This window comes from Salmo salar, chromosome 12 (assembly GCF_965601325.2).
Source record: "Salmo salar chromosome 12, fSalSal1, whole genome shotgun sequence".
In the NCBI taxonomy this organism is placed as follows: domain Eukaryota; kingdom Metazoa; phylum Chordata; class Actinopteri; order Salmoniformes; family Salmonidae; genus Salmo; species Salmo salar.
The window spans coordinates 30,434,890-30,566,922 of NC_138302.1; the positions used below are offsets into that span (position 1 = coordinate 30,434,890).

The 132,033-nt window shown below is 43.7% G+C and overlaps 5 protein-coding genes across 7 annotated transcripts; 4 read left to right on the plus strand and 1 right to left on the minus strand.

Moving 5' to 3' along the window:
* Positions 1 to 1,205: 1,205 nt before the first annotated feature.
* Positions 1,206 to 2,322, minus strand: LOC106564719 (melanin-concentrating hormone receptor 1). The gene has a single exon (XM_045692080.2). It carries the CDS (start codon positions 2,265 to 2,267, stop codon positions 1,317 to 1,319), a length of 951 nt encoding a protein of 316 aa, XP_045548036.2. The 5' UTR covers positions 2,268 to 2,322; the 3' UTR covers positions 1,206 to 1,316.
* A 24,251-nt stretch (positions 2,323 to 26,573) lies between these two features.
* LOC106564671 (growth factor receptor-bound protein 2) lies at positions 26,574 to 60,426 on the plus strand. The gene is made up of 5 exons (XM_014130887.3): positions 26,574 to 27,002; positions 47,997 to 48,094; positions 53,220 to 53,342; positions 54,422 to 54,590; positions 56,943 to 60,426. Exons 1-5 carry the CDS (start codon positions 26,925 to 26,927, stop codon positions 57,126 to 57,128), a joined length of 654 nt encoding a protein of 217 aa, XP_013986362.1. The 5' UTR covers positions 26,574 to 26,924; the 3' UTR covers positions 57,129 to 60,426.
* A 6,745-nt stretch (positions 60,427 to 67,171) lies between these two features.
* LOC106564669 (ADP-ribosylation factor-binding protein GGA3) lies at positions 67,172 to 75,144 on the plus strand. 3 transcript variants are annotated; one of them, XM_014130884.3, is made up of 17 exons: positions 67,172 to 67,266; positions 67,911 to 68,087; positions 68,246 to 68,321; positions 68,415 to 68,513; positions 68,621 to 68,744; positions 68,848 to 68,951; positions 69,328 to 69,408; positions 69,584 to 69,721; positions 69,958 to 70,039; positions 70,161 to 70,280; positions 70,519 to 70,755; positions 71,160 to 71,221; positions 71,370 to 71,605; positions 71,875 to 72,173; positions 72,315 to 72,484; positions 73,123 to 73,233; positions 73,579 to 75,144. In XM_014130884.3, exons 3-17 carry the CDS (start codon positions 68,319 to 68,321, stop codon positions 73,687 to 73,689), a joined length of 1,977 nt encoding a protein of 658 aa, XP_013986359.1. In that variant the 5' UTR covers positions 67,172 to 67,266; positions 67,911 to 68,087; positions 68,246 to 68,318; the 3' UTR covers positions 73,690 to 75,144. The 3 variants fall into 3 exon arrangements, with proteins under 3 accessions (XP_013986359.1, XP_013986360.1, XP_013986356.1); XM_014130885.3 differs by having other exon boundaries at positions 67,911 to 67,995; positions 68,605 to 68,744; XM_014130881.3 differs by having other exon boundaries at positions 67,911 to 67,995.
* A 73-nt stretch (positions 75,145 to 75,217) lies between these two features.
* LOC106564670 (small ubiquitin-related modifier 2) lies at positions 75,218 to 77,872 on the plus strand. Its single transcript, XM_014130886.3, has 4 exons — positions 75,218 to 75,504; positions 76,332 to 76,463; positions 76,819 to 76,890; positions 77,202 to 77,872. Exons 1-4 carry the CDS (start codon positions 75,484 to 75,486, stop codon positions 77,265 to 77,267), a joined length of 291 nt encoding a protein of 96 aa, XP_013986361.1. The 5' UTR covers positions 75,218 to 75,483; the 3' UTR covers positions 77,268 to 77,872.
* A 3,267-nt stretch (positions 77,873 to 81,139) lies between these two features.
* LOC106564668 (jupiter microtubule associated homolog 1) lies at positions 81,140 to 91,527 on the plus strand. The gene is made up of 5 exons (XM_014130880.3): positions 81,140 to 81,917; positions 83,405 to 83,547; positions 89,455 to 89,555; positions 89,739 to 89,766; positions 90,069 to 91,527. The coding sequence occupies exons 1-5, from the start codon at positions 81,862 to 81,864 to the stop codon at positions 90,209 to 90,211; spliced, it is 471 nt and encodes a 156-aa protein (XP_013986355.1). The 5' UTR covers positions 81,140 to 81,861; the 3' UTR covers positions 90,212 to 91,527.
* The last annotated feature ends 40,506 nt before the right edge of the window (positions 91,528 to 132,033 follow it).

The following is a 132,033-nucleotide window of genomic DNA, read 5'->3' on the forward strand; positions in this document are numbered from 1 at the left end:
CAAATAAATGAAAAAACTCTGATTCTGTATGTACAAATACAATTACACCAAAACATACAGTATATATATATATATATATATATATATATATATATATATATATATATATATATACATTTGTACATTGTCTAAGAAGTCATCATGTATGGCCATTCGGTGTGGATGTTTTGTAAATATATATGTTTATATTAATATATATATATATGTATATATATATATTAATATAAACATATATATTTACAAAACATCCACACCGAATGGCCATACATGATGACTTCTTAGACAATGTACAAATGTATGGATAAAAAGTACTACGCAACATTCAGTGAAGCTGAAACATGTATTTATGGTGCAATTGCAGTGTAGGTACTAGGTACTGAACATACTGTACAATATAAGTGGTATGTGAACATTGTACATTGAAATGAAATTTAACATACATTAGCTAGACTGCCAAACCAAAACTACAGTAAGGGATTGTGCTAAAACCTGCCTTCCCTGAAGAATTGGAATACAATGCCTGATACAATATCAAACTAGTCATACTCATGCGGGCAATTTATGACTGTGTATGTATTTATTCATAGATTTGTACATGTAGCTATGAATCATCTTGACTCTCACACTTTTACATTATCCACTGAATATCATTAGCAAATCATTTTTTAAATATCCTTTCAGTACCTATGTTTACTGTACTGAGTACCATGTGTTGGCCGGTACTCAATAATCTCATCCTGACTATGTTAGACATCTCCTCTCAGGCTCAGCCTGATCCTACTCACTGATGTCACACACATTGAATGATACTATTCTTCTATTCTTCTTCTTCTATTCTGATCGATCCATTAACTGTTCCCATGTAGACATACATCATTGATCCCATACAGTGATCCAATAAAATATCTCGGACTGTACTAGGGTTGCGAAAACTAGGGATGCAAAAATCCGCTAACTTTCCCAAAATTCCAAGGTTTTATAGATATCCTGGTTGGAAGATTTTGGATTTCCTGCTTATTACTTCCTGATTCAGGGAATCTTTCAATCGGATTTCTGGAAAACCAGGGGATTTGGGGAAAGTTACCACAGGAAGTTACCGGATGTTTGCAACCCTACACTGTTCCTGCCTGTACACTATTCAAATTCAGTGATGACATACACAGTTCTTCCTATACACTGGTCCATAGATTGTCCCCATACACTGTTCTTGTACACTGATCTCATACCCTCTTCCACTGGCCACACCATGTCTCCCTGGGTAAAGAGGTCTTGTTCAATAAAGGTTCAACAAAACTCAGATTGTCATGCAACAGGCCTCAGTGGTCGGCCATATTGGCAGGCAGCAGCTCCCTGGAGCTCTGATCCTGCTGGGGTCTGTCAGTGGTCAATCTCAGACTAACACTACCCTCCATTGTGCTGGTGGGGTTGACCCGGAACTTCCTGTGGACCGGCCGCATGGCCACGATGAGCTGCCTCTTGAAGGTGTCACTCAACACAATGTAGAGGAACGGGTTGATGCAGCTGTTAATGTAGCCCATGCTAATGGCTATGTTGTAGGCGTAGGAGAAGGCTGGGCTGGGGTTCTGGACTCCAACGTGAACCAGCTGGAGGATGTAGTAAGGGGCCCAGCAGATGAAGAAAGCCAGGCAGATGGCCACCGCCGTACGGGTTACTTTCTTGGTGCGCACCCTCAGGCTCCTGGGGGGCAAGGGGGCCACGCTGGTGGCCATGTGCTTGAGGATCTTGAAAAAGACCACGCAGATGATGAGGAGAGGCAGAGCGAAAGCCAGGACAAACTGGTAGAGTGTGAACCAGTAGATGTTGGTAGACGGATCGGGAAGTAGCAGGGCACAGCCCACCAGGTCGCCAGGCAGAGGCATGAGGCCCGCGTACATCCACACCGGGATGATGGTCAGCAACGACAGCGTCCATACTAGAACGATAACCGCGGTTGCCATGCACGGCGTCCGAACGTGGTTAAAGCGGATGGGGTGAACAGTGGCCAGGTAGCGGTCCAGAGTCATGACTGTGAGGATGTAGGTGCTCACGATCTGGCTGTTGGAGTCTAGCGCGGTGATGACTGTGCACATAGTGGCGCCGAAGCACCATGAGCCGTTGCCCATCAACTGGTGGATGAGGAAGGGCATACCGACGAGGAAGAGGAGGTCGACGATGGACAGATTGAAGATGAAGATGTCGGGGACGGTCTGCTTGGCGCGGCACTTGGTCTTCTTCAGGATGGTGTAGATGACCATGCAGTTACCCATAATGCCCAGGAAACAGATGATGCCAAATATGGTGGGCAAGATGGCGTTGTTGTAGTAGGCATCATGACCCCCACCTATAGGGACACAAGAGCAGCAGAGGAGAATGTTATTAAAGTACCGGTATGATATATCATATAAACCAGACCTGTCAAGCAGCAATTTACATAGCCTGGCTGCCGTGACCCAGGTGGTACACCCCTCCACCACCCCCTCTCTTCAGAGAAGAAATATCTTGTAGCTTTTTTACAGCTTTTTTGCTACATATACAGTTGAAGTCAGAAGTTTACATACACCTTAGCCAAATATATTTAAACTCAGTTTTTCACAATTCCTGACATTTAATCCAAGTAAAAATTCCGTTTTAGGTCAGTTAGGATCACCACTTTATTTTAAGAATGTGAAATGTCAGAATAATAGTAGAAAGAATTATTTTTTTCAGCTTTTATTTCTTTCATCACATTCCCAGTGGGTCAGAGGTTTACATACACTCAATTAGTATTTGGTAGCATTGCCTTTAAATTGTTTAATTTGGGTCAAACATTTCGGGTAACCTTCCACAAGCTTCCCACAATAAGTTGCGTGAATTTTGTTCCATTCCTTCTGACAGAGCTGGTGTAACTGAGTCAGGTTTGTTGGCCTCCTTGCTCACACACTTTTTCAATTCTACCCACAAATGTTCTATGGGATTGAGGTCAGGGCTTTGTGATGGCCACTCCAATACCTTAACTTTGTTGTCCTTAAGGCATTTTGCCACAAATTTGGAAGTATGCTTGAGGTCATTGTCCATTTGGAAGACCCATTTGCAACCAAGCTTTGACTTCCTGACTGATGTCTTGAGATGTTGCTTCAATATATCCACATAATTTTCCATCCTCATGATGCCATTTATTTTATGAAGGGCACCAGTCCCTACTGCAGCAACGGTTGGGATGGTGTTCTTCGGCTTGCAAGCCTCCCCCTTTTTCCTCCAAACATAACGATGGTCATTATGACCAAACAGTCATATTTTTGTTTCATCAGACCAGAGGTCTTTTCTCCAAAAAGTATGATCTTTGTCCCCGTAGTCTGGCTGTTTTATGGCGGTTTTGGAGCAGTGGCTTCTTATTTGCTGAGCGGCCTTTCAGGTTATGTCGATATAGGACTTGTTTTACTGTGGATATAGATACTTTTGTACCTGTTTCCTACAGCATCTTCACAAGGTCCTTTGCTGTTGTTCTGAGATTGACTTGCACTTTTCGCACCAAAGTACGTTCATCTCCAGGAGACAGAAATCATCACCCTCCTGAGCGGTATGACGGCTGCGTGGTCCCATGGTGTTTATACTTGCGTACAATTGTTTGTACAGATGAACGTGGTACCTTCATGCATTTGGAAATTGCTCCCAAGGATGAACCAGACTTGTGTAGGTCTACAATTTATTTTCTGAGGTCTTGGCTGATTTCTTTTGATTTTCCCATGATGTCAAGCAAAGAGGCACTGAGTTTGAAGGTAGGCCTTCAAATACATCCACAGGTACGCCTCCAATTGACTCAAATGATGTCAATTAGCCTATCAGAAGCTTCTAAAGCCATGACATCATTTTCTGGAATTTTCCAAGCTGTCTAAAGGCACGGTCAACTTAGTGTATGTAAACTTCTGACCCACTGGAATTGTGATACAGTGAATTATAAGTGAAATAATCTGTCTGTAAACAATTGTTGGAAAAATTACTTGTGTCATCCACAAAGTAGATGTCCTAACCGACTTGCCAAAACTATAGTTTGTTAACCTGTTAGGGCTAGGGGGCAGCATTTGCACGTCTGGATAAAAAAAATGTACCCGATTTAATCTGGTTACTAATCCTACCCAGTAACTAGAATATGCATATACTTATTATATATGGATAGAAAACACTCTAAAGTTTCTAAAACTGTTTGAATGGTGTCTGTGAGTATAACAGAACTCATTTGGCAGGCAAAACCCTGAGACATTTTCTGACAGGAAGTGGATACCTGATGTGTTGTATTGACTTTAAACCTATCCCATTGAAAAACACAGGGGCTGAGGAATATTTTGGCACTTCCTATTGCTTCCACTAGATGTCACCAGCCTTTACAAAGTGTTTTGAGTCTTCTGGAGGGAGATCTGACCGAACAAGAGCCATGGAACGATGATGTCCCATTAGACACCTGGCGCGCGAGTTCATGTTGGGTACCCTCGTTCCAATACGTTATAAAAGAGTATGCATTCGTCCACCTTGAATATTATTCATGTTCTGGTTAAAAAAGGCCCTAATGATTTATGCTATACAACGTTTGACATGTTTGAACGAACGTAAATATATTTTTTCCCCTCGTTCATGACGAGAAGTCCGGCTGGCTTAGATCATGTGCTAACAAGACGGAGATTTTTGGACATAAATGATTAGCTTTTTTGAACAAAACTACATTCGTTATGGACCTGTGATACCTGGAAGTGACATCTGATGAAGAGAATCAAAGGTAATGGATTATTTACATAGTATTTTCGATTTTAGATCTCCCCAACATGACGTCTAGTCTGTATCGCAACGCGTATTTTTCTGGGCGCAGTGCTCAGATTATTGCAAAGTGTGATTTCCCAGTAAGGTTATTTTTAAATCTGGCAAGTTGATTGCGTTCAAGAGATGTAAATCTATAATTCTTTAAATGACAATATAATATTTTACCAATGTTTTCTAATTTTAATTATTTAATTTGTGACGCTGACTTGACTGCCGGTTATTGGAGGGAAACGATTTCCTCAACATCAATGCCATAGTAAAACGCTGTTTTTGGATATAAATATGAACTTGATAGAACTAAAAATGCATGCATTGTCTAACATAATGTCCTAGGAGTGTCATCTGATGGAGATTGTAAAAGGTTAGTGCATCATTTTAGCTGGTTTTATGGTTTTGGTGACCCTGTCTTTGACTTGACAAAACATTACACACAACTCTTGTAAATGTACTGTCCTAACATACTCTAAATTTATGCTTTCGATGTAAAACCTTTTTGAAATCGTAAAACGTGGTTAGATTAAGGAGATGTTTATCTTTCAAAGGGTGTAAAATAGTTGTATGTTTGAAAAATTTGAATTTTGACATTTATTTGGATTCAAATTTGCCGCTCTTGAAATGCACCTGCTGTTGATGGAGTGCACCACGGGTGGCACGCTAGCGTCCCACCTAGCCCATAGAGGTTAACAAGAAATTTGTGGAGTGGTTGAAAAACAAGTTTTAATGACTCCAACCTAAGTGTATGTAAACTTCCGACTTCAACTGTACATGTTATTCAATCATTGCACCCACACTGCTCGTGCGCGTCAATGAGCATCTGCGTGGCCAGGCGCTAAAATAGAACTTGGTTCTATTTGTGACGCTTAAGTCACGCCTTTCCCATCTCCTTATTGGTTTTTAGGAGCATATACCCATGTGCCATTTCCTCATTGGTTTTTAAGAGCATATACCCACGTGGGTGACTGAAAGATTAACTGAGGTCCACACTCCAGTCCAGTCGGTAGTGGTAATGCACATTAAAGTTGGTTACCAACCGCCATATAAAGTCCAACGAAGAAGAAGAAGCCTGAAGGAGGAGAGATTACTAGAAATCAAACTTTTCCCCTTTTATATGTGGATTAATTGTCGGAGTAGAGGACCTTGTGCATTTCAGGTAAAATAACAACTCAATGTTTATATCCCAGGACAAATTAGCATTTCCACTGCTCCAGAATCCAATGGCAGCAAGCCTTACACCACTCCAGCCGACGCTTGGCATTGTGCATGGTGATCTTAGGCTTGGGTGAGGCTCCTCGGCCATGGAAACTCATTTCATGAAGCTCCCGATGAACAGTTATTGTGCTGACGTTGCTTCGGTAGTGAGTGTTGCAATCAATGACAGGCGATTTTTATGTGCTACAAGCTTCAGCACTCAGCGGTCCCGTTCTGTGAGCTTATGTGGCCTACCACTTTGCGGCTGAGCCGGTGTTGCTCCTAGACGTTTCCATTTCACAATAACAGCTCTTACAGTTGACCGGGGTAGCTCAAGCTGGATAGCAATTTGATGAACTGACTTGTTGGAAAGGTGGCATGCTATGACGGTGCCATGTTGAAAGTCACTGAGCTCTTCAGTACGGGCCATTCTACTGCCAATGTTTGTCTATGGAGATTGCATGGCTGTGTGCTCGATTTTATTAACCTGTCAGCAACGGGTGTGGCTGAAATAGACAAATCCACAAATTTGAAGGGGTGTCAACATACTTTTGGCCATGTAGTGTATAAAGCGATCTGTGCATTTGAACAAATGCATAAATACACCAATATTACTTGTCCATGTAAAAAATAGAATGACCACTGCTGCACCTCCTGCCACTGTTTTGAACAGATTAGATTATACTATAATTGTCACGACAGTGACGGATGGTGGCGCCCCTCCTCGGCCGGGCGGAGCTCGGCGGTCGTCGTCGCCGGCCTACTAGCTACCATCGATCCCTTTTTGTTTCACTTTCGTTTGGTTAGGTCTAGGTAGGCACACACCTGTTTTGGGTTAGTCATTAGTAAGGGGGGGTTATTTAGGTTAGCGTAGGATGTATGTGGTTGTACGTGATTGTGTTGCTTGTCCGGGTTTTGTGTGTTCGTAAGAACGTGTATTTAGTTTTTCCTTCTGCCAGTGGTTTCTTTTATTTTGTGTACACCACCGCAGAATCGTTCAGGGCTGCGCCCCTATACCTTGTCGACCACGTACAGTGCTTCAAATAAAGAAGGGTGGTCACGAACTCTCTCTGTCTCCTGCGCCTGACTCTACCTCTCCTGTTGTTCCTCGAGCCAGCCCGTGACAGAAATCACGTACCCTAACCAAATGGAGTCAGCAGGAGCTTCAGCGCCAGCCATGTCCATGGAGGAAACCGTCGACCAACACTCCACCCTGCTCCACCGGCTGGGGAACGCCATGGATCAGGTGTTGGCGCGCCTGGAGAGCTGGGACCGACGCGCTCTCGGCCCCCTGAACTCGGCAGGCCAACAGCCTGCGCCCCCACCAGCACCCACAGCACCCAGTACCAGTGGGGTGAAACTCGCTCCCCCCAGGGAGTACGATGGAACGGCCGCTGGGTGTAAGGGCTTCTTGCTCCAGTTGGAGTTATACCTGGCGACCGTTCGTCCCTCTCCCTCGGGGGAGGAGAGCGTCAGCGTCCTCGTCTCCTGCCTCACGGGTAAGGCCCTGGAATGGGCAAACGCCGTGTGGGACAGTCCGGACTCAGCCAGGGACAACTACCCAGAGTTCACCCGCCGCTTTCGGGCAGTATTCGATCATCCCCCGGAGGGGAGAGCGGCGGGTGAGCGGCTGTTTCACCTGAGGCAGGAGACGAGGAGCGCGCAGGACTTCGCTCTCGAGTTCCGGACCCTGGCCGCGGGAGCAGGGTGGAATGAGAGGGCCCTTATAGATCACTACCGTTGTAGTTTGAGGGAGGACGTCCGCCGGGAATTAGCCTGTCGGGACACGACCCACACACTGGACCAACTGGTGGATCTGTCCATCCGACTGGACAATCTGCTGGCCGCCCGCGGACGTCCGACCCGGGCCCTGCTCATTCCACCCTCCAGTCCTCCTGCTCCCACGCCTATGGAGATAGGGGGGGCAGCAGCCAGGAAGACTGGAGGGGGAGGTCGCTCCTGCACCTCATGTGGTCGCAGAGGGCACACTGTGGACCGGTGCTGGGGAGACTCCCCTAGGAGTCCAGAGGGCAGGCAGAGCGCTCCTTTGACACCTCAGGTGAGTCAGCACCAGCCTCACCCAGAGCCCCCTGTCCGTCACATGTATGTGTCAGTGTCCTTTCCTTGTTTCTCCCCTCACTCCCGGTTTAAGGCGCTAGTCGATTCAGGCGCAGCAGGGAGTTTTATGGACCGTGGGGTCACGGCTAAGTTAGGGATTCCCTAACAACCCTTCCCCGTGCACGCCCTAGACAGTCGACCACTAGGGTCAGGGCTGGTCAGGGAGGTCACTGTGCCTCTGGTCATGGTAATGCGGGGGGGTCATGAGGAATGGATTAGTCTTTTCCTCATCGATTCCCCAGCATTTCCAGTGGTTCTAGGGATTCCCTGGCTAGCCACTCACAACCCTAAGATTTCGTGGGGACAGAGGGCTCTTAAGGGGTGGTCAAATGAGTGCTCGGGCAGGTGCATAGGAGTTTCCATCGGTGCGACTACGGTGGAGAGTCCAGACCAAGTATCCACCGTGCACATTCCCTCAGAGTATGCCGATTTGGCTATCGCCTTCAGTAAAACGAAGGCGACCCAATTACCACCTCATCGACGAGGAGACTGTGCGATAAACCTCCAGGTGGGCGCTGCCCTTCCTCGTAGTCACGTTTATCCCCTGTCTCAGGAGGAAACAGCGGCTATGGAGACATACGTCACTGAGTCCTTGAGGCAGGGATACATTCGGCCATCTCACTCACCCGTCTCCTCGAGCTTCTTTTTCGTGAAGAAGAAGGAGGGAGGTCTGCGCCCGTGCATTGACTATAGAGGTCTAAATGCCATCACAGTGGGTTTCAGTTACCCACTACCTCTCATCGCCTCGGCGATGGAGTCATTTCACGGGGCGCGCTTCTTCACGAAATTGGATCTCAGGAGCGCATATAATCTGGTGCGTATCCGAGGAGGGGACGAGTGGAAAACGGCATTTAGTACCACATCTGGCCATTATGAGTACCTCGTCATGCCGTATGGGTTAAAGAATGCTCCCGCAGTCTTTCAATCCTTTGTGGATGAGATTCTACGGGACCTGCTCGGTCAGGGTGTAGTGGTGTACATCGATGACATTCTGGTCTACTCCACTACACGCGCCGAGCATGTGTCTCTGGTGCGTAAAGTGCTTGGGCGACTGGTGGAGCATGACCTATACGTCAAGGCTGAGAAATGTGAGTTTTCCAAACCAGCCGTCTCTTTCTTGGGGTATCGCATTTCCTCATCAGGGGTAGTGATGGAATGTGACCGCGTTTCAGCCGTGCGTAATTGGCCGACTCCCACCACGGTGAAGGAGGTGCAGCGGTTTTTGGGATTTGCCAATTACTACCGGAGGTTTATCCGGGGCTTTGGTCAGGTGGCGGCTCCCATTACCTCACTGTTGAAGGGGGGCCCGGTGCGGTTGCAGTGGTCCGCGGAGGCGGACAGGGCCTTTAGTCGTCTGAAGGTTTTGTTCACCGACGCTCCGGTGCTGGCGCACCCGGACCCCTCTTTGCCCTTCATAGTGGAGGTGGACGCGTCCGAGGCTGGGGTAGGAGCCGTGCTGTCCCAGCGCTCGGGCGCCCCCCCAAAGCTCCGCCCCTGCGCCTTCTTCTCTAGGAAGTTGAGTCCGGCGGAGCGTAACTATGATGTGGGGGACAGGGAGCTGTTGGCTGTGGTCAGAGCCCTGAAGGTGTGGAGACATTGGCTTGAGGGGGCACGTCACCCTTTTCTCATCTGGACTGACCACCGCAATCTGGAGTACATCCGGGCGGCGAGGAGACTGAACCCGCGTCAAGCCAGGTGGGCGATGTTCTTTACGAGATTTCGGTTTAACATCTCGTATATCCCAGGTTCCCGGAACACTAAGGCCGACGCACTGTCTCGTCTCCATGACGCCGAGGAACGGTCCACCGATCCCACTACCATACTTCCAGCCTCCTGCCTGGTGGCACCGGTGGTCTGGGAGGTGGACGCGGACATCGAGCGGGCGTTACGGACGGAGCCTACTCCTCCGCAGTGTCCAGTGGGTCGTAAGTACGTTCCGCTCGATGTTCGCGATCGGCTGATTCGGTGGGCTCACACGCTTCCCTCCTCGGGTCACCCAGGGGTTGAGCGGACAGTGCGTGGTCTTAGTGGGAGATACTGGTGGCCCACCTTGGTGAGGGACGTGAGGCACTATGTCTCCTCCTGTTCGGTGTGCGCTCAGAGTAAGGCTCCCAGGCACCTGCCTAGAGGGAAATTACAACCCCTCCCGGTTCCACAACGACCATGGTCCCACCTGGCGGTGGATTTCTTGACCGATCTCCCGCCGTCTCAGGGCAACACTACGATCCTGGTCGTTGTGGACCGGTTTTCTAAGTCCTGCCGTCTGCTTCCGTTACCCGGTCTTCCTACGGCCCTGCAGACCGCAGAAGCCTTATTCACCCACGTCTTCCGGCACTACGGGGTGCCCGAGGATATCGTCTCAGATCGAGGCCCCCAGTTCACGTCCAGAGTGTGGCGGGCGTTTATGGAGCGACTGGGGGTTTCGGTCAGTCTGACCTCGGGGTTTCACCCCGAAAGTAATGGGCAGGTGGAAAGGGTAAACCAGGAGGTGGGCAGGTTCCTGCGGTCCTACTGCCAGGACCGGCCAGGGGAGTGGGCAAGGTTCGTGCCATGGGCCGAAATGGCTCAGAACTCTTTGCGCCACTCCTCCACCAACATATCACCATTCCAATGTGTGTTGGGTTATCAGCCGGTCCTGGGGCCATGGCATCAGAGCCAGACGGAGGCCCCTGCGGTGGAGGAATGGGTTCAGCGCTCAAGGGAGACCTGGAACGCTGTGCAGGAATCCCTGGAACGAACCAGGGTACGACAAAAAGCGAGCGCTGACCGGCACCGCAGCGAGGCCCCGGTGTTCACCCCAGGGGAGAGAGTCTGGCTCTCGACCCGGAACCTGCCCCTCCGCCTGCCCTGCCGGAAGCTGGGTCCGCGGTTTGTGGGGCCATTTAAAGTCCTGAGGAGAATAAACGAGGTGTGTTACAGATTACAACTTCCTTCTTATTATCGCATTAACCCCTCGTTTCATGTGTCTCTCCTCAGGCCGGTGGTAGCTGGTCCGCTGCAGGAAAATGAGGTACGGGAGGTCCCTCCACCCCCCCTGGACATCGGGGGGCCCCCGGCGTACACAGTCCGGTCCATCTTGGACTCCAGACGCCGGGCGAGGGGCCTGCAGTACCTCGTGGACTGGGAGGGGTACGGCCCGGAGGAGAGGTGCTGGGTACCGGTGGAGGACATACTGGACCCAGCGCTCATCCGGGAGTTCCACAGCCTCCATCCGGATCGCCCTGCGCCTCGCCCTCCGGGGCGTCCTCGAGGCCGGCGTCGGCGCGCTGCGGGAGCCGCGCGTCAGGGGGGGAGTACTGTCACGACAGTGACGGATGGTGGCGCCCCTCCTCGGCCGGGCGGAGCTCGGCGGTCGTCGTCGCCGGCCTACTAGCTACCATCGATCCCTTTTTGTTTCACTTTCGTTTGGTTAGGTCTAGGTAGGCACACACCTGTTTTGGGTTAGTCATTAGTAAGGGGGGGTTATTTAGGTTAGCGTAGGATGTATGTGGTTGTACGTGATTGTGTTGCTTGTCCGGGTTTTGTGTGTTCGTAAGAACGTGTATTTAGTTTTTCCTTCTGCCAGTGGTTTCTTTTATTTTGTGTACACCACCGCAGAATCGTTCAGGGCTGCGCCCCTATACCTTGTCGACCACGTACAGTGCTTCAAATAAAGAAGGGTGGTCACGAACTCTCTCTGTCTCCTGCGCCTGACTCTACCTCTCCTGTTGTTCCTCGAGCCAGCCCGTGACAATAATGGACAAAAAATATAAACGCAACATGTAAAGTGATGGTCCCATGTTTCATGAGCTGAAATAAAGGTTTCCATATGCACAAAAAGTCTATTTCAGAAGAACAGAATAGCATACTCTGAGTTGTCCTTATGTTAGGTCCTGATCTGGCTATGCCAAATGGCCGTAGGCTACACTAGTTCATTTAGCAGACAAGATTTGCTTAGAATTCCGTGCCATTATTTTATATTATTTTGTAGTATGAAGAATACAACTGAACAAAGCTGAATAAAATAGAAAGGATATTTTCTTCAAACGATTTGAGGGAGTGCGCACATGCGGCTATTCTGTGCTGTGCAGTTAACAAAGAAATAGGTACTCTTATATGCTTCATTTAGAGTTATTCATGTAACTTTAGTTGTTCTACAAACATTGGGCTACATGTTCAGAGTTTTTATACATTGTAAGGCTGCATGAGGTGACTAATGATGATTTGAAAAAAGTTGCTTGAAAGGCTTGCGCTCTACTCTGTTTTTTGCGCAGGCTGTACACACTTCATCAGTCTCTCATTCACAATTTGACAAGCACTTGATAATGCCTCAAATTTCCCAGCGGCATCCCCTCTGTGCACTTAAATAGTGAATGGAGGATGCTTTTTCTGTGGTTCATATTCATTCCAGCCAGGAAGGCTATACTCCTATTAAGAAAGTTGAGAAAAAAATATAGTAGGCCTAGCCTATAGAAAGCTGATGGGATCCTCCTCTTTTCAATAGAGGCCATCACTTTGTTTTCTCCCCCAATTGCATAGCCTATAGAAATGTTGCGCAACACGATCTCATAAAGTGTTTGATTAGATTTTCGATTACATTTGCATTTAAGTCAGAGTGATTAGAGGGACAATGGAGTGCTGAATACCAGTTAGTAAGTGTGGTAGGCTACTAATAACCATCAGCAGTATCAGAGCTTGGAGAAGCCTAATTACGTGACTATACGGTCACATGGAATTTGACTGCCTTCATGAATTGTGATCGCCAGTGTGGCGGTAATACGGTCACCGCAACAGCCCTATTCACACCCCTTGACTTTTTCCACATTTTGTTGTGTTATAGCCGCAATTTAAAATGGATTCAATTGAGATGTGTTGTCACTGGCCTACACGCAATAGCCCATGATGTCAAAGTGGAATTTTGTTTTTAGAAATGTTCACTAATTCATTAATAATGAAAAGCTGAAATGTCTTGAGTCAATAAGTATTCAACCCCTTTTTAATGGCAAGCCTAAATAAGTGCAGGAATAAAAATGTGCTCAACAAGTCAGATAATAAGTTGGACTCACTCTGTGTGCAATAATTGTGTTCAACATGATTTTTGAATGACTATCTCATCTCCATATACCAGACATACAATTATCTGTAAGGTCCATCAGTCGAGCAGTGAATTTCAAACACAGATTCAATCACAAAGATCGGGGAGGTTTTCCAATGCCTCACAAAGAAGAGCACCTATTGGATATCCCTTTGAGCATGGTGAAGTTATTAATTACACTTTGGATGGTGCATCAATACACCCAGTCACTACAAAGATACAGGTGTCCTTCCTAACTCAATTGCCAGAGAGGAAGGAAACCGCTCAGGGATTTCACCATGAGGCCAATGGTGACTTTAAAACAGTTACAGAGTTTATTGACTGTGATAGGAGATAACTGAGGATGGATCAACATTGTAGTTACTCCACAATAATAACCTAACTGACAGACTGAAAAGAAAGAAGCCTGTACAAAATAAAAAAATATTCCAAAACATGCATCCTGTTTGCAACAAGGCACTAAAGCAATACTGCAAAAAATGAAGCTTGTCTTGAATACAAAGTGTTATGTTTGGGGCAAAACCAATACAACACATTACTGAGTACCGCTTTCCATATTTTCAAGCATAGTGGTGGCTGCATCATGTTATGGGTATGCTTGTAATCGTTAAGGACTGGGGAGTTTTTCAAGATAAAAATAAAGGGAATGGAGCTAAGAACAGGAAAAATCCTAGAGGTAAACCTGGTTCAGTCTGCTTTCCATCAGATACTGGGAGATGAACTCACCTTTCAGCAGGACAATAACCTAAAACAAAAAGTCTACACTGGAGTTGCTTATCAAGAACACCGTGAATGTTCATGAAGGGCCGAGTTACAGTTTTGACTTAAATCCGCTTGAAAATATGGCAAGACCTAAAAATGGTTGTCTAGCAATGATCAACAACCAGACAGAGCTTGAAGAATTTTGAAAAGAATAATGAGCAAATCTTGCACAATCCAGGTGTGGAAAGCTCTTAGAGACTTACCCAAAAAGACTCACAGCTGTAATTGCTGCCAACGGTGATTCTAACATGTATTGACTCAAGGAGTTGAATAGCTGTGTTTTTCTTCCACTTTGACATTACAGAGTGTTTTGTGTAGATTGTTTACAAAAAACGACAATTAAATCCAGGTTAATCCCACTTTGTAACACAACAAAATGTGGAAAAGTCAAGTGGTTTGTATACTTTCTGAAGGCACTGGGTTGCTATACCACATTCATGTCAACTCGCGGGATCAGGCGGCTTGTTGAGATCTCTCACTGTTTGGATTTAAAAACAGCCCCCCTCATTATCATCGCATTGTGCCGACAACATCAAAACAGACTTTCCAGACACTGAAGTCAGGACTTTGGTATCAGCCAGAATTTACAGCCAGGAGAGGAACATTGTAATAAAGCATGATATATAGTATACAGTATAGGCTATCCACAAACCAAACCCGTGAAGATCTTTCCGTTCCCAGTAATATGTATTTTAGTGCCCTTGGTATGTGCTATATACTGTATCTTTGACAAAAAAACTCAATAACATAGCTGCTACTGTATGTGTGTGGTGACTAAAAGTTCACAGGAATTTTCATGGCTCTTTTGAGATTAAGGTAGAGTATGCGCCATTCTGACGAAAAACAAGTCACTCAAAAAGGAAAAGGTTGGCACTAGCTGTGCCTTCAGGAAGCTACTAGACAGATTTCCATTTCCCTCTGAATAACAAGTGTTAGACAGAGCAGTGAAGGAAACCAACCATTTAACGTCTTCAAGGAAAAACGAATGAAAATAAAAAGAGGATGACTGTAGCTTTCATTATAGCCTACATTATGTGTGCCATAATAAGATCATGTGAAATCATTGCCACAATAAGATCATGTGAAATCATTGTAGGCTATGAATTATTTTTTAAACGTGCAAAGATTTCCTCCAGTGCAGTGACCATTACACGTTTCTACAATCTGGTTGTTTAATTGCTATACTGAATAGCCAGCCTAATGTACAAACATTTTCAATCATGATAAATGCTTACCTGTCGAAGCTTCAGATGTGTTCACTTCAACCGCTGAGGTGTCACCATGCAAAACCGACACATTATAGAAATCCATTGATAACTTCCGATGTAATCTTAATAAAATCTGGGTAAAGAAAAAAAAAGATCAACAAGTGTTTATGCTCAGGGAGAATTCTCAAGCAGTTAATAATGCAACTGTCTTGCTGTTTTTAAATAATATTGTAGTGGCTAGAACTCACTGATAAAACAAATCATATTTACATTTCCATCTTGCACATACAAATGCTAGTAGTATTCTAGTAGTATTAAATACCTTCAATAATGCCACTCCATTTTATTTGTGAGATCCATCAAAATATAATCAATGTTTCCGCTCTTGTAGTGGACTTTACTGATTAGTAGCATATCGTTTGCACGCGCTTGATGGAGTGGAGACAGGTGCCCAGTGTCTTCGATATTTAACTAGGAGAGTGATAACTCTCCTGCAGCTGCACGACGCTACTGTATAGTCTATGCGCTCTTCGTCTTTCATTGGCTGAGGATGAAGTTTCAAGGATAACCCTTCTGTTTAGAAGTCTAGCTGACTGGCACCATTGAGACGTGGCTGTATTGTCTTGACTCACAAGTCGATGTGTGTATTTTATACATTTTGACAGCCACATCAAAGATCAAGGACGGCCAATGTACTTTTTTAATGCTAACATGGCACATGGCACCTCAATAAAGGCATTTTAATAGCAAGAAGAGTGGTCCTACTTGTTCTTTGATGACCAATAGCCTAGCCCGAAAGAATACCTTCACCAACATACTGTACGTTTTTCAAACTCTAGCAATTCCAATCCCGGAATTTATTGCTTCCCATCCTTCTTTTTTTGTGACAAAATGAAAGCGAAAATGTTCCACGCAATGTGACGTTTTAATGATAATTTAAAACTAATTGGGAACTTACAGGTAGCCTAACTGCCAAAATAAAGGAAACATCAACATAAAGCAGCTTAATAGGACGCTGGGCCACCAAGAGCCAGAACAGCTTCGATGTACCTTGGTTGGCATCATTGTGTTTCGTAGAAGTGACGCCATCAAACATCAGACAATGCCTACAAGTGTCTGCAACTCTATTGGAAGGATGCAACCATAGAGATCCCGAGTGTTCTAATTGCTATGGATGCAACACCATTCTTCCACGAATTCCATTTGGTGTTTTGTTGATGGTGGTGAACATAGTGCTGACATACCGTGAGTTTCGGGGCCTAATAGTAAAGACGTGTTATTTAACTGTATATTGTTTTATATTACCTTTTCATTTGGCATGAACACAACCAATCATGATGTTTTCATCTTTTTGTCAAACAAATCCCTTCAAAAAGTAACTATCAGCAAACAAAAGAATTATCACTAAAAATAGAATGTGGGGTATTGAGAAATCTATTATGTGTTAATGAGTTTAGATTTAAAATGGTTGCAAATAGCCAATGGGATTTGCATGCAGGGGTTCAGTTATTTGAATTAACAAATGACAATGGGGTTTCCGTTCTGGCATTGAAGTGATTGGATTACGCGATGCAAGGGCGGGTAAAGTTCAATTATGTATTGGTGAGTTGGGCTGAAGACACTGTAGAGAGTGGTCGACTGGAATGTGTTATGGTGAACATTAAATAAATCTGTTCCATTTATTATAAGTACACTTCGGAGTCTTCATCAGAAGAATCCAGCATCTTAGGATGCAACATAGAAATCACCCGAACATAAATATTAGACACTTTTAAAACATTTGTGTGGAGAAGATATCATTTTATTTGACATTCTGGGAGAAAGTAACACATCATTCAATTCAGTGCTTCCAAGTTCCATGGATCAAACAGTTATTTCAATTATATTAAAACGAGGAAAATCTGAAAAGTCCCCTGCAGATCCATAAATGTAATAAATTCCAAAAATAAAATAATAACAAAACTCATAACAGAATGGCAAAAGTATTTTCAACATTTTGTAACATTGCAGCTTTATTCTAAAATGTATTAAATAAATACACACAATACCCCTATAATGACAAAGCGAAAACAGGTTTTAAGAATTTTAGCAAATGTATTAAAAATAAAAAACTGAAAAACCTTACTTACATAAGTATTCAGACCCTTTGCTATGAGACTCGAAATTGAGCTCAGGTGCATCCTGTTTCCATTGAACATCCTTGAGATGTTTTTACAACATGATTGGAGTCCGCCTGTGGTAAATTCAATTGATTGGCCATGATTTGGAAAGGCACACACCTGTCAATATAAGGTCCCACAGTTGACAGTGCATATCAGAGCAAAAACCAAGCCATGAGATCGAAGAAATTGTCCGCAGAGCTCTGAGACAGGATTGTGTTGAGGCACAGATCTGCGGAAGGGTACCAACAAAAATTCTGCAGCATTGAAGGTCCCCAAGAACACAGTGGCCTCCATCATTCTTAAATGAAAGAAGTTTGGAACCACCAAGACTCTTCCTAGAGCTGGCCGTCCAGCCAAACTGAGCAATCGGGGGAGAAGGGCCTTGGTCAGGGAGGTGACCAAGAACCCTATGGTCACTCTGACAGAGCTTCAGAATTCCTCTGTGGAGATGGGAGAACCTTCCAGAAGGACAATCATCTCTGCAGCACTCCACCAATCAGGCCTTTATGGAAAAGTCGCCAGACGGAAGCCAGTCCTCAGTAAAAGGCACATGATAGCCAACTTGGAGTTTGTCAAAAGGCACCTAAAGACCCTGAGACCATAAGAAACAAGATTCTCTGGTCTGATGAAGATGCGCATGTTCATCCCCAGAATGGTTTTACGTGTCTGTTTTCAAAGGATGGAGCTGAGAACATGAACAACTTCACAGTTAAGAACACCATAACAACATGAGGGACTTCTATTTAAGTCAGAAAATGATACTCATATGATAGGTAAGATATACAAAACCCTGCAGAAAGCCTATCTCTTAGAAAAAAATATAAACTATTGGAACCAAGACTTAAAAATAACTGATATTGGCACAGATGAAGAGAGTGTTGGAACATAACTAACTAGGTACAGCGGTAGCCTTTTGTGGGCCCTAAGCGAGATTTGGTTGAGGGGCATTTTCACCAAGTGGGCAAACAAAATGTGTGACCCGGTCTTGACGGAGGAGAGAAATATGTACGTTTTTTTCATTTTTTCCCCTGCAATTCTACACATTTTGCAATGGGGCGTAGAGAAAATGTTACAGTTCTATAACAAATTTCATGCAATTCTACCTATTTTGCCATGGTGCAGAGATTTTTTTGCAGTTTTAAAGCAAGTTTTCTGCAGTTCTACACATTTTTGCCATAGGGCGGAGAGCAAATTTAACAATTATATTATATTATTTCATGCAATTCTACACATTTTGCACTTGTTATTACGGGTCTTGTCCCGTGTGTTGTTGTACACTTGTTATTACGGGTCTAGTCCTGTGGATTTATTGGAGGTTTTACCTGGCTCTTTTGTTTGGGTTACATCCCTGTGTTTTTGTATACGTGTTTGTTTTGGGCTTCTTCCCTATGCCTTTCATGGCATGTTGTATTTTTGGGTGGAGTATTAAAACCCCCCATTACGTATTCCTGCGCCTGTCTCCAATCAGTTATACATCGTGACAGTGAATAACAAAATCAATGGGGGCCCCCGTATTCGGCCATGACTAAAAACTTGTTAGCTGACATGGCTAATTGTCAGTGACTGACAAAACAAGAAACTGCTGATACACAACATTTAGAACTTGCACCTTGTGTATTCTACTATTCTCGACTGAGTTCCAAAACAATATGTTTTTGGGGTCGGTTGAAGCGGCCAGGGACCCTAAGCGACCGTTAATATCGCTTATGCCTGGAGCCGGCCTGTAACTAAACTAATGTACAGAATTGAATACACAAGAGACAAAATGTACACATTCTACAGCATAAAAGCAGAGTCATGTCTTCAGTGGCTCAATGATTCCTGCCTTCTACAGTGCTATAATGTCCAAAAGAAAGTTAGCTGTCAAAGTTTTACAATATAAATGTACTTTTAGTCCGTCTATATGCCTATTTCAAGACATGGCATATGAGGGTGCGGTGAGATACCCAATGGGTTGGACTGTATTTTTCTCGTCAATCATTTTCTTTTACTTGGAGATCTGAGGTACCGGAATGCATTAGAACAAAATCACCTTTATAATAAAGCATTGCATGCATGTCATCACATTTGCGTAGTGGCATAGAGCAGTAGAGTAGAGGAACTTACCGAAGTTACACACATGGGAAAAGAAATGTTGTGGCCTAGTGTCCGGGAAATGTTGGGCCTTTTATTAACGCATTTAATGCAATTCCACGTCATTTTACATGACTGGAGACTTTGGCATAATCGTTTTTAATGCCGCGTTTAAAAAAAATGGGAATTAGGAGTTGGGAAATCTCCGACTTCAGTTTGTTCAAGACAACCGGGAAAGCAGGGGAAAACAATTTCCTACTGGGAAAATTCGTTTTGAACGGTCATCCAACTCGCTACATTATGAGGAAAAAATTAGTCCTAAAAATGCATTCCAGTTTCACTGACTCACCCAATGATGCACAGCTCGCGTGCTGGTGATGGCATATGAGCTCATGGCAAAAGCCTTTCTCTCTCTCGCTTTACCTTGTAAAACAATATTTGGAAGTTCAGCAAATATTTGGTACCCTACAGCTTTCCAACCTGTGCTTTCCTGCAATTGTAGACTATTTGAAATATTGCGAAAGGCCAGTTTTGTCTGCATGTTCTTTGTTCACTGACAGATTTGCTGCGTGTTCCCGGCTATAGGTTATGCCTTGTTATTGGGCTGCACTCCGCAGTTAGGCTATTTTTAAAATAAGCTATTTGTCTGTGGCTAAATTTCTCGTGGTGTACTAGGCTATTCTGAATTATTTCATTTATTTCTGAACAGACAGCAGTAACTCTATAACTTTGGCACATTCATTTCAATTTATCAGGTGTGCTGCAGCTCCTCCGGGGTGGAGGGGTGGCTGATGGCAATGCTGGACGTCCGATGTCTGTAGTGTTGCAGGGCAGTAAGCATGATGGGATGTTAATTGCTTAATTCACTCAGGAACCACACCTGTGCGGAAGCACCTGCATTCAATATAATTTCTATCCCTCATTTATTCAAGTGTTTCCATTATTTTGACAATTATCTGTATGTCGCCTATCAAATTATCTGCATATTTTTTCTCCTGTATCATTTCACAATTTATTCTAATTTTGTACCACTAGATGGCCCAGTAGTCCTGCTATGGAGTCCCTACACCATATGACACATCAACAACAGGTGAGGTCTAGAGCCAAACTAAATGTTGTCTTCTACTCTTCACACGTGCATATTCATACAAAAGTGTGTGTTTGTGTGTGTGTGAGAGAGAGATCTTTAGAAAACAAAAATATAATTACTTGACACATTGGAAAGCACTAACCAAAAAAACAGCTAACTGGAATGCTGTTTGGCCCTAAACAGAGAGTAGTACACAGTGGCAGAATACCTGATCACTGTGACTGATTCAAAACGAAGGAATATTCAGTTTCCACAAAATGAGGTGGAAATTGAGATGCACTTTCTAACCTCCTGCCAAATGTATGTCTTATTTTGATTTATTTTTTTACCTTTATTTAACTAGGCAAGTCAGTTAAGAACAAAGTCTTGTTCACAATGATGGCATACTAAAAGGCAAAAGGCCTCCTGCTGGGATTAAAAATAAATTAAATAAAGATATAGGACAAAACACACATCACGACAAGAGAGACAACACAACACTACATACAGTGAGGGGAAAAAAGTATTTGATCCCCTGCTGATTTTGTACGTTTGCCCACTGACAAAGAAATGATCAGTCTATAATTTTAATGGTAGGTTTATTTGACCAGTGAGAGACAGAATAACAACAAAGAAATCCAGAAAAACACATATCAAAAATGTTATAAATTGATTTGCATTTTAATGAGGGAAATAAGTATTTGACCCCCTCTCAATCAGAAAGATTTCTGGCTCCCAGGTGTCTTTTATACAGGTAACGAGCTGAGATTAGGAGCACACTCTTAAAGGGAGTGCTCCAATCTCAGTTTGTTACCTGTATAAAAGACACCTGTCCACAGAAGCAATCAATCAATCAGATTCCAAATTCTCCACCATGGCCAAGACAAAAGAGCTCTCCAAGGATGTCAGGGACAAGATTGTAGACCTACACAAGGCTGGAATGGGCTACAAGACCATCAGCAAGCAGCTTGGTGAGAAGGTAACAGTTGGTGCGATTATTCACAAATGGAACAAACACAAAAGAACTGTCAATCTCCCTCGGCCTGGGGCTCCATGCAAGATCTCACCTCGTGGAGTTGCAATGATCATGAGAACGGTGAGGAATCAGCCCAGAACTACACGAGAGGAACTTGTAAATGATCTCAAGGCAGCTAGGACCATAGTCACCAATAAAACAATTGGTAACACACTACGCCGTGAAGGACTGAAATCCTGCAGCGCCTGCAAGGTCCCCCTGCTCAAGAAAGCACATATACATGCCCGTCTGAAGTTTGCCAATGAACATCTGAATGATTCAGAGGACAACTGGGTGAAAGTGTTGTGGTCAGATGAGACCAAAATGGAGCTCTTTGGCATCAACTCAACTCGCCGTGTTTGGAGGAGGAGGAATGCTGCCTATGACCCCAAGAACACCATCCCGACCGTCAAACATGGAGGTGGAAACATGCTTTGGGGGTGTTTTTCTGCTAAGGGGACAGGACAACTTCACCGCATCAAAGGGACGATGGACGGGGCCACGTACCGTCAAATCTTGGGTGAGAACCTCCTTCCCTCAGCCAGGGCATTGAAAATGGGTCATGGATGGGTATTCCAGCATGACAATGACCCAAAACACACGGCCAAGGCAACAAAGGAGTGGCTCAATAAGAAGGACATTAAGGTCCTGGAGTGGTCTAGCCAGTCTCCAGACCTTAATCCCATAGAAAATCTGTGGAGGGAGCTGAAGGTTCGAGTTGCCAAACGTCAGCCTCGAAACCTTAATGACTTAGAGAAGATCTGCAAAGAGGTGTGGGACAAAATCCCTTCTGAGATGTGTGCAAACCTGGTGGCCAACTACAAGAAATGTCTGACCTCTGTGATTGCCAACAAGGGTTTTGCCACCAAGTACTAAGTCATGTTTTGCAGAGGGGTCAAATACTTATTTCCCTCATTAAAATGCAAATCAATTTATAACATTTTTGACATGCGTTTTTCTGGATTATTTTGTTGTTTATCTGTCTCTCACTGTTCAAATAAACCTATCATTAAAATTATAGACTGATAATTTCTTTGTCAGTGGGCAAACGTACAAAATCAGCAGGGGATAAAATACTTTTTTCCCACACTGTAAAGAGATACCTAAGACAACAACACAGCATGGCAGCAACACAACATGACAACAACATGGAAGCAACACAACATGGCAGCAGCACAACATGGTAGCATCACAAAACAGGGTGCAAACAGTATAGGGCATTGACAACAGCACAAAGGGCAAGAAGGTAGAGACAACAGTACATCACGCAAAGCAGCCACAACTGTCAGTAAGAGTGTCCATGATTGAGTCTTTGAATGAAGAGATTGAGATAAAGCTGTCCAGTTTGAGTGTTTGTTGCAGCTCGTTCCAGTCGCTAGCTGCAGCGAACTGAAAAGACGAGCGACCCAGGGATGTGTGTGCTTTGGGGACCTTTAACAGAATGTGACTGGCAGAACAGATGACCAGTTTACAGAGGAGTCTAGAGTGCAGTGATGTGTCTTATAAGGAGCATTGCCAATGCCAATTAGAGACACATTTCCCTCAGATTACACAGACCCACAAAGAATTTGAAAACAAATCCTATTTTGATAAACTCCCATATCTATAAGGTTGCATCGCCTGGTTCACCAACTACTTCTCTGATAGAGTTCAGTGTGTCAAATCGGAGGGCCTGTTGTCCGGACCTCTGGCAGTCTCTATGGGGGTGCCACAGGGTTCAATTCTTGGGCCAACTCTTTTCTCTGTATACATCAATGATGTCGCTCTTGCTGCTGGTGAGTCTCTGATCCACCTCTACGCAGACGACACCATTCTGTATACTTCTGGCCCTTCTTTGGACACTGTGTTAACAACCCTCCAGACGAGCTTCAATGCCATACAACTCTCCTTCCGTGGCCTCCAACTGCTCCTAAATACAAGTAAAACTAAATGCATGCTCTTCAACCGATCGCTGCCTGCACCTGCCCGCCTGTCCAGCATCACTACTCTGGACGGTCCTGACTTAGAATATGTGGACAACTACAAATACCTAGTTAGACTGTAAACTCTCCTTCCAGACTCACATTAAGCATCTCCATCTCCAATCCAAAATGAAATCTAGAATCGGCTTCCTATTTCGCAACAAAGCATCCTTCACTCATGCTGCCAAACATACCCTCGTAAAATTGACCATCCTACTGATCCTCGACTTGGCGATGTCATTTACAAAATAGCCTCTAATACCCTACTCAACAAACTGGATGCAGTCTATCACAGTGCCATCCGTTTTGTCACCAAAGCCCCATATACTACCCACCACTGCGACCTGTACGCTCTCGTTGGCTGGCCTTCGCTTCATAATCGTCGCCAAACCCACTGGCTCCAGGTCATCTACAAGACCCCGCTAGGTAAAGTCCCCCCTTATCTCCGCTCACTGGTCACCATAGCAGCACCCACCTGTAGCACGCGCTCCAGCAGGTATATCTCTCTGGTCACCCCCAAAGCCAATTCCTCCTTTGGCCGTCTCTCCTTCCAGTTCTCTGCTGCCAATGACTGGAATGACCTACAAAAATCTCTGAAACTGGAAACACTTATCTCCCTCACTAGCTTTAAGCACCAGCTGTCAGAGCAGCTCTCAGATCACTGCACCTGTATATAGCCCATCTATAATTTAGCCCAAACAACTACCTCTTCCCCTACTGTATTTTATTTATTTTGCTTCTTTGCACCTCATTATTTATTTCTACTTTGCACTTTCTTCTACTACAAATCTACCATTCCAGTGTTTTACTTGCTATATTGTATTTGCTTTGCCACCATGGCCTTTTTTGCCTTTACCTCCCTTATCTCACCTCATTTGCTCACATTGTGTATATAGACTTATTTTTCTAATGTATTATTGACTGTATGTTTGTTTTACTCCATGTGAAACTCTGTGTTGTTGTATGTTGTCGAACTGCTTTGCTTTATCTTGGCCAGGTCGCAATTGTAAATGAGAACTTGTTCTCAACTTGCCTACCTGGTTAAATAAAGGTGAAATAAATAAATAATTATAAAAATAAATTTAAATACCACACAGTGTGCATTCACAGCAGCAAGATTTGTGACCTGTTGCCACAAAAGGGCAACCAGTGAAGCAAAAAAGCCATGTTAAATACAAACAATACTCATCTGTCTATTTATTTCCCCTTTTGTTCTTAAACTACTTTCACATTGTTACAACACTGTGCATAGCCAGAAGTATAACATTTGAAATGTCTCTATTCTTTAAGAAACTTTTGAGAGTTTAATGTTTACTGTTCATTTCTGATTGTTTATTTCACTTTTGTGTATTATGTATTCCACTTGCATTGGCAACCTAAACATGTTGCCCATGCCAATAAAATCCTTTGAATTGCATAGAGAGAGAGAGACAAAGCCATCACCTACAGAGAGATGAACCTGGAGAAGAGTCCCCTAAGCAAGCTGGTCCTGGGGCTCTGTTCACAAACACACTCCACAGAGCCCCAGGACAGCAACACAATTAGACCCAACCAAATCATGAGAAAACAAACAGATAATTACTTGACACATTGGAAAGAATTACAAAAAAACTGAGCAAACTAGGATGCTATTTGGCCCTAAACAGAGAGCACACAGTGGCAGAATACCTGGCCATTGTGACTGACCCAAACTTAAGGAAAGCTTTGACTATGTACAGACTCAGTGAGCATAGCCTTGCTATTGAGAAAGGCAGACCTGGATCTCAAGAGAAGACAGGCTATGTGCACACTGCCCACAAAAGGAGGTGGAAACTGAGCTGCACTTCCTAACCTCCTGCTCATTGTATGACCATATTAGAGACACATATTTCCCTCAGATTACACAGATCCACAAAGAATTTGAAAACAAACCCGATTTTGATAAACTCCCATATGTACTGGGTGAAATACCACAGTGTGCCATCACAGCAGCAAGATTTGTGACCTGTTGCCACAAGAAAAGGTCAACCAGTGAAGAACAAACACCATTGTAAATAGAACCCATATTTATGCTTATTTATTTTCCCTTTTGTACTTTAACCATTTGTACATCGTTACAACACTGTATATATACATAATATGACATTTGTAATGTCCTGACTCTTTTGGAACTTCTGGGAGTGTAATGTTGACTGTTAATTTTTATTCTTTATTTCACTTTTGTATATTATCTACTTCACCTGCTTTGGCAATGTTAACATATGTTTCCCATGCCAATAAAGCCCCTTGAATTGAATTGAGAGAGTGAGAGAGAGAGAGAGGAGGGGATCATTTCTGTGCAGATTTTAGTATTCCCAAAATGTCGCGATAGGAAGCTTCCTATATACAGAGCTCACGTTCTGTATATAAAAGTGGATAGTGGATAGCCTACTAATAACGCGTGTTTGTAGAATTTCAAGGGATAGCAAGTAGAAACAAGGTAACATTAAATGTATGTAGGTGGACTAGGCCTAGGCTACTTCGGAGAACTGAATAGTTTCACTTTAGCTTCATGCAAGTCCTGGTGGACCGTCGTTCACTTTTTTTGAAATGATGTAGCCTATATTCTTGTTTAATTAGCCTACATTGTAGGACTAGCACAACAATAGTCGTATCTTCGTCATCTTTCTTCTGTTGGAGCTAAAGTAGGCCTACAAGTCTTCTTTCTATGTTTGAGCAATTGTGACAACTAGGTTACTTTTAACTTTGTAACAAACTGTTGCTTGTCAAACTTGGAAACCAAACCAGCTAAATCATTTATTGCATTGTTACAAACTATCGCAGCTCTTTGTTTTTACTCCCCAATGTTTCACTCGAATGACCTGGACATTTATACAAAATATTGATGTTGGCAAGGAAAGAGGGCAGAAAACATTGTACCAGACACAAAACGATTTTGAGTCAAAATTAGACGTTCTACATTTAGCTCGAGTTTTGAGTCATCAACCACATCTCCCTGTCAAACATCCACTACAAGGCTTGTAAATTAGCGATCCCATTGGTTTTGCACAGCTACAGTACACCTATTGGATTTGACAGTATTGTCACATCCGATTGGTCAATTGTGGGGATGATGCGCTTTAGTTGGCTTTAGGAAACGTCAATCAGATGATATCCTTCCTCCCCTGATTTGTGCGAGCCTCAGAATGCTAGTATTGTCTGTGGGCGCGGCATCACAGCACAAGCTATCATATTAGTGCATTGTTTTTCGGTGTTGGTTAATGTTACTTTGCTGCTACAATCTCAGGTTCTCTATCTGCGTTCTTATTCACAGGTTTGTAGCGGCGAGCAACGAGTGAGGGTATTTGCACTACTCGGAGTGACTGGTCAGACCAGGGGGAAAACGGGACCGGAGATATTCTGGGGTTTTTTCTGACGTTGTTAATAATTTTCATAATTCCTTGGAGGAATAAACTCCATTGAAAGACTTCAGAAGGGTACTTGTGCGTTCATCAACACCGCATACAAGTGTTCCAACAATCCTCACCATGGAGGCCATTGCCAAATACGATTTCAAAGCAACTGCGGATGATGAGTTGAGTTTTAAACGTGGAGAGACGTTGAAGGTAAGCAGCCAATTGTTTCACTATTTATATTCTTAAGAAATGTGTCAGGGACAGCATGTTCCTGACTGATTAAAGATATTTTTCCTTTGTGGTTATTATTAGGCCTAGTTATTACACTATTTGTAATAGCCTGTTACCTTTTATTTGGTCATTTTGTGTCTTCATATTAGACACTCCTGCACAGTAACTGGTTTTAAGGACGTGATTTAAAAACGTGTAAATAGTAAGTTCCCTAATTCACTTTAATTGGTCGATATTCAATACCAAAAAAAAGTATTTTCCAAGAAATATTACCTTGTCATTTCAAAGGTCTATTTATTATGATAGGCCTACAGAACGAGAGGGAATATAACAGAATATAATATAAATAAAAACATGTTGTAGGGGTGTTGTCCTTTTGGTTCCAACACATTTGAATGAGGCGCAGCTAATGTCTTTGCCAATGGCAAGTCATATGGTAATCGGTGTCATGTTTTCAAGGAAAAGTTCAGCGATTGTTTCCGTAAAGATATGGAAAAGGATAGCACTGGTAACCTTTGGCAGGACACGATTCTGTCTTTCTCACATCCTATAACAAGCATCCTATATTACACGCAGTCATCATTTTGTGTGGAGAACCAGAATGAGCAACCCCAAAATGTGTCTTCGTAGCCTATATGACAATAATTAGAGTCAAGGAAATGTTACAAGAGGAGTCAGAATGCTATGGTAAGTAACCCTCCCCATAGTTGGTTAAAAACGACTAAGCACTTCCATCAAATCCTTTCTTTATCCTCAGTAGTTCAGCAATATTGGACTTCTTCTGTGGTTAAGTAGGCTATGTGATAATGCTGAAACAGGAAGTCTCCAGTATCATGCTTGGCTTCTATACATTTTTCCTCACTCAGAGAGTCAGAAACGGAGAGGGAGAAGGAAAGAGAGCAGAGAGAGAGAAGGAAAGAAAGAGAGAGGATGAGCTGGCAGTATGTTTAGAACCACACCCCTTCCCTTGCTGGGATTATGACAGCTCCTTCATTTCAGTGTCAGAACTGTACTTTAACAGCTCTGCTTCAAGACATGCTATAATGGTTAGAAAAACTTTATTATAGCTGAACTTTTTGTGGCATAACTGCACGCTGACACATGACTGCCTGCACTGCAATCATAATACTGGTGTCAGTTCGGGTTAAAACCATATGCAAAAAAACAATATGCAGTAAAGAAAAGATTGAGAGTGAAGTGTGTGTGTGTCTGAGGTAAATGGCTGGTTGTGGTTGTGTGCAGTCTTGTCTTCTTTCCAGCTCCCTCTCTCCGCTGGTGTTTTGAGAACGGTCTGGCCCTGGTCTTGGCTCGCCCTCCCTGCCCTGTTCTCCTCTACTCCGGCAATGTACCCCGGCAACGCCACGTTCAGAGGCAGAAACAGATCCGGCGAACCAGGACAGGAATACGCATTCATACCTCCTCAAGAGAAACATCAGTTGTAGATGTTCACACTAGAGAAAGGAACATATCTGATCATGTGGCTTTAAGAGAAATATGGCCTCGAGCTGTGAAAACGGTGAACAAAGTTATCAGTCAATTTGATGCCTGAGTCAACCTCAGTTCATCATGCAGCGGCTTTCACGCTTCTGACGGCATCTACCGACTTAACAAGTCTGTAATTGTCCAAGAGGAATATCTGAAGGACGATTGGTGCGATTGCCGATCAGTGATAGGAGGCATGTGAGTGCAGGCTATACTGCGTACAGTATACACTAGTCTAAGTAACTTTTACTATCCGTATAGTACATTCTGTCAGCCAAACCAATGGATGTCCCTCCTGTATTAGCGAAGCTTTTAGCCGGCGTGACAATGACCATAGCATTTGGCAAGACAGCACAAACCAATCTGGAAGCAGGCTATATTCTAACAGCCAAGTCAATAGATTTCTTTCTTGTGTTTGTTCACAGAAATGAAGCTCAATGGAGAGCGAACATTCTTCATCACAGCGCTGTAGTTGGGGATGGGGAGTATGCCAGGCAGCTTGCTCCATCCCCTGGGCCTTAGGCTTCGCTCGCTCGGCGGGGGTCACATAAATATTAATCGTCCAAGAGTGTGATGTGGTGTATGGCAACAGCTTGCCGGTAAAAACACTACTACACCCGAGGCTATTATTTTTTTCCCCCTGCTCAGTTCTTTCTGCGTAGCGCAGCATGCATGAACTCCGCCCGGAGTTGCGAAAGGGTTCTGTTGAGTTGAGTTCCGGTCTTGAAACTTCCTCTGCTGATGCAGTCTTGGCTCTTCTGAGTTCAGAGAGGGAGGGAAGGAGAGAGGAAGAATCTGGAGGGGATTCAGGAACGTCGGCAGTGATCCTATCCCTCCTTTCCTAATTGAATTCTGACCATGGAGGGAGGATGGGGCTCTTTGGCACTGTTCTCAGGGCCCATGGGCGGCCTCTTCTTAACCACACACTTCAAAGCTTCTGGCCTGGCACTGGGTTAATGCTCCAGTACTGATCCAGCATGTACTATTACACAAGTGTTGTTACATGGTATTCAGTCAAGTGGCTCTTATGAAGTAGGTATACTCTCTTGATGAACTGAGCTCTTATGGAATAAGCTGTCTTGGTGAATTGCTGAGAATTAGAATACATCCGATGGGTGACGTGCCATGTCCATGATCGATTTAGCTCAGTTCTTCAGATCCCCTTACAATACAGGGGACATTAAGTCCTCCTGGGATATTTTTAGAAATCTGTGAAGATGAGAGATTATTTCCTCTGAATATGTAGGGTAACTCCCCCATCCCCCACTTTACAAAGGGTGGAGGAGTTTATTCTCTGGTATTGAGTTGTCAGGAAGAGAAGCATGTCAGGAAGAGAAGCATGTCAGAAATAAATAACGCTTACTGAACAGAAGTCTTGTCTTGTTTTTTGTGTTACTCGACATCAAGACATCTCGGTTTTTCTCACGCATTTAGAAGTGCAGGAGAGGAGACCTCTGCTTTTATTTAGGGAGTTTTTTTGTTGTTGGACAGACATTCAATGGCTCTGGGGCATGCAATCTCTTTCTCTCTCGCTTTCTCTATTTCTCTCTCTTTCTCTTTTCTGTCAACTGAGGCCACAGCAGAAAAGCCAGGCAGCATCAGGTCTAAATTTAGCCTGCAAGGAGTGGAAAGAAAAACCATCTGAGACAGGAACCTGGCCAAGGGCTGCGTGTCTGACAGAAGTCCAAAGAGAATGGAGCATCACTCTGGTCAAACAAAGGAGAAGAAAGAAACAACAAACAGCTTTGGTCTCAAGTCACCTGATTGTGTCTGGCTAAATAGTTTTTAGGGAAGTAGCAGCACTGGTCCCAGATTAGTTTTTGCTGTATAGCCAAATCCTGTTGCTATTGTCAATGCAGTTTGGCTAAGGCTATACAGCACAGATCTCAGGCCTGCAAGGTTGCACTTTGGCTCTTTGACTTTTTGGTGCGAACCCACGGACACCAGAAGTCTGTGCTCCGAGCTGGCAGGCAGGCACAGAAGGATGGATAGAGAGAGAGAAAGAAAGCACTCCACTCCGCTCTCCCAGAATGCCAGAGGCAGCGGGAGTCTAAAACGGGATGTACTGTGAATGTACAGTGAAGGATAGGCAGCGTCTGCCAACGCTATCTAGTGAACTGAACTCATTCCCATGGCGGATGCTAACCTGCTAGGTTTCTTAGGAGCTTATACACCAGAAGCTGCGTCCTATGGGTCACTTATGCATGATATGTTCTTCTGCCATTTGACCATAGGCTTCCTATGTGTCTATTTCTGAGTGTGTATGCTTGCGTGTGCACCTGCATGTGTGGGTGACACTGACTCCTTTGACAGGGCAAATGTACAGTATATAGTCCCATTACAAGGTGAAATCACCACCCTATTCAGATGAGTGTCAAGACAAGGGCGATGGAAGGAAAGACAATAATAGACCCACATTGACTATCCCCATTGAGAGAAGAACAGAACAGTCATTAATCCATCTGCTCTTCTCTGTCACAGATCTTGTCCTTCTCTTTGTCCTCCAGAAGGAGGTAATGAAGGTGAGAGATGCGGCTGGCTGCACTCCTCCATCTCTCCATTTCTCTCCTCTGTTCCCTTCATCCCTCGTTCACTTCATCCTGCCTATTGGGAAGGGAGCGAGAGTAATCTAAACAAACAAACTAGCAGGTCCCATGTCACAGCATGTGACCTGCTAGAGGTGCTAAAGAAGACAGAGGGAGAACAGGCCTAAAGTAAACCCACATTCCTGTGCCAGGCTCTCTCTCGTCACCTCCCGTCACTGTGTGTACAGAGTTACAGTATATTGACTTTTCAATTACAGGGCAGAAAAACAAAGCATGACGAAGGAAGAGGGAGTGGGATGGCAGAAGGAGAGGTAGACTAGTGTTTATAACTTTAACAACCCAAACACCGGACCTAAATTGATAGAACAGGGTTCTTTTTGAAGAATAAAACCATCACATTAGGTTTGTGAACTAATGTCCGGGTGTCCTAACAAATCGTGCACTCCCCTCGATACAATGGCAGGGTGTTCAAAACATTTTTGCGCACCCCCTCCGCGGCTACTGCAGCATGGATGATGCTTATTACCCTTCGAAGTGAATCTGACCTAATTACAGTATGAGATCGTCTGACTGGAGGGCTGGCAGTGCACACATGCACAGAGAGACACACACACACACAGAGTTGTCACACTGTAGCTTTGAAAACTTTACTGCTACTGTCTGACCCAGTCGTAAGGCTGCTCTTATTACCCCTGTGTTCACTTTGAAGCCATCCTGGAGCCTTGTTTTCCTGCTTGTCTTCCTGTGTGGTTTGGGATGGGTAGATGCTGAGTTCGCTCCATTTCGGTTGGGAATGTCCTGAGATTTGACAAAATCTAAGGAACGAGGGATTTTAAACTTTCAGGAGAAGAGAAAAGAGTGTCTATCTTCTCAGGTGTGTTCAGAACTTTCCAGACCTCACAACTTGCCAGATAGTTTCATTTTGCATGGGTTGAATTCACCCAGTTGTAATTCTCTGCAGGGCTACAGTAGTTGAGGCTTACCGCAACACACTCCCTACTGCTCTTTAGCTAAGAGTGTGATCATGGGCTCGACAATGTGAAAAGCAAAACATGGTTTCCTGTCACATCAATGCTGTTCTTGACTCTCAGCTTCACAACCATGTTTTTTTATTTTACCTTTATTTAACTAGGCAAGTCAGTTAAGAATAAATTCTTATTTACAATGACAGCCTAGGAACAGTGGGTTAACTGCCTTGTTCAGAGGCAGAACGACAGATTTTTACCTTGTCAGCTCAGGGACCACTAGGCTACCTGCCTAACCACTAGGCTACCTGCCTCTCCGCCCTTAGCCTAGGGGGAATGCAATTAGATACGCACACACACAAAATAGTGTAAAGCACACCCTAGAGGACACACGCACACAGACACACACACACACTAAACTAAACTAATCCGCAGTGGGACTAGCGTGGGATGATCAACATTGTTTTTCGTCAAAGCTGCGATCCCAACACCGCTCTGTCTAATGCCTCAGAAACATACCTCTCACCCTCTCCTCTCCCACACCTCTCTCTCACACCCCACACAGCCTCTCACCCTCTCTCCAGTGCTGTTTCAAAGATCCATCTCTAAGCCCAGTCAAATGCTTTAACCATTGATTAAACCTAAACCGGCCTTCTCCCATGTGGACCAACCATACAATACAATACAATACAATACCCTGGCCTGTTAGCTCAATACGGATGGCTTCCTAACTAGAAGCTTTGTTTTCCCTCCCTCCATAAGCTTTGGGGTTTTTATTGCAACAGTCTCAAATGGCTCCCTATTCCCTATATATTGCACTACTTTTGACCAGAGTCTTATGGGCCCAATCAGAAGTAGTGCGCTATAAAGGAAAATAGGGTTCCATTTCGGCTGTGAAAGTTGCCTTCTCACACCTCATTTGTCTTTACTGTGATGTCAATAAAGCCACTTCCTGATATTGATCGTTCTCACTCTGTTTATATACTTCAGGGGACTGGAGGGAACAGGCTAAATTCTCACTGTATTTATATACTTCAGGGGACTGGAGGGAACAGGCTAAATTCTCACTGTATTTATATACTTCAGGGGACTGGAGGGAACAGGCTAAATTCTCACTGTATTTATATACTTCAGGGGACTGGAGGGAACAGGCTAAATTCTCACTGTATTTATATACTTCAGGGGACTGGAGGGAACAGGCTAAATTCTCACTGTATTTATATACTTCAGGGGACTGGAGGGAACAGGCTAAATTCTCACTGTATTTATATACTTCAGGGGACTGGAGGGAACAGGCTAAATTCTCACTGCAGGATTATTTACTGGTTTGCTTCAACTCCAGGAAAAGCGTAATTGTATCAGGAACCGTGTGTGTGTGTGTGTGTGTGCGTGCGCGCGCGTGCGCATGTGTGTGTGTGATTGGGAGATAAATGAAGCAATCTTCTCTCCCATCCTGTAATTTGGCCGTCGCGATGGAACACAATTCCATCAACATAATGAGCATGAAAATACCCATAACTTTTGCTTATGTGGTTGCCAAAGTGTCATTTCCGTGTTGTATGGCTTCTGGAACTGCAAAATATGGTTATTTTTGTTTGAATGGGCACAGAAATGGTTGTAACGGGATCGTTACAATATCGTAACTATTACTTCTCAGAGGAAACTCATCAGAAACCCTCAACAGAAACTCTGGGTATAGACTAGAGTTTGGGTATAACCAGAGATACTGGATATAATGATGGGATACGTGTCTCCCCCCCTAACAATGGGATTCGTTATCCACAGAGCGGAATGGCAGGCTGTCGAGCTTCTGTCTATTCCTCTCTGGTGATTGGCGTATAGATCTCCATTATTTAATACTTTTTTTGAATATTTGATGAGGCGTCAACCGCCTGTATTCAATGTAGAGTGAGATGCTATGCTAACCTCATGAATATGCATAGACTGTCACGAGTTCTAGCAGGGACAACGCTGATATAAAGTATTTTTTCTCAAAGTTGCCGGGATGTCACTTGCGTCACACTGTCAGTACACCCATAACATGCTAAGCATTACGAAATGACTATTAGATCAAAAAGCCTCACTTATCACAATAGCAATACATTTTTATCTTTACTAAACTCTCATTGCTCCCCATACAAAAACACCTCATTTGCTTAATAGTCTGCTAAATGTGGACAGATTTTGGGCGGAGTAAACCCTCTCGCTTCGCCTCTTCAGGCTTAATCCCAGTACCCCCCACCCTTAGCACTCCCCCTCTGTTTTGCGCCATCCCGCGAGCCACATCAAGTCAGAGTGGTGTTCCAATTCAACTTTGAGCGAGGGGTAGTGCCTTTGAGCCCTGTAGTTGTCCCTCCAACCGATGCGAATTGACAAGCAGACTTTCTATCTAGTGGTTAACAGAACTCCCATGAAGCACTGCGACCGAAGTCTCTAAAGTTGCTTCAGGAAGATGGCTGGCAAAAATATTATGATGGAAGCAAACGTAAGTAATTATAACGTCATAACAAATCATGCAAAAAAAATGTACAGTTAAAAGGAATATATTAATGCAGAAAAGGATTATGCATATTTTTTGGTCATGAAGTTAATTTATGAAAATCGCTATTTAACATGCTGACTAGCCAACATTAACCAACTAGCCATAGATTTAGCTTGCTGATGGGCTTGAGATTTGTATGACTTGTAATTAAGGACACACGATATATCGGTGAACATATCGGAATCGGCCGATTATTAGCTAAAAATGCCAACATCGGTATCGGCCGATGTCTAGTTTAACACCGATGTCAAAGCTGACGTGCATACCTACAGTTGGAAGTTTACATACACTCATTTTTCAACCACTCCACAAATTTCTTGTTAACAAAGTAGCGTTTTTGCAAGTTTTTTTTAAACCTTTATTTAACTAGGCAAGTCAGTTAAGAACAAATTCTTATTTTCAATGACGGCCTTGTTCAGGGGCAGAATGACAGATATGTACCTGGTCAGCTCGGGGATTTGAACTTGCAACCTTTCGGTTAATAGTCCAACGCTCTAACCACTTGGCTACGCTGCCACCCCAAAGTTTGTTAGGACATCTAATTTGTGCATGACACAAGTAATTTTTCCAACAATTGTTTACAGACAAGTTATTTCACTTCTAATTCCCTGTATCACAATTCCAGTGGGTCAGAAGTTTACATACACTAAGTTGACTGTGCCTTTAAACAGCTTGGAAAATTCCAGAAAATGATGTCATGGCTTTAGAAGCTTCTGATAGGCTAATTGACATCATTTGAGTCAATTGGAGGTGTACCTGTGGATGTATTTGAAGGCCTACCTTCAAACTCAGTGCCTCATTGCTTGACATCATGGGCAAATCAAAAGAAATCAGCCAAGACCTCAGGAAAAAAAATTGTAGACCTCCACAAGTCTGGTTCATCCTTTGGAGCAATTTCCAAACGCCTGAAGGTACCATGTTCATCTGTACAAACAATAGTATGCAAGTATAAACACCATGGCACCACGCAGCCGTCATATCAATCAGGAAGGAGACGCGTTCTGTCTCCTAGAGATGAAAGTACTTTGGTGTGAACTGCTAATCAATCCCACAACAACAGCAAAGGACCTTGTGAATTCCTGACATCACCTGGTTTAAACGTCTCTAGAGACTATATCTCTCTCATCATTACTCAATGCCTAGGTTTACCTCCAATGTACTCACATCCTACCTTACCTTTGTCTGTACACTATGCCTTGAATCTGTGCTATCGTGCCCAGAAACCTGCTCCTTTTACTCTCTGTTCCGAACGTGCTAGACGGCCAGTTCACATAGCCTTTAGCCGTACCCTTATCCTAATGCCCCCACCATTTCTCCTTCACCCAAATCCGGATAGCTGATGTTCTGAAAGAGCTGCAAAATCTGGACCCGTACAAATCAGCCGGGCTAGACAATCTGGACCTTCTGTTTCTAAAATGATCTGCTGAAATTGTTGCAACCCTTATTACTAGCCTGTTCAACCTCTCTTTCGTATCGTCTGAGATTCCCAAAGATTGGAAAGCTGCCGCGGTCATCCCCCTCTTCAAAGGGGGTGACACTCTAGACCCAAACTGATACAGACCTATATCTATCCTACCCTGTCTTTCTAAGGTCTTCGAAAGCCAAGTTAAACAGATTACCGACCATTTCGAATCCCACCGTACCTTCTCCACTATGCAATCTGGTTTCAGAGCTGGTCATGGGTGCACCTCAGCCACGCTCAAGGTCCTAAACGACATCATAATCGTCATCGATAAGAGACATTACTGTGCAGCCGTATTCATCGACCTGGCCAAGGCTTTCGACTCTGTCAATCACCACATTCTTATTGGCAGACTCGACAGCCTTGGTTTCTCAAATGATTGCCTCGCCTGGTTTACCAACTACTTCTCTGATAGAGTTCAGTGTGTCAAATCGGAGGGCCTGTTGTCCGGATCTCTGGCAGTCTCTATGGGTGTGCCACAGGCCAACTTTCTTCTCTGTATACATCAATGATGTTTCTCTTGCTGCTGGTGATTCTCTGATCCACCTCTACGCAGACGACGCCATTCTGTATACTTCTTGCCCCTCTTTGGACACTGTTAACTAACCTCCAGACGAGCTTCAATGCCATACAACTCTCCTTCCGTGGCCGCCAACTGCTCTTAAACGCAAGTAAAAATGCATGCTATTCAATCGATCACTGCCCGCACCTGCTCGCCTGTCCAGCGTCACTACTCTGGACGACTCTGACTTAGAATACGTGGACAACTACAAATACCTGGGTGTCTGGTTAGACTGTAAACTCTCCTTCCAGACTCACATTAAGCATCTCCAATCCAAAATTAAATCTTGAATCGGCTTCCCATATTGCAACAAAGCATCCTTCACTCATGCTGCCAAACATACCATCCTACCGATCCTCGACTTCGGCGATGTCATCTATAAAATAGCCTCCAACACTCCACTCAACAAACTGGATGCAGTCTATCACAGTGCCATCTGTTTTGTCACCAAAGCCCCATATACTACCCACCATTGTGACCTGTACGCTCACGTTGGTTGGCCCTCGCTTCATACTCGTCGCCAAACCCACTGGCTAAAGGTTATCTTCAAGTCTCTGCTAGGTAAAGCCCCGCCTTATCTCAGCTCACTGGTCACCATAGCAGCACCCACTCGTAGCATGCGCTCCAGTAGGTATATCTCACTGGTCACCCCCAAAGCCAATTCCTCCTTTGGTCGTCTTGCCTTCAGGTTCTCTGCAGCCAATGACTGGAACGAACTGCAAAAATCACTGAAGCTGGAGACTCATATCTCCCTCACTAGCTTTAAGCACCAGCTGTCAGAGCAGCTCACAGATCACTGCACCTGTACATAGCCCATCTGTAAACAGCCCATCTATCTACCTACCTCATCCCCATATTGTATTTATTTATTTATCTTGCTCCTTTGCACCCCAGTATCTCTACTTGCACATTCATCTTCTGCACATCTACCATTCCAGTGTTTAATTGCTATATTGTAATTACTTCGCCACCATGGCCTATTTATTGCCTTAACTTACCTCATTTGCACTCACTGTATATAGACTTTTTGTTTTCTTTTGTTCTACTGTATTATTGACTGTTTTATTTATTCCATGTGTAACTCTGTGTTGTTGTATGTGTCGAATTGCTATGCTTTATCTTGGCCAGGTCGCAGTTGCAAATGAGAACTTGTTCTCAACTAGCCTACCTGGTTAAATAAAGGTGAAATAAATTAAATAAAAAATGTATAAATGGCAAGTATATATGAGATTGACTTTATTCAGTCAGTTCCACACATTTTATAGATGAGTTAAGCTTGCTGTTCGTCAATCAAAGCACAGTAAATAGCCTATGCGCCACCACTCTGTGGCTGTTTATGAAACACGCCAGGGTCCAACATTAGCTTTTTTTCTCACTGGTAAAAATCATCCAGTTAACGTTGGACGCTGGCAAAAATCTACTGGCATGCTCAGAATTTCTACTGGCCCAGACATGGTGTAGTTTTTAAAGGGATAATTCAATATTTTGGCAATGAATGTTTGAATGAAGTTGCTAACTAGCATCAGCGCAATTGCTAACTAACATTAACACAATGGCTGGAAGACTATGGTAACGGCTAGCATGCTAGTAGGTACCTAGCATTAGCTTGCAAAAACTAACACCAACTTCGTTCATTGCCAAAACCCAGAAGTATCCCTTTAAATGAACTGGGGTCATGCAGGGCCTATAGGTTGGCATGCTTTCTCTAAATTCAGCTATTAAGCGGCTACATTTGGTTATTATATGTTTTATAAAGCTGTGTAATATAATTCGGCAATGTAAGTCATTACGCTATTCTTTACAACTGCATTGTATTAATTGTATACGTTTTTGTTTCTGAAGTATGTCTTTTTGAGAAGATTTGAAAATAGGACGCTGCCTCTTTAAGAGTCCAAAAGACATATCGACATGGCTACAGTAGGCTAGCCAAGACTAATGCTACGTGTCTTTTTGTAGCTTTCTTTTTGCAGACTATCAACAGTAGCCAGCATATTGCTAGAATGTTTACTTTTGTAAATCACTTTCACTAAAAGAAGACAATAGGCAAAGTAGATTTCGACTCATCGTTAGCACATTTTATTGGAAGTGCAAATTCATGCTCCATCCCTTCGTGTAAAGAAATGTGACTGCAACCACAGCACACAAAACACACACACACACACACCCCCAAGAACCGAGAGACGGGACAGACCGCAGACTGTCAAACCGTCAGTGTTCCCGTTCATCGCTCACTTTGTAAAGCATAATCTAGTTCAATAGTTCTCCTCAAAATAGGATCAGTTGCAGTTACCTCTGTAGCATCTGCTCGTCTGTTACCTGGGGTGAGTCAGTTAGCATTACCCCACTAACTTGTTTACGCTAGCTCTAACGTGCCCAGGCCCGGCTGCCTGCTGTGTCTCCTGTGAGGCGAGAGACATAGTTAGCATTAGAGGTACACCAGAGTGACTCATTCCTCCCCTAAGTAACCCCTGAGCTCCTTCACAAGTGGTAGATGTCATACCACTCACTACACCTGTCAGTGGAGCAGGGCAGAGAGCAGGGTAGAGGGGTTAGCTTGAGGGGTTAGCTTGTGGTGTGCATGTGTTTTGTGTGTGTGTGTGCTTTCTTCTCCTGCATTAAAAGCTCCTGTCGATTCTGCCTTCTCTCTCAATTCAAATGAAGGGCTTTATTGGCATGGGAAACATATGTTTACATTGCCAAAGCAAGTGAAATAGATAATAAACAAAAGGTCTCTCTCTCCCTCTCGCTCTCTCTGTCTCTGTGCTGACCCTGAAACTCTACTGTTGTTGACAGTTTGCAAACATTGATAGAAAGCCCTCCCGGGGGGAAGAAGAGTGTCTGAGAGGGGCCATCTGGGCAGACTAGATTCAGAGGCCTGTCCCCTACCCTGAGCCTCTCTAGTCTGAGTGGGCTTGTTGGGACTGCCTGTCTGAACCTAATGGGTCTGCTCTTTCACACTCTGGCGCTCTTTCTCTTTCTGTCGCGCTCTCTGTCGCTCTTTCTTTCTTTGTAATCCAGACAGCCCCAATCTGGGATCTCGTTAAAAGTGTCCCAGTGCTGTAGCTGGATTAGTGGTTTAGCTGTTGCTCCTCGCCCTTTATCCCCTCCTCCGACACAGGATAAATAGATGGATTAGCCCCAAAACAGAGGCTGGGACCGGTGCCAACCGGGCAGAACCAGGACAGGGGGCAGAGAGGGACACAACAGCACACAGCTCTCCAGGAAAGCAAGGCCCCAGCTGCTACACGCTAGGCTCTTGGCACAATCCAAAATCCCAGAAAACGAGAAGGTTGCGTAATGAACCTCGATTACCACTGACTTTATCCAAGTGAAGGCTTGGATGTGTGGCAACTGGCAATGCAAGATTCATTCCAACTAGAGGATTGTGTAATGTTGTAGTGTGACTGCGATGTAGGGGCATACACCACTGCTTTGTACACCATGCTATTATACTATGCATCAATGTTTTAGTTTTGCTATTTCCATAAAGCAGTGGGTTGGATGATGTTGAAGACACGCTAGGTACCATGTTACTATGCAAAGTATGCATCAATGCTTAATGTTTCTATTTCCATAAAGCAGTGGGTTGGATAATGTTGTAGACGTTTCATAGTTGTTTGTTTTCAGAGATCTAAACGGATGCAAATCACTGTCCTGTACATGGAAATGCACCGCTGTTCACTGTACCAATTCCTACAGTATGCTTCTATAAATCGCTGCTTAAAGCACTATTTGTACGTTTTTGTGGAGACAAAGCAGATTCTTGTGAGTTTATGTAGAGCCTCTTCGTGGAAAGAATGTACTGAACAAAAATATAAACGCAACATGTAAAGTGTTATAAAATATTCCAGAAATGTTCCATATGCACAAAAAGCTTATTTCTCTAAAATGTTGTGCAGCATTGTGTTTACGTCCCTGTTAGTGAGCATTTCTCCTTTGCCAAGATAGTCAATCCACCTGACAGGTGTGGTATATCAATAACCTGATTAAACGGCATGATGGGTCGGTCACCTTGGGGACAATAAAAGGCCAGTCTAAAATGTGCAGTTTTGTCACACAACACAATGCCAAGTTGTCTCATGTTTTGAGGGGGGTGCAAGTAGCATACTGACTGCAGGAATGTCCACCAGAGCTGTTGCCACAGAATTGAATGTTAATTTCTCTATCATAAGGATCCTCCAACGTTGTTTTAGAGAATTTGGCAGTACGTCCAACTGGCCTCACAACTGCAAACCACGTGTAACCACACCAGCCCAGGACCTCCACGTCCAGCTTCTTCACCTGGGGGGTCGTCTGAGACCAGCCACCCGGACAGCTGTTGAAACTGTGGGTTTGCACAACCAAAGAATTTCTGCACAAACTGGCAGAAAATGGTTGGAAGGTCATCTGCATGCTCTCTCAGGGAAGGTCATCTGCATGCTCTCTCAGGGAAGGTCATCTGCATGCTCTCTCAGGGAAGGTCATCTGCATGCTCTCTCAGGGAAGGTCATCTGCATGCTCTCTCAGGGAAGGTCATCTGTGTGTACGTCGTCCTCACCAGGGTCTTGACCTGACTGCAGTTCGGCGTAGTAACCGTCTTCAATTGGCAAATGCTCACCTTCGACGGCCACTGGCACGCTGGAGAAGTGTGCTCTTCACGGATGAATCCCTGTTTCAGCTGTGCCGGGCAGATGGCGTCGTGTGAGCGAGCGGTTTGCGGATGTGAACTTTGTGAACAGAGTGCCTCATGGTGGCAGCGGGGTTGTGATATGGGCAGGCAAAAGCTACGGACAACAAACAGAATTGCATTTTATCGATGGCAATTTCAATGCACAGAGATACCGTGATGAGATCATGAGGCCCATTGTCGTGCCATTCATCCACCGCCATCACCTCATGTTTCAGCACCATAATGCACAGCCCCATGTCGCAAGGATCTGTACACAATTCCCTGCATACTCACCAGACATGTCACCCATTGAGCCTGTTTGGGATGCTCTGGATCGACGTGTACGACAGCGGGTTCCAGTTCCTGCCAATCTCCAGCAACTTCACAAGCCATTGAAGAGGAGTAGGACACCATTACACAGACCACAATCGACAGCCTGGACAACTCTATGCGGAGGAGATGTGTCGCGCTGCATGAGGCAAGTGGTGGTCACCAGATACTGGCTGGGTTTCGGATCCACGCCCCTACCTTTTTTTTAAGGTGTCTGTGACCAACCGATGCATATCTGTATTCCCAAGTCCTGTGAAATCCATAGATTAGGGCCTAATGTATTTATTTAAATGGACTGATTCCCTTATATGAACTGTAACTCAGTAAAATCTTAGAAATTGTTGCATGTTGCTTTTTATATTTTTGTTCAGTGTAGATATAAATGTATTTATTTTGCACGTTCCCCTCTGCAGTTGATCAATTTTCTTGTCTGCCCTGATTCCCAACATGCGCGCACACACACACTCTGATTCCCCTCACATAGTTCATTAAGTTTTCTGTCAGGTATTGCCCGTCTTTCTCCACGCGCCTCCACGGACACCTTGGCTGTTTATCTCTCAGGGAGAAAGATAAGCTTACCACCTGTGTGTGTGTGTGTGTGTGTGTGTGTGTGTCTCTGTCTCTCTCTCTCTCTCTCTCTCTTTTTCTGTATTTCTCTTTTTCTGTATTTCTTTCATTATGCTAAAAAATGTCTCTCCTTCCTTCTCTTCTACCATCTCATGTATATTAATGACGCACCAGGAACCAGTATTCGCCCTGAATGCCTTGTTCCCTGGCTGGTTGTGCACGCTCTCACACACACACTGAAACACACAAATACATGCACACACATTTCCCCCCACTCAAACACCACACACAAGTCTCTCTTGTTTTTGCCAGTGCGGGCAATTAGGAGGCAGAAGGCAGTAAGTGTGAAGGTGTAGAGGAATAGAGGAATAGAGGAGAGGAACCCCCTGTGGATATGAATTAGGTTTAAGAGCAAGTCTGCTGAGTTGTTTCCCGATTGAATTCACACCCCTGGTTATAATCCTGCAGTTTGATTCCTTCCCATCCTCTCTGGACTACACTCTGCAGTGGCAAAATACCCCCCTCTTCCATCTCCCTCTTCCATCTCCCTCTTCCATCTCCCTCTTCCCTCTTCCATCTCCCTCTTCCATCTCCCTCTTCCATCTCCCTCTTCCATCTCCCTCTTCCATCTCCCTCTTCCATCTCCCTCTTCCATTTCCATCTCCCTCTTCCATCTCCCTCTTCCATCTCCCTCTCCCCCTCTTCCATCTCCCTCTTCCATCTCCCTCTTCCATCTCCCTCTTCCATCTCCCTCTTCCATCTCCCTCTTCCATCTCCCTCTTCCATCTCCCTCTTCCATCTCCCCCTCTTCCATCTCCCTCTTCCATCTCCCTCTTCCATCTCCCTCTTCCATCTCCCTCTCCCCCTCTTCCATCTCCCTCTTCCACCTCCCTCTCCTCCATCCTTCTCTTCCTTTTACTCCTCGTCCATCATGCTCTTGTATGAGACCTTATTTTATTTATTTTATATTTTATTTAAAGTATGAGAGAACATGGTGCAGTAGCATTGGCGTCCTATATTTAGATGTGGATAGGCATGCAAAGTGTGTGTGTGTGTCACTGCGTGTTAGTTAGTATGCATGCATGTGGTTTTGCCACCCACAGCCATTGACAGGCGTGTTCCACGGTGAAGCATGTTAACCGGGACTTTCCTCCCAGGTTATTTTATCTCATGTCACGTACAGCCCTAACTGGTGTCTTTCCTCCTGAAAAACCACAGTGGTTCTTCACATACACACAAACTGTAACACTTCCTCGGCGCACGGCAGCTGCAGCAGTAATGGGGCCATCACAAGACTATCACGTCTGCTTTTGGAGAGGGTGAGGATTTGGGATGATCATGATGGTGTGTGTGTGTGGCAGCTGTGAAGGAGATTACTCCGGGGCCTGATCTTGTAAATGTAACCGCATCAACACCCTTACAGAGGTTTACAACAAGGCAACGAGATCGGTCCAGAGGACTGTGCCCTCAGCCACGACCAGTAACGACCAGAGATTACCATACTGAGACATATCATTCACTACAGCCACTGTCTGTGGTTCTGCCTGCTGAATGGGAAGCAGGCGCTTATAGCTTCACTCTCCGTTAGCACGGTGGATGACATGTACATATCATAGTGTCATTGTGCTTCTGTGTCGAAAATAGAGAGAAGTGGAGACAGAAGGGGGGGAAACGGGGATGGAGAAAAGGAGAGGTAGTACAGAGAGAAAAGGGAGAGATTGCGATGAAGCAGGACACAGAGAGGTATCAAGAAAGGTGGAGAGGGAGAGAATGCATCAATGTGTGCGACAGGAAGAAAGAGCTAGGAGAGACAGATGTGTGTGCATGTCATTGCCCCAGCCAGTCAGCCTATTGTGACAGCTAGGCTACCTCTGTTTCTGTCCCAAGGCCTGATACGATCAAACTAGCAGATGCTATTCTAGCACTGAGTGGTGTGGTCTCATTTCATCAAGTCCACAGACACTTTTTATGTATTTCCAGCTTTAAAGCACATTACCGGCCTCTGTTATGGGAAGTCCAAACTGAATTAGACAGCCACTGATGAAACAATGTGCTGTTAATGGGAGCCAGAAAAAAAAAATACATCGACTGGCACTGTCTTCATTGCAATGTCAGATGGGTTTTACTAGTCTGTTTTGTTTGTCTCTTTCTTTGAAGTGTGCTTGTCTTTGTTTGGCTTTTACAAATCCCTGGCTCAAATTCACTTTGCTGTGGTGCTAAATGCATGGCCGCATTGCCTTTATTTTTTCATAACATGCTCTCAAAGTCTTTATAGGAATTAAAATCATTGGGATAACAAAGTTATAGCCTTCCAAACCACGGATTAGATGTGTTTTTAGAGAAACTCTCTCTCTCTTACGTCTTACTCTTCTGGTTGGGTTGGAAGGGTTAATGTGAAGGGTATGCCTAGTTCTTACTAGTCAGCAAGCAAGGTGGAGAACGTCCACACTACCCTTCTGTTATGCCCCCCAAACCACACACACTCACATACAGAACACCTCCTCTACTTCTGTGTACATGTCTCTGTCTTCCCCCCCCCCCCCCCCCCCCCGTGTCTCCTTGTCCGTCTGTCTGTCTGAGCACTAGCTCCTTGTTTCCTAGCATTGGTGTAATTAGTTTTATCAGCAGCCGGAGCTCCTGCCTCGCTCAGGGGAGGGAGGGGAGAGTCATTATCTCCCTCATTTCCTTCCCTCCAGCTCACACACACACACACACACACACACACAGAGAGAGACTGACAGAAACGCACACACAAGACACAGTGTTGCACATTTCCACACAGACATGGGAGTGCGCAGGCAGGCACATACACATGGATGTACTCACACACACACACACACACACTTAAACTGGCATAGAGACGTTAGCTCATCCTCTCCTCCTCCCTCAGAGATTCATGTATGAGCAGTATTCAGTCATACTAGAGGCCCTACATGTGTCTGTTAGGACTGGATTGGCTCTGACTCTTCACAAGGTTACAGCGCCGCTCCTCTCTTCATCACTAGCAGTAGCTATCACTTTAGAATCCTGCTCAGGCCAACACAGCCCCCAGGGTACAGACGGGCTGTGACGGAGCACTGGGTGAGTCACCAGTACTGAGCAGCTGGATGTGTGTGTTTGGGGGTGGAACTGTGTGTCACACTGTCTCTCGCTCTCTCTCTGTGTATGTTTATCTCCTGCATTCTCAACCTGTGTGAGTGGTTATTACCGTGTTTTGGAGTCTGAGGTCATGCAGAGTTTAGAGGGACAGCCGGCCAGTGTTCAAAAGAGGCATGGGGCACACGCACTGCGCTGGTCGTGCTATAGGAGGTGCTGTGTGTGATTGGCAGATTTGGGAAGCAGTCAGAGGCCAACAGTAGACACACCAGCCTCCCTCAGAACTAATAAGGGTACCCACCCCCTCATCTGTCACTTTCTGTGTGTGCGTTGTATGCTTGCTTATCTGTCTTAAACCCCTCTTTGCCAATGGGAGCTTTGAATTGAACAGAAATTGGGGCAGATTTCTCTCCACAGGAAAAGGAGGTCAGCTAGTACACCACTGGTTCCATGTTACTAGTTATTTTTGGAACAAATATTTCTGGTAAACAGGGGGGCAATTCCACGGTTACAGAATGATACTGAGACGTATGTCAAACAAAAGCAGGCAACTCTTTGCACAAGGACGACATTTTCCACGGAAATAACAATTTCCACAGAACATTTTACAAAAACCAATTTACTCGAAGAACAGTGCAGATTAAAAATGTGGTAACAGAATGGCGGCACAAACCATAATTCTGTTACCAAACTTTACTTTAAACTCAGTAACACTTTTAGAATATTGAGGTCATATGAAAACATTGTCCAACCTAATGTCCAGGGACAGAAAGTCACACTATAAAAAAGAAAGGCACAGTCCAACTAAATGTGTTTTTGTAACATTTTCAGTAGAAATTGTTAGAAGTCGTCCATGTGCGTAGAGTTGTAAGGTTTGTTTAACTTTGCAATCATTGTTTTTTTGTTTGACATGCATTGTTCACTTTAAAATTCTACACTAACATCCTGTTAGTGTAGAGATGATGAAGATCGTGGTACAATAGAAAGCATTTTAGGAATCACTTGTGCGGTTGGCTCCATTTTAAAATTGGCCCATATGTGACATCACAACTGCCTATACATTTACAACCCACTATTATTTACATTAGTAAGCCTAAAATATAACCCATGTCTTTTTTTCCCTGCTTGGTGCACATTATTTCCTGTCCTCTGTGTTTACAGTGGAAGTCCATTTGACTTGTGGCCTGGTAAGAGTGGCGCCATCGCCCCATGGCAGAGAACGAGAGAGAAAGCTAAGATTAATAGGTGTTTATTGAGACCAGCGAAGGCTAAGAGACTGAGCCTGGCCATTTCTCTCCACTAAGATGACTGGTCATCCACCGTAGAGTGTGGAGACACCGTGGGAGACGATGCAGGCCCCACTCCCATCAGTGTTCTGTATGATGGTCTTGCTTGTGGGAGACGATACAGTCCCATGCTGAAGCTGAGTTGGTTTGGCATCAGACAGGGACAGGGTAATAAAGAGTGGAGGTGTAAGGCCATGCGTTTGAACTAGTCTGTCTAGGTAGAAGTTGCCTTTATAGACGCACAAAAGCAATTTTTCACTCCAAAAACAAACTCATCCAGAAAGAGCAATTCCACCAAGACTCATACTACTCCCACTCACACCTAAAATCCAATTTGTGTTCTATCAACCGGGAATCCTCTTCCATCCAACCCTAAAAACCCATCTAACTCGTTGTCTCTCAGGGAGCTCTCTTGGCCGGTTACGGAGTGTTAGTGTCAGCCGTTGATGCTGATGGATCCGGGGCCAGAGTGGTTGTGACAGATGGTGTCTCTGTGGGGACAGGAGGGGGTCTGGGTCTGGTATAGTGGTGGCAGTCTGGTCAGGTCCCACTGTGGAGCCTCCAGATGATCACGGTCAGGTTGACTGACCTGGACTAGGACTCATGGGGCCTGGGATGGGCCAGTCTGTCTGGAATGTCCTTTCACCTGGCTAGGCTTTGTGAATGGACGTATGGGAGGTTAGGGGGGAAATATGTACGGTACATGGCAGTTATGGGATGCATGGTGTATTCTAAGCAGTATTGTCCTACATTGCAATGTTCTGCTTTTCGTCTCTGAGTCTGGGAGCATATGGGGGAAATACTCTGTACAAAACATTAGGAACACCTTCCTAATATTGAGTTGCAAAACCTTTTTGCCCCCAGAACAGCCTCAATTCGTCGGGGCATGGATTCTAAAAGGTGTCGAAAGCGTTCCACAGGGATGCTGGCCCATGTTGACTCCAATGCGTCCACACTCAAGTTAGCTGGACGTCCTTTGGGTGGTGGACCATTTTTGATACACACAGGAAACCTTTGAGTGTGGAAAAACCCAGCAGCGTTGAAGTTCTTGACACACTCAACCCGGTGCGCCTGGTACCTACTACCATACCCTGTTGAAAGGCACTTTTGTCTAACACAATTCATGTCTCAAGGCTTAAAAATCCTTCTTTAACCTGTCTTTTCCCCTTCATTTATACTGATTTTGAAGTGGATTTAACAAGTGACATCAATAAGGGATCATGGAAAGAGCAGTTCCTAATGTTTTGTTCACTCAGTGTATGTACATAGCAATACATGAATATAGAGGATCTGCATGATATTTCCTTAAATAATATTTGTGGTTAGCTCATCCAATGGTTTCCACACCATTATGTTGGCTTTCATGTACCCACTCTGTCAGGTTTTTTTTATAATGTAGTCTGGCGGTCTTATGTTTGTCACAACCATGCTTATAACCATTTGTGACTCTTTGACCCAACTCTCTTCCCTCTGTTTTGTGTCTTCAGGTTTTGAATGAAGAATGCGACCAGAACTGGTACAAGGCAGAGCTGAATGGGAAGGAAGGCTTCATCCCCAAGAACTACATAGAAATGAAGGGACACCCGTAAGTATGCGCCAGCCTTAGATACCAGTTGCCCTATATGAGCCTGCCACAAGTCCACATGAAACTAGAGAGCCAAAATGACGGTGTTCACCTCCCCCAAATTACCTCATGTTTAACCTGGAGCTCAAAATTGGGGTATCAAACGTGAGGTTCTAATGTTGGAAGGTTCCACTACTAGTTTGTGAAAAGTATTTTTTCCAAAGGGCATTTATTTGTACTAAATATAAGAAGAAAAGTAACTTCATAGACAGTTTTACTTCTCTAGTTCCCATTTTTAGAACCATTCGGAAGACACTTGAAACCAAGTCTAGCAAAGTCCTGTGGCTAGGATGAAGATAAGGGGGAGAAAGGTCTCATCATGCTGCTGCTGTGGTCTGGAAGCTAGCCTGGAAGTGACCTGGCTTTCTAGAGCTAATTTGTGGGTTATAGGCCTCTGAGATCCATGTGGTCGCAGGGTTGTCGGTTTGGCATCCCAGAATCCCTCATCATGTGGCGTCGTCAGTCCTGATTCCAGAGTCTGTTTCTGCTGCGTCAGACCTATTAGGTTTTCCCCCACAATCGCCCTCTGGCCCAATATAGCTTATGTGGATCTTTCTACATATTTAACATGCAGTGCATTGGGAAAGTATTCAGACCCCTTGACTTTTTCCACATTTTGTAACGTTACAGCCTTATTCTAAAATGGATGAAATTGTTTTTTCCCCCTTATTAATGCATACATGCATGCATGCATGCATGCATACAGTCATGGCCAAAGGTTTTGAGAATGACACAAATATCAATTTTCACAAAGTCTGCTGCCTCAGTTTGTATGATGACAATTTGCATATACTCCGGAATGTTATGAAGAGTGATCAGATGAATTGCAACTAATTGCAAAGTCCCTCTATGCCATGCAAATGAACTGAATCCCCCACAAATATTTCCACTGCATTTCAGCCCTGCCACAAAAGGACAAGCTGACATCATGTCAGTGATTCTCTCGTTAACACAGGTGTGAGTGTTGATGAGGACAAGGCTGGAGATCACTCTCATGCTTATTGAGTTTGAATAACAGACTGGAAGCTTCAAAAGGAGGGTGGTGCTTGGAATCATTGTTCTTCCTCTGTCAACCATGGTTACCTGCAAGGAAACACGTGCCGTCATCATTGCTTTGCACAAAAAGGGCTTCACAGGCAAGGATATTGCTGCCAGTAAGATTGCACCTAAATCAAGACTTTTGGAGGATGGCCTGGTGTCAAGAATGGCAGCAAAGAAGCCACTTCTCTCCAGGAAAAATATCAGGGACAGACTGATATTCTGCAAAAGGTACAGGGATTGGACTGCTGAGGACTGGGGTAAAGTAATTTCTCTGAATCCCCTTTCCGATTGTTTGGGGCATCCGGAAAAAAGTTTGTCAGGAGAAGACAAGGTGAGCGCTACCATAAGTCCTGTGTCATGCCAACAGTAAAGCATCCTGAGACCATTCATGTGTGGGGTTGCTTCTCAGCCAAGGGAGTGGGTTCACTCACAATTTTGCCTAAGAACACAGCCATGAATAAAGAATGGTACCAACACGTCCTCCGAGAGCAACTTCTCCCAACCATCCAGGAACAGTTTTGTGACGAACAATGCCTTTTCCAGCATGATGGAGCACCTTGCCATAAGACAAAAGTGATAACTAAGTGGCTCGGGGAACAAAACATCAATATTTTGGGTCCATAGCCAGGAAACTCCCCAGATCTTAATCCCATTGAGAACTTGTGGTCAATCCTCAAGAGGCGGGTGGACAAGCAAAAACCCACAAATTCTGACAAACTCCAAGCATTGATTATGCAAGTATGGGCTGCAATAAGTCAGGATGTGGCCCAGAAGTTAATTGACAGCATGCCAGGGAAAATTGCAGAGGTCTTGAAAAAGAAGGGTCAACACTGCAAATATTGACTCTTTGTATCAACTTCATGTAATTGTCAATAAAAGCCTTTGACACTTATGAAATGCAAATAATTATACTTCAGTATTCCATAGTAACATCTGACAAAAATATCTGAAAACACTGAGGCAGCAGACTTTGTGGAAATTAATATTTGTGTCGATCTCAAAACTTTTGGCCACGACTGTACATACATGTATACAGTTGAAGTTTACATACACTTAGGTTGGAGTCATTAAAACTCATTTTTCAACCACTCCACAAATTTCTTGTTAACAAACTATAGTTTTGGCAAGTCGTTTAGGACATCTACTTTGTGTATGACACAAGTAATTTTTCCAACCTTACAGTGAAATGCTTATTTACAAGCCCATAACCGACAGTGCAGTTTCAAAAAATATGGATAAGAATAAGAGATAAATAAGAGCAGCAGTAAAAAATAACAATATGTACAGGGGGGTGCCGGTACAGAGTCAATGTGCGGGGGCACCGGTTAGTTGAGGTAGTATGTACATGTAGGTAGAGTTAATTAAAGTGACTATGCATCAGCATTTGTGGGTTCGATTACAGGCTCAAAATGGCCAGAAACAAAGAACTTTCTTCTGAAACTCGTCAGTCTATTCTTGTTCTGAGAAATGAAGGCTATTCCATGTGAGAAATTACCAAGAAACTGAAGATCTCGTACAACGCTGTGTACTATGCCCTTCACAGAACAGCGCAAACTGACTCTAACCAGAATAGAAAGAGGAGTGGGAGGCCCCCGGTGCACACCTGAGCAAAAGGACAAGTACATTAGTGTCTAGTTTGAGAAACAGATGCCTCACAAGTCCTCAACTGGCAGCTTCATTAAATAGTACCCGCAAAACACCAGTCTCAACGTCAACAGTGAAGAGGCGACTCCGGGATGCTGGCCTTCTAGGCAACATGCTATATTTAATAAAGAATATGACTTCAGCCGAGCAACAGGGCTTTTGTGTAACTGTCAGATAGGAGAGGGATTGTACTGTAACTGTCCTACAGAAGCCCTTTCTACATAAACTTCAGGGTTACTAAATGGATCTTATTCTGAGGTAGCCACTAAATAGAGATGGATTGTGCTTTATATTCTACAGACGCACACAGTAGCAAAGAGGGGCTTTGTCCTGTGTAGTCGTCAGCTGTGTGAGAACGCCTTCTCCACCACCGCCACCTGCTCTCACGGCTGAGAGGGCTCTCACACCGCAACCAATCAGAGACAGAGGGCCCTATTATAGCAGTCAGGAAGAGACTGTCCATTAGCTTTAAGGATCCTATGACTGATTGATTGGTCAGCTGGGCCTAAATACAGGAGGGAGGGAATCACCTGCTCTATGGAGGAGCAGCTGGTGGAGGAGGGTCCAGGATAGCAGGCAGGCAGATGGTGGGGCTGGATATGAAAAAACAGAACTCACTTCACTATGGGGCTAGCCTTGGCCTGGTTTACATCCACCATGGTTTCTGTTACCATGCTGGAAAGGATCATGTGAGGAGAAGAAAGCCAAGTCACCACAGTATGGTTTGGTTCGGCTCGATAGTGTGTAAAGGGCTCTGGTAGCCGTGGATGTCAGTGCTACCTCATCAAAGAGCAGCACTCCCCTTACCACAAAGCAGGAAGGACCGGGATAATAGGAGGATATCCACATTATCTCTCTACACACAGTGTTACTGTTACCTCAGGGTGTTACCTCGGGGATATCAGAGCACTGGATGAGGGGGTTGGAGTTCTGTCATCCCTAAGCCTGTTTGTGTGTGAACACCAGACACAAAGAATAGCATTGCTAAATGCTAAAAGCTTGTGGGTTGAAACCTATGGCCCAGAGATGCTAGTGCTACCTGACAGGTCAATGTGTGTGTACACATGTAATCGACTTGTTCTACTCATATCTGTCGTCTTTACCCAGCAGGCAAAACTAGCTGGTGGGTATGTGACTATCGGCTTGTGACAACGTTTGAGGACTCTGCCCTGATGATGATACTGTATGTGAAACCTGGCTGGCTTATCATTCCCTTATGAGGAACAGCTGGAGTTGATCAGGTCCTCTGGCTTTGTCATGTTGTCTGAGCTCACAAACGAACAAGCTAAGAGGCTTAGCGCTAGCGCTCACCTGCACTGACATGCTCTACTGCAGAGACCGTACTATTGGCTAAGACAATGGTATGCTATCGCTAAGATAAGCTACAGTATATGGTAAGGCTAAGCTATATGGCTAAATTAAGCTATATGGATCAAGCTCAGGGTTTTCTTTCACTGGAGATAGAGGAGGCAAACATTGTGTGTTGCAACACCTTTGTTGGCACATTGTGACATAACACCTTTATCTGGACAGTAAAATTCCACACCTGACAAGTCACAGAAGGAATGGGAGGTCCCACACACCACCACACACTGTACACCCATGCACAAACACACACAGTGACACACACACACACACTCTGTATGGAGTATCCGTGGGGGTTGGTGACTGACCGCTGGTATTGGGCACCAGTCAGAGCCAGAGGAGTAGGTAGCAGGTGCGGTTGGCATGGCAGCACACAGAGTTGTCATTGTCTCGGCCCAAAGCTCCACCAGCTTTTTTATCAGACCAGGAACCTCCCTGTAATTACAACCTACTAGGACAAATGCAAAAAGACAAATTAAATGGCCCACCGGTGCTCACTTACTGCATTGACTTCATTCTATTTGGCATGCAAAATAGATGCGATATTCTGATTTTGACATCATTGTTTAGTAGTGTTATGGGTCGCTATGCACTTCACTCACTCCTCCCCCAGACACAACAACCACTACAGCTGTCAATAATAGGGGTCAGGTTTGAGGTCAAGCTCTGCTTAAGGCCATGTTCCCATGACATTGAGTCATGCCTATGACCCTACGCTTTGAGGTTACTCAAAAGGTCATCGCTAACTAGCTAATGTCACAACCACACCACAATCAAATTCTGCTAAGTGCTGCTTTTTTTACAAATGAAGAAGAAGATACACCCAGTGTGGTAGAGCTGGTTGAAACAACGTCATTACAACCAAATTACAACCATGTAATAACGTCATTTCAACCAGTTTTGCCCGCAGGGTATTTTTCTTTCTTCTTAATTGACAGTAAAATAGCACTTATCACTGTTACTTGCGACTTGTTTTTATATCATTTTTCATGAGTTATTAAAGTGTTTTGTTTCCGATTTGTTGTTGTTGTCCCAGGTGGTTCTATGGTAAGATCCCCCGGGCAAAGGCAGAGGAGATGCTGAACAAACAGAGGCACGATGGGGCCTTCCTCATCCGAGAGTCGGAGAGCGCACCGGGAGACTTCTCCCTCTCTGTCAAGTATGTCACATGCTCACACTCAGTTTTATTTAACCTTTATTTAATTTCAGTTCAATCATTGTATAACTGATCGACCGATTTTTCCCTTTTTTTATTACTTTCAAAAATACACTTTTCTCCAATATCAGTCCTCTGTTTACAATTTTTTTTCCCAACTCTGTGCTAAGTGCTTGGTTTCCCATGCACAGCTCCCATCTTGGTTTGCGAGGGTGGCGTCTAGCCAGCTTGACCTGGGATGTACTGAGTGTTCTAGCAGTGACTGGCCACCCTGTCCCCACTCTAGTCTTCATGTAAAGTCGCTGTGCAGATATACAGATCCATATCAAGTTAATTGGCTGTGTCATCTCTGACTCACCTGGGGCTAACCAACAGTTATCTGCTACTAAAGCACGTTGGTCTCTGTCAGATGGCTCCGGTGTGGGCGCTGCTGGCACTTTCCCTAGTCCCAGGCTGTGTCTGCAGTAAGTAAGTGAGGTGAGTGAGTGTGTGTGTGAGAGAGAAATGGAACCTTATTCCCATTGTCCAGGCCAAAAGTAGTACACTGTATAGAGAATAGGGTGCCATTGTGGACACATACTCCAGTTCAGCACTTAACAATAGCTGACAGAATAGAATATTATTCTTGTCGCTACTGCTACAATTGCACTGTCCTAGTGTCACAGCTGTGTACCAAACAACTGTCCCTGTCTAATCCATTTGTAATGCAATCTAATGAAGTATATCTTCTGTGTCAAACTCCCAAACTCATGGTATCACGCTGTGAGAAGGAAACTGGGCCAACTGGGCTTAAATCATTCATGAAAGCGCTGACACAGATGGTTATGAAACTAGTGCCCACGTGATGTAGACTTAACAGTGTTTTGACTGCTGTCCTCAGATGGTTACCACGGTAAATGTCATCACTCACTTTCTGTTTATTCTATACTTATCTATCCCTTCTTCTTCTCCTCCTCCTCTTCCTCCTCCGCCACAGGTTTGGTAATCACAGATCTGAAACGGTTGGACTGATGGAAGTAGTAGGACGGTCACCTTGTTTAAACTTAACCAGTCACTTCTAGATCTATGCTACCTCTCCCCAGGTTTGGTAATGACGTGCAGCACTTCAAGGTCCTGCGTGACGGGGCTGGGAAGTACTTCCTGTGGGTGGTCAAGTTCAACTCTCTCAACTCCCTGGTGGACTACCACCGTTCCACCTCTGTGTCCCGCAACCAGCCCATCTTCCTCAGGGACATCGAGCAGGTCCCACAGGTGAGGAGGGAGGGACACAAACAGGGATACACAAACGCACACAGGGACACACACACAGGGGCGCACACAGGGGCGCACACACACGCGCACACAGAGAGACACACAGGGACACACACAGGGACATGCACGTGCACACAGGGACATGCACGTGCACACAGGGACACGCACGCACCCAGGGGCGCACACAGGGGCGTACACCGGGACACACACATACTTTAGAAAAGCCCACTTTTCTCCAATATCACTCTTCCTTTTACCTTATCAGTAATCACTCATTTTTTGTTTATTCTATGCTCATCTCCCTCTTCTTCTCCCTCTTCATCTTTTTCGTCTTCTACTTCTTCTGCTCTTCCTCGTCCTTCTCCCCGCCCCCCAGACACACACACACAAATACATGTAAACACACAGATACAGTGCCTTCAGAAAGTATTCTCACCCCTTGACTTATTCCACATTTTGTTGTTACAGCTGGAATTAAGTGTATTACATTAAAAAAAATCCCTCACCCATCTACACACATTTCATGACAAAGCGAAAACCTGTTTTTAGAAATGTTTGCAAATGTATTCAAAATTAAATGCAGAAATATCTCATTTACATAAGTATTCACACCCCTGAGTCAATACTTTGTAGAAGCACCTTTGGCAGCGATTACAGCTGTGAGTCTTTCTGGGTAAGTCAACATTTGGATTGTGCAACATTTGCCTATTATTCTTTTCAATATTCAAGCTCTGTTAAATTGGTGGTTGATCATTGCTAGACAACCATTTTCGGGTCTTGCCATAGATTTTCCAAGTAGATTTAAGTCAACTGTAACTCGGACATTCACTATCCTCTTGGTAAGCAACTACAGTGTAGATTTGGCCTTGTTTCAGTTTTTTTGCTGAAAGGTGAGTTCATCTCAGTGTCTGGTTGAAAGCAGACTGAACCAGGTTTTCCTCTAGGATTTTTCCTGTTCTTAGCTCCATTGCATTTATTTTTTTATCCTGATAAACTCCCCAGTCCTTAACGATTACAAGCATACCCATAACATGATGCAGCCACCACTATGCTTGAAAATATGGAGACTGGTACTCAGTTATGTATTGTATTGTATTTTCCCCAAACACTTTATATTCAGGACAAAAAGTGAATTACTTTGCCACATGTTTTGTTGTTGAGTATTTAGTACCTTGTTCCAAACAGGATACATGTTTTGGAGATGAAAAAAAAAAAAAATCTGTACAAGTTTCCTTCTTTTCACTCTGCCCCCCGTTCCCAAAGAAGTTAAACTCTGTAACCGTTTTAGTCACCATTGGCCTCATGGTGAAATTCCTAAGCAGTTTCCTTCTTTGTAGTGACTGGGTGTATTGATACACCATCCAAAGTGTAATTAATAACTTCACTGTGTTCGAAGGGATATTCAATGTCTGCTTTTATTTAATTTTTTACCCATCTACCAATAGATACCCTTTGCGAGGCATTGGAAAACCTCCCTGGTCTTTGTGGTTGAATCTGTGTTTAAAATGTACTACTCGACTGAGGGACCTTACAGATAATTGGTACAGAGGTACAGAGATGAGGTAGTCATACAAAAAAACACTTTTACTGCACCCAGAGTGAGTACATGTGACTTGTTAAGCAAATGTTTACTCCTGAACTTATTTAGGTTTGCCATAACATAGGGATTGAATACTTATTGACTCAAGACATTTCAGCTTTTAATTGTTTTTAATGAATTTGTAAAATGTCCAAAAACATAGTTCCACTTTAACATTATGGGGTATTGTGTGAAGGCCAAGGACAACATATTTTTTTATTTATTTAATCCATTTTAAATGCAGGCTGTAATATAACTAAATGTGGAAAAAGTCAAGGGATGTGAATACTTTCTGAAGGTAATATATGTATACACAGCGCTGCACATCATACGGAATACCACGGGAAATCCTCATCTCCGACAATCATTTAATGAGATTGCATCACATATTCTCATCTAAGCAATCATGCAAAAACACAGCCGTTTACCAGTGAACTGCAGTTCACTAAGCAATTTTGCAGAAAAATAGCTAAATCCACTATGGTCGCCTTCATGTTGGTTATGGGACAAATATACAAGTACAATACAATTGGAAGTTGGAAAAAAGGGTCATGTTCATTAGGCACCAAACAGAAGAAAACTGATTTTAACAGAGGGTCTACTACACAGACCAATAAGAAACACTAATTTCCTATTCCACTGCAAAGCGTTTTAAAACATTATATTATCCGTTGTGTGCCCTAATGAACACGATCCAGGACTATGTCTTGGCTAACCTGCCCGACTACGCTCGTCACATTCTAACCCATGTGTTTTTCCTCTCGTCTCTCCAGCATTCAACGTACGTGCAGGCGCTGTTTGACTTCGACCCTCAGGAGGACGGCGAGCTGGGCTTCCGACGCGGCGACTTCATCCAGGTCCTGGACAACTCCGACCCCAACTGGTGGAAAGGGGCTTGCCACGGCCAGACAGGCATGTTCCCGCGCAACTACGTCACGCCAGTCAACCAAAACATGTGATCATGTCACGCCCGTCAACCAAAACATTTGATTGGCTAAGTGAATAATGACATGGCCCTCCTTGTCCCCCATTGGCCCATTTACACCCCCTCAGGACTTTGAGGGACACTTCAGAAACAGACCTAAATGAGGAATGGAAGAATGGGAAGAGGAACAAAAATCCTGCGAAGACACCGAGCGAGAGGCAGATTTCATTACTCAGACTCTACAGTTGACTCTGTGGATTTTTTGATGCAATGAGGGAGACACACAGAACAGAGAAGCATTGCAAAGGAACCTAAGTTGAAGTAAAAAAACAAGGGATCCGGCTATAGCTCGACTCCGGCAACGGCCTCCCTTCTTATACGTTCTTTGCTTTCTTTCTTTACGCATAACATCACCATCCTATGTTTCAGTCTATTAGACAAAGACAATGAAGAAGATGTCAGAGACCAAAGACTCTAGTCTAGTGTGTTATGGATCTCAACCCAGCTTTGGGCTCTCAGAGAAGGAACATGGACTGGAGAGAAATTCTATTGTTATCGATGTGTATGTATATCTCTAAATATTTGTAGTTTGAGCCTGTTTTAGTGTTTTTTTTCATTCATTTACTTGATTTCTTCCCTATTTGTAGACCTACATATTGTCGTTTTCTAGGATCATATTCATTTAGTACCAAATGGAAGAAAATAGACAGGGAGGAACTACCTGAACTGAATAAGAAACACTCATTTTTGTTTTCCGTAGCAAAACGTTTTGTTGTGTTTTGAAACTGTGCACTAATGAATATGACTCAGATCATGCACAGAGTCTCTGAGACAAGACGCTAAATGGTTTTCATGTTATTGGTAGTTATTCAATACTCTCAAGACAGAAATAATATTTTAAGAATATTTAAGGTGGAAATCTAATTTGGAAAATGTCAGGATTTCTACTTTGTTCTGGTGTGAAAGCGGAAGCGCGGCTATCAGCTAGAACAAATTGTGTCATTTTTTTCCCATTTAGGCATTTAGGGGCTTTCTGCATTCTTAAATGTAGCCATCTTTCTCAGTAAAATCAGAGACAATGGTATAGAGTTGTATGTCCACCTGCAATCAATAGACTTAACTGATGATGGGGCTGATTCAATATGACCTAAATGTAGCTAAATTGGGTTGTAAGGGTTCTTTATGGAGATTGCTAGTGGTTGACTGGGTTGAAACGGCAGTATCCTTATAATCATTAGTTCTATGAAAGAAGGTATTGAATCGTGTACAGATGAGAGCGCTACACTCACTGATTTCACCCTGCGTTTGTGGAAGTTGGGTAGTGCCTTTTCCATGTCTGGTGTTTTTTGTCTCTCCAGGTTGACCAATGAGCGCTTTTTAAACAGCAGATCACAGAGATACAGTGACCAATACAATGTCTCCATTCTCCACACATGCCGGCCATTGGTTAGGGGCTACCTTATGGAAACTCCAGTCTGAATCTCTAAACCCATCTCAGCTTTGCAGTCTCTTCTGTCTCACTTTCAAGTATGATAATCCGATGAAAGAGAAACATAATGTTTTGTGCCAGAGGGTGTTATGTAGTGTTTCCCTTGAGAAATGACTAAATGGTTTGATGTAAATGTGCAGTGTGGATCTATGTTTTCAACAGAATGACATGCATATGACAAAGTCTTGTTTTGTCTGATTTTGGGACGTATCAAAAGGGCTTTTGGAATTCTATGCGATTAGATGCGAACACATTATCTGTCAGTTTGGTTGCGTCTAAAGGGGGACATTTTTGACAGCGGGCGAAAAGAAGTCACAGAAAAGGTAGTTTAGCGTTTCCTGAAAGAGGGGACATGAATTGTCATAAAGACCAACGTAAGTGCTTGATCTGGGCAACATGTTCAGTATATATCCTTCAGTCCGTGTCTGCTTGTGACGGAGGCAGAATGGAATCCTCCATCTTGATAAAGAGATTAAAGGAACAATGATGCTGACAAACTGACTCTAGATCAGAACGACAAACGCAACGGGTGGGTCATTGACCTCTATTGAACTCTGTGTCCACAACTCTCCACTTTGGACCTTTTGAGAATCTTGAAGAGGACCTCAAATGCAAGGAATTCCATATGATCTCTGCTTGTTATTCCCTATCTACACTCTTTGATTTGAAAAACTACTCGAATATGCTTTATGATTTCTTGAAGTAAAATGGCTGAAATACACGAAGAGGCAGGTCTGAAGGGAATATGCAGGGAGTGGACCATGCAAGTTTTTCAATGTCATTTCTAGCCTGCAATGAACTGCAATGAGCCATTCCAATGAACTGATAGTCCGATTGACTTGCAGGTGTTTGAAAATGCAAGGGCACGAGAAACCTTGCTCACGTGGTTTCGCTATGAACTGTAGCCTGGCTGTGTGTCGCCTTGCTGTTGTTGCAAAGCCCCCCCCATTCAAAGTTCAGTATGTCACACTATGTAAAAAAAGCACTAAAGTGTGACGCGTGTGTGTATTTTCTGTACTGTGTGTCTGTATTCTCAGCCAATCATATGACATGTGTGACCCTGAGGTTTTCTGACCATCTGATCTGGAGTATTTCCAAGTCATGTCACGTGTTCAGGAAAAATGCCTGGCCCTAGACCTTATGTGATTGCAGGGGTCAATGTTTCAGCAGGTATAGAGTTGAGACTGGTATCCTATTGGTTGACTCTTGGCCTGGTTGAACCAGATTGAACGCTGCGTTCAACATTCAGTCTGTTCTACCAGGCTAGTTGACGCTACCAGACGGTGTATTTCGTTGCTCTCAAGGGGCCTGATAAATAGGACCCAGTCCAAAACTTTGTCTATTTACGCTGTCTCTAGGTTCCTGGACAGCCTTGCACACTCCCGTGGTCAATATTTACTCTCTCCTCAGTCAGTCATTCATTACAGTGCGAAGGTCGCCAGCAAGTGTACCATTCATTAAGCCTAGTTAAATATGACATAACACTGCACTCAGCACTCTCACTATTTGTTTCACTTCGGTGACAATAGTCTCCAGTCTGCTACCAGTATCATTCTATGGTTTATTTCCTCGTCCACTCAATTGCAGCCGTCTGACTCGTTATTCCGGAGTGGTATCATACAGTGGTTGACACCTAAGACGATGTGATTGTTTACCTTATGCTGGAAAGTCTTTGTATGTATATCTGACATGGTTGCTTTATGTCATTTCATGATGTGCGTGTATTAAAAACTTTTCAGTTTTCAAACGGGAGGATGATGTCACCCGATGTCTGTCACAGCATTTGATTTCCTTTGAACGTAGATGGACGACGACGGAATAATAAAACGATCACTATGAAGAAGCTACTGTTGTGCCGTTGGTTACTTGTTGTCGCGGGTACTGTATGTTTCACATTAGAACAATCCACAATTTTTTTAGGAGGAAGTTCTACACAGAAATTAGGACCCCAGACACAGATTAAGCCTAGCCATTACGTTCCAAACTCTTTCAATGTAGATTCTCCATTGAGAATGCTTTTTAGTCCAGGACTAGGCTTCATCTGGGAAACTGGCCCTGTATCTCTATGGTTACTCCACTAACTATCTCACCACTTTAGCACAACAGAGCGAGTTCCTACAGAGAGCATGGAGGAGCAATGTAGCAGATTGGGTGTGGGCCCTTATCATGGTTCATGCTTGGGTTACACTCAACACCACACAGTGTAACCTAATGTTTCAAAAGAGAAAGATGCTGATTAACTGGGTGACATAAGTAGTCAGATAATATGCCCAAGTCCTGATCTAAGGTCAGTTTGACATGTACCCACTAATGGTTACTATTAGAATGAGTGTAAGCTAAGTTGTATCCTAGATCTGTGCTTACGATCCAGACAGTCTCTCAGATATAGGATCAGTTTAGCTTTTTAGATAATTTATATGATTATATGGACAGTGGGGGGGACCTGATCCTAGATCAACACTCCAACTCTGAGACGCTTTATGAATACAGGCCCATAGGCTACCTCTACCCAGTAGCGGAGCGTAGATAAAATCACCGGGGAAGCCAAGCCAGGAAATAAAATAGCCATATTACAACCTATGTGTTGTGATAATTGTGTTTGTTCTTTAAGCAAAACCAACGACAACCAGAACAACAAGATAAATGGGCACAAAATAACCCGTCGTGCGCTCACGGGGAACGTGCACAAGCACTACAATAAACAATCCCACACAAAGACATGGGGGGAACAGAGGGTTAAATACACAAGTAAATGAGGAGATTGAAACCAGGTGTGAGGAAAACAAGACGAAACAAATGAAAAGTGGATCGATGATGGCTAGAAGACCGGCGACGCTGAGCCCGAGCAAGGAGAGGACCCGACTTCGGTGGAAGTCGTGACACCTTGCTTGACCATGCTGTAGGTCATGTAACGGTTTGTTACATGCAAAATGTTTTGTGGACTCCACAGGACAGATTTTGCTCTCCGGTTTTGTAATGAAACAAAGGTGTGGTTGAATTTATTCTGCCACTGTCTTCTTGTCTCGGCCTTAGGCCTATATATCATGGTGTCAAGGCATATGAACTAACAGGTTTTAATAAATCTCCGGTTATTACCCAGTTCTGCTCTCCTGCGCCTGACTTCTCTGCCGCCAATTACGCACCCCGCTACACAAGGTTATGTTTCCACTAAACAACTATTGATTTAGAACCACAGACAGTTACCGCAAGTCACAAAGAAAACAGGAACTGCCTCCACTATTCCAGCATCACTTCAACTTCACCATTTCAACATCATCTAATCACCTATGCTTAGTCTAATCTAGTGACAACTAAACTATACCCAAAACTTTTAGTCCAATCAACGTAAGCTAAATATGTGCCTGTCCATGGTACTGATTTCTGTGTGTGTTTGGTATATGTGTGTGTGCATGCAAGTAAATAAAAACATGTTGACTCACCCTGCTTGTAGAGAAACACCAATTCCGCCACCCTCTTTCATGTTGCCTAAACAAGTCTACGACTCTGTTATACAGTACACACTTTTAGCTTTTGTTTTCCTAGGCTACCTGGCTAAAATGCTTGCTCGCTAGCCTAACTTCCTTTCATGGGCAATGATGCGCCAGGTCAGCTAGTTAACATTAGCCTACTACATCTAGCTACATGTTGAATTTCCATCCTCTCGGGCCAGGGGCACAATGTTGTAATTTATGGTTGGATCAGAATCGCGTTATAATCATTGGCCAGTACCAAGAAGTAAAACCACAAGTCCAAATCCCTACCTCCATCCATGGCTAATTTAGAAAAGGGCTGATTTTAGCTAGCTAGCTAGCTTCCGGGGGAAAACAAAGATTCTATTTTTTTCTGTCAATGATGTTTGGCTTCTGATGTGATTGGTCTGAAGCCAAATCCAAACTGGCTTTCCTTGACGCTTTCTTTTGGTGCATCAGGACAAATCACAGCTGAGCTCGCTCAGTTTAGGTCAACACTGATTGGCTGTTATTCTTTTGAAAAATTATCAAGGGAGGCCAAATGTTCGCTGGCTTCCTTTGGATTCAATGCTACTGGCAGCAAAAATGTCATACTCTTTTTGACCAGACAGCATCAGATAGATACGCTACACAAACTGAGACAGAGATGTGCTGATTCTTTCGTTTGGATGCTTTCTCCAGTGAGATACATTCAGCCTCTTGCAAATTGAATGAAATTGATGAAACACAGCAAGACGAAAGATACATTATTTTGTATATTTTTTTCCTGCCTTTACCCGGAGTGTATGTAATAGAGATGGTCTCTCTCTGGGTTGGGAGGGGTTGTCTCATACCCATCCTGCTGTCTGTCATATGTATGACCCATCTCCAGATCAAAGTCAGTGTGTGGGGTGGAGGAGCCACTTCTCCCTGACATGAAGTTCCTGTCTGAAACACATGCAAAATCCCCTCCGCTGCCTCACACTGGTTTCTTTGTACCCCGGCCTGCTCTAATCTGAGGTTTTGATCTGTGTCTGTTAGACTGTGCTGTTCTTTCACACATTGGCACTCCCATCAGAGTGTTCACAGGGAGGAGGGTCCATGGGAAGTTACTCACCTAAACAGGAGAGAAGTGAATGTTGAAGAAGAGGTTAACTGGTCCAGCCCAGTGCTCTAGTAGTCAACTATATTGTGACATGCTATCTTGCATCATTGCATCATTGTACCCATACCATACTTGCATAATGAATGACCCAATGACTCTATCTAGCGTTTTGCTCTTGTGAGTCTTTGGTACTCTGGCTCTTTCTAGTAAGGCAGGTGGTCATAGATTATATACTGTGTTATTTGCGCCATCTGTTGGCAGTATAACATAATTACAGTACAAAAACAACAGAACACCAACCACAGCGACTACAGAAAAAGTGTAACTGGTAACTAATTAAGTGAAACCTATTCTAAAAACTGTAAAAAAAAATAACATATTATGAATCTTGTGTTTTTGTGCGTCCCCCCAAAAAACACTGCACCCTATCTCGCGAGAGGACACGCCGCATGTGCAATGCTCACCAGCATCAATTGGTGGGAAGAACGGGTGCTGAGGGTGCAGCAGCACCCCATGAAAAATCTGAATAAAACAAATATATATATACAGTACGGGTCAAAAGTTTGGACACACCTACTCATTGCAGGGTTTTTCTATTCTGACTGACAGATTTTTTGGCTGTGGTCATTCACATTTTTCATCTTCGATTATATGCTATTAATGCACGTCACTTCAAATGTCTTGGAACCGTTAACCCTTTTCACAATCGCGGGAGTTGGCCTATATGGATAGGGCTAAATTGAAATGTTTCTTACAGAAAAAATATGAAAAGCACGGAAGCAATTGAAAGGGAAGTTTGGAGATTATGGGAAAATGATTAGACCAAAGTTGGAAGACACAACAGTTCGTCTGACACAGGACTGAATCCAAACATTACGCTGTTGCATTTACAATGTGCATTTTACATTTACTGTGCTTTTTGTCGCATTTGTTGATAACTAAATCTGAAAATACTCTGAATACATTCAGTAACATGATAAGAATATTCATGGAAAATGTGGGGTAGGTACAACATAAGATAAAAACAATAGTCTCCAAGTGGCCACACCCCTCTCCAAAGTGTGCACAGTTCCTAAGTAATTTCAATGCACTTTTATGACTTAAAGAAGTCTTCAGCTATAAGGTGCTTTTTTTTTTAGCTCTCCTAGCTGTGCCGTTGAGGAACTAGAACAAGCACACTTGTAGTTGTTTTGTTTGGAACACAGCCCCGCATTCCCGCCATCACACAATTGCTGCTGTTGTTTAAGCAATCCAAAAACTGACCATTATAAATCACAATCTGGGTCAGATGGGCATCATTTGAAAGTTTGTTCTATTGCCAACATGACTAACTAAGTTATAAAATACGATTTTACGGTGTTATGCTTTCACCGGGTAATTCATAGAAACAGATTATAATTCGGTGCGCATAAAAAGGGTGCATTCCGATTTGTGTTCTGCTAATTTTCCTCACAATAGACAAACACAGGCTCATTCTGTTTTAGAACAATCCAGGGTATGACGCCATGTCACCTTGTAACTGTACATCAACCATAGTGACGATAAACACTAACACTGTATATGACGTGAGTTTGATTATATGGGTCCTAGTGTAAAGGGTGTACTCATCTGCATGTCACTCCCATTCTGAACCAAAATCCTACGCATTACTCCATGTGCTTAACCCACCTCACTTTTGTTTTGAGCCAACTTTGCCATTGGTCAGAAAAGTACAACTTTTCACCGGGTGCTAACTATGCCTACTCTGGCGCCCAAACCAGATAAATAGAATCCCTTCAATGATTTATCGTCATTCTACAGCCCAGTGGGTGAAAGAGTGAGAAATTTGGTCCAAAGACATGTCATTTTGTCGCAGGCACGTGGTGTCTCCACAGATTTTTGGTTTCTCCCTCATATACAGTTATTATATTGTGCACCGGTCCATGGCCGTGACGTCAGCGGGCAAAAGGAGAAGGTTCTGACTGCGGCCCGGCAGGGAAACTCCAGGGAAGAACCGCCCAGGGAAACCAAATCCCTCTCTATCTTCTCTTTCCATTGGCTTCTGACTACTTCGTCGTTCTGTCACTGGGCGGATTCGATTATGCTGAGCCGCGGGGCACCAGGCAAAGGTCCGTTACGTCGTCGGGCGAAAGCGGGGAGGGAGGAGCACGGCCGCCCTTCTCAAATAGAATTGTAATCTGTGCCGCTCTGTCATTTTGTCAACAATGCAGAATGGTGCATCATCCATTTTTTTCAATAAAATAAATGTTAGAAAGCTCTATCTCATTTTCATCGGGAAGGTAGATAAAGCTCAAAAGCAATCACTTTTGCATGTGAAAAAACAGAATCGTACTCTTTACTCCACGTGCCCATATATCACTTGGTTTTCAGATTACTTTGCCATGTGCTTTGAACAGGGCACATGGCTCACGCCCAGGAGGCAGCCTGGTTCCAAAACTAATGCAATCAACTTTCACCTGGTGCAAAACATACCTACTCAGGCACCCGGGCGAGATTAAACAAACCCCCTGATTATAGCTAAACCTAACCCTTTTCCTAACCTGCCTAAGTGACTACTGCCCCGTAGCACTCACATCTGTAGCCATAAAATGCTTTGAAAGGCTGGTCATGGCTCACATCAACACCATCATCCCAGAAACTCTGAACCCACTTCAATTCACATAACCGCCCCAACAGATCCACAGATGACGCAATCTCTATTGCACTCCACACTGCCCTTTCCCACCTGGACAAAAGGAACACATATGTGAGAATGCTGTTCATTGACTACAGCTTAGCGTTCAACACCATAGTGCACACGAAGCTCATCACTAAACTAAGAACCCTGGGACTGAACAACTCCCTCTACAACTGGATCTTGGACTTCCTGACGGGTCGCCCCCAGGTGGTGAGGGTAGTCAACACCACATCGGCCACACTGACCCTTAACACGGGGCCCCTCTGGAGTGCGTATTTAGTCTCTTCTTGTACTCCCTGTTAACCCACGACTGCGTGGCCACACACGACTCCAACACCAGTATTAAGTTTGCCGACGACACGACGGCCTGATCACAGACGACGATGAGACAGCCTATAGGGAGGAGGTCAGAGACCTGGCAATGTGGTGCCAGGACAAAAACCTCTCCCTCAATGTGAGCAAGACAAAGAATATGATCGTGGACTACAGGAAAAGAAGGGCAGAGCAAACCCCCATTCACATCGACGAAGCTGTAGGAGAGTGGGCCGAGAGCTTCAAGTTCCTTGGTGTCCACATCACTAAGGACCTATCATGGTCCAAACACACCAAGACAGTTGTGAAGATGGCATGACAATGCCTATTCCCCATCAGGAGGCTGAAAAGATTTGGCAAGGGACCTCAGATCCTATAAAAGTTCTACAGCTGCACCATCGAGAGCATCCTGACCGGTTGCATTTTCTTACTTACTTTTTTAAAACTGCATTGTTGGTTAAGGGCTCAAAAGTAAGCATTTCACAGTAAGGTCTTGTTGTATTCAGCGCATGTGACAAATACAATTTGATTTGATTCTCCTAATCTGCTAGGTTAATTCACCTAACCTGCTTCTTTAGTTCTCCTAACCTGCTACTTTAATTATCCTAATTAATTCGCTACCTTAGTTCTATTAACCTGCTACATTAATTCACCTAACCTGATATGTACATTTTTCTAACATGCTAAATTAATTATCCTAACCTGCTATGTAGGCTAAACAAACCATCTGTACCGACAAATTATCATAACATCGGGCTGCCTCCTGGGCTTGAGACAGGTGCCCCTTTCCCCAGCTAAATGGGTTCAAAATAAAAGTGACATTTTTGTGTGTGAGTCGGATTCTGTTTTCACATGCAAAAGTGATTGCTTTCGATAAAAGCGTTTTATCTGTCTTACCAATGATAACTCGTTTGAAAATGCTAACATATTGTATGAAAAATAGATGTTGTATGCACCATGACGTAGACAACATGACCGATCGCAGCAGATTATTGTTCGATTTGAGAATGCGCTCCTCCCTCGCCACTTTTTCCCGTTCACGACCGGTGCCCCGCGGCTCAGCATAATCGAATATGCCCATTGGTGTCTCCGCAGTGAATATGGCGGATACGGAAGGGGAGTCGCTGGAGACGTGGCTCAGTGAGTTACATGCTTGGAAATTAAATTATACGTACTTCTTTATGCATCGTTTTAATGTTCAACAATTTGGCAATTCACAACTACATCACCAGTGCCAGCTAGAATGTAAATTTTATACAAATGGCAACAATGGCTATGTTCATTTATTCGTGTTTTGAGTCAATGTTTGGGTCAAGAGAGGTGGCTTGCAATGAGCTAACGTTAGCTAGTTATCAAAATGTTTTGGCAACAACAGTTCATGTTCACAATGCCCAATGAATACGACAATTTATTTACTCTTGTTAGGTAGCTAGCTAACTAAGCTTCTATTTTTTGCTAGTTGTCAAGATTGTTGGAGTTAGTTTGCTAGCTAGATAGCTTAGCAACTACTGTAGTTGTTTACAAATCCACCAGCAGCAGGCTACACAAATCTGTGACTAGCTAACTGCCTACTTAGCTTCCAAAGTGTGACTAGCTTACTACAAGGGCTGGCTGCATTCGACTAAATCTTGCTGTACTTGCGTCAAGACAAATGTGCTGTAACTTTCATGACATGTTTGGCTTTTATCACATTCAGATGTCAGCCATCAGCAGTTTTTCTAAAGGAGCCTTTGAAAACTCAGTCAGAGATAGATATTCATGTGACCCCCCCCCCCCCCTTACAGACAAAGCCACCAACCCATCCAACAGGCAGGAAGACTGGGACTACATTACAGGATTCTGTGACCAAATCAATAAGGAATTGGAAGGGTATGGCTGCTTTTTCTATGCTCTTCAAGTAACGTTACAGCAGGTCCCCTGGATCATATTTCAGAAGCTGAACTCATTTCTGCAGTGTTAAGGTATTAATCTCATTGTAATCAATAAGGTTTTCTGAAGTTGTAATGGTTGTAACTTTTTATTGTTGTCAACAGCATAACCTCAAATCAGGCTCATTTGGAACTGTTGAATCCTTGAATTGTTTGAGATTTGTTCTGGTATTATATGATTTTAATTTCAGCCCACAGATTGCTGTGAGATTGTTAGCCCATAAAATCCAGTCCCCACAAGAATGGGAGGCGATACAGGCTTTGATGGTGTGTAACATCCCACTCTTACATTGAGTATTTGTCATTTATCTCTAGGCCTATAATTCTTGGAGCGTTAACATTGACTACTCACTGTTGCAGGTTTTAGAGGCTTGCATGAAGAACTGCGGGAAAAGGTTCCACAATGAAGTTGGGAAATTTAGGTTTCTAAATGAACTCATCAAAGTGGTGTCACCTAAAGTAAGTAGATAATATCAACTGTTTTGTATTGGTCCTTAATCCCATAGTTCTGTATGTAATGTGTTGCTTTGTTAAAATGGAATCCATCCAGCTGAACCCTGTTCCAGTATCTAGGTGACAGAGTGTCGGAGGTGGTGAAGAAGAGAGTGGTAGATATGCTCTTCAGCTGGACGCGCTCTTTACCCGATGAGGCGAAGATCAGTGAAGCTTATCAAATGCTGAAGAAACAAGGTAGGATTTCAGCATTTTAAAATTACCCTATTTCAGGTTTTCATTGGTTTTTAGCCTGTACTGTAAAGTCGCCATGGCACTTCTAACTATTGCCTTTTTTCAGGTATTGTCACTGTTGACCCTGATGTTCCTCTGGATAAGACACTGATGCCGTCGCCCCCCTCCCGGCCCAAGAACCCTGTGTTTGAGAACGAGGAGAAGAGCAAGGTGAGATGCTTCCTTCTTATGATGTTTGATGGAAGATCTTTGTATACGGACGATGGAAACAGACTATGTGGAGAAAGTGTTAATTGTGTTCTTTCAAAAAATGTTTGATTTCTGTCTTTGGGATGCAAATAGCATAGGCTAGATCGTTTATGACTATGTCATTACAATAACAATTACACTGTAAAACCCTCCTGTCTATCTCACCCTCTCTCATTGGTCCTGGCATGTTTGCTTTTCTGAGCTTCAACTTGATCTATGATCAGATGTTTTCTCAAGCCCTGGGATCTGTCACAGGGATTGGCTGCTGTGACTGGACCCTACTGTGGGAAACAGACTAGAGTACTAGAGACTGACTTATTATTCTCTCTCTCTGTAGCGACTGGCCGAGCTTCTGAAGAGCAAAAAGCCTGAGGATCTACAGGAGGCCAACCGCCTCATCAAAAACATGGTCAAAGAGGTTAGCCTACATGCATCATCATACAGACACGCATCCAGTGACGTAGGCAGTCGTTGTGTAAACAGAGCTGCTACACAAACATAATGATGTTGATGACAACCATAATGACGACAACTGATTGAATCCGGCAGTCACTGTCCCAGTGGGTTTAAGGCAGGTGTGTGCTGTGTTTCAGGATGAGGTGAGGCTGCAGAGAGCGTCGAAGCGCAGCGGCACCCTGGAGGAGGTAAACAACAGTGTTAAACTGCTCAACGAGATGCTCAGCCACTTCAGCAGGGACCAATCAACGGACGGAGACAAGGAGCTTATCAAAGTTGGTCCACATCTTACTTCACTATCACTATTGTAGACTTTTCCCTTCAAAAAATTGGAGATAGACACTTTTTATAGATTAACTTTGTGGAAAATAAAAGGAAATCGCTTCCAGGACAATGAAAGTTTGCTTAACAATATTTTGTTGTTAAAAGCACATTAATACACTTTGGAAGCATATATGAAATGTGTTGTCATCACATAATATTATTGTTGGTGTTGTTTTTTTCATTTCAGGAGCTTTATGGTGACTGTGACAAGTTGAGGGGGACTGTGTTCAAGCTGGCCACAGAGACAGAGGACAATGACAGCAGCTTAGGTAACCAACACTCCCTGAGGCCTGCCATCTTATTGGCCAAAATAGTCATATCCCTCCCATTGGTCATATTGATTGGTTGGATGATCCTTCATTGTGACCTTTGACCTCTCGTGACCCCCAGGTGACATATTGCAGGCCAGCGATGACCTGTCCCGCGTCATCAACTCCTATAAGAGGATTGTGGAAGGACAGACTGTCAATGGAGAGATGGAGCCACTTGGACTGTCAACTACTACACAATGTAAGAACATGAGGGTTCACAGATGTTATTTTCTACCAGGGATTATCCAGCTTTTCCTTTCTGGGGCCCAGGTCTGGGGATTCTTTACAAAAGTATAAGCCCCCCCTTCATCTGAGATCACATCGGTGTCTTATTGTATTTACCATCTTGGACTGTTTCACCCTAATCTTGTGAACTTCCCAAATCATGATAGCAGCAACAAATAAGTGAAACTCAATCTCTTTCCATCCCTGACCAGGTACCAAAGACAGCAACCAGTCTGAGATCCTGATAGACCTGGCTGGTCTGGACCTCCAGATCCCCTCCCCACCAGAGCATCCTCCTCTAGCCCAGCACCCAGACTTCATCCCAGCCGACCTGCTGTACGGGTCTGCCCCCCTCCAGGATCTTCAGGCCTGCCCTGCCATGGAGGACCCCAGGCCCAGCAAACCCTCTGCTGCACTGTCTCTACTGGACAAGGAGCTCCTCTCTCTAGGTACAGCACATCCTGTATCAGCACCTTTATGTCTTAGATCTGATAACATTTTACATTTACATTTTAGTCATTTAGCAGACGCTCTTATCCAGAGCGACTTACAGTAGTGAATGCATACATTTCATACAATTTCATAATTTTTTTTGCTGGCCCCCCGTGGGAATCGAACCCACAACCCTGGTGTTGCAAACACCACGCTCTACCAACTGAGCTACAGGGAAGAAAGCATTAGTCTTCTGTATGTCTTTGTGATTCATGTTTTTGACATTGAATTCACATAGTAGACTCACCTAATCCCCACATATATTGCCAAAGTCTCTCCCTCTTCCGGGAAATGTGGGTTTTCTTGATAGAATAGGAGAATAAATTGACTGATATATTGACTGTTTGTTTGTTTGTTTCAGGACTAAATGACCCAGTTCCTGCAAAAGATGACTTGAATAATCTGTGGAAGACATTTTTGCAAGTAAATGGCCATTTTCAAGTGTCCTAACCAGTCAATACTTTCAGAAGCATTTATCTTGTAGAAATATTTATCCTCCTGGAAATATTGATCTTAACAATATCAGCTTGACACACCTTGTTTAATGTGATGTAAACCCTTTCTCTTCCAGGCTCCCAACCCAGTTTTGGACCTGTTTGGCAGCGCCATCCCAGCTACTGTATTCTCTGCAGCTTCTACGACAGAGAATACAGAGCCTGTTTCTAAGACAGCCGCCCCTGTCAGTTACCCACAATCCTCAGTGGCGGCCTCCTTCCCCTACCCCAGTGCTGCTGCCCAGGCAGTCTCCGCCTCCCTGAACCACAGTCTGCAGGACCTGGCCATGTTGGATTTGGGTAGCCCCAAGAGGTGTTCATCTCCACTACCAATCATACTTTATGTTCCTGTGAAGGCTAGATGCTAGCTAGCATGTACCACACCATGTAACTGTGAAGGCTAGATGCTAGCTAGCATGTACCACACCATGTAACTGTGGAGGCTTGAAAGTGGATAACTGAAGTAACATTTAAATGCCACCAATTGTCGTTATTGCTTGATCTATTCTTTTGAGTGTATGCAGTAGGGATGGGCGGTACAGAGTACAGGTTTAATGTACATCCATCTGTCATCTACTATAGCATGTCTGGTGTGATCAACACTGGCGACCTGTTTGGGATGGGTGAGGCTATGGGTGCCACTGCCTCCCCGAGAATTGGTATCCCCGCCTCCAGATCCAGCCCTCTCCCTCTGGGCATCCTACCGGCTGCTGCTGCTGCTGCAGCCCCTACCTTGTCCCCTAAGACCCAGGCTGATGACAGCCCCCTTCTCCGCTCCCTGTCCCCCATCCTGATTCTCCCGCTGGGGCAGGCCAGCCCAGCCAAGTTCCCTGAGATCTCCCTAAGTAACATCCACGTCCCCCTAGAAGCCATCAAGCCAAGTGAGTCCCAGGAAGTCCTTAGCCTGCCTTCAGGAGTTTCTGGGTATTGTAGTCTGGTCAACACAGATGGCTCAGTACAGTGGCTGGAAGTGCAGATACTGAGTGTTTTCTTCCTCTCGCTGTCATTCTGTGATGTTTAAGGCAAGCTGTGTCCTGTGACGGCCTATGATAAAGACGGGGTCCGCGTTCTCCTGCACTTTGCCACCGACTGTCCGCAGGGCCGGCCGGACGTGCTGGTGATGGTGGTGTCCATGTTGAACACGGCACCTCTTCCCGTCAGGAACATAGTCCTACAGGCTGCTGTACCCAAGGTAAGGCTGACTTGGACAGTGGACACCCGCGCTGTTACAACCTATTAAATTACACTGTAGTCTGTACTTACACTGTAGTACAGGGATAATCAACTAGATTCAGCCGTGGGCTAATTATTTTTCTTGAGCGGATGGTCAGAGTCAGAACATAATTACAAATAATTTGTAGACTGCAAATTGACTGCAAGAAGATATAATATTTTAAAACCTTGCTTACATTTGTTTATGATACATATATCTCTCTTATGTGTGGGAATAATGAGGAATAATGGGAATAATGAGGAACAGATTCCCAACATTAAAATCACTTGGAGCTGATTTCCTGGTGTTTTGACAGTATTTTATGTCCAACAATGGAGAGAAAAAAGTTTGCTCAGAACCTGTAGGGCCAATTAAAACCAACGCTGCCAGTTGGGGAACCCTGCCGTAGTTGATTAAAAGAACTCATGAGTATCATTCTTTTAGCCTACTTGAATCCTCACTCTCCTGACAAGTGAGATATGTTCAATGAGGTACTGCTTCAGACAGGCAGTGAAGTTTGCTCAAACAATAATATTTGTGAGTTAATATATATGAACCATAGCCTGTCTTCAAACTGTCCCTGATAACCCCCCCGTTCATTCCTTCCCCCTTGCCAGTCGATGAAGGTGAGACTACAACCGCCCTCGGGAACTGACCTGGCGCCCTTTAACCCCATCTTTCCCCCCGCCGCCATCACTCAAGTCATGCTGCTGGCCAACCCACTGATGGTGAGAGTCCTCCTAGTGTAGTCAATGAGAGTTATTCATCTGATATTTTCATGAGTTGAAAATGTGGTTATTATGGTGTAATAAGATATTCCACTTAGCAGATGTGTTATGATACAGTGAGTGCATACATGTTTTTTTGTCTGTGTGATCCCTGCTAAGGTTCCGGATTCATTATTCCATCCTTTAGTTGTTACTTGGTCTTCCTTACATCACCTACCCATGTCTCATATCACCTGGATCATTTGTGTGCTTTAGTTTGAAGTCAAAATGATGCTACAATGCTAACCAGCAGGCTAAACTGGCATGCTTACTCTGTGCCTGTGTGTGTCTGTCTCTCTCTCGCAGGATAAGGTCCGGATGAGATACAAGCTGACGTTCACACTGGGAGAGCAGCAGTGCACAGAGACTGGGGAGGTGGACCAGTTCCCCCCAGCAGAGATATGGGGGGCTCTATAGCACCCCTAACCCCAAATGGTGCCAGGGACAATACAGCGACACCTGGTGGGGACTGTATTTGGGGGAGAATCAATGTATTTGCGAATGTTTCATATACTAGTAAGTTATTAAGCGATATTATCATTATGCCATTTGCTACATTGTCCTTCTGTTAGGTGTCATGTTTATTTATTTATACTTCAAACCCAATCTTCTCTGACTGGAATTGTTACAGAATTGCTGCACTTTAGAAATGCCGTACAGACTTTGGTTTTAGAGCAGTCATATACACTTTGAAATTTAACTTTGAACGGTCAAGAAGAGCCAGCCTAGCATGTGATAAGAGTGGAAGTTATCACATGATATATATCGGGCACTTACACAAGACTGTCACAATGAACTACCAGTAATTGGACAGGGACAATCTCCCGATTGTCACAGTTAATGGAAAAGAAGCCCAAGACTAGTAGCATACGGTATACATGTATCTCTTTTCCTCCTGCCCCCTTTCACTTTATTCCAATACAATACCTCAGTAGAAAATGATGGTGCAGATAACTGACAGTACAGACAGCTAAATGCTGAACACTTGCATAATGTTGTTGAGAAGAACTTTGAATATATTCAAAATAATTCTTTGTATTTTGGGAGCAGAGTGCTATTTATCTGGTCAGGTGGGAATTTTCTATTTCTACCTATATATTTCTATTAGTGCTATTTTGACATGTTTCAGTTATGGGAGGTGGTGGCCTGCCAAGATGTGTGACTGTGAATCCTTAAGTATTTATTTATTTATTTTTAGGTGCTTGTCATGAAAGTATTGGTTTCCAGAGATGGTGTTAGCTAAGCAAGCTCTGTCTTCTGTTTTGAGATGAGTTTACTGCTGAATTCTTCCCTGCATACTTGACTTTGAATGGCTTGGTAGCAATTTAATATTAGTTTGTAGAAACCTGGGACTTATCCAGGAGGGGGAAATATCATAGCACTTTCAGATAGACCTGTATTGAGTAGAACAGGGAAGCTTGTTTGAATAGGGAAGCTTGTCAGCTCTATACATTACATTTCTATCTGCGACGTCTTAAACCTTGCATCCCCATTCAAACAGCCTATGGTGAAGGTGCTTTGCCTGCAGTGGTACAATAGGACATGAATCGGTAACTCAAAATAGGGCTTATGGGTGTCCCTTGCAATGTACTTGTATGTAACAGGAGTGTCTGACTATGTCTGTATTCTGTCTGTCTGCGTTCTGAAGCCACTTTCTGTTATTAGTACCAGTGTTATAATGGGAGGAGGACTCTTCCAAACTTTAATATCAATTGTTGCTCTATTTATTGTCCATTTTAGAGATTGGCAAATTAATTAATGTGCATTAATGTGTGGTTATTTAATGAGATTGAACAGAAGTACTGTATATGTATTTTCGAAGAACTGTTTCACCGCATGAAGAATTAAAGTCTTAATTTTAAAGAATTGCCACATGCTGTATGTGGTATGTTCATATGCCTGCCCTAACCCACTTGCGCCCATTCAGACTTTGATTTCCGGCGATGAAACACCTATAAATAATCAACCCTCCTGGAAAATGTAATTTTACTTTGTATTTTTAAGTTTAGTTTCACACCAACAAGCAACACTGGGTACACACACTGTGAATGCTCAGAAATGTAACACTGTGCACACACACTGTGAGTGCTCAGAAATGTATCGTCATGGAAAAAGCGCAGCACAGACTGCTCTCCAAACTGGCGCAGATGGAAGTCGCGCTCCTGCCCAAGCGTCGTGGAGAAAGCGCAGAGTCGCTAAAGTGTAGCAGCCATGGCAGACGAAAAACCCAAGGTGAGCAATGAAACGTATTTTATTTGCAATATTTACAGTGAAGTTGTATTCTCGTTATGTTGGTCTGTATGATATTCTGAAAAGGTTTGAGGTTTAGAGCAGCTAATTTACTTAACCGGTTGATTTACTAGGAAATATTTCAGAATCGGTCTGGACCGCTTGCCTAGGCTAACTGCTAGCGTGTAGCTAGCTAGCGAATAATATCAGTAACATTGTGCCTTTTGTGATTTATTCATCTTTTGTCAGTCAATAAAATCAGTTTAATTTTCTAATTTAAATGTAATATTCATATTCAATATTCATTGTCATGATGCGCGGATGCAACCTAGATGGCTAGCTAGCTAACGTCGAGGGCCCAGTATGGCAGCTAGCTACAAACAGTTGTTAGCATGCTAACATGATCAATTAGCTTGTTGTAATTGTTATGAATCGGGAGTATTCCGTGCAGACCATTGCACTTCACATTTACATTTAAGTCGTTTAGCAGACGCTCTTATCCAGAGCGACTTACAAATTGGTGCATTCACCTTATAATATCCAGTGGAACAACCACTTTACAATAGTGCATCTAAATCTTTTAAGGGGGGTTAGAAGGATTACTTTATCCTATCCTAGGTATTCCTTGAAGAGGTGGGGTTTCAGGTGTCTCCGGAAGGTGGTGATTGACTCCGCTGTCCTGGCGTCGTGAGGCGTCCTGGCGTCTATCCAAATATCATAATCCGTGATTTTAAACTTAGTTTAGATGTGAGTGATAGTTTAGTTACTAGAGAATGTACCAAATATCCATTCCATTCTCTAATCATGGAATCTGTTTTATTTGTTTTTAGGAAGGAGTAAAGACGGAGAACAATGACCACATCAACTTGAAGGTGGCAGGACAAGACGGCTCAGTGGTGCAGTTCAAGATCAAAAGGCACACACCTCTCAGCAAACTCATGAAAGCATATTGCGAAAGACAGGTAAGGCACCAGCAACATCCATTGACTGACAAACATGCATGTGTTGCACATGGGGATGTGTGAAACTTACTCCTCAGCCTGAAGTATCCCCACTTGCGCTAGTGAGTAGCTAGCTTTTCATGTGGCGCCGACTGGTAAGACGCTTCAGGAGGGCGGTCACGTGTGCTAACAAGGCAGAGGTCCGGAGTTTGCGCAAGGTATGAGCCGAATCGGGAGGAAGTGGTACTCGCTAAGAAAGCAAGTCCTGTACACATGCACTCAGACTGAGGGCTTTATTACAATGCACAAGTTCCCATGATTGAAGTATTGTGTATTTGCAGTTCAAATGTAAGTGTCTTGTGATGCCTTTCCACAGGGCCTGACGATTAGGCAAATCCGGTTCAGGTTCGATGGTCAACCCATCAACGAGACAGACACACCAGCACAAGTAAGTTGGTCGATAAGGTTTGTTATTGTTGGATCAAATCCTCTTGACTGTTCATTGGCAAATGGGTTTTATCCTGTGCCGGGGTCTGCCTCCAGGCAGAGGTTCAATCCCTTACTTTCTCTCCTGTAATCCTCTCATCTGGCTCTCCATTTAACATTCTGATATGAACCTGAAAAGTTCAAAATACCCCCCCAAAATATATTTGAAAAACATGTTTTATCCTGCCCATGAAGAATGTTTACACGGGTAGAAAAAAACGTATAAATTGCTGATGCTATAACTGATCTTGACTATGACTTTTGTTTTGTCAGTTGGAAATGGAAGATGAAGACACAATCGATGTGTTCCAGCAGCAAACGGGAGGTTTTTTTCACTAGGGGCCTATGTTCCCCACCAACACCCCTACCTCCCCTGTCAGCTCGCCTCGACGTTCCCTAATAATGTATTTTCTGAAACTCTGCTTTTGAATTCCAAGTCGACTTCTAACACCTATCCCTAGGCACTTAATGCCAATCTGAAAAGATTGGATAGGTTTGACCAATATGGTAATGACTTGCTGTGTTATAGCCATACTTCCAATCCTTTCAGGTCTACAGGAGTTGGGTCAATTTGGGATTCAGCATACATAGTTCTACATTCACTCTGATATTCACGTAACATACTGTTGTATATTATTGAATTTATTCTGTACATAAACATCTGAGTGAGGGTACCTACTGTCAGAACCTGTTTCATGTATTGAACTAATCCAGCAATCAAAGCCTACAATTCTGGACAATGTCATTTGGAAGGTGTGTGTGTAAGTTCTTTACATCTAATTCACCTGTTTTGACAATTGCTGGTCAGACTGTTTTCAGAGATGGATTATTTCTTTAATAATTGTAGAAGTTGTATGCGATGCAACTTGTATTGATGTTCTCCAATAAGCCTGCATTTAAATTGACTCACATGTTATTGTTAAATAAATAGATTCTTTTTTAAATATGTCTGTCATAGATATACAGTGCCTTCGGGAAAGTTCAGACCCCTTACCTTTATCCACATTTTGTTTGCCTTATTCTAAAATGTATAAAATTATTTCCCCCCCTCAAGCTACACACCACCCCATAATGACGACGCAAAAACAGTTTGACATTTTTGCAAGTTTATAAAAAATATATATAATTATTACATTTACATAGGTATTCAGATCCTTTACTTTGTTGAAGCAGCAATTACAGCCTCGACTCTTCTTGGGCATGACGCTACAAGCTTGGCACCTGTATTTGGGGAGTTTCTCCCATTGTCTGCAGATCCTCTCAAGCTCTGTCTGGTTGGATGGGGAGCATTGCTGCACAGCTATTTTCAGGTCTCTCCAGAGATGTTCGATTGGGTTCAAGTCTGGGTTCTGGCTGGGCCCCTCAAGGACATTGAGACTTGTCCTGAAGCCACTCCTGCTTGGTCTTGGCTGTGTGCTTAGGGTCGTTTTCCTGTTGGAAGATGAACCTTCGCCCCAGTCTGCGGTCCTGAACAGGTTCTCTCTGCACTTTTCTCCGTTCATCTTTGCCTCGATCCTGACTCGTCTCCTAGTCCCGGCTGCTGAAAAACATCACTACAGCATGATGCTGCCACCACCATGCTTCACCGCAGGGATGGTGCTAGGTTTCCTCCAGACATGACGCATGGCATTTGGGTCAAAGAGTTCAATCTTGGTTTCATCTGACCAGAGAATCATTTCTCATGGTCAGAGTCTTCAGGTGCCTTTTGGGCAAACTCCAAGCGGACTGTCATGTGCCTTTTACTGAGGAGTGGCTTCCGTCTGGCATTCTGCCATAACTGCCTGATTGGTGGAGTGCTGCAGAGATGGTTGTCCTGGAACGTTCTCTTATCTCCACAGAGGTACTCTAGAGCTCTATCAGAGTGACCATCGAATTCTTGGTCACCTCCCTGACCAAGGCCCTTCTCCCCCAATTGCTCAGTTTGGACAGGCAACCAGCTCTAGGAAGAGTCTTGGTGGTTCCAAACTTCTTTCATTTAAGAATGGAGGCCACTGTGTTCTTGGGGACCTTCAATGCTGCCAAAATATTTTGGTACCCTTCCCCAGATCTGTGCCTCGACACAATCCTGTCTCTGAGCTTTACGGACAATTCCTTTGACCTCATGGCTTGGTTTTTGCTCTGACATGCATTGTCAACTGTGGGACCTCATATAGACAGGTGTGTGCCTTTCCAAATCATGTCCAATCAGTTGAATTTACCCCAGGTGGACTCCAATCAAGTTGTAGAAACAGCTCAAGGATGGTCAATGGAAATAGATTGCAGCTGAGCTCAATTTTGAGTCTCATAGTAAAGGGTCTGATTACAAAGAGGTATTTCTGGTTTTTATTTTTAATAAATGTGCAAAAATGTCTTAACCAGATTTTGTTTGTCATTATGGGGTATTGTGTGTAAATTGCTTAGGAAATAGTTTTATTTAATCCATTTTAGAATAAGGCTGTAATGTAACAAAATGTGGAAAAGGTCAAGGGGTCTGAATACTTTCTGAAGGCACTGTAGGCCTCTGTGCATGTTCAGATGGTAGAGAGGAGATTGATGATGCCATCACTTACAGCAATCCTGACATTCAAAGATGTATGTACACTAGGCTTATTGAATTTATCCTGTCATGTACTCTTGATGATGGGCAGTAAAGAAATTTTGTTAGGAAAAGTGCTATTTTATTGATATGCCTGTGTCAATCTCACACAGACTGTAAAAGGTAGTTAGGGCCCTGTGTTTTGGTTCATCATGTCACCTGACCTGGATTTTAACTTGGATTTGAAGCCTTTTCCAAAAATTAAAGCAATTGTCTTGAGGATGGTGCTGGACCATCAGACATAAAAAGAAAAGGGGAAGTTTGATGAATAAGCGTTAAATAAAGGTTCAAATCCAAGTTGCGACATAATGATGATTATCAACCATCTGTTTACACAGGAAGCCCAATTCTGATAAATATTTTTTGCTAATTGGTCTTTTGACCAATCAGATCAGTTCTGAAAAAGATCTGATATGATTGGTCAAAAACCAATTAGTGGAATATATACTGCTCAAAAAAATAAAGGGAACACTTAAACAACACATCCTAGATCTGAATGAAAGAAATAATCTTATTAAATACTTTTTTTCTTTACATAGTTGAATGTGCTGACAACAAAATCACACAAAAATAATCAATGGAAATCCAATTTATCAACCCATGGAGGTCTGGAGGTGGCGGATGGTCTCCTGAGGGATCTCCTCCCAGACCTGGACTAAAGCATCAGCCAACTCCTGGACAGTCTGTGGTGCAACGTGGCGTTGGTGGATGGAGCGAGACATGATGTCCCAGATGTGCTCAATTGGATTCAGGTCTGGGGAACGGGCGGGCCAGTCCATAGCATCAATGCCTTCCTCTTGCAGGAACTGCTGACACACTCCAGCCACATGAGGTCTAGCATTGTCTTGCATTAGGAGGAACCCAGGGCCAACCGCACCAGCATATGGTCTCACAAGGGGTCTGAGGATCTCATCTCGGTACCTAATAGCAGTCAGGCTACCTCTGGCGAGCACATGGAGGGCTGTGCGGCCCCCCCAAAGAAATGCCACCCCACACCATGACTGACCCACCGCCAAACCGGTCATGCTGGAGGATGTTGCAGGCAGCAGAACGTTCTCCACGGCGTCTCCAGACTCTGTCACGTCTGTCACGTGCTCAGTGTGAACTTGCTTTCATCTGTGAAGAGCACAGGGCGCCAGTGGCGAATTTGCCAATCTTGGTGTTCTCTAGCAAATGCCAAACGTCCTGCACGGTGTTGGGCTGTAAGCACAACCCCCACCTGTGGACGTCGGGCCCTCATACCACCCTCATGGAGTCTGTTTCTGACCGTTTGAGCAGACACATGCACATTTGTGGCCTGCTGGAGGTCATTTTGCAGGGCTCTGGCAGTGCTTCTCCTGCTCCTCCTTGCTCAAAGGTGAAGGTAGCGGTCCTGCTGCTGGGTTGTTGGCCTCCTCCACGTCTCCTGATGTACTGGCCTGTCTCCTGGTAGCGCCTCCATGCTCTGGACACTACACTGACAGACACAGCAAACCTTCTTGCCACAGCTCGCATTGATGTGCCATCCTGGATGAGCTGCACTACCTGAGCCACTTGTGTGGGTTGTAGACTCCGTCTCATGCTACCACTAGAGTGAAAGCACCGCCAGCATTCAAAAGTGACCAAAACATCAGCCAGGAAGCATAGGAACTGAGAAGTGGTCTGTGGTTACCACCTGCGAAACCACTCCTTTACTGGGGGTGTCTTGCTAATTGCCTATAATTTCCACCTGTTGTCTATTCCATTTGCACAACAGCATGTGAAATTTGTCAATCAGTGTTGCTTCCTAAGTGGACAGTTTGATTTCACAGAAGTGTGATTGACTTGGAGTTACATTGTGTTGTTAAGTGTTCCCTTTATTTTTTTGAGCAGTGTAGATTAGAATTGGGCTGCCTGTGTAAATGCATTCTAGGTGACCTCTCTGAATCATATAGTCAGATGTTTCATTATTGTTCTCTATTGCATCAACTGATTGATTCTGTATGGGGGGGTAAAAACACAAGTATTTGTCAGGAAAGGATTTATCTCAAAATGTTTGAGTGTACAGAAAGGAGGGTTATAAAATCTCTAGATTCAGACATGGATTATTTTTTGTTGTTGCTAAGGACGGTTTGCTTTTCCTTGAGCGCGCATCTCGTACACCGATTCTCCAATCAAATGCATGATTTATGAGTCAGGAACCAATCAGAAGAACGAATCGTCCTTTTGTGGGTGGCAATTCAACCATGGAAACGCCCTCTTCACGTTTTCTTTTGAAAGGCCGATTGATCATTTTGCTTGTACCGGGTGGAGTAAAACGAGTCTGAGGTGGTGAAATATTGGTCTAAAATCGTCGTGTTATTTGCAATAGCTTATTAACTCATACCAGCCTCTCACAAAATGACGACGACAACTATATATTCAGGCATGGAAGCCGGAGCAAAAAGCAGCTCCAGGTAAGCATCATGACATGTCAAGAGCCTTGCATTTTCAGCCAAATGTCAAATGATGCAGCCCTCTTCTAGACAGCTAAGTTAGCTAGCTAACCTTTAACTAGCTAGTGAACTATAGCTAGCTGTCAAACAATATACAGTCTTTTCTTAACCTGTTAGTATTAATGGCTTTTTAAATAATTTGTGAGAGGATGTATTTCACGTTAAATGCAACTGTGGCCACAACCACCGTTGACATTTGCCTCTTTGTATGTGGAACAGGCTAACTAACGTTAGCTTGCTAGCATTTAGCTAGTGAATGTAGCTAGCTAACGACGTGCTCGTAGGTGTGTAAAAGCAAGCTAATGCTAATGGTTCTCACTGATTGCTTGCCTTAAAAGGAATCAACATTCGCTTGTTCTTTTATCAATGCAGGGTGCATGACACTAGAGCCAGACTGCTAGCATGAAACTTGTCGTTGGCTAGCAAATCAATAAGAGTTCATTTTATGGTTGGGTGGGGCCCCCTGTGGAAGGTGATATTTTTTTATATTTTTTTTTCATCCGACTAACGTTACTAGTATCCACTTTGCCAACCACGACCATGCAGCCCTCTTCCATAACCAGATTTGCTCAAATTAAATATTCACTAACCATCTATTCGGCTAACTAGTTACTGACTTGCAAAACTATGCTAGTCAGACTTCAATTATTTGACATCTGGTTGGTTTAGCCGGGTTGATTAAGGTTGATATCAGGCCGAAGCAGCTGCCCCACATACAGAGACAACTGGCTACAATGACATCTGGATATTTTATGACCCGCTGGTTGTAGTGTGCCTCTGGGGCAAGTGGGATGAGGAACCAAAAATGTCTGTTATCGTGAAAATCGATCAAGTGAGCTTGCACCTGGTTTACATTTATGCAAGCACAAGGCATGTAAATCAAAAAAATATTTTTAATTGTTCATCTTAGCAGAAGGTTTTGTTTTTTTTAATCATTATCTCAAAATGCAGAGAAGCTTCCATTTCAAAGATTCTTTCATGCTTTAAAAATCCTCACATTTGGTCTCCATGGTTTTGTCACACCCATTTTTCATCCTCTTCTAAGTCCTCGGCTTAAAGGTGGGTTCACTCACTGCAGGAAGAGATAGTGGAGCCAGCAGGAGCCCATCTCTAACAAGAATTCAAAGCATTTTGTGTGTCAGCATAGATTAGCTCTAGTCAATGTGTCAGCTAACCAGACCACCATAATGACAGTACTCAGGAAGGCTTTAATGTGGTGTTGTGCACCAGACACTGACTTCCTCCCAAAATAGCCTGGGGATGATGCCCTTTGTCCTGTACAAAATTTCAGACAGATGTGTGTATTTATTTTGTTTATTTTTCTTCTTCAGTAGGAACTCTTACTTAGGGGATACAAATCCTAGTTTAAGGCTATACCAGTAAGAAGTGTACAAGTTAGGCTAGTTATTTATTTTACTCAATACTTTTCTCATTGCTTTGTCCCTTAGGGTCCTGCGCCCCCCTGGAGGAGCCTCCAACATCTCTTTTGGCAATGATGAGGAAAAGCCCCCCAGTCGCAAAAACAAGATGGCCTCCAACATCTTCGCTGAACCAGATGACCCACACGCTCATCGGAGGAACAACCCACCTGGTAACCCATCACCCTACCACAGCCTCTTGTATAATACTTATACTGTGCCTCTAGCTGTATGTAGGCTATGTAATTTATCAAAACTCCTCAGTGCGGGTCCTTAGTCTTTAAATCTTCAATTCATTTATCTCAGTTTCTTAAATTCAAAGGTCTTAAATGCAACTGAGATGACTAAAGTGTTTCCGTTATAGTGCCGTTGCGTAATTGTTGCAGTTATTACTATTTTAACATCAAATCATACTGTAGGCGCATTTTTAAAATGTTAAAGCTATCCAACCACGTGTGCGAGTCGGGCCGTTGCCAGAGGAGAGAGCAAGATTTACTATACGTTTTTTTGTTTGTTGGTATTTTATTAGGATCCCCATTGGCTGTTGCAAAATCAGCAGCTACTCATCCTGGGTCCACATGAAATATGACATAATACAGAACATTAATAGACAAGAACAGCTCATGGACAGAACTTCATCAATATTTTTAAAAAGGCACGCATAGCGTTCATATCAATACATACTATCTAGGTAAAATATGGGAGAGGCGATGTGCCATGAGGCGTTGCTTTATGTTTTTTTGAAACCAGGTTTGCTGTACATTTGAGCAATGTGAGATGGAACAGTTCCAATCAAAAAAATTGCTCTATATAATACTGAATGCTTTCTTGCATTTTGAGCCTGCAATCGAACCCACAAATGCTGATGCTCCAGATACTCAACTAGTCTAAAGGTCAGTTTTATTGCTTCTTTAGTCAGAACAACAGTTTTCAGCTGTGCTAACATAATTGCAAAAGGGTTTTCTAATGATCAATTAGCCTTTTAAAATTATAAACTTGGATTAGCTAACAACGTGCCATTGGATCACAGGAGTGATGGTTGCTGATAATGGGCCTCTGTAGATATTCCATTAAAAATATTTTTAAACCCCGTTTCCAGCAACAATATTCATTTACAACATTAACAATGTATTTCTGATCAATTCAATGTTATTTTAAATGGACAAAAAAATTACTGATTTATTTTTTAATTTGCTTTTCTTTCAGAAACAAGGACATTTCTAAGTGACCCCAAACTTTTGAGCAAAGTGTACTTTTATTTAAAACAATTATCCCCCCCATCAGGTTATGGTCAATCATATCAAAGGCTGCACTGCAATCTAACAGTACCTCCCACAGTCTTATCCATTTCTTTCAAACAATTATCACTCATTTGTGTCAGTCCCGTACATGTTGAGTGCCCTTCTCATAAGCATGCTGAAAGCCCTTTACAATTTGATAGACAACCCTAGTTAGAGCTGGGCAGGTAAACCAACACCGACATTGCCCTTTTCTTACTGAAGTAAATTTGCATTCATGGAGATTAGACTACACAACATTATAGATAGATAGATGTGTAGTCTAATCTCCAAGAATGCTAATTATATACATGCATACATGCACACACAAACATTTTTGGGGGGGATTCTAAAACCAGTATTTGTTCTAAAAACAGTGATGCGCATTAACCTTCTTCCTGCAATGAAAGTACACTACATGACCAAAAGTATGTGGACACCTGCTCGTTGAACAGCTTTTTCCTATGTCATTGGCATTAATGTGGAGTTGGTCCCCCCCCTTTTGCTGGGAAGGCTTTCCACTAGATGTTGGGACATTGCTTCAGGGACTTGCTTCCATTCAGCCAAAAGCATTAGTGAGGTCGGCTCACAGTCAGCATTCCAATTCATCCTAAAGATGTTTGATGGGGTTGGGGTCAGGGCTCTGTGCAGGCCAGTCAAGTTCTTCCACACCGATCTCGTTCTGTATGGACCTTGCTTTGTGCATGGGCGCATTGTCATGCTGGAACAGGGAAAGACCTTCCGCAAACTGTGGCCACAAAGTTGGAAGCACAGAATCTTCTAGAATGTCATTGTATGCTGTAGCAGTAAGATTTCTCTTCACTGGAACTAAGGGGCCTAGCCCGAACCATGAAAAACAGCCCCACACCATTATTCCTTCTCCACCAAACTTTACAGTTGGCACTATGCATTCGGGCAGGTAGCGTTCTCCTGGCATCTGCCAAACCCAGATTCGTCTGGGTTTGGTGAAGCTTAGGAAAAAGCTATTTGACGAGCAGGTGTCCACATACTTTTGGTCATGTAGTGTACTTTTATTGCAGGAAGAAGGTTAAGCTTGATTTATCACTCCAGAGAACGTGTTTCCACTGCTCCAGAGTCCGATGGCGGCGAGCTTTACACCACTCCAGCAGACGCTTGGTATTGCACATGGTGATCTTTGACTTGTGTGCGGCTGCTTGGCCATGGGAACCCATTTCACGAAGCCCCCAAGGAACAGTTCTTGTGCTGACGTTGCTTCCAGAGGCAGTTTGGAACACTAGTGAAGCAACTGAGGACAGATTTGTATGCCCTTCAGAAGTCTGGATCTGTGAGCTTGTGTGGCCTACCACTTTGCGGCTGAGCCGCTGTTGCTCCTAGACGTTTCCACTTCACAATAACAGCACTTACAGTTGACCAGGGTGAAATTTGATGAACTGACTTGTTGGAAAGGTGCCACGTAATTCACTGAGCTCTTCTGTAAGGCCATTCTACTGCCAATATTTTTCGGTGGTGGCGCGTGTGTGTGTGTGTGTGTGTGTGTGTGTGTGTGTGTGTCTTTTATATACATACACACGTCCCCAACCGGTGTGGCTGAAATAGCTGAGTCATGAGGATGGTAACATTATTAATAAAATATAAATATTCTGCATTTTACTTGTTTAGCTCACATAATACAATTTAAAAGTATGTATTAAGTTGTCTAATAATAAATGTGGCAGAAAGGAATGTAGACAATAATGTAAAAAATTAGCACAGGCCAATAGTATGGGAGAAGAAAAAATATACCAGTCCCTGTAAATACATTTGACTTGTCATGCTTATCAGTCTAGGTTCATTTGCATAATTTAGTGGAATTAAATTGGCGGATGCGTTTTCGTTATGTGTCTTTATCACACGCACAAAGCATGCAGATTCTTTGAGCGGAGAATCTGTCAGGCAGCGCGAAAGCTGCTGCTACAGCATTTAAAATAAAAAAATATATATAAAAAATTGAATGCGAAGGCAACAGAAGGCAGGCTTCAGTGTGTCACACCACTTTGCAATGAGCTGGAGGCAGTATGCATTTTGAAAACTTAATTGTTGCAAACCTGAACAGTTTTTTACTACGCGTCTTGCCTTGTTCCAAAGTAGCCTTGCCAAAATCAGACCATATCTTTGGAGGCAATTATTTTGTCAACTTTCTTTCATTGTCCTCTAGCCAAAGGCACAATCCTAGTCATATTACCAACCAATGCTAGTTGCATATTAGATATACCCCATTTCAAAATTTTGAACAGATATTTTCATCTGTCGCATGAAACTGCTAGTTTTTGACAACTGTGTTTCATTTTGGAACGAACTTTCGCATTTCGTTTTAATTTTTTAATGTAGTCTAGGCCTACTGGTTGCCTGACTTTCTGTCTGGATGACCAAACCGGCTCCGCACGTGCATGTTGATTTGTCTATCCCTACCAAATGCGTTCATGACACCCAGGTTAAAATACCAAAACCAAGTATATTGATTTTGGGACAGGTTGAAAAGCAAATTTAAACATTTAGCTAGCTGTTGCTCAGGGATGCAAACTAGTCACCTTTCGGCAAAAAAAAAAAAGTATTGTTTTTGGGCCCTCACTAGTTTGCTTCCCTGGACTTTCTTGCTAATTTGTCCTGGGGGATGAACATGGGTTATTTTACCTGAAATGCATATGTTTTGATTGAAAAAAAAAAATAATAATCTTTATAGAATTTTGACTGTGGTTGGCAACCAACTTTAAGGTGCATTACCATCACCGACTGGAGTGTGGACCACCATCTTTCAATGACCCATGTGGGTAAATGCTCGTAATAACCAATGAGTAGATGGGAGAGGCGGGACATGCAGCGCGTCTACGGCTAAAATAGAACCAAGTTCTATATTAGCACCTGGCTATGCTGGAGTCTGATGCGCTTGAGCAGTTTGGATGAAATGATTGAAATACATGTACATTTTATATTGCAACGCTCACAGATTAAACGTGTGCTGTCTGGTCCTCATGTTAGCCACCTGTTGCACCCTCTACAACCACTGTGATTATTATTTGACCCTGCTGGTCATCTATGCATGTTTGAACATCTTGCCCATGCACTGTTATAATCTCCACCCGGCACAGCCAGAAGAGGACTGGCCACCCCTCAGAGCCTGGTTCCTCTCTAGGTTTCTTCCTCGGTTCCTGCCTTCTTGGGAGGTTTTCCTAGCCACTGTGCTTCTGCATTGCTTGCTGTTGGGCTTTAGGCTGAGTTTCTGTATAGCACTTTGTGACATCTGCTGATGTAAAAAGGGCTTTATCAATACATTTGATGGATATGACTGACTTGATCATTGCCCTTGCTAGTTTGATTTGTATTAACATTCCCAGTATTAGTTACATTGTCCAAAATATTGAGTCACTGAAACAAGGAAGGTACCAGGCCAGCTGGTATTTACAACCTGATGGCAATTTGTTGGACTACCAAGAAATCTATTGGTGAATTATATTAACCATGCATTCAACTGCATCCATCTATTGTCAACAATGCCTCACTTTGCGTCATGGATTTTTTTGGGGGGTAAAATATAACCTATTTTTAATACCTCAGGTTAGTTTTGTAGCATGAACTGGGTATTTGATATTTTTTACTTAAATTATGGTTGTCTGTTTCACACTTGCAAATTAGTTAACACTGTCAGTTCCACTTTAAGAGCCAGCCCTAAATATACTACTTTTTGCCAACGGGCTCATTTCTGGAGTGGAATATCAGCAGGTCTCTGCAGACCTCACAATTGATATTAAATTTCATTCCAAGTGGCATTTTAAAAAGGTCTTAAATTCAACTTCATCGAACCTGGAGATAATATATGTGTGATGCAAGTTGCAACTTCCTCCACAAGAGGGCAGATCGTGTTCATGTATGATGCGGTGATTCATGTTTGCTTCACAGATATTAGAAGAAAAGCTGTCACCATGTGTAGGAAATGGCCAATTTAACTCCTCCAATCCGTAGTCATTATATTAGCTCTTCCACTATTGATCTTCCTTCCTACACTGAATCCCAGCAGGGCTGAGTCTGAGCCATGCTGGAATATTCACGAGGATCTCTGCATTGCCTGCAGTGAATGCTCCCGTGTCAGGTCACAATCAACAGCCTGGTCAACACTATGCGACTGTCGTGCTGCATGAGGCAAATGGTGGTCGCACCAGATACTGACTGTTTTTCTGATCCACGCCCCAAACCTTTTTTAAAAACAAAGATATCTGTGACCAACACTCCTCTCTGTATTCCCAGTCATGTGAAATCCATAGATTAAGGCCTAATGAATTTATTTCAATTGATGGATTTCCTTAGAGTTCATAACTCGGTAAAATATTTTTGAAGTTTTATATTTTTGTTCAGTATATGATAAATCCAATGTACTTGAGTAGGGGAGTTCTGCATGCTGTCTGAAAGGTCAGGTGGGGAGACTGAGTGGTTTTTGGCTTGTCCCCAGGCAGGGTGTTGAATTGGAGTGTTCCTTGTCTTTGGTTGTGAAATCTCTCTTCCTCAACTTTTGTTTCGAGGTCGTAACTTGCAACCCCTTGTGATTTAGCAATAATTAAAATCATGAGCGGTAGGGTCAATCCATGAAATGGCCAAGCTAAGCAGTTTTAGTTTTTCTACTTGATTAGATGAGGTGTTTGGCTGCTTAAAACTCTATCAAGCATCTAAAACGTTATCACTTCTGGTATGAGATGTTCATAAATTAGAATGTAAGCCCTCTCTCACTTGATGATTAGCCAGACAATTCCCAGGGAATGAGAATCAAACCGTGTCAATTCTGTGTGTCTACAGGTGGGAAGCCCACCGGAGTACTGTGTGGCGAGCCCTCAGCCCCACTGAGGAGATGTGCTGCCCAGTCTTCCTCCAACAACCACGAGGACTCCAACGCTGGGGTGAGATGACTCAATGCTGTGTTTGTGTGTGGGGGTGGTGAATCTGGAATTTCTCATGTTGACATTTCCTCAAAGTTAACAATGGGCATTCCTTGTTGATGATTTTCACTTTCATGTATTTGGCTTACTCCTTTCTGTTGCGTTTTCTAATCACTTACCCCTTTTCCCTTCATCTCCTCTTAGAATGGAGACAATGACATGGGAAATGCTGGTGAGGATAATTTTAATGATTCTTGCTAACTTCCGCTGTTAAACAAGTTGTCCATATTAAGACTACATATTAATGTCTGTAAACTTCTAAGAAGGTTCATTTTATTCACAATAATGCTTGTTAAATTATAGGGAAAAACATTATTTTTAGTATGGTATGTAGTGTTGCAATGTTGAACATTTATAGTGTTTGTGTATATTGATTTTTGTTATTAACAGATGTTTAAAAGCTTCAAGTGGCAGTATTACATTATAAATGCTTGAGTCGCAAGCATGTTATCCTGTCTCCTTTCCCATGTTAAGATAATGCTGTTGAGGTCGTTCCTGCCCCAGAGCAGAGGAACGAGGTGCCCCAGCCCGCCGCAGAGGCCTCCCAGCCCGCCGCAGGGATGACGTCAGGCCGCAGGAACCCCCCAGGGGGCAAGTCCAGCCTCATCCTGGGTTGAGGACCTTCTCTCTCTCTTTCTCAGAACTCCGCTGTCCTTTTCTCGTTTTTAAAAGAAGAATCTCCACCTGTTCATCTGTGAGTCCAGGAATTTCGTCCCGTCCTCTTCTCCTACCTCCCTGAGTCCATTGTTTTGATACCCCCTCTTTTTTAATTTTTGTACGTTTCTTTTGACAGACGCACTTTATGTACCTGATCCAAGCCCCTGGCATCTGTAGTGCTGTAGTCACAGGCCTGCTGGCTAAAGGGCATGAGGTTTAAGTTGTCCCTCACTCCATCCGGTGTCAATGGCAAAGTTCTGATGCGTGATCGATGAGGTTTAAAAAAAATAATAATAATAATTTTTAAAAAAATGGATTCATATGAAGTTGTTGCTTTTGCACCGTGTTCATTGTCTGGTAAAAACTGCATGCACGCCTGGTTTGTTCCAAGTCTGACTCAACCAAAACATTTTGGTGAAGCCTTTGTTTAAAAAAATTAATAAAATATATATTAAAAAAGGAAAAAAAATAAAATAAAAAAAACGTTTTACTGTGAACGTTTCATTTTAATTGAAGGTTATGCTGGACTAAATTGTGAGTCATATTAATTAATTGTTGGGGTACATGATCTAGTGTTGCATGAAGTTTGGGACTTGAACATTTCTATGGAAACTAAAATCCACACGGGATGCAAACAGTTCACTCAAACCCTGGCGTCATTATTAAGACTAAATTCAGTGAATATGTCCAGAAAATGGGCATTCTTAATGTCATGAAATGGAGAACAAGATATAATTTTTGTATCTGTAGTCGTTACAAGTCAGTTAGAACTTCAGTGCCAGTTTTGAGTGATTTTTTATTTTAAACTTTCTCAACAGCTAAAGTATGCCTGTTTGTGTGTGGTACTCCATCTGATAGAATGACAAGTGACCTTATGACAGCTCTGCCTACTTCTCATTTTATGTAATTTTTTTTTAAATTCTCGATGTTGGACAAAATTTGGTACGTTAAGCAAATTGTCCAGAGTTCTTGTTCAAACTTCTGTCACGGTTTCTCTTACAGGTCTGATGCCTATTCTACTGTCTGCCTTGTACAGGAAAACCTGTGGTTCTATGTATTTACACACACACACAGGTCAATTTTGTTCAAATGTAATTTGAATGAAATTGCACACATGGCTTTAGTGAATTCATGTTGAAGTGCTGTTCTGAAGCTGTTGAACGGTCAGATGGGCTACATGACCGTTTACTTGTTCATCCAAATTCATGCAGGTTTGTTTATCACTGTAAAAGTCGCAACGAATATTGGCACAAATTAAAAGTCACTTTTGACCATACATGGCTGTCTTTTTATTTCTGAAGGCAATGGAGCAGTTGGCTGTGTTTTTCAGTGACCTAAATACATTTATAAACTGGGTGGTTCGAGCCCTGACTACTGATTGGCTGACAGCTGTGGTATATCAGCATACCACGGATATAACAATAATACATGTAATTAGAGCAGTAAAAAAAATACAATTGTAACCAATTATACAGTAATAGCCATAAGGCACTTTGAGGTTTGGTACAGTGCCTTTGGAAAGTATTCAGACCCTTTGACTTTTTCCAAAATTGTTTGTTACAGCCTTATTCTCGAAGGGATAAATGGTGCATCTTGTTTCCATAGAAACATCAAGGATGATCAATAATTTGATTGGAGTTCACCTGTGGTAAATTCTATTAATTGGACATGAGTTGGAAAGGCACACACCCGTCTACATAAGGTCCCACAGTTGACAGTGCATGTCAGAGCAAAAACTAAGCCATTAGGTCGACGGAGTTGTTCGTAGAGCTCCGAGACAGGATTGTGTCGAGGAAGGGTACCAAATTTCTGCAGCATAGAATGTCCCCAAGAACACAGTGGCCTCCATTTCTTAAATGGAAGTTTGGAACCACCAAGAATCTTTCTAGAGCTGGCCAAACGGCAATCGGGGGGAGAAGGGCCTTGGTCAGGGAGGGGACCAAGAACCGGATGGTCACTCTGACAGCGCTCTAGCCTTCCTCTGTGGAGATAGTTAACCTTCCAGAAGGACAACTTCCCCATCTCTGCAGCACTCCACCCATCAGGCCTTTATGGTAGAGTGGCCAGTAAAAGACATGACAGCCTGCTTGGAGTTGTGCCAAAAGGCACCTAAAGACTCTCAGACCATGAGAAACAAAAATCTCCGTTCTGATGAAACCAAGATTCATCTCTTTGGCCTGAACGCCAAGCTTCACGTCTGGAGGAAACCTGGCACCATCCCTACGGTGAAGCATAGTGGTGGCAGCATGCTGTGGGGGTGTTTTTCAGCGACAGGAACTAGGATACTAGTCAGGATCGAGCAAAGTACAGAAAGATCATTGATGAAAACCTGCTCAGGGAGAAACTCCCCAAATACAGGTGTGCCAAGCTTGTAGCATCATACCCCAGAAGACTCGTAACTGTAATCGCTGTCAAAGGTGCTTCAACAAAATACTGAGTAAAGGGTCTGAATAATTATATAAATGTGATATTTATTTTTTATAAATTAGATAAAATGTCAGTGTTTTTGTCATGGGGCATAATTGTGTGTAGATTTATGAGGGGGGGAAAAAACTATTTAATCAAGGCTGTAACCTAACAAAATGTGGAAAAAGTCAAGGGGTCTGAATGCTTCCCGAAGGCACTATATGGCCGATATTCCACGGCTAAGGGCTGTATCCAGGCACTCCGCGGTGCGTCGTGCTTAAGAACAGCCCTTAGCCGTGGTATATCGGCCAAATACCACACTGAGCGTTGGGCCAGTAACCGAAAGGTTGCTAGATCGAATCTCCAAGCTGACAAGGTAAAAATCTGTCGTTCTGCCCCTGAACAAGGCAGTTAACCCACTGTTCCTAGGCTGTCATTGTAAATAAGAATTTGTTCATAACTGACTTGCCTAGTTAAATAAAGGTAAAATAAAAAATATGTATTGCTTAATTACGTTGTCTTTGATACTACTGTATGGACTGCAAAATGACAAGTGAAAGTGGTGGCATTTCGTTGCAACATTCCTTTTCAATCATGGTCGGACTGCTTCACGTTTTTTGAATAGCCTACCACCCGTTTGTTCCGTCCTCTTCCTCCCTCTCCGACTCCATTGTTTTGATACCCATTTCAGTTGAAGGCACTCAGTTGTACAACTGATTAGGTATCTCCCTTTCCTTTCCCCTTTTTCTCCCCCATTTTTGTTGTTATTTACAGAAGCACTTTGTGTCTGATCAAGCCCCTGGCATCTAGTGCTGTGGTCACAGTCCTGCTGGCCAAAGGGCATGTGTAGGCTGGGGAACCTAAAATGTCTTCTGGTGACAGTCGATTAAGTGAGCCTGCACCTGGTTTACATTTATGCAATCACAAAGTGGGTAAAAAAAAATCATTTTCATTCTTAATCTTGGAGGGTAATCTCTAAGAGCAGAGAAGCTTCGAGTTCAAAGATTATTTCGTGCTATAAAAATCCTCATGCTTGGTCTCCATGGTAACCATCAGATTTTTCCTTTAAAGGTGGTTTCACTCACTGTCGGAAGAGCTAGTGTAGTCTTGCGCAACAGACACTGACTTCCTCCCCAAATAGCCTGGGGATGAGGTTGCCCTCAATGGAAATGAGTAGCTTCATCAGATTAGATTGATTTGCCTGGCGACCAAAACTCCTTGCTTCGGCCAAACGCTTCACCACGTCCACGGAAGTTACTTTCTTCTCCGCAATGAGTTTGCGGTTGAGTACCTCCCCAACGATTTCTAGAACACAAACACATTCTAACCGTTCTGATTGGTCCCAGAAACCGGTAGGTTGGGCCAGAGCCAGAAATTCATCATTGGCTTTGATAATCTGATTGGTTAGAGATGATCCAATCGTTGATGACTTGTACAATAACCCTTATTTTGACCTCACCACAAACAACTTCAACGATGGCAGTCTCAGAATAGGGGGTGGAGATGGGGGACCAGTAGAGAGATTGCGTCCCTCAAGCAGGCAAGAAAGTGGAAAAGTGGAATATTTTCAAAAAGAGTATGGCATTGTTGCCACCCGTAGCATTGAATGCAAGGGAAGCCAGCGAGCATATGGCCTCCCTTTATTGTTTTTAAAAATAATAATAATAGCCAATCAGTGTTGAGCTAAACTGAGTGAGCTCAGCTGTGAATTGTCCTGGCGCACCTAAAAAAGTGTCATTTGGCTTCACACCAATCACATCACATCAAAAGCAGAACGTCATTTACAGAAAACAAATGAATTTCTGCATCTAGTTGTCCTAGCAAAATAGTAAAGAACTCCTCTCACCTGGTTGTCTAAGTGTTAATTAAAAGGACAAAAACATGACCTGCAGACACTAGGCCCTCCATGGAATGAGTTTGACACCCCTGCTCTACAAATCGGGTGAGTAGATACGTTTTTTTCTACTTGCACGCATTCACACACACACACCACACACACACACACACACCACACACACACACACACACACACACACACACACATTATATTGAAATGTTGAAGTTGAAATGGTACTGGAATAGTGGAGGCAGTCCCTGTTTTCGTTTTGATTTGCAGTAACTCTCCGTGGTTCTAAATCAATGGTAGTTTAGTAGTTGGAAAATGTTAGCATGGTCAAGCAAGTTAATGTTTCTAAGTCAGGGGTGTCAAACTAAATCCATGGAGGGCCTAGTGTCTGCAGGTTTTTCTTTTTTTCTTTCAGTTAAGACCTAGACAACCAGGTGAGGGGAGTTCTTTACTAATTAGTGACCTTAATTCATCAAGTACAAGGGAGGTGCGAAAACCCGTAGACACCCGGCCCTCCTAACTGCTTGTTACATGCAAAATGCATTGTGGACTTCACCGGACAGGTCTTTGCTCTCAGATTTTGTGACGAAACAAAGGTGTGGTTGAATTTATTCTGCCACTGTCTCTTCTTATTGTCTCGGCCTTAGGCCTATATATCATGGTGTCAAGGCATATGAACTAACAGGTTATAGAGCAAACAACACAATTATCACAACACATAGGTTGTAATATGGCATTTTTTTCCCTGGCTTGTCTTCCCCGGTGATTTTACCCATGCACCACTACTGAGGCCATGTGTACCGGGTGAAGTGGGAGGACCATAGACCACAGCCACATCCTTGTGGGATCAGAGCTGTTCTTCCATCCCTATGATCAGTTAGTAATGAGTCCCCCCGGCCTGTAAATGTTTGAAGACTTCTAATTGCTCCAGTAAGTTTTGATGAGCTAGTTGTGTGGGGGATAATAAGCTAGCAGAACTACCGGGTGCCGTGCCGCAACTGATGTCCTCAAAATATACTTTTTTGGGGAAGTGATTCCCTCAGACATCCACAATGCTGTGTTTTTTTTCTTCATTTGGGGTGCTTGTGCCTTAACGTTGTCTCTGTTTGCCAAATGTGGAATGAAAGCAGTCAAAGCACCCTGTACTAACCTAGTCGGTGCTTTGAGTCCTCAAAAACAGCTTTCAAGAGGATCTCATTGTGGTGGAGTCATTAAGTCAGTTCATTACATTATACTGACTGCTCTATAGACATCAATGGACAGCCCTTCTTTCGAGGACTCTTGATCTGAAACCTATTGACGCTGCTTGTCTCTTTGTTTCCGTTGATAGTGATATTGATTGCGTATGATAAGTAATACGATGATGTATGATACAATAAATCCAACTGACTTGTCTGATTAGCAGCTGTTGAGTAGGGGAGTTCTGCATGCTGTCTGAAAGGTCAGGTGGGGAGACTGAGTGGTTTTTGGCTTGTCCCCAGGCAGGATGTTGAATTTGAGTGTTTCCAATTCAACTCTCTATCTTCCTCCAAACTTTCCTTTCTAGGTCATAACTCGCAACCCCATGTGAGTGTCAATCCATGAAATGGCCAAGCTAAGCAGTTTTAGTTTCATTCTCCTTCATTAGATGCGGTATTCGGCTGTTTATAATGCTATCAAGCATCTTAAACATTATCACTTTTGACAATAGACGTCCGTAGATTAGAATGTAGCTCTATATCACTTGGTGATTAGCCAGACAATTCGCTGGCAATAAATGAGAATCAAACTGGTGGGAAGGCCACTGGAGTGCTGTGTGGAGAGCCCTTTGCCCCACTGAGGTGCTGCCCAGTCCTCCTCCAACAGCCACGAAGAATCCAATGCCAGGGGAAGATGTTGGCTTAAGACTGTTTGTGTGTGTGGGGGTGATAAATCTGGAATTTCCCATGTTGACATTTCCTCAAAGATTTTCTCTTTCACTTTGCTTTTATTTAGTTGGAATACTCCTTTCTGTTGTGTTTCCACTTACCCCTTTTCCCTTAATTTCTGTATCACATCCTGCCGTGATTCGGGAGTCCCATAGGGCGGCGCACAATTTGCCCAGTGTCGTCCGGATTTTGCAGGGATAGGCCGTCATTGTAAATAAGAATTTGTTCTAACTGACTTGGCTAGGTAAATAAAGGTTAAATAAAATTAAACAATCTCCTCTTGACATGGGCAATGCTGGTAAGGACAGTTTAATGTGTTTTTCTTGTGTTCTTGCTGATTAGTACTGTTCTCCTCTCATACAGGAGTATTAAAGGCCTAGTGCAGTCATTTTCTATGAAAAATATTTTGATTTATTTATCAGGGAGTGCTGCAGCACCACCCTTACTTCCCGCAGCTATGTTGAAATGTTGAATATTTATAGTGTATGTGTATATAGGCACAAATATCTTAATACATTTGCCAGACTATGTTACATCTTCATCCCATAATATTTAAGGCAGTGCGATCAGCTGCGTATCTTTAGACATGTAGCCAGTAGCCACCCAAACTAGCCTATCAAATTGCCAGGTATCCTATTATTGTTCTGGCAAAGATGCCTGTGAAGTACATTTCTAAACTATATTCGATATGGATAATATTAACGTAACTCTATTGTCAGGCTAAACTGGAGGAAATGAAAAGTTTTCAGGGCACTAATCTGGATATGCGCAACCACCTTTACGCGCCAATGCCATTCGTCAACCTCAACAATGAAGACTCAACTTTTTGGTATAGATGACAATTTAATGACAGCTTGCGGGCAGTGGGTTCAGAACAACACAAGTTTTTTTTAAACACTTTGGGAGGTAAATTTGACCAACACCGAAAAGGGCACTTTTGAGAGTGGAAAGGCAAATGGGGCTGAAACGGACATGTGCTCTGCATAAGTAGAGCCCGGTTGAATGCCAGATTGTACCATCTGATTGCATGCGTCGATATTTCTTCATCTGTGTCCCCCCACCCACCACCCGCCAAGCCCTCTTCTACGCTACTGCTACTCGCTGTTCATCATATATGCATAGTCACTTTAACCATATCTACATGTACATACTACCTCAGTGTCTGTATGTAGCCTCGCTACTGTTATTTTTCACTGTCCTTTTACTGGTGTTTATTATTTCTTTACTTACCTATTGTTTACCTAATACCTTTTTTGCACTATTGGTTAGAGCCTGTAAGTAAGCATTTCACTGTAAGGTCTACACCTGTTGTATTCGGCACACGTGACAAATAAACTTTGATTTGATTTGTTCAAATCAAATGTTATTGGTCACATACACATGATTAGCAAATGTTATTGCGGGTGTAGCGAAATACTTGTGCTTCTAGCTCCGACAGTGCAGTAATATCTAACAAATTACATAACATATACCCAATACACACAAATCTAAGTGTTACGCGGAGTGGAACAGGGGAACCCAAGAGCAGACTCAGACGAGGGGACGGGGATGAAGTAACCAAGGTATTTATTGGAACACAGGGGGAAGATGCAGTGCAGGCCAGGGGAAGCTCGGGTGGGTTGCAGGAAACCAGGTGCGGAGGCTGAGGCTGGAGCGAGAGGGGTTGGGACAGGGTAGGTGGTTCCGGAGGGGAATCCAAGGGAGTAGTAGAGTGGGGAATCCAGGACAGAGTAGCAGGATGACGAGACGTGGAACTGGACACAGGGACCAGAGTCAGAGCGGGCGGAACTGTAGCGGGGAGGAAAACAGCGTCAGGCAAGGAAAACAGCATAACATGCTCTAATCGTCACAAATGGCTAGAAGCGTAGACTGACTGAGCAGAGATTACAATCTGGAAGTGGTAGGACTTAGTATTTGTAGAGGTCTTGACTCACCTATTGCTGCTCTTTTGACCCTATGATCACTCGGCTACACAGCTGATGCCCCCTGGACTGTTTCAATAACACGGTACCTCATTTTGTTTACCTGTCAGCCCCAGCCTCGAACTCAGGCCTCGAACTCAGGTCCTGTATGTAGCCTTCCCTGTAGCTCAGTTGGTAGAGCATGGTGTTTGCAACGCCAGGGTTGTGGGTTCGATTCCCACGGGGGGCCATGTATGAAATGTATGCATTCACTACTGTAAGTCGCTCTGGATAAGAGCGTCTGCAAAATGACTTAAATGTAAAAAAAAAAAAAATGTAATACCTAACTGACCAGCTCTGCCCATTCATCGCTATTTACCTGTTGTTGTCTCAACAACTCAAGAGGGAGACACCAACACAGAGAATAGTGAGGTGCTGGACAGAGGAGACTCAATGCTGCAGGAATGTTTCGAGAATAGTGTTTAAAAAGATAGAAATCATTCACCCAGGATTCATCCATTAACATTGAGGAATATACACTGCTCAAAAAAATAAAGGGAACACTAAAATAACAAATCCTAGATCTGAATGAATGAAATAATCTTATTAAATACTTTTTTCTTTACATAGTTGAATGTGCTGACAACAAAATCACACAAAAATAATCAATGGAAATCCAATTTATCAACCCATGGAGGTCTGGATTTGGAGTCACACTCAAAATTAAAGTGGAAAACCACACTACAGGCTGATCCAACTTTGATGTAATGTCCTTAAAACAAGTCAAAATGAGGCTCAGTAGTGTGTGTGGCCTCCACATGCCTGTATGACCTCCCTACAACGCCTGGGCATGCTCCTGATGAGGTGGCGGATGGTCTCCTGAGGGATCTCCTCCCAGACCTGGACTAAAGCATCCGCCAACTCCTGGACAGTCTGTGGTGCAACGTGGCGTTGGTGGATGGAGCGAGACATGATGTCCCAGATGTGCTCAATTGGATTCAGGTCTGGGGAACGGGCGGGCCAGTCCATAGCATCAATGCCTTCCTCTTGCAGGAACTGCTGACACACTCCAGCCACATGAGGTCTAGCATTGTCTTGCATTAGGAGGAACCCAGGGCCAACCGCACCAGCATATGGTCTCACAAGGGGTCTGAGGATCTCATCTCGGTACCTAATAGCAGTCAGGCTACCTCTGGCGAGCACATGGAGGGCTGTGCGGCCCCCCAAAGAAATGCCACCCCACACCATGACTGACCCACCGCCAAACCGGTCATGCTGGAGGATGTTGCAGGCAGCAGAACGTTCTCCACGGCGTCTCCAGACTCTGTCACGTCTGTCACGTGCTCAGTGTGAACTTGCTTTCATCTGTGAAGAGCACAGGGCGCCAGTGGCGAATTTGCCAATCTTGGTGTTCTCTAGCAAATGCCAAACGTCCTGCACGGTGTTGGGCTGTAAGCACAACCCCCACCTGTGGACGTCGGGCCCTCATACCACCCTCATGGAGTCTGTTTCTGACCGTTTGAGCAGACACATGCACATTTGTGGCCTGCTGGAGGTCATTTTGCAGGGCTCTGGCAGTGCTTCTCCTGCTCCTCCTTGCACAAAGGTGAAGGTAGCGGTCCTGCTGCTGGGTTGTTGGCCTCCTCCACGTCTCCTGATGTACTGGCCTGTCTCCTGGTAGCGCCTCCATGCTCTGGACACTACACTGACAGACACAGCAAACCTTCTTGCCACAGCTCGCATTGATGTGCCATCCTGGATGAGCTGCACTACCTGAGCCACTTGTGTGGGTTGTAGACTCCGTCTCATGCTACCACTAGAGTGAAAGCACCGCCAGCATTCAAAAGTGACCAAAACATCAGCCAGGAAGCATAGGAACTGAGAAGTGGTCTGTGGTTACCACCTGCAGAACCACTCCTTTATTGGGGGTGTCTTGCTAATTGCCTATAATTTCCACCTGTTGTCTATTCCATTTGCACAACAGCATGTGAAATTTATTGTCAATCAGTGTTGCTTCCTAAGTGGACAGTTTGATTTCACAGAAGTGTGATTGACTTGGAGTTACATTGTGTTGTTTAAGTGTTCCCTTTATTTTTTTGAGCAGTATACATTGTCAGCAACACCAGTGATTGCTTTATACCTCTCTCTAATGTCAATATGTCTTGTCTACTGCTGTCTTGGCTAGTTCTTATTGTTTTATTTCACTGTAGTGCCATCAGTCCCGCTCAACATGCCTTAGATAGCTCTTTTGTCCCACCCCACACAGATGCGGAGACCTCACCTGGCTTAACTGGTGCCTCCAGAGACTAAATCTTTCTCATCGTCACTCAACGCCTAGGTGTACCTCCACTGTACTCACATCCTACCATATCATTGTCTGTACATTATGCCCTGAATCTATTCTACCACGCCCAGAAATCTGTCCCCAACGCACTAGACGACCAGTTCTTATAGCTTTTAGCCGAACCCCTATCCTACTCCTCCTCTGTTCCTCTGGTGATGTAGAGGTTAACCCAGGACCCCAGTTGCACTCCTATTCCCCAGGCGCTATCATTTGTTGATTTCTGTAACCGTAAAAGCATTGGTTTCATGCATGTTAACATCAGAAGCCTCCTCTCTAAGTTTGTTTTATTCACTGCTTTAGCACACTCCGCCAACCCTGATGTCTGAGCCATGTCTGAACCCTGGCTTAGGAAGGCCACCAAATATTCTGAAATTTCCATCCCCAACTACAACATTTTCCGCCAAGATAGAACTGCCAATGGGGGTGGAGTTGCAATCTACTGCAGAGATAGTCTGCAGAGTTCTGTCATGCTATCCAGGTCTGTGCCCAAACAGTTCGAGCTTCTACTTTTAAAAGTCCACCTTTCCAGAAATAAGTCTCTCACTTTTTCCGCTTGTTATAGACCCCCTCAGCCCCCAGCTGTGCCCTGGACACCATAGGTGAATTAATTGTCCCCCATTTATCTTCAGAGTTTGTACTGTTAGGTGACCTAAACTGGGATATGCTTAACACCCCGGCCGTCCTACAATCTAAGCTAGATGCCCTCAATCTCACACAAATCATCAAGGAACCTACCAGGTACAACCCTACATCTGTAAACACGGGCACCCTCATAGATATCATCCTGACCAACCTGCCCTCTAAATATACCTCTGCTGTTTCAACCAGGATCTCAGCGATCACTGCCTCATTGCCTGTGTCCGTAATGGGTCCGTGGTCAAATGACCACCCCTCATCACTGTCAAACTCTCCCTAAAACACTTCAGCGAGCAGGCCTTTCTAATCGACCTGGCCCGGGTATCCTGGAAGGATATTGACCTCATTCCGTCAGTGGACGATGCCTGGTTATTCTTTAAAAGTGCTTTCCTCACCATTTTAAATAAGCATGCCCCATTCAAAAAATGTAGAACTGAGAACAGATATAGCCCTTGGTTCACTCCAGACTTGATTGCCCTTGACCAGCACAAAAACACCCTGTGCCGTACTGCATTAGCATCGAATAGCCCCTGTGATATGCAACTTTTCAGGGAAGTTAGGGACCAATATACACAGGCAGTTAGGAAAGCAAAGGCTAGCTTTTTCAAACAGAAATTTGCATCCTGTAGCACAAACTCCAAAAAGTTCTGGGACACTGTAAAGTCCATGGAGAATAAGACCACCTCCTCCCAGCTGCCCACTGCACTGAGGCTAGGAAACACTGTCACCACTGATAAATCTACGATAATCGAGAATTTCAATAAGCATTTTTATTTGGCTGGCAATGCTTTTCACCTGGCTACCCCTACCCCGGTGAACAGCACTGCACCTCCCACAGCAACTTGCCCAAGCCTCCCCCATTTCTCCTTCCCCAAAATCCAGATAGCTGATGTACTGAAAGAGCTGCAAAATCTGGACCCCTACAAATCAGCTGGACTAGACAATCTGGAACCTCTCTTTCTAAAACTATCTGCCGAAATTGTTGCAACACCTATTACTAGCCTGTTCAACGTCTCTTTCGTATCGTCTGAGATCCCCAAAGATTGGAAAGCTGCCGCGGTCATCCCCCTCTTCAAAGGGGGAGACACTCTAGACCCAAACTGTTACTGACCTATATCTATCCTGCCCTGCCTTTCTAAAGTCTTTGAAAGCCAAGTTGACAAACAGATCACCGACCATTTCGAATCCCACCCTGAATAGATTCAGGGTTTCCGAGCGGGTCATGGGTGCACCTCAGCCACGCTTGAGGTCCTAAATGATATCATAACCACCATCGATAAAAGACAATACTGTGCAGACATCTTCATCGACCTGGACAAGGCTTTCGACTCTGTCAATCACCGCATTCTTATCGGCAGACATAACAGCCTTGGTTTCTCAAATGACTGCCTCGCCGGGTTCACCAACTACTTCTCAGATAGAGTTCAGTGTGTCAAATCGGAGGGCCTCTTGTCCGGACCACTGGCAGTCTCTATGGGGTGCCACAGGGTTCAATTATTTTCTCTGTGTACGTCAATCATGTCACCCTTGCTGCTGGTGATTCTCTGATCCACCTCTACGCAGACCACACCATTCTGTATACTTCTGGCCCTTCTTTGGACACTGTGTTAACAAACCTCCAGATGGGCTTCAATGCCATACAACACTCCTTCTGTGGCCTCCAACTGCTCTTAAATGCAAGTAAAACTAAATTCATGCTCTTCAACCGATTGCTGCCCGCACCCACCCGCCCGTCTAGCATCACTACTCTGGACGGTTCTGACTTAGAATATGTGGACAACTACAAATACCTAGGTGTCTGGTTAGACTGTAAACTCTCCTTCCAGACTCACATTAAGCATCTCCAATCCAAAATTACATCTAGAATCGTCTTCCTATTTCGCAGCAAAGCATCCTTCACTCATGCTGCCAAACATACCCTCGTAAAACTGACTATTCTTCCGATCCTTGACTTCGGCGATGCCATTTACAAAATAGCCTCCAACACTCTACTCAGCAAATTGGATGTAGTCTATCACAGTGCCATCCGTTTTGTCACCACAGCCCCATATACTACCCACCACTGCTACCTGTATGCTCTCGTTGGCTGGCCCTCGCTTCATATTTGTCGCCAAACCTACTGGCTCCAGGTCATCTATAAGTCTTCGCTAGGTAAATCTCCGCCTTATCTCAGCTCACTGGTCACCATAGCAGCACCCACCCGTAGCACGCGCTCCAGCAGGTATATTTCACTGGTCATCCCCAAAGCCAACTCCTCCTTTGGCCGCCTTTCCTTCCAGTTCTCTGCTGCCAATGACCGGAACGAATTGCAAAAAATCTCTGAAGCTGGAGTCTTATATCTCCCTCACTAACTTTAAGCATCAGCTGTCAGAGCAGTTTACCGATCATTGCACCTGTACACAGCCCATTCTGTAAATAGCCCACCCAACTACCTCATCCCCATATTGTCATAGATTTTTTTGCTCCTTTGCTCCCCAGTATCTCTACTTGCACATTCATCTTCTGCACATCTGTCACTCCAGTGTTTAATTGCTAAATTGTAATTATTTTTGCCACTATGGCCTATTTATTGCCTTACCTCCCTAATCTTACTACATTTGCACACGCTGTATATAGATTATTTGGCCAATAAGATGGCAGGCCTCATGGGGTTTTGGGTACCTAAGCTGCCATCATTGTCCTCGTTCTCTGTGGTCAGCTTGAACACAGTCCCCCTCAACTTGTCACAGTCACCGTAAAGCTCCTGAAATGAAAAAACAACACCAACAATAATATTATGTGATGACAACACATTTCATATATGCTTCCAAAGTGTATCGATGGCGTGACTAGGGGGTAGTCTAGTTTAATATTTCTATGTTGTGTTCTAGTTTATATTTTCTATGTTGGTGTTTTGTATGATTCCCAATTAGAGGCAGCTGGTAATCGTTGTCTCTAATTGCGGATCATATTTAAGTAGCTATTTTTCCCACCTGTGTTTGTGGGATATTGTTTTGTGTTTGTGCCTGTGCACCACGTAGTCACGTTTAGTTGTTCGTTTATTTAAATTTTTTTTGCTTGAAGTTTCACTTTGGAATAAAGATGTGGAACTCTACACACGCTGCGCCTTGGTCCCATTCTTACGACAACCATGACAGTATTAACAATGTGGTTACAATAATAGACAGATTTTTCATAGTTTTTCATGATTTTTCATAGTTAAGAATACTATAACAATATGGAAAAAAGAACCAATATCACTCCCTAAAAACACAACCTTATGGAACATAGCTTTTCAGAATTCACTGATAAATTGGTCAACATGGAAAACTAAAGGCATAAATGACTTGGTAACAGAAAATACATTTATTTCCATGACAGAATTAAAAAGTACATTTAGGCTGACCAATGTAGATAGTTTCAAATAGATGCAACTTAAAAAAAAGTTACATATCACGAAATTTCGATTTGAAATCTTTTTTTGACATCAGAGTAACCTTGAGGGAATCTTATTTGAGTCAGAAAAGGATGTTCATGTGATAGGGAAGATGTACAAAACCTTGCAGAGAGCATATCCAACTGACAATCTCAGAAAAAATATGAACTATTGGAACCAAGTCTTAAAAAGAACTGATGTTGGCACAAGATGGAGGGAAAGTTGGAGCATAACTAACGAAATTACAGTTAACTACAATGTACGCTTAATCCAGTATAAAGTAATGTATATAATTGATTATTCAAGAGACAAAATTCATAAATTATACAGCACAATGGCAGATTAATGTCTTAAGTGTAGAACTAATAAAGACTCAATAATCCATGCTTTCTGGGAATTATATAAAATCCAAATTATATGGGCGGAGCTAGAAAGTTGGCAATCAGAAGTATTACAATGTAAATTACTTTAAATCTGTCTGTCTGCATATTTTAAGTCATGGCTTATGCGGGTGTAGTGAGATATCCAATGGGTTGAATGATTCTCTTCTCATCACTCATCTTGAAAAAGTGCATACTTAAAAACGTGGAACTCAATGAATCCGCCACCATTGCCTTAGTTGTCATCTAATGATTTATTGTTTAAATAGCGTAAGCGACCGAGAAAGACACATTGGTACAATCTAAGACCAAGTGGCAAACAATAATGCAGGAACTAGGGATGGGGGTGTGAGCAGATGAGATGAACACAATGTTTTTGTGTGTCTGTAAGTTGTAGTTCGTATAAGTTTGTATTTGGAGTAAAGAAAAAAAGAAAATGAAAAAAACATTTTCTATTGTGCTGCGAGCGATAATAATAAGTCAGTCTCTAGTACTCTAGTCTGTTTCCCACAGTAGGGTCCAGTCACAGCAGCCAATCCCTGTGACAGATCCCAGGGCTTGAGAAAACATCTGATCATAGATCAAGTTGAAGCTCAGAAAAGCAAACATGCCAGGACCAATGAGAGAGGGTGAGATAGACAGGAGGGTTTTACAGTGTAATTGTTATTGTAATGACATAGTCATAAACGATCTAGCCTATGCTATTTGCATCCCAAAGACAGAAATCAAACATTTTTTGAAAGAACACAATTAACACTTTCTCCACATAGTCTGTTTCCATCGTCCGTATACAAAGATCTTCCATCAAACATCATAAGAAGGAAGCATCTCACCTTGCTCTTCTCCTCGTTCTCAAACACAGGGTTCTTGGGCCGGGAGGGGGGCGACGGCATCAGTGTCTTATCCAGAGGAACCTCAGGGTCAACAGTGACAATACCTGAAAAAAGGCCACAGTTAGGAGTGCCATGGCCAAAAGTGACAACAACCAATGAAAACATGCAATAGGGTCATTTTAAAATGTTGAAATCTTACCTTGTTTCTTCAGCATTTGATAAGCTTCACTGATCTTAGCCTCATCGGGTTAAGAGAGCGTCCAGCTGAAGAGCATATCTACCACTCTCTTCTTCACCACCTCCGACACTCTGTCACCTAGATACTGGAACAGGGTTCAGCTGGATGGATTCCATTTTAACAAAGCAACACATTACTGTTATAGATCTATGGGGTCAAGGACCAACAGAAAACGGCTGATAGTGATATTATCTATTTACTTTAGGTGACACCCCTTTGATGAGTTCATTTAGAAATTCTGGAGTCATTACATTACATTAAGTCTGGAGTCATTACATTACATTAAGTCTGGAGTTCATTACATTACATTAAGTCTGGAGTCATTACATTACATTAAGTCTGGAGTTCATTACATTACATTAAGTCTGGAGTCATTACATTACATTAAGTCTGGAGTCATTACATTACATTAAGTCTGGAGTCATTACATTAAGTCTGGAGTCATTACATTACATTAAGTCTGGAGTCATTACATTACATTAAGTCTGGAGTCATTACATTACATTAAGTCTGGAGTCATTACATTACATTAAGTCTGGAGTTCATTACATTACATTAAGTCTGGAGTCATTACATTACATTAAGTCTGGAGTTCATTACATTACATTAAGTCTGGAGTCATTACATTACATTAAGTCTGGAGTTCATTACATTACATTAAGTCTGGAGTCATTACATTACATTAAGTCTGGAGTCATTACATTACATTAAGTCTGGAGTTCATTACATTACATTAAGTCTGGAGTCATTACATTACATTAAGTCTGGAGTCATTACATTACATTAAGTCTGGAGTCATTACATTACATTAAGTCTGGAGTTCATTACATTACATTAAGTCTGGAGTCATTACATTACATTAAGTCTGGAGTTCATTACATTACATTAAGTCTGGAGTCATTACATTACATTAAGTCTGGAGTTCATTACATTACATTAAGTCTGGAGTCATTACATTACATTAAGTCTGGAGTCATTACATTACATTAAGTCTGGAGTCATTACATTACATTAAGTCTGGAGTCATTACATTACATTAAGTCTGGAGTTCATTACATTACATTAAGTCTGGAGTCATTACATTACATTAAGTCTGGAGTTCATTACATTACATTAAGTCTGGAGTCATTACATTACATTAAGTCTGGAGTTCATTACATTACATTAAGTCTGGAGTCATTACATTACATTAAGTCTGGAGTTCATTACATTACATTAAGTCTGGAGTCATTACATTACATTAAGTCTGGAGTTCATTACATTACATTAAGTCTGGAGTCATTACATTACATTAAGTCTGGAGTCATTACATTACATTAAGTCTGGAGTTCATTACATTACATTAAGTCTGGAGTCATTACATTACATTAAGTCTGGAGTCATTACATTACATTAAGTCTGGAGTCATTACATTACATTAAGTCTGGAGTTCATTACATTACACTGACTTCTCTAAGGACATCAGTGGACAGCTCTTCTCTCAAGGGCTCTTTGTCTGAAACATATTGATGCTGCTTGTCTCTTTGTTTCCGTTGATAGTGATATTGATTGCGTATGATAAGTAATACGATGATGTATGATACAATATATCCAACTGACTTGTCTGATTAGCAGCTGTTGAGTAGGGGAGTTCTGCATGCTGTCTGAAAGGTCAGGTGGGGAGACTGTTTTTGGCTTGCCCCCAGGCTGGATGTTGAATTGGAGTGTTCCCTGTCGTTGTTTATGGCTGGGAACTATGAGCGGTAGGGTCAATCCATGAAATGGCCAAGCTAAGCAGTTTTAGTTTTTCTACTTGATTAGATGAGGTGTTTGGCTGCTTAAAACTCTATCAAGCATCTAAAACGTTATCACTTCTGGTATGAGATGTTCGTAAATTAGAATGTAAGCCCTCGATCACTTGGTGATTAGCCAGACAATTCCCAGGCAATAAATGAGAATAATCTACTCCTTTCTGTTCTGTTTTCTAATAACTTACCCCTTTTCATTAATCTCCTCTTAGAATGGAGACAATGACATGGGGAATTCTGGTGAGGACAATTTAACTTCCACTTTTGAGGAGTATTTTTATTCACTCTGCTGACAAGTATTCTTCTCCTCTCATACCGGGGTAATAAAGGCCTAGTGCAGTAATTTGGTGTACAATTTGAAAAAAATCTTTCTATATAAAATATATGTATTTATTTATCAGGGAGTGCTGCAGAACCCTCAGCACCCCTACTTCCTGCGGCTATGTTGACATTTTTAACATTTATGGAGCGTTTCTGTATATAGGCTGGTTTGTGTGTATGTAATCACATTTTCAAATGCTTGAGTCTCAAGTATATTATCCTGTTTCTTTTCCCATGTTTAGATAATGCTATGGAGGCCGAGGCCATTCCCACTCCAGAGCAGAGGGACGAGGCGCCCTAGCTGTCTGGGGGGGCCTCCTAGCCCGCCACATGGATGCCGTCAGAGGGCCTCATACTGGGTTGAGTTCCCTCTCCTTCCTTTCCTACCTCTCTCTTTCTCTAAACTCCGCCATCCTGAGTCCAGGAATTCTGTCCCATCCTCCTCTTCCTCTGCTTGCTAAGGGCAAATAGAGCCCCTCTACAAATTGTTACTAACCCAAACACAGTAGGGAACAATCAGACAAGAGCTACAGATTTATAAAATAATAATAATAATTCTAATTATATTATTCTTTTCAACTTTGTTCTGATTTAATATCTTCAGTTTTGTTGGAAAGGAAAGGGTTAACACTGAAGAGAAAAAAAGATCCAATCAGGATTTTTCTTTGGTGGTCTCTGGGGAGATAAATATAGCTAGGTAAGTCAGCTATTGGCTAGGCCATCATAACCTAGATAGGGAAACATTTTGGAGTGAAACATTTTGGAGTGAAAGTGGAATCAACCAATCACATTTTGACTTGTAATGGGTGGGACCGTTTTTACAAAAAACGTATGGAAACGTCTGCCTTCTCGAAGGCCAACAGCTCACTGCTCAATAGCGAGCAGTAGTTTCAGGACGTTGAAATCAGGTTTATTTTAGGTTCTGAATTAAAGTTGAACATACTTATTTTCCTGTTGTTGAAAATACGTATTTTACAGACGTTGAAAATGTGTATTTTCTAGATGTTGAAATCAGAGGTCTGAGGTCTGAGTAGTATTTTTGTAATAATAACGTTTTTTGTTTTTGCTCAATCTGATTGGTCAGGGCCTGGCTCCCCAGTGGGTTGTCCTGTTTCCACCCAAGCCCATTCATGCATAAACAGCACATGATGACTGAATTGCGATTCACAAATAGCTACTAACCAAGACTTTGGACCAATCTTTTTCAGTATCTGGTTTGCATACCCATTGTTGCCTTAGTTGTCATTTATCGGTAGATATCATCAGTTGAAACGTCTTTCCTACCTACCCTACCTGCTACCGATGTCATTCTTCTGTGAGCTGCTCCGTGCCAAAACCAGTTGAGAGCTGAGCGCTCTTACTGCCTGCAGATGATATTCTGCTGAAACTAGATCATGTATGCGGCGCGCATGTGAATATATTTCACATGCTTTGGGATTGTGTAGGCTACTTTGTGCATTATTTCTCTGTTGTACTACATACTTGACAAGTCGTATACCTCCACTACACTACTTTGATACACATTAGTGGGGATTAAGAAGTGAGTATAGGCAATGCCCACTGAAAGAAAAGTGTGCATACCTGCATATACTGTATGCCTCCACTACACCACTGGCCCTTCGTGTTTTACAAAAAGTGCACTCTCCTAACATGAGTGCACTGCACAAGAGGTTGGTGGCACCTTCATTTGGGAGGACAGGCTCAGGGTAATGGCTGGAGCGCAATCAGTGGAATGGTATCAAATACATCAAACACATGGTTTGATGCCATTCCATTCGCTCCGTTCCAGCCATTATTATGAATGGTCCTCCCCTCAGCAGTCTCTACTGGTACACTGGTATTACCATTGCTATCCTTTTAGTAGTACGAACTTGCCACACACTGAAGGTCCAATAGGGTCGCCACTGTGCAAACATGTCTATAATAGAAATAAAGACGGCAGGTATTCATGTTTCAAGAAAGGAGTGTATATATTTGGCCTGCCCCCACTGAGTGTTTTTACTCAGTTGATCTCGGGAAGAAATTACGAGTCCTCACTGTCCGAGACAAAACCCAGTACAAATGTATCTGACAAGGAGACAAGACCGAGACACTCAGTGTGGTCTTGAGACCGGACTCGAGACCGAGACTACAACACTGGAGAATGGGCATACTATTGTAATGTAATGGAGAACCAGATTTAAAAAAAAGATTTGTATCTGTACTTTTTACATGTCAATGTTATAACTTTAACGGCAGTAATGAGTACTGGGTGTTTTTTAAAAGGGAAACGATTTCAGCAACAGGTTAAAGTATGCCTGTTTGTGTGTGGTACTCCATCTAATAGAATGACAAGTGACCTTATGACAGCTCTGGCTACTTCTCGTTTTGCCTAATCTTTTCATTCTCGATGTTGGAGCCAACAATTTGGTACGTTAAGCAAAGTATCCAGAGTTCTTGTTCAAACTTCTGTCACGGTCTCTCTTACAGGTCTGATGCCTATTCTACTGTCTGCCTTGTACAGGAAAAGCTATGGTTCAATCAATGTACAAGTATGTATTTTCAGCCACAGGTCAATTTTGTTCAAATATAATTTGAATGAAATTTCACACACGTCTTTAGTGAATTCACATTTTCAAGTGCTGTTCTGTAGATGCTGAAGGGTCAAGCTAAGCTACATAACATGTTAATTGTTCATCCAAATTCATGCAGGTTTATCACTGTAAAAGTCTCAATTAATGTTAACACAAATAAAATTAACATTAAAGTCACTTTTGACCATACACGGCTATGTCTTTATTTCTGATGGGAATAGGGCGGTTGGCTGTGTAGTCACTCAATTATCTAAATACATTTAGATGTAGATTGAGTTTGACTATTTAATAATACTACTGTACATATTAACTGTAAAATGCCCTGGCTGTGGCCAAATGAAAGACGTGCCATTTTGTTGTAACATTCCTTTCCATTTGCTGTCAGGTTGTGCGTCAAAGTTCTGAATACCACCCATTCATCTGTGAGTCCCATCCTCATCTTCCTCCCTCCCCGTCCTTTGTTTTGATACCCACTTTTTTAATATTTGTAAGAGTTCTTTGACAGAAGCACTTTATGTACATGATCCAAGCCTCTGGCATCTGTAGTGCTGTAGTTGTCCCTCACTCAATCTCGGTGCCAATGGCAAAAGCCCCGATACAGGACTTACAGATGAATGGGTGGTATTCATTTGACACACAGCCTGACAGTAATTGGAAAGGAATGTTACAACCAAATGTCATGGCTTTCACTTATGAAGTTGTTGCTTTTGCACGGAGTTCATTGTTTGGCAAAAACAATGATTCCAATTTTCTTAGACTTCTTCTCCGCTTGTGCTGTGCAGTTTATGACCGTTGCAATAAATAATACAAAGTCCACCTTTTCAGCATGTAGCATTTCACTATTCCTTTCACTATTCCAGTCAGATACATTTTTGAGTCTTAAAACACGCTTCTTCTGCTCCGCAGACACACAAAAAATCTAAATAAGACCACTTCTTGTGACTCTCACCGCCTCCACACTTTCCTCCAAAACAATCCCGATTTTCCTCGTGACGTCAAACGTATTTCCCAAGTAGCATTGATCCAAAACTCTCACTCCGACTCCTCGTTTTCAAACACAGGGTTCTTGGGCCATGATGGGGGCGACGGCATCAGTGTCTTATCCAGAGGAACATCAGGGTCAACAGTGACAATACCTGAAAACAGGCCACAGTTAGGAGTGCTATGGCCAAAAGTGACAACAACCAATGAAAACATGCAATAGGGTCATTTTAAAATGTTGAAATCTTACCTTGTTTCTTCAGCATTTGATAAGCTTCACTGATCTTAGCCTCATCGGGTAAAGAGCGCGTCCAGCTGAAGAGCATATCTACCACTCTCTTCTTCATCACCTCCGACACTCTGTCACCTAGATACTGGAACAGGGTTCAGCTGGATGGATTCCATTTTAACAAAGCAACACATTACAGTTATAGATCTATGGGGTCAAGGACCAACAGAAAACAGTTGAAATTGATATTATCTATTTACTTTAGGTGACACCCCTTTGATGAGTTCATTTAGAATGTCTGGAGTCATTATGTCAGTTCATTACATGACACTGGCTTCTCTATGGACATCAGTGGTCAGGGGCTCTTTGTCTGTCTGAAACCTATTGATGTCCACCCCAGGCAGGATGTTGAATTGGAGTTTTCACTGTCGTTGCTTATGGCTGTGGACTCTGACTCGTCCTCCAAACTTTCGTTCCCCTTGTGATTTAGCAATTAAAAACAATCCATGAAATGGCAGAGCTAAGCCGTTTTTGTTTCATTCTACTTGATTAGATGAGGTGTTTGGCTGCTTAAAACTCTATCAAGCATCTAAAACGTTATCACTTCTGGTATGAGATGTTCGTAAATAGAATGTAAGCCCTCGATCACTTGGTGACTAGCCAGACAATTCCCACGGAATAAATGAGAATCAAACAATGTTAATGTGCTGCCCAGTTCTCCTCCAACAGCCATAAAGACACCAACGTCGGGGTGAGATGATGGCTTAACACTGTGTTTGTGTGTGGGGGAGTGATAAATCTGAAATTTCCCATGTTGACATTTCCTCAAAGTTAACAATGGGCATTCCTTGTTGAGGATTTTCACTTTCACTTATTTGGCTTACTCCTTTCTGTTGTGTTTTCTAATCACTTACCCCTTTTCCCTTCATCTCCTCTTAGAATGGAGACAATGCCATGGGGAATGCTGGTGAGGACAATTCAGCTTCCACTTCTGAGGAGTAATTTTCTCCTCTCATATAGGACTAACAAAGGACTAGTGCAGTAATTTGGTAGGGGGAAAAGTATTTATAAAAATAAAAGAAATACACTTTTTATTTATCGGAGTGCTGCAGCACCACCCTTACTTCCCGCGGCTATGTTCAAATGTTGAATATTTATAGTGGATGTGTAGAAAGGGAAAGGGAAAGGGGGATACCTAGTCAGTTGTACAACTGAATGCCTTCAACTGAAATGTGTCTTCCGCATTTAACCCAACCCCTCTGAATCAGAGAGGGGTTGCCGCAACTGATGCCCTCAAAATATACTTTTTTGGGCAAGTGATTCCCTCAGACATCCACTATGCTGTGTTTTTTTTCATTTGGGGTGCTTGTGTCTTTGCATTGTCTCTCTGTGTGACAAACGTGGAATGAAAGCGGTCAAAAATCCCTGTACTAACCCAGTCAGTGCTTTGAGTCCTCAAAAACATAAAGCTTCAAGAGGATCTCATTGTGGTGGTCTGGAGTCATTAATAATGAGTGAGAAATTCACCGACGTACAAATATCCTACCCACAAGACATGTTAACCTCACCATTACAATAACAGTGGAGGATAGCATTCTTGGGGGGCATATGATGTTTGTGTCTAACTTTCTCACTCATCATTATTCACAATTCATTCAGGACTATCCATAATCATGGTAGCATCCACATTAATGTAGAATTGTTTAGAAACATATTCTAAAATGACAATACATAATTTACCATTCATTTCTATTGGGAACAAAAATAATCTGAAACACAACCAAAACAAACAGAAAATGCATCCAACAAGTTTGTAGAGTCACAAGCATGATGTTGTCATGCCCTGACCTGAGAGAGACGGTTTATTTCTCTAGGTTGTTAGGTCAGGGTGTGGGGTGGGCATTCTATGATGTCTATTTCTTTGTGTTGAGCTGAGTATGGTTCCTAATCAGAGGCAGCTGTCTATTGTTGTCTCTGATTAGGAATCATACTTAGGCAGCCTTTCCCCACCTGTAGTTGTGGGATCTTTATTTTGTACTGCTTGTTAAGCCTACAAGATGTGACGGTCGTATTCATTGTTTATTCCTTTTTGTTTGTAGTGTTCTGAGGTAAATAAAATACGATGAACACTTACAACGCTGCGCTTTGGTCCACTCCTTTTGACGATCGTGACAGATGTAATCATTGCCTGTGTCACGTCCTGACCAGTAGAAGGGGTTATTTGTTATTGTAGTTTGGTCAGGACGTGGCACGGGGTATTTGTTTTATGTGGTTCGGGGTGGTTGTGTGTTTAGTAGGGTGTTTGATTTAGTATTCCGGGTTTTGGGCACTGTTCTATGTTTATGTATTTCTATGTTCAGTCTAGTTATTTGTATTTCTATGTTTAGTTAATTGGGGGTTGAACCCTCAATTGGAGGCAGGTGTTTTCTCGTTGCCTCTGATTGAGGGTTCTATAAATTAGGTATGTGTTTGTTTTAGTATTTGTGGGAGATTGTGCTGTGTATAGCTTTGTGCCTTACCGGCCTGTTATTAGTCGTTGTGTTTTTTTTTGTGTACGTGTTGTTTTGGTTCACCTTCTTGTCCATTTAAATAAAAGAAGATGAGTGCACATTTCCCCGCTGCGTCTTGGTCCGCTCTACCCTACGACAACATGGACAGAATCTCCCACCAACCAAGGACCAAGCAGCGTGGTAAGGAGCAACGGGAAAATTATATGGACTATCGGGAGAAATGGACTTGGGAGGAAATCTTGGAGGAAAAGGCTCCTACACATGGGAGGAGATCCAGGCTGGAAAGGATCACCTCCCATGGAGACAGGTGGAAATAGAGAGGGAGGAACGGCGAAAGTGGAGCGAAGACCAGGAACACTACAGGGGAACACGACTGGCGTTTAAACCGGAGAGGCACCCCCAATAATTTTTTTTGGGGGGGCACACGGGTAGTTTGCTAGGCCAGGCAGTGGACCTAAGCCAGCTCCCCGTAAGTTTTATGGGGAACAGGTGGAGAAGAGAGCGCCGGAATATGCGGAAGTGCGCACGGTTTCGCTCAGGCCCCTGCACAGCCCAGTTCGCCCTGTGCCAGCACTTCGCTTATGCAGGGCTACTAGTTCCATCCAGCCAGGACGGGTTGTGCAGGAGGTGCGATCGAGACCGCCAGTGCGCCTCCACGGCCCAGTATATCCAGTACCAGCCCCACGCACTAAGCTTCCAGTGCGTCAGCCCAGTCCAGTACGTCCTGTTCCCGCTCCTCGCACTAGCCTTAGTGTTTGTGTCCCTAGTCTGATACCTCCAGTACCAGCCCCACGCACTAAGCTTCCAGTGCATCAGCCCAGTCCAGTATGTCCTGTTCCCGCTCCCCGCATTAGCCTTGAAGTGCGTGCCTCCAGTCTGATACCTCCAGTACCAGCCCCACGCACTAGGCTTCCAGTGCGTCAGCCCAGTCCAACTCGGCCTGTTCCTGCTCCTCGCACTAGCCCTGAGGTGCGTGTCCCCAGTCTGGTACCTCCACTACCAGCCCCACGCATCAGGCTTCCAGTGCGTCAGCCCAGTTCCGAGCTTCCGATGACAGTGCCTCGTCCAGAACTTCCGGCAACAGTGACTCGTCCAGAACTTCCAGCAACAGTGCCTCGTCCAGAACTTCCGGCAACAGTGCCTCGTCCAGAATGTCCGGCAACAGTGCCTCGTCCAGAGTATCCAGCAACAGTGCCTCGTCCAGAGTGTCCGGAACCAAGAGAGACGGCCCACTGTCTGGAACCAAGAGAGACGGCCCACTGTCCGGAACCAAGAGAGACGGCCCACTGTCCGGAACCAAGAGAGACGGCCCACTGTCCGGAACCAAGAGAGACGGCCCACTGTCCGGAACCAGGAGAGTCGGCCCACTGTCCGGAACCAAGAGAGACGGCCCACTGTCCGGAACCAAGAGAGACGGCCCACTGTCCGGAACCAGGAGAGTCGCCCTACGGTCCGGAGCTCCCAGAGTCGCCCTACGGTCCGGAACCGAGTGAGTCTGCCTGCAGTCCGGAACCGAGTGAGTCTGCCTGCAGTCCGGAACCGAGTGAGTCTGCCTGCAGTCCGGAACCGAGTGAGTCTGCCTATAGTCCGGAACCGAGTGAGTCTGCCTGCAGTCCGGAACCGAGTGAGTCTGCCTGCAGTCCGGAACCGAGTGAGTCTGCCTATAGTCCGGAACCGAGTGAGTCTGCCTATAGTCCGGAACCGAGTGAGTCTGCCTGCAGTCCGGAACCGAGTGAGTCTGCCTGCAGTCCGGAACCGAGTGAGTCTGCCTGCAGTCCGGAACCGAGTGAGTCTGCCTGCAGTCCGGAGCCGAGTGAGTCTGCCTACAGTCCGGAACCGAGTGAGTCTGCCTGCAGTCCGGAACCGAGTGAGTCTGCCTGCAGTCCGGAGCCGAGTGAGTCTGCCTACAGTCCGGAGCCGAGTGAGTCTGCCTGCAGTCCGGAGCCGAGTGAGTCTGCCTGCAGTCCGGAGCCGAGTGAGTCTGCCTGCAGTCCGGAGCCGAGTGAGTCTGCCTGCAGTCCGGAGCCGAGTGAGTCTGCCTGCAGTCCGGAGCTCCCAGAGACGCTCTACAGCCCTGAGCATTCAGCAGGGGTGGACAGGTTGGGTGGGGGAAGTAGACCTGAGCCTGAGCCACATCCAGTTAGGTTGGTTGGGGAGGGGGGGTGTAGCATAGGAGCCGTCGTTGACGGCAGCCACCCTCCCTTCCCTCCCTTTAGTTTAGGGGATTTATTTTGTTTTGGGGTTATTTTGTTTATTTGTGTGAGGTGCATCCAGGGTCTGCACCTTTGGGGGGGTACTGTCACGTCCTGACCAGTAGAAGGGGTTATTTGTTATTGTAGTTTGGTCAGGACGTGGCAGGGGGTATTTGTTTCATGTGGTTCGGGGTGGTTGTGTGTTTAGAAGGGTGTTTGATTTAGTATTCCGGGTTTTGGGCACTGTTCTATGTTTATGTATTTCTATGTTCAGTCTAGTTATTTGTATTTCTATGTTTAGTTAATTGGGGGTTGAACCCTCAATTGGAGGCAGGTGTTTTCTCGTTGCCTCTGATTGAGGGTTCTATAAATTAGGTATGTGTTTGTTTTAGTATTTGTGGGAGATTGTGCTGTGTATAGCTTTGTGCCTTACCGGCCTGTTATTAGTCGTTGTGTTTTTTTTGTGTACGTGTTGTTTTGGTTCACCTTCTTGTTCATTTAAATAAAAGAAGATGAGTGCACATTTCCCCGCTGCGTCTTGGTCCGCTCTACCATACGACAACTGTGACAGCCTGCTAGAAATATGGGACCAAATAATACTTTCAGAGCTGGAATAAATGCTGCACTGATTAAGAATGGCCACACAATTCCAGTCAAAATAGAAGATTGTAAGAAATACTGTAGCCTAACATTACTAAACTCAGCAAAAAAAGAAACGTCCTCTCAATGTCAACTGCGTTTATTTTCAGCAAACTTAACATGTGTAAATATTTGTATGAACAAAACAAGATTCAACAACTGAGACAAACTGAACAAGTTCCACAGTAATGTCACTAACAGAAATTGAATAATGTGTCCCTGAACAAGGGGGGGGGGGGGGGGGTCAAAATCAAAACTAACAGTAAGTATCTGGTGTGGCCACCAGCTACATGAAGTACTGCAGTGCATCTCCTCCTCATGGACTGCACCAGATTTGCCAGTTCTTGCTGTGAGATGTTACCCCACTTTTCCACCAAGGCACCTGCAAGTTCCCGGACATTTCTGGGGGGAATGGCGCCAGTCCTCACCCTCCGATCCAACAGATCCCAGATGTGCTCAATGGGATTGAGATCCGGGCTCTTCGCTGGCCATGGCAGAACACTGACATTACTGTCTTGCAGGAAATCACGCACAGAACAAGCAGTATGGCTGGTGTCATTGTCATGCTGGAGGGTCATGTCAGGATGAGCCTGCAGGAAGGGAACCACATGAGGGAGGAAGATGACTTCCCTGTAACGCACAGCGTTGAGATTTCCTGCAATGACAACAAGCTCAGTCCGATGATGCTGTGACACCGCCCCAGACCATGACGGACCCTCCACCTCCAAATCAATCCCGCTCCAGAGTACAGGCCTCGGTGTAACGCTCATTCGTTCGACGATAAACGCAAATCCGACCATCATCCCTGGTGAGACAAAACCACGACTCCTCAGTGAAGAGCACTTTTTGCCGTCCTGTCTGGTCCAGCGACGGTGGGTTTGTGCCCGTAGGCAACGTTGTTGCCAGTGATGTCTGGTGAGGATCTTCCTTACAACAGGCCTACAAGCCCTCAGTCCAGCCTCTCTCAGCCTATTGCGGACAGTCTGAACACTGATGGAGGGATTGTGCGTTTCTGGTGTAAATCTGGCAGTTGTTGTTGCCATCCTGTACCTGTCCCGCAGGTGTGATGTTCGGATGTACCGATCCTGTGCAGGTGTTGTTACACGTGGTCTGCCACTGTGAGGACTGTCTTAGGCATCTCACAGTACGGACATTGCAATTTATTGCCCTGGTCACATCTGCAGTCCTCATGCCTTCTTGCAGCATGCCTAAGGCACGTTCACGCAGATGAGTCAGTAGAAAGGCCTCTTTAGTGTCCTAAGTTTTCATAACTGTGACCTTAATTGCCTACCGTCTGTAACACTGTTAGTGTCTTATCGACCGTTCCACAGGTGCATGTTCATTAATTGTTTATGGTTCATTGAACAAGCATGGGAAACAGTGTTTATACCCTTTACAGTGAAGATCTGTGAAGTTATTGGGATTTTTACGAATTATCTTTGAAAGACAGGGTCCTGAAAAAGGGACGTTTCTTTTTTTGCTGAGTTTATATCCAACAGAACTCCATTTGTTGACACTATCTAGCAACCCAGTGGTTTGCAAACTTTTTGACCCGGTACCCCCAAAAAGGAGTGGTACAAAACTTGCGACCCACACACACAAACATGCAAGCAAATGTAGCATTACAGCCATAAATGTTGATTCATTTTCAAAAAGCAAGATCGGCTAAAGAAATAAACTGCGTGTTCCACCTGCATTTGGAGCAGCAATTCATTCACGTTAGCATTCAATGTCAACTAGGGATATGTCATGTCAACTTTCTTGAGTCCAGAGCAGGCAAAATCATACAACCTACTTGTATCGGAGGTTGCAAGATTGGATGCAAAGCATGTTCTATCTATTCTGCACCATCACTTTAGAGGGCAGCCTGCCTGCAGAGTGCTCATTGCCAGCCTGACCAACCACCCTACCTCGTTTTTGCATTAATTAACCATCTGACTTATGTAACAATACCAAACATAACATATCATACTCATTTGAGTGTCCCAGATTTACACTTCATTTAGTGTGATATGTTATTTTTTGTATGATACGTTACAAATTACAATTCGTATTATATGTTACGAGTTTGCTAAATGTTAAATATGTTGCGAATTTGCAAAATGTGTGATATGTTATAAATTCTAGCTAGGTTGTCAGGTGGATAGTTATGGTTAAGGTTAGGGTTAGCTAAAAGGGTTAGGGTTAGGGGAAGGGTTAGCTAACATTAAATAATATTTGGAAGATAAATACACAACGCAGAGATTGAGAGGACGAGAGGATGAGAGAACAAGAGTACTAAACTAAATATAGTACTAATGGTAAATAGGGAATTGTAAATAGGTGTTGGGTCTCAGTATAACAGCTGTTTAGAATCTGTGGAGTGTCACCCTTGAACTCAGAGCTATGTGTGCTACGTATACTATGTTCTGTACATTGCGTCAAGGGCAGGACACTGGTTATTTGGCCTTTGGCCCAGTCGTACTGCAAGGACTTCTGATTGGTCAACCCCAGGCTAGGGTGGGGGGTAAAAATGGCATCGTAATTCCTTTGTTCAGTGGGGGAAAAGCTGAGGACAGGAAGACTGAAAATTTGACACCCAGCATAACATCTTGATTCATTCTCTCTGAAAAAATCTATTTTCTCCCCCTGATTTGCTTTGGAGTTTGTGTTATTGAAGAATAACATAAATTGCTAACACCGGTGCCGTGACCCGGATGAATTGGTCTGAACAACAACAACAACAACAACAACAACTTCTCAACTGTGTGTTTATCCAGAGAAAGAGAGAAGGCTGTGTGTAACCCACCTTGGGAGTCAACTCTTAATCTCCTGTGCAAATGTAGTAAGATTAGGGAGGTAAGGCAATAAATAGGCCATAGTGGCAAAATAATTAAAATGTAGCATTAACACTGGAGTGACAGATGTACAGAAGATGAATGGGCAAGTAGAGATACTGGGGTGCAAAGGAGCAAAAAATAAATAACCATATGGGGATGAGGTAGTTGGGTGGGCTATTTACGGATGGGCTGTGTACAGGTGCAATGATCGGTAAACTGCTCTGACAGCTGATGCTTAAAGTTAGTGAGGGAGATATAAGACTCCAGCTTCAGTGATTTTTGCAGTTCGTTCCAGTCATTGGCAGCAGAGAACTGGAAGGAAAGGAGCCTAAAGGAGGAGTTGGTTTTGGGGATGACCAGTGAAATATACCTGCTGGAGCGCGTGCTACGGGTGGGTGCTGCTATGGTGACCAGTGAGCTGAGATAAGGCGGGACTTTATCTAGCAAAGACTTATAGATGACCTGGAGCCAGTGTGTTTGGTGACGAATATGAAGCGAGGGCCAACCAACGAGAGCATACAGGTTGCAGTGGTGGGTAGTATATGGGGCTTTGGTGACAAAACTGATGGCACTATGATAGACTACATCCAATTTGCTGAGTAGAGTGTTGGAGGCTATTTTGTAAATTAAGTCAAGGATCGGTAGGATAGTCAGTTTTATGAGGCTATGTTTGGCAGCATGAGTGAAGGATGCTTTGCTGCGAAATAGGAAGCCGATTCTAGATTTAATTTCGGATTGGAGATGCTTAATGTGAGTCTGGAAGGAGAGTTTACAGTCTAACCAGACACCTAGGTATTTGTAGTTGTCCACATATTCTAAGTCAGAACCGTCCAGAGTAAGGATGCTAGACGGGCGGGTGCGTGCAGCGATCGGTTGAAGAGCATGCATTTAGTTTTACTAGCATTTAAGAGCAGTTGGAGGCCATGGAAGGAGTGTTGTATGGCATTGAAGCTCATCTGGAGGTTTGTTAACACAGTGTCCAAAGAAGGGCCAAAGGTATACAGAATGGTGTTGTCTGCGTAGAGGTGGATCAGAGAATCACCAGCAGCAAGAGCGGCATCATTGATGTATACAGAGAAAAGAGTTGGCCCGAGAATTGAACCCTGTGGCACCCCCATAGAGACTGCCAGTGGTCCGGACAACAGGCCCTCCGATTTGACACACTGAACTCTATCTGAGAGGTAGTTGGTGAACCAGTCTTTAGGGATCTCAGACGATACGAAAGAGAGATTGAACAGCATGGTAATAGGGGTTGCAACAATTGCAGTGGATAATTTTAGAAAGAGAGGGTCTAGATTGTCTAGCCCAGCTCATTTCTAGGGGTCCAGATTTTGCAGCTCTTTCAAAACATCAGCTATCTGGATTTTAGTGAAGGAGAAATGGGGGAGGCTTGGGCAGGTTGCTGTGGGGGGTGCAGAGCTGTTCACCGGGGTAGGGGTAGCCAGGTGGAAAGCATGGCCAGCCGTAGAAAAATGCTTCTTGAAATTATCGATTATCGTAGATTTATCGGTGGTGACAGTGTTTCCTAGCCTCAGTGCAGTGGGCAGCTGGGAGGAGGTGCTCTTATTCTCCATGGACTTTACAGTGTCCCAGAACTTTTTGGAGTTTGTGCTACAGGATGCAAATTTCTGTTTGAAAATGCTAGCCTTTGCTTTAACTGCCTGTGTATATTGTTCCCTAACTTCCCTAAATAGATGCATATCGCGGGGGCTATTCGATGCTAATGCAGTACGCCACAGGATGTTTTTGTGCTGGTCAAGGGCAGTCAGGTCTGGAGTGAACCAAGGGCTATATCTGTTCTTAGTTTGAAAAAAAATTGAATGGGTCATGCTTATTTAAGATGGTGAGGAAAGCACTTTTAAAGAATAACCAGGCATCCTCTACTGACAGAATGAGGTCTATATCCTTCCAGGATACCCTGGCCAGGTCAATTAGAAAGGCCTGCTTGCTGAATTGTTTTAGGGAGCGTTGACAGTGAGGGGTGGTCATTTGACCGCAGACCCATTCCGGACGCAGGCAATGAGGCAGTGATCGCTGAGATCCTGGTTGAAGACAGCAGAGGTGTGTTTAGAGGGCAGGTTGGTCAGTATGATATCTGTGAAAGTGCCCGTGTTTACGGATTTAGGGTTGTACCTGGTAGGTTCCTTGATGATTTGTGAGAGATTGAGGACATCTAGCTTAGATTGTAGGACGGCCGGGTGTTAAGCATATCCCAGTTTATGTCACCTAACAGTACAAACTCTGAAGATAAATGGGGGGCAATTAATTCACATATGGTGTCCAGGGCACAGCTGGGGGCTGAGGGGGTCTATAACAAGCGACAAAAGTGAGAGACTTATTTCTGGAAAGGTGGATTTTTAAAAGTAGAAGCTCGAACTGTTTGGGCACAGACCTGGATAGCATGACAGAACTCTGCAGACTATCTCTGCAGTAGATTGCAACTCCACCCCCATTGGCAGTTCTATCTTTGGCAGAATGTTTTCTCACGTTCACCCTTTTCTGTCACACCCTGATCTGTTTCACCTGTCATTGTGCTTGTCTCCACCCACTTCCAGGGGTTGCCCATTTTCCCATTATCCCCTGTGTATTTATATCTGTGTTCTCTGTTTGTCTGTTGCCAGTTCATCTTGTCTTGTCAGGTCTTACCAGCATTCTTTCCCGCCTTCCTGTTTCTCTAGTTCTGTTTCCTAGTTTTTCCCGGTTCTGACCATTCTGCCTGCCCTGACCCCCAGCCTGCCTGCCGTCCTGTACCCACCTCACTCTGACTTGATTACGAACCTCTGCTTGCCCTAACCCCGAGCCTGCCTGCTGTCCTGTACCTGCCTGACTCTGATCGATCTGATCACGAACCTCTGCCTGCCCTCGACCTGCCCTTTGCCTGCCCCGTGTTTCTAATAAATAATCTGAGAACTGTACTCTCCGCCTCCCATGTCTGCATCTGGGTCATATCTTGAGTCGTGATACTTTCCAGTTGATCTTCCTTACAACACTGTCAGAAAACATGTGTGCAAGAATGTTCCATGTCAAAGGGTTTGTGTCTTGTCCCCCAATTAATGCAAGAGCAGAAATCTGGGTGAAAAAAAAACATACTTTTATTCGGGTGAGGACAAAGAAACAACGAATACAAAGACTTATGTTCTCTCTCACCACTCCCATATAAAAATGTAATGGCATTCCATATGAGGCAATATGACATGACAAATTATTAACAATTTACCAGTATAATCAGCCTTTAGAAGTAAAGTGGCACTGCGGAAACAAATAGGGGCTGAAAATACAACAAGTCAGGCCCAGGTGTGGAAGAGGGGAGACACAGGTGCAGCCCAAATTCGTAGGACCTCCAGAGACACAGGTGAACTCCAGTCAGGAAGCATCCCACAGCACTGGAGATGTCTCAGCACCGGTGTCACCTCAAGGCCTTTACTTTATGTTGACTTCACGTTGACTTCACCTTGCAGTGATTTCACTCCTACAATATCTTATTTTAAATTTAAGCTTTTCTCCAAACTCCACCATCCTTTTCTCTTTTTTTAAAAGAAGAATCTCCACCCGTTTATCTGTGAGTCCAGGAATTTCGTCCCGTCCTCCTCTTCTTCTCCTACCTCCCTGAGTCCATTGTTTTGATACCCCCTCTTTTTTAATATTTGCAAGAGTTTTATGTATCTGATCCAAGCCCCTGGCATCAAATCAAATTTTATTTGTCACATGCGCTGAAAACAACAGGTCTAGACCTTACTGTGAAATGCTTACTTACAAGCCCTTAATCAACAATGCAGTTTTAATAAGAGTTAAGAAAATATTTACTAAATAAACTCTTTACAGTCTCCTGCGGAGGAATAGGCATTGTCGTGCCCTCTTCAGGACTGTCTTGGTGTGTTTGGACCTTGATAGTTTGTTGGTGATGTGGACACCAATGAACTTGAAGCTCTCGACCCGCTCCACTACAGCCCCGTCGATGTGAATGGGAGCGTGTTCGGCCCTCCTTTTTCTATAGTCCATGATCAGCTCCTTTGCCTTGCTCACGTTGAGGGAGAGGTTGTTGTCCTGGCACAACACTGCCAGGTCTCTGACCACTTCCCTATAGGCTGTCTCATCATTGTCAGTGATCAGGCCTACCACTGTTGTTTCATCAGCAAACTTAATGATGGTGTTGGAGTTGTGCTTGGTCACAGGCGGGGACTAAGCATGCACCCCTGAGGAGCCCCCGTGTAGAAGATCAGCGTGGTAGATGTGTTGTTGCCTACCCTTACCACCTGGGGGCGGCCCGCCAGGAAGTGCAATTGAGATTGCGTCATCTGTGGATCTGTAGGGGCAGTATGCGAATTGGAGTGGGTCTAGGGTTTCTGGGATGATGGTGTTGATGTGAGCCATGACCAGCTTTTCAAAGCACTTCATGGCTACGGATGTGTGTGCTACGGGGCGGTAATTTAGGCAGGTTACCTTGGCATTCTTAGGCACAAGGACTATGGTGGTCTGCTTGAAACATGTAGGTATTACAGACTCGGTTAGGGAGAGGTTGAAAATGTCAGTGAAGACACTTGCCCGTTGGTACACGCATGCTCTAAGTACACGTCCTGGTAATCCATCTGGCCCTACAGCCTTGTAAATGTTGACCTGTTTAAAGTCTTACTCACATCGGCTACAGAAAGGGTGATCACACAGTTGTCTGGAACAGCTGGTTCGCTCATGCTTTTGCTTGCCTCAAAGCGAGCATAAAAGGCATTTAGCCTGTCTGGTAGGCTTGCGTCACTGGGCAGCTCGGGTCTGGGTTTGCAAGCCCTGCCACATCCGACGAGCGTCAGAGCCGGTGTAGTAGGATTTCATCTTAGTCTTGTATTAACGCTTTGCCTGTTTGATGGTTCGTCTAAGGCAGGCCTGGGCAATTCCAGTCCTCGGAGGCCTGATTGGTGTTACACTTTCCCCCCATCCCTAGCAAACACAGCTGATTTAAACGAATTGCATTTTTAACTGAAGATTATGATTAGTTGATTATTGGAGTCAGGTGTGTTAGCTGGGGCTGGGGCAAGTGTGACACCAATCAGGCCCCTGAGGACTGGAGTTGCCCAGGCCTGGTCTAAGGGAATAGCAGGATTTCTTAGAAGCGTCCAGATTAGTGTCCCACTCCTTGAAAGCAGCAGCTCTATCCTGTAGCTCGGTGTAGATGTTGCCTGTAATCCATGGCTTTTGGTTGGGATATGTAAGTACGGTTACTGTGACTGAGGTGGTATACTCCTCAATGCCATCGGATGAATCCCGGAACATAGTCTGTGCTAGCAAAACAGTCTTGTAGTGCAGGACCGCTACCTCCGCCTTTGTGCAAGAAGGAGCAGGAGAAGCACTGCAAGAGCACTGCAAAATGAGCTCCAGCAGGCCACAAATGTGCATGTGTCTGCTCAAACGGTCAGAAACAGACTCCATGAGGGTGGTATGAGGGCCCGACGTCCACAGGTGGGGGTTGTGCTTACAGCCCAACACCGTGCAGGACGTTTGGCATTTGCCAGAGAACACCAAGATTGGCAAATTCGACACTGGCGCCCTGTGCTATTCACAGATGAAAGCAGGTTCACACTGAGCACATGTGACAGACATGACAGAGTCTGGAGACGCCGTGGAGAACGTTCTGCTGCCTGCAACATCCTCCAGCATGACCGGTTTGGCGGTGGGTCAGTCATGGTGTGGGGTGGCATTTCTTTGGGGGGCCGCACAGCCCTCCATGTGCTCGCCAGAGGTAGCCTGACTGCCATTAGGTACCGAGATGAGATCCTCAGACCCCTTGTGAGACCATATGCTGGTGCGGTTGGCCCTGGGTTCCTCCTAATGCAAGACAATGCTAGACCTCATGTGGCTGGAGTGTGTCAGCAGTTCCTGCAAGAGGAAGGCATTGATGCTATGGACTGGCCTGCCCGTTCCCCAGACCTGAATCCAATTGAGCACATCTGGGACATCATGTCTCGCTCCATCCACCAACACCACGTTGCACCAGAGACTGTCCAAGAGTTGGCGGTTGCTTTAGTCCAGGTCTGGGAGGAGATCCCTCAGGAGACCATCTGCCACCTCATCAAGAGCATGCCCAGGCATTGTAGGGAGGTCATACAGGCACGTGGAGGCCACACACACTACTGAGCCTCATTTTGACTTGTTTTAAGGACATTACATCAAAGTTGGATCAGCCTGTAGTGTGGTTTTCCACTTTAATTTTGAGTGTGACTCCAAATCCAGACCTCCATGGGTTGATAAATTGGATTTGCATTGATTATTTCTGTGTGATTTTGTTGTCAGCACATTCAACTATGTAAAGAAAAAAGTATTTAATAAGATTATTTCTTTCATTCAGATCTAGGATGTGTTGTTTAAGTGTTCCCTTTATTTTTTTGAGCAGTATATAAACGCAACATGTAAAGTGTTGGTCCCATGTTTCATGAGATGAGGAGTATTTCTGTGTAACGACTCTCATTGGTGGTAGGAAGAGTAGACGAAAGCGCAGCGTGGAAAGTGTTCATGATTCCTTTATTCACAAAACACATAAACAAAATACCACAAGGCGAAAACGAAAGCGTACAGTTCTGTCAGGCACAGACACTAAACAGAAAACAAGATCCCACAAAACCCAAAAGGAAAATTACAACTTATATATGATCCACAATCAGAGACAACGATAGACAGCTGCCTCCGATTGGGAACCACACGCTGCCAAAAAACAAAGAAATAGAAAACATTGACTTTCCCACCCGAGTCACCCCCTGACCTAACCAAACATAGAGAATAATGAGGATCTCTAAGGTCAGGGCGTAACATTCTGTCTGTAATAAAGCTCTTTTGTAAGGAAAAACTAATTCTGATTGGCTGGGCCTGTCTCCCCAGTGGGTGGCTGGCTGCCAAGTGTGTGTGCCTCCCAGGCCCACCCATGTTTGTACCCCTTCCCAGTCATGTGAAATCCATAGATTAGGGCCTAATGAATTTCCTTATATGAACTGTAACTCAGTAAAAACTTTGAAATTGTTGAGTTTTTATAATTTATTTTATTTTATCCTGAACAAAAATATGAATATTTATATGGAAACTAAAATTCACACGTTTTGCCAAAATTTGGTACATTAAGTAAAGTATCCTGAGTTCTTGTTCGAACTGCTCAAAACCTGTGGTTCAATGTCTACACCAACGCGCCAATTACGTTAAAATGAATTCACATGTTGAAGTACTGTTTTGAAGATGTTGAAGGGTCTTGATAGGCTACATGACCGTTACTTTTTCATCCAAATTCATGCAGGTTTGTTTATCACTGTAAAAGTCTCAATTAATATTGGCACAAATTAAAATGAACATTAATAAAGTCACTTTTGACCATACACGGCTATGTCGCTTTATTTTTTGCTGGGAATAGGGCAGTTGGCTGTGTAATTATTGTCGAAAACACAATAATTTACATTGACTATTTAATAATATTATGTATTAACCTTTTACTGCATTGGGCTAAATCAGGGTCACACAGAGTGTTTATTGGTAGTATTAAACAAATCTACTATGAAAGAAATGTATACACCTCACACACATGGTTATGGGCTTTAAAAAAAGAAGAAACCTATACCATGTCAGATATAGAGTTGAAATGTATTCCATTTTTAGTTTGCATCCCAATTTTACACTTTACAGTGCATTCGAAATGTATTCAGACCCCTTGACTTTTTCCAAATTTTTTAACTTTACAGCATTATTCTAAAATTGATTAAATTGTTTTTTTCCCCTCATCAACCTACACACCATACCCCACAATGAAAAAGCAAAAACTGTTTTTTAGAAATGTTTGAAAATGTATAAAAAATATAAAACTGACATATCACATTTACATAAGTATTTAGACCCTTTACTCAGTACTTTGTTGAAACACTTCTGGCAGTGATTACAGCCCCGAGTTTTCTTGGGTATGGCGCTACAAGCTTGGCACACCTGTATTTGGGGAGTTTCTCCCATTTTTCTCTGCAGATCCTTTCAAGCTCTGTCAGGTAGGATGGAGAGCGTCACTGCACAGCTATTTTCAGATCTCTCCAGAGATGCTCGATTGGTTTGAAGTCCGGGCTCTGGCTGGGACACTCAGGACATTTAGAGATTTGTCCCGAAGCCACTCCTGCGTTGTCTTGGCTGTGTGCTTCGGGTCATTGTCCAGTTGGAAGGTGAACCTTCACCCCAGTCTGTGGTCCTGAGCGCTCTGGAGCAGGTTTTCTTCAAGGATTTCGTCGTTCATCTTTCCCTCGATCCTGACTAGTCTCCCAGTCCCTGGCGCTGAAAAACATCCCCACAGCATGATGCTCCCACCACCATGCTTCACCATAGGGATGGTGCCAGGTTTCCTCCAGATGTGACGCTTGGCATTCAGGCCAAAGAGTTCAATCTTGTTTCATCAGACCAGAGAATCTTGTTTCTCATGGTCTGAGAGTCCTTTAGGTGCCTTTTGGCAAACTCCAAGCAGGCTGTCATGTGCTTTTTACTGAGGAGTGGCTTCCGTCTGGCCAGTACCATAAAGGCTGGATTGGTGAAGTACTGCAGAGATGGTTGTCCTTCTGGAAGGTTTTTCCATTTCCACAGAGGAACTCTAGAGCTCTGTCAGAGTGACCATCGGGTTCTTGCTCAGTTTGGCCGGGCGGCCAGCTGTAGGAAGAGTCTTGGTGGTTTCCAACTTCTTCCATTTAAAGAATGATGGAGGCCACTGTGTTCTCAGGAACCTTCAATGCTGCAGAAATGTTTTGGTACCCCTCCCCAGATCTGTGCCTCGACACAATCATGTCTCGGAGTCTGCGGACAATTCCTTCGACCTCGTGGCTTGGTTTTTGCTCTGACATGCACTGTCAACAGTGGAACCTTATATAGACAGGTGTGTGCCTTTCCAAATAATGTCCAATCAATTGAATTTACCACAGGTGGACTCCAATCAAGATGTAGAAACATCTCAAGGATGATCAATGGAAACAGGATGCACCTGAGCTCAATTTCAAGTCTCATAGCAAAGGGTCTGAATACGTATTTATGTTTATTCATTTGATTTATATATAAATGTGCAACATTTTCTAAAAACCTGTTACCGCGTTGACATTTTGGGGTATTGTGTGTAGATCTATGAGAAAAATAAAGAATTTAACAAATCTTAGCATAAGGCTGTAAAGTAACAAAATGTGTAAAAAGGGAAGGGGTATGAATACTTTCCAAATGCACTGTACAGTCGTGGCCAAACGTTTTGAGAATGACACAAATATTAATTTCCACAAAGTTTGCTGCTTCAGTGTCTTTAGATATTTTTGTCAGATGTAACTATGGAATACTGAAGTATAATTACAAGCATTTTATAAGTGTCAAAGGCTTTTATTAACAATTACATGAAGTTGACGCAAAGAGTCAATATTTGCAGTGTTGACCCTTCTTTTTCAAGACCTCTGCAATCCGCCCTGGCATGCTGTCAATTAACTTCTGGGCCTCATCCTGACTGATGGCAGCCCATTCTTGCATAATCAATGCTTGGAGTCAGAATTTGTGGGTTTTTGTTTGTCCACCCGCCTCTTGAGGATTGACCACAAGTTCTCAATGGGATTAAGGTCTGGGGAGTTTCCTGGCCATGGACCCAAAATATTGATGTTTTGTTCCCCGAGCCACTTAGTTATCACTTTTGTCTTATGGCAAGGTGCTCCATCATGCTGGAAAAGGCATTGTTCGTCACCAAACTGTTCCTGGATGGTTGGGAGAAGTTGCTCTCGGAGGATGTGTTGGTACCATTCTTTATTCATGGCTGTGTTCTTAGGCAAAATTGTGAGTGAGCCCACTCCCTTGGCTGAGAAGCAACCCCACACATGAATGGTCTCAGGATGCTTTACTGTTGGCATGACACAGGACTGATGGTAGCGCTCACCTTGTCTTCTGCGGACAGGCAAACAATCGGAAAGGGGATTCATCAGAGAAAATGACTTTACCCCAGTCCTCAGCAGTCCAATCCCTGTACCTTTTGCAGAATATCAGTCTGTCCCTGATATGTTTCCTGGAGAGAAGTGGCTTCTTTGCTGCCCTTCTTGACACCAGGCCATCCTCCAAAAGTCTTCGCCTCACTGTGCGTGCAGATGCATTCACACCTCCCTGCTGCCATTCCTGAGCAAGCTCTGTACTGGTGTTGTCCCAATCCCGCAGCTGAATCAACTTTAGGAGACGGTCCTGGCGCTTGCTGGACTATCTTGGGCGCCCTGAAGCCTTCTTCACAACAATTGAACCGCTCTCCTTGAAGTTCTTGATGATCCAATAAATGGTTGATTTAGGTGAAATCTTACTGGCAGCAATATTCTTGCCTGTGAAGCCCTTTTTGTGCAAAGCTATGATGACGGCACGTGTTTCCTTGCAGGTAACCATGATTGACAGAGGAAGAACAATGATTCCAAGCACCACCCTCCTTTTGAAGCTTCCAGTCTGTTATTCGAGCTCAATCAGCATGACCGAGTGATCTCCAGCCTTGTCCTCGTCAACACTCACACCTGTGTTAACGGGAGAATCACTGACATGATGTCAGCTGGTCGTTTTGTGGCAGGGCTGAAATGCAGTGGAAATGTTTTTGAGGGATTCGGTTCATTTGCATGGCAAAGAGGGACTTTGCAATTAATTGCAATTCATATGATCACTCTTCATAACATTCTGGAGTATATGCAAATCACCATCATACAAACTGAGGCAGCAGACTTTGTGAAAATTAATATTTGTGTCATTCTCAAAACTTTTGGCCACGACTGTATATATATCACAGAGACTGAAATATAAAAAAGCCATTTGACATAGAAACAACAGATTTTCATCGTTTGTAATAAATTGTTTAATTATGAATTTATGAAAAAGATGAATAATATTTCACCCATGAGGCCACTAGAGGGCGATTTGGTTATTTGACTGCAGGAAAGGGATTTATTAACTGCAAAATACCCTGGCTGCGACTGAATATTTTCTATATTGTCCAAGTGCTCCATTGGTGCCAAGGGAAAGGGGTGGCGTTGCATTGCAATATTTCTTTCCAGTCAGAATGTCAATCACATTTTACGCACAGTGGACAACCTTTTGAAGGGGGCTGAGGTCTTTATTGTCGCAGACACTACAATTTGTTTGTTTCAACCAATGACTGGGAAACTTTCTACCTCGATATTTGTTCAATGACTAGAAAAGTTAATATACAGTGCCTTCAGGAAGTATGCATACCCCTTTACTTGTTCCACATTTTGTTGTGTTACAGCCTGTTTTCAAAATTAATTAAAGTGTGCTTTTTTTCTCACCCATCTACACACAATACCCCATAATGACAAAGTGAATACATGTTTTTATACATTTTTGCTAATTTATTGAAAAATAAATACATAAATATCTCATTTACATAAGTATTCACACCCCTGAGTCAATACTTTGTAGAAACACATTTGGCAGCGATTACAGCTGTGAGTCTTTCTGGGTCTCCAATAGCGTTCCACACCTGGATTGTGCTTTATCTCGCAACTTTGCCCAATATTATTTGAAAAAATGTGTTGTTGGTTGTTGATCTTTGCTAGACAAAAAAATGCAGGTCTTGCCATACATTTTCAAGTAGATTTAAGTCAAAACTTCAACTCGGTCACTCAGGTCCATTCACTGTCTTTTTGGTAAGCAACTCCAGTGTAGATTTGGCCTTGTGTTTTAGATTATTGTCCTACTGAAAGGAGAATTAATCTCCCAGTGTCTGGTGGAAAGCAGAGTGAACCAGGTTTTTCTCTAGGATTTTGCCTGTGCTTAGCGCCATTCCATTTATTTTTGATCTTGAAAAACTCCCCAGTCCTTAACGA

Coding starts and splice junctions, on each gene's coding strand:
- LOC106564719 (XM_045692080.2), bottom strand. CDS start 2,267: ATGGGTAACTGCATGGTCATCTACACCATCCTGAAGAAGACCAAGTGC.
- LOC106564671 (XM_014130887.3), top strand. CDS start 26,925: ATGGAGGCCATTGCCAAATACGATTTCAAAGCAACTGCGGATGATGAG. Junction 48,095..53,219: donor ATAGAAATGAAGGGACACCC/GTAAGTATGCGC, acceptor TTGTTGTCCCAG/GTGGTTCTATGGTAAGATCC. Junction 53,343..54,421: donor GACTTCTCCCTCTCTGTCAA/GTATGTCACATG, acceptor ACCTCTCCCCAG/GTTTGGTAATGACGTGCAGC.
- LOC106564669 (XM_014130881.3), top strand. CDS start 67,200: ATGCCCATTGGTGTCTCCGCAGTGAATATGGCGGATACGGAAGGGGAG. Junction 68,745..68,847: donor TCAAATGCTGAAGAAACAAG/GTAGGATTTCAG, acceptor GCCTTTTTTCAG/GTATTGTCACTGTTGACCCT. Junction 71,222..71,369: donor TGTGGAAGACATTTTTGCAA/GTAAATGGCCAT, acceptor TTTCTCTTCCAG/GCTCCCAACCCAGTTTTGGA.
- LOC106564670 (XM_014130886.3), top strand. CDS start 75,484: ATGGCAGACGAAAAACCCAAG. Junction 75,505..76,331: donor TGGCAGACGAAAAACCCAAG/GTGAGCAATGAA, acceptor ATTTGTTTTTAG/GAAGGAGTAAAGACGGAGAA. Junction 76,891..77,201: donor AGACAGACACACCAGCACAA/GTAAGTTGGTCG, acceptor TTGTTTTGTCAG/TTGGAAATGGAAGATGAAGA.
- LOC106564668 (XM_014130880.3), top strand. CDS start 81,862: ATGACGACGACAACTATATATTCAGGCATGGAAGCCGGAGCAAAAAGC. Junction 81,918..83,404: donor GGAGCAAAAAGCAGCTCCAG/GTAAGCATCATG, acceptor TTTGTCCCTTAG/GGTCCTGCGCCCCCCTGGAG. Junction 89,767..90,068: donor CAATGACATGGGAAATGCTG/GTGAGGATAATT, acceptor TCCCATGTTAAG/ATAATGCTGTTGAGGTCGTT.